Here is a 144,179-nt window from a genome sequence, read left to right on the forward strand (position 1 = left end):
CTATAGAGTAAAATTAATATTTCATCATTATAATAAGTTGGATTTATAATAAGCCAAGTAAACTTGGCTGTGATAAATTATTGAGCTTAGCATGTAGAAAGAAAAAAAGAAAATCGGGATTGGATGGATGATGATGATGACAATAGAGGGAATGAATGAAGAGAGTTCTGTAATTATATAAGATAAATGATAAATTATGACAAATAATTGAATTTATTGCAATTTTTACAAATTAAAATTCCAGTGAGCATTTCTCCAACTGCTACCTTTATTGTGAATTAAACTGAGCAATTTTCGGCAACTATTATTTCCATGACGGAATTGAATCGAATGGATCCTGTTCTTTCTGTTTTTAGGAACAGGTTTCCGCTTGAGGAGCATTCATAAATGGTGTCAAGAGCAGTCTCTCTTCCCCTTCTTTCTGATTTCTTGCGAGCAGCTGTCATGTTAGGAGGACGTGGCAGAGAAACAAGCCCGTCAGTTGATATAATCAGAACACAAGAAGAGTATTCCACTTTGTAAGTTGAACCTTAATTAAGAAACAAATAAAAGAAAAAAAATAGCACGCGGTCTCGTTCAGCATCATTTGATGAAACTAGTTTGTAGGGGTGAAGAGACGCAAGAGAACTAATTGTCCAGAAAAGATCTGCCCTAAAGAATTATGACGACTGCCTTTGTGTCTTTCGTATAATGCGAATGAAAGATATAAGAAAAATTTATCTCTGTTACGGAACTGTCTTTCACTGTAAGAAATCTAGTTTTGGTGGCCTTAGACTGACTCTATCCTCTTGCGAAATGTGTACCATTCTATTTTAAACAAGTGTAAGGCGCTTGCTAGTAGCATCAGGAACCTCTGATTGATTTTTTGCTTAAAAAACAGAGGACGCATTTTATTCTACGTAGATGGCGTTAATGGTGGCACGGACTAATTTCACATAACAAATAAAAAATGAACGCAATACGGTTTATCATTGGGTTAAATTAATTATAAATAAATGAAGATAATTAAAAAGGATAAACAAAAGTTATCATCACCGCGAAATTCCATTCATCTTGAATAAGATGGGCAGAAAAACAGAAACTATTGCTGTAATTACATTACTGTAGATTTTGCCACATGTGCTTCGGAAAACATTTTTATTATTATTTTTATTAAAGCATTGAAAATCGTCTAACCTCTATTCTATGTGAAATGTTTTTCTAGTGGTTCTCAAGTTTTAATAATCGACACTTGCCCCCCCCCCCCAGTGAGTGCTGAATAGTGTAGTTTTAATTGCTTTTGCCTCCGTTTCCAAAAGCATCTCGACGTTTTTCATTGCATCCCTTTCATTTGGAATTATCGTCAACATTTTCTCATGACTGATGAGCACTCGGGACGAGCACTCATGACGCCTCCACTGTTCATCACGCTGCATCTTTTGTTTCGACTTGTTTCTCAAAGCATGAATCTGTACGATGTTTCTCTAAGTAGCATTTTTGTTGTTACATAATATTGGATTTCTTTTCTGTGAAATACAAACCGTCCAGAGCACGCACACACACACACCTAGTCGGCACACGCAATACATGGATGCTGTATGCCCTTAGTTGCATAATCCAAGTACAACTCTTTCGTGGGTTAAATGTTGAACCCACCTCCACGCAGCTGTGTAAAGTCACTTAAGGTCAGTGACTGCTGGAAGGTATAAAAAACATGACTTAGGATATGTCAGGGGACGAGGAAATTTAGTAGCAAGAAGGGTTAATGCCATTCGGTCATAAGGAGGATTAACTAACCTGCTCTTACTCATAATGTTCCTCAGGCAGAGAATTTAGAGTACATCTGATATGCACAAATTAACTATGAGTAGCCAGAGATGTAGTCACATTGACTCACAAATATAGGAAAAATTAAACATTTTAGTAGTTTTTTTGGTAATTTTCTTGTTGCTGTTTTTATGATTTATTTCTGTGACAACAGATTCTGATAGTAGTGGCAGCATTGCTCCCCTTTCAGACAAATACCCACCGTTTGGCAAATACTGTTACGAATGTCAATAATATTTTTAGAAGTGGGTTGCATGCTATTCTACTGAGAAAGAAACAGAATAGAATATTAGTAAAATTCAATCCTATCTTTCCTTTTATTTCAACCCATACGTTCCTTAGGATGGGTGGAGTCCTTTTATTAGGGATCACTGCGAATTAATACAGCCTACACGTCACTCCTCTGCTGAGTAAGAGCAAGTATTTATGTCTATTCACGAGGTCGGTTTGCCTGAGGGATGAAAAAACCCCGACTTCCCGGCAGAAAAAAAATCATCCCCTATCTCGTATGAGAATATCTCACTCATCATTTGACTGAATAATGCTTCCTCACGTCATACACGTGATTCTAACTAGGGTATTTCCGACCAAAGAGCTCGTCTATACCAACTGAGCTAAAGAGGCAAATTCTACCCTTTATAAAAAGAAATATCTTCTTGTAATCTTTCATTTGATATTGTCAGTATCTCCTAACAAAATATCGTTAAGTCCTAGTAGTTATTGTCATAAACATATCACCTGTATAGCTTGCTCAGTAGTGAAAAGAACCTGGGTATCAGGGGAGAATTCTCAATGCTTGTTGCGCAAGCTCATTAATTGAGAAAGAAGTAATATTTATTTGTTAATAAATGAATGCATTTATAAGCATTCCATTTAGGCTTTTATTTTTGTAGACAGAAGACGTCTTAAGCTTGCGCGGCAATAATTGAGCTTTGCGTTGTGTATCGAAGGCCGATGCTTGCTCGTCTAGTCAAAGCTACCGTGGCTTGCTCGGTTGTAGGAGCTTCCAGGCCCTCGCTGCAGCACTGTGATTTCATGCGCGCGCATAGCCATTTCCGCTCCCTTCACGTCGTCTTAAACACAGGCCATACGCAGTCAAAGTAGCTTCAGCCAGCCTTTACAAGTGTGTGTTGCTTGGGAAAATTAAGTTACAACCAACTTTTTATGACGATGTTAATCACCAGTTCATAAAGAAGAACCGTAGGTTAGAATTTGTATTCAAGTAGCTAAATTGAAAAAGATAGAATATCATTTGTAAAATAAATATTGTATTTGTATGATTAAATGTACATAAATTTCTAAATATATAGTTTTAAATGGTCATAATTCATTATTACGCTAATCCGACTTCAATCACACCTCTCACTCCCTGAATGATAACAAGAGCAAGCGTAAATTTCAAGACTGGCATTTTCCTCTACTGGGTTTCTGTTTTTATTCGCGAGTTATTTTCCTTCAGTTGAAAAAAAGGTTCATAAAAGGCTCTTTTCTTTTATGGAAGTTATTTTGTGAAAAATGTCTCTCTCGATATTTTCTTATTAATACAGTATTTCTTTATGACTAAAGACTCCTACTGGAAATAAAGTATGATATATTTCATATGTGATCCAAAGATCTTTGAATGTATCTAGTTTACGATATATTATCTAATCTTATTTTTTCCTAACTGTGTTATGCTTAAGTCTATCACAGCCAAGTTATTTGGCTTATATAAATCTTATATAAACCTCAGTTATGCTAAGAAAGGGAAGATAATCCTATTTGCAAAGTCTGCTGTGTGTTTTTAGCATTATGTACTGATGTCGCATCGTCCTTCAACGTTTCCCCCCTCAAGACTGTAATCCTGCCTAGAATTAACGCGAGGCAGAATTATAAACTTTATACCTTTAAATAAGCTAATAAGAGCAGTGCCCTCACTACTGATATATTTGCCCAGAACCTACAACACTGGGAAGTATGGAAACACATACTTCTGATGAATTTACAGAAATAGATGACTTATGCTTTATTCTGTGGGGATAATTTTGTGGTTCCATAAAAATAATGTATTGACACATTGAAATCAGTGCTGTGCATTGTGCTCATCATAAAATGATAAACTATGTTGATGATGATACCTTAGGCTGCTTTATTTAATTCACATATAAAATAAACCGACTCATAAAATTAAACTAAATTTTCCAGGAAGCTTTTGTACATGACTTAAGTGCGAACAATTTCTGGTATTTCTTGACCGTATGACCGACCCATGAGACGCAAGCGAATAAACAGATTTAGACAGGATGGTCAGTTCCGTTTCAAGTCGCCCTTATGCATAGCACGAATGACTTGTTGGTTATCACATGTTATTCGATATTAAAAAAAAAAAAATAATAATAATTAAAAATTGTCAAAATTTTTTCGCTTTAGATTAGTGAAATGTTTGCTGAAAGAGGAAAAATTCCTATTCGAGTTACGAACGGTTCTGAATATTAATAGCAGAGTGTTGATAAAAGAATGACATCTGTGGTTGATTTCTTTAATTTCCACCCAATTTTGATTAAAACATCATGGCATAAGTAATAATTACTATTATGTTATACCTGGTGAAATAAAAACACCATGATCCTTATTATATTAATAAATAATCAAAGCCCTCTAAAAAAATACGTGCAGCAAATATTGTTTAATTAATGATCAGAATAATTTTAAAAAAGTAATAAAACACTAGTTGAAGAACGTACCTTACGGTAGAGATCTTGACAATTCATTCATAATCTTTAGGTATAATATAAACAGACCGTTTTATGGCACGAGACTGAATATGAATCCGGTAAGCCTAATCATCTCAACATTAGGTTTTAAAGAAATCAGACGTTATACTAGAAAATTTTGGAAAATAAATGTAATAAAAAATGGAACTGCTAAAACTAACTGTAAAATAAGTGTGAATGAACATCAATTAAAGTTTCGAGTACAAAATTATGATAGGTATTCCTGTCAAACGCCTTTGCGAAGTCCAACAATATCAGTTTGTAGTCATTACCTTTATCCAACATCTGTCACTTTATCATAAAAAGTAAGTTACTGAAGCATGACCTATCCATTTTGTGTTTACAAATCCTCTCCCTCTCTGTCTTCCTAATCATAAGACCCCGCTTTTTTATTTTATTTTATTTTGAAATATTGTAATCCTATATCTTTCCGGTCATCTGACGTTGGAATCAAAAAAAAAAAAAGCATAGTATACCAGAATTACTTCGATAAAAATGTATTTTGATAGAAGTAATATTCGTTACCAATGCCAGACAGTATCTTACGTGCTTTGTTTGAACTTAACCGATCCTTAGTCTACCCACGGTATCCAGTGTTCCAGTATGTAATGTTTTTCGCACAATATATTGGGTGGGAACCCTAAACCTATTGCTGTAGATTCGATTTTTAAAAAGTTGGTTTTAACAACTTTTTTAAAATGAAATGGGGCTGATTATTATTATATCATGTTTCAATTTTTAATAACGTTAGCCACAAATAATTTTAGCTACTCTAATTGTGCTGCAGAGCCTCCGTAGCTCAGTCGGAAAGACCTGGGTTCGATTCCCATCAATGACGTGAGGAACCTTTATCTGGTCTCTTTCGACTAAAGGTGAGTTAGCCGGTTTCATACGGAGGTGGAGGGTTTTTCACCCGGAAACTCGGATTTTTCGTCCCTCATAATAGACAAACTTCCCCATAAACACACACGGGTCTACAGTCATGAATAGTTGTCTTTAGGGGATGCACCAGAGGAGTGACGAGCCGACTGAATTAATTTGTCGTAAACCTCTTATTAGGGGACACTACCTGTCCTAAGGGACGCATGAAAAGGGAAGGAAAGAATTGTGCTGTAATGATCATTTTGATAACTACAGCACAATTTTGTTCAATATATACCCAACAAGGCACACTTAATGTTGCGAAAATTATCCGAACTCTTCTTATGCATTACTAATACAGTAGGCAACAAAGAGTATTTGCAATAATGAACCTATAAATTCAGATCGTCAGCGAAAGGAGACCCTGTTATGGAGCATTACAACCGCTTGAAACAAATAACGTTGCAGAAAGATGTCCTACTTAACAGTGATAACACTATTTCCACTAACCCATAAACCTGGACTGTTTATATCGAGCAGAAGAAATCCCTCACGGCCATCAGTGCACAAGCAACGACCTAAAAAGCAGGATGCAGGCACGATGCTTCAGATAGCGCACTCTGGCCAAGAAACTGTTGACGGAAATAAGCTAAGAATTTACACTTAGTCTTGAACAATAACGATCATTTGGAAGTCGAATTGCATATTTCTGTCTTACGTGCCATTCTAGCTGCTTTTTATATAGCTATAAAACTATCAAATTTATATAATTAAATACTAAAAAGGATATGCATTTCATCACAGTCACTTTTATTAAGTAACGGTTACAGTGTTTCGAGAATACCAATATTCGTCTGTCTGTATATATATTTAAAGTTGTTAATATCTGACATTTAAAATGATTGCCATATTATAGTATATGCTGATCATTTTAAATGTGAGATATTAACGACTTTAATATTGCTAATAACAATTATGAGCTTACCGTTGTTTCTAGCGTGTAATGCTACCCAGTTATGGCTTAATGCTTAGTTTATAGGTAGATCTGCATAAAGGTTTCTAGTTCAGTGGCCGTTATGTGTAGATAAGAGCTAAAGTACACAGAACAATACTAGCCTGCCACCATGCTGTGCTCACAAATTTCTCGTTTGGACTGGTGAAGAAATTTTGTGTTATAAACTGTTACAAGAAATAAACTATAGTATGAGTATTAAAAGAACAAAAGAAGAGAGCTTACCAACAGATTCAAAATGTGCTGATTTTTTTTTTTTTCTCATGAAAGGACGTTCTTGCTGGTTGTACAAATAATAAATTATTCATAATGGAACGAAATTAATTTAGCTATGGCTTGTAGAAAAGTTACATGCAATTATGGAAAAACTCATAAAATATACAGAATCATGTATAAGGAACTAGAATTAAATTGAATATTAGAAACTGAAAACAATTAAATTATAAATGAAGGAACTGTGCTGTATTTGAATACCCTAGCAGAAGAGCACATAATGCAAAGAACATGCAAATATGGATAGAGCTTGAGTTCGATATCTGGTCGTGACGAGAGGAACCTTTTATGGGTTTCACTATTTCACTTTTAATTGAAGGTGAGGTAGCAGGGTTTTTTTTATTCTCCCGGAAACTTGAGTTTTTCATCGCGATTTGCATACAAGCAAATCGGCCATGAGAACACACATAATTTATAGACAATATATACTAATGGTGGTGGTGGATGGTAGATGGCGCTGTGTGTTGATTCAGTTGTGTACCCTCCCACAATGAGGCCTTGGGAGGTGTCAGGTAATGATAATAATAATGTGATTGTAGGGCGACAGGTATACAAAGGATAACAGAAGTCTATTAGAATCAGTTTGAACTAAAATAGTGCACAGAAAACCTCACAACTTGAACAGAATTTATACTCGTGAGCTGCATGCAGGCTTAAAAACTGCAAAATCAGGAATCTAATCTTAGAAACGATAATTTATGGGTACTTCAGAGAGAGTGAGAGAGAGATTTGAATTTCATTAAACTTCGCTATTAAAACAAATTAATCGGATGGGCGAGTCTGAATTTGACAAAAATCCGGGAAACATTACTTGTAGCGTTTCCCGGACTGTAGTGTGAAATCTTGTGATGATCATGTGAAAGTGTTTTTCGTGGTATTGAATCAATTCATTCGTTTTATCACTACTGTTATGAATAGGATGGTTTACTCTACAATCCATTGCATTCCTATGACATTGCATTCCTTTCTCTTCTGTCCAGCAAGCTACCGATAACTGCACAAGCAAGACAGCTCTCCCAATCACACAGGTTGTGTATTATGGCATCGTTTAAGGATAACGATATGTTTTTAGCAGACTAGCCAGTAGGACTCCTCTTCCCATTGTAAACCCAGCTGAACAAAAGTGAAACGATGCAGTTATACGTCGCTATAGTACATTTGAAAGAGCTTCGATTGGAAAAGACCGGAGTTCGATTCTCGAAATCTTTATATGAGTGTTTTCAATTGAAGAAGAGTTATGGAAAAAGTAACGATTTATTTGAATAGTCTAGTATTTTCAGTAAACATTACGCTAGTTTTTTTTGTTTTTTTTTCCGAAGCTACTGGACCATGAAATCACGCGATGTGTGAAATGATTTCCTGAAACTTTTAGAGAGAAAAATGGACTAAAAATACTTGAGGGGGGGGGGGGGATGAAAGCATTCGTGTACTCAAACACACCCCATGGAACTTATTGTTTGGGGAAGGGGGGGGACAGTTTTAGTTCTAATAACAACATAGTTGCACTCAATGGTAGTTTAATTAGCAAAATTCATTATTTATAAGCCGAAATCAATGTTTATTTTTTTTAATTCAAAAATTTCTTTTAACTATAATAGTTGTCATGGCGCTAATTATATTTTAGTGTTTCATTTATACTGTAAGTTTTATTTAGTGTGAGCAACTTACATTACCTTGGAGGTTCAATCTGGTTAACCATAATTGCTTCTGTTGTCCGTAAAGATTTTAAAGATTTCACAGACTTGGTTTTCATGCTAAAGCTGTAGCTCAAATCTCAACAGATGATAAACTGTCCTTTAGAGTAGTATGTTACTCTCTTTTCTCTCTCTCTCTCTCTTATCTGAGAACAATGGAGATCCAACGGAGCGATGAACTGTGCTGCTTTGTGCTTGGATCTAAATCATTTCAGTTTAGTAAATGTTTGGTGCTGCTGCAGTATCTTAAATAATGCATCAACCAAGTACAGACTCTGATTATTCCAAATGGATGTTCAGAGATGAGACCGCGTCACGTGTTCTGAGTGGGTCTGCTGATCGTTATGCAGACCTTGTCATTGTCGTGTCATATATTAAGAAAGGTTTACTTCAGGGGCCAATTTACTTCAGTTATTGAAGTAAATTGGCCCCACATTGACTTAATATCTTCAATAGTATTAAGGCTACGGAAGCAAATGCGATTATATACATTGTTTAAGTAGTTTGTCAATTCTTCTGATTGTTTTTTAGATCCATGAATAAGTTCGCCAGGAGCGGGAAGCGATGATTTCATAGCCGAGTTAGATAATCCAGGAATCCAGCTATTGTGTTCAAACATGAAAATGTTTCGATCACTTCAGCTTTTTAATCAGAAATAAACACTAGGCGACGAAATTCACCTACCATTTAAAGACATCTACATCTGCTATATATGCCCTCAGCGAGATTCGCTCCTACGGCTTGTAGATTGGCGAGTCGATAGGCTGTTCATTCGGCTAACCAGGTTTACATAAAAACCATTACAATCCTTTTAGATTTAATACTATTGGTTTTTCTTTAGGAAATGCAATATATATATATATATCACTGTAAAATGGCGTATATTCATCTCTACTTGTTTCCCGCTCGGTAGATTGAATTTCCTTTTCTTATGTATTGAGCAACGGATACGATTATCATTGTATGTGAACAACCTGTGGTATAGTTTTTTTTTTGTTGTTGTTGTTGGTATTCACGATATTATTGCGTGTTATTAATGGCTGTTTATTTGAGAGTGGTGTGAGGATGATTTTTTAATATAATAAGATTTAAAATTTTGGATTTTTATTTGTTGCATATTGCTGATATATTCTTTTAGATCTCAAACGTGTCCCCCCACCTACTTTCAGTGGGGGGACACAGGCAAACGACCCCTGATCTATTTGGTAATATAACAGGGGTCGCCAAAGTCATTTGCCCGTCGACCCCTTCAAGCGTTTCTTGACTTTTTATCGACCCCCTCTATTTTACTATTACGTAATTATAACAGGACAAGCAAAAAAAGACGCTTATGTGAGTTTTTAGATTGTTTATTTTATAGTTACAATGCCTATTGTATGTATAATATAGTATATATTATTATATTACTATTACTATCACTAGTAATATCACTGGTATTACTAGTGATATTAATAAACTACTGGTATTAATATCACTGGCATTACTATCAGCGCTGCTCAACTCTTCAACATAGAGAAGTTTAGTTCGTGAATGAATAACGATTGAATTATAATATGTATGTTGATGAATTTTAGAACATTAACGCTCACTTGTATGTCGATGCGCAAAAATGAGACTGGGATCGAATACTTGTATCAGTAAATAAGAACTACGCACGTGTTGCAATCTCGCTCCCACTGAGCCGGCCGGCAGGAACCATGAACATCCCTTTATTGGTAAATACGTCATTTTGGCCTACTTGATTGGCCTCAGTAACTATTTTCATGACCTTACTCCATCTTACAGGTCCTATTCATGGACCTGTAAGATGGAGATACTGATCCCACGATTCACTCTTAATTGCGTTGTCATTACCTCCATGTCTTTTGTCATGGAGGTAATCCAAGTTAACTGAATTAAATACAATGATGTCTTATATTTTTCTGTCGACCCCTGAGCCCGAATCGACCCCTAACAATGTCATATCTACCCCTTTGGCGACCACTGAAATAGATAGTCTGTGATACTTTTTCTTTTGTCTTAATCTGGAACTGCCGTGTTCTTGTTGGAAATATTCACTGCAGCTTCACAAAGCTTTTATGCTAGAAAAGATGGTAAACCAATTTATTTTTGAATTTGTAATTGTTAAGACTTAGAATGTATCGGAATTTCTTTAATCTCAATTTTACAGTGATAGACCGTAACATCCTGGTGAAACTACAAGCAGAAGTTAGCGAAACGCGAAGGATTAAAATCAAAAACAACATGGAAGTTTTCTGCAACTTATTTTGAGCATGTAGCACAGAAGAATATTCACAATCCCGAAAGTATCAGGTAACACCGTTTAGTCCTAAGCATAATTAAAAGAAAAAAGATGACAGTAATCTTTTCTGCTGCCAAAATGCAGTCTTGTCTTCTTTCTTTAAAATAAACAAAAAAAGAAAAAAAAAAGTCGCACAGTAAAACTGTCCAACTGTAAATTCACCGATCTTACTTCTCCCCTTCCTCTTTTATTCTACCTGCCTCTGCTCTCTGGAACAACCTTCCTCATTATGTATATTCTAGAAGGTATACTGAAAAACTCGTGAAGTAGGGAAATAATACTATACAACAAATAGAAGTTGGCAAAAGTGATATATATATATATATATATATATATATATATATAACGATGTTTTGGATATTTAGAATAACTATTTTGAAATAGTTATTCTAAATATCCAAATTTAGAATAACGTATATTATTATGTATATTCTAGAAGGTATACTGAAAAACTCGTGAAGTAGGGAAATAATACTATACAACAAATAGAAGTTGGCAAAAGTGATATATATATATATATATATATATATATATATATATATAACGATGTTTTGGATATTTAGAATAACTATTTTGAAATATTACCGGGAGGGGGGGGGAGGGGGAACTTAACGGTTATCACCAAGATCATTTGCGTTGGGAAAGCACATTCATGGGATCCTCACGCCCTTGTTAATCACACACTTACACAACGTTCGTGGATGATCCTGTTCTTTCTCCTACTCTGTAGTGTATTGAAGCAGTTCATCACAGCCTGCCGGCCTGCTTGGCTGAGTGGTTAGCATCCGCTCTCCAGCCAAAAGGCTGCTGGTTCGAGTCCTGGCAGAGGTAGTATTTGTGATTGTTTTAATTACCGTATATAGTGGTGTCACCTGTGTCCTGACGCAATAAGACCCTTGATGTTTGTGCTCCATAAAAAAAAATCAACATCATCAGTATCTACTCTATAAAACCCGCCTGTAAAAACTTTTTCTTTTGTTTCTATCATATCCCTTCTTTTCCATGTATCAACTAAACTTTGTAAACAAACCTGTAGTATGTCCTTATAGGAAGCATTCCTCGACTAGAAATCAGTTTAGTTACTCACCTCTGGATCCTATCCAATACTCACATTCCCAAGAAACCCAAATGACCAAACCTAATTCACGGATGAAAATTCTTATAAAGAGCGACATGAGCCAGTTTGGGTCAGTGTTCCTAAACGTAGCTATTTAGTCGTGTGTGTGTGTGTGTGTGTGTGTGTGTGTGTGTGTGTGTGTGTGTGTGTGTGTGTGTGACCTGCGGTCGATTTCACCGAGTTGAAGGATCAAAAACTGTAGTTTAAAAGTTTACGTGCCTACACCAAAAATCGGTTCATTCTGGAATCAGTTAAAAAAAAAAAAAAGGATCAAGAAAGGCTTGTTTGATTCTTGTTTGTGATTACAATTAAACCTATAACCATTTTGATTCTTCAGGCTTCCATATCCTTTATTTTTATTTTACTATATATATATATATATATATATATATATATATATTTTTTTTTTTTTTTGTGGCAATTTCTTCGTATTTTCTTTTGTGATAATTTCAGTGAAAGTTAAAAAGAAAGATCCTTATAGATTTGATTCCAGTTACAGATTAGAAGAAGTTTTTTTTTTTTTTTAAAATATACTGTATATATATATCAGCCCATACAGTTGCTGAAATCAGTACTATACGAATACATGGTCAGGGATTTACCGCATTTCTTTTAGAAATGAGGGATTTAATTATTTAAAAAAAAACGGGGGTGGGGGAGGAACGAGGAGAAAGGGGGAAGCAAGAAGAAAACAGAAGCCGGTTCAGTAAATCTAAAGTTGAACCATGGGTACTATTAATAATGTTCTTTGAGATAAATTTGAAACGTTGTGTGGTAACGTACAATGCCACAATTAAATGTCATTTGCATTAAAAACATTTTGTGTTTTCAGTGAAAATGTCAAAACCAAGTAATAACAACTGAACAGAAAGTCAAGAAGCAACATCAGACACAGTTTTAAAAAATGCTGTTATAAAGCAAATTAGTAAATCATTTAATCAAACGGAATGCAATAGCCAAATTACGAATCCGCACATATTCCTAGTTTATCATTCATAAAAACTGTGTTAATAACTTGGATTTAGATCAAGTGATATCAGCAATCGGAAAACAACTTTTTTATATCAGAGAAACCGTGTTTGTTCACTTCCTTTATCTTGACCCATATTAGAATAACATTTCAGTGTCAACACTGCATGTCGTTATGCCCCCTTACCATAATTGTTTTCCTCCAAGGGTTACGATGTGTATTAGTTTTGATGACCTACACCGGACTAAGCAGGTTCCTGAAGTGCATTACCCCCTTCTTCAATTGCTTATCTTTTGTTTCTCGAGGAACCAGATCAGATATCTGTGGGCAATCTTGTCCTTTCATCAAGATGCCTTAAAGGAAGGGTGGAACCTATTGTATCATTTCATTTACATATCATATCAGTTACATTTCATGGTCATGTTTTTATTCCTGTATCTCAATCGCTGAGACATTATGCTTTGTATAAATATATATACAGTATATATAATCAAAACCAATGAGTTAAAATTATTTTGATAGTGCAAAATTTTTTAATCAGTATAATATATACACACCAACATGCTCAATAGTGCAGATTGTGTTGGTGTAGACATCGTGACTGATCCCTAGATCATTGGAAGTGCGTGATATTGAACGAAGAATTATGATGCGTTTTGCTGCAGATGGAAGGCATAGTTAGGCATCTTCTGAGGAATCTCTTATAGTTGGGATAATGCCCAAGTGCACTTGGGCATTATCCCAAGCATGAAGTGTGGTGATGGAGATAATGGTCTGGAACTATTTCTCCTAACGTGTGAGTCGGACCTTTGGTTGTAATGTCTAGAAGGATGAATGAAATGCAATTTTTCCTACACTGTGAAAGTCCTACGAAACAGATATCTCTTTCAGCACGTAGCGCATGTCCTGCAGATACCATAGTTTGAGAAAAATAATGTGGAGAAACTTCATTGGTCTGCACCAAAAAAAATCTCAAGTCAGCAGAACCACGTTTGGTACATTTGAGAGGAACTGGAATGTTGGGTGACCGGGGGAGTACTGCATCCAACAATGGTACAAAGAAGTGTTTATGATAAAGAAAGAATAGTTCAATTTACTTGGCTTATGTTATCACAAATTATTATGGGAATAGCTATACCAATACTTATTCGAACATTGTGTATACAGTATGTGATTTGGACTATATGGAAAGGCTTTCATGATGATAATATTGATTAATACCTGCCTTTTTTGTTTTGTAAAAGAAAAAGTATTATTATTATATGAGACCTCCAAGGAGTACAAAGACTCATCGAGGGAAGGCACCTACTCTAAAACTCTGTCTCCCCCAAATACAAACTGCAACTATACCAACGCCATCTGCCGCTCACCACTAATATTTCTCACAGAAGTTCGTAATTTCTTACCTGAACTTTTGCCTTAAAGGAAAAGTGAAAAGACAATATATAGCAATTTACTAATCCTTTATAAGCGATATATGCAATAACAGTAATTTTTCTATTACAGTGGTATTGCTCATGCCCTATCTTATTCATGAAGATGAGATCCTATTCGAGCCCAGCATATCTTGGATGTCGACTGGATGCCTACATCTAAGCATCGAAATATAAAATGATAAATTATTTTATTTTACTCTACAGGATGAATAAAAGCTCTTGTTGGCCAAGTTTGGTCCTGATTGCTTCGGGATTAAAATTCGTAATTAAAAAAATTTCGAAAACGGTCCAAGAAAATCTAAAATGTTTTGTTCATCTTCATCTTTTGTTCTTTGTTCATCTCTAAAATGTTTTTCCAAAAACATTTTAGAGATGAACAAAGAACAAAAGATGAAGATGAACAAGAACAAAACATTTTAGATTTTCTTGAACCGCTTTCGAATATTTTTTTTTTCTTTAATTCCACATGTATGAACATTATGAAGATATTAGGTATCTGTTTTGTCTTATATAACACTATATATAGGCCAATGGAATAACAGAATTATACATATCATCAGTATTAATTCTGAGATAAGGATAAGTCGATACCTAAACACTTATTTGAAATCGAATTAAGATTTTTGGGACATAAACGTAGCTCATAATATGATCGCACACAGCTTACTTATAGCGAAACATCGGGGGGGGGGGGGGAGATCACACGTCCAAAACGCGTACCTTGCACACCCCACATAGCAAGCTATACTGGTGGTTGTCAGTTTAATTCGGTCAAAAAAACACCTCCCATAAATTATCGATGCTATCAGAAAGAGGACAGGCCGGTTAATTGATAACTCTTCCCTCAATGACTCACTTTCTTGGAGATGTTTTGTTTCTACGTGATACCTTTTCCATTAACATTTTCATGGGCGATGTTATGTTGAGCTGGCTTCCATCATTCCTGCATTTTCGTCCTCCTCAGATTGCTATAACTTCATTGTGCTAGTGAGAGAAATATAGTGTTGTTTTCTTTCTTTCTGGTTTGATTTCATATTATATAAGCATCTTAACTACAGACTACATCAACCTGATAATGCCTGTTCTTATCGTTTTAAATATTCTCTTCCTCCGTTTATAAGGGATTTTCCTCATTTGTAGGAATATTTTACTGCTGATAGAATTCAGCTGGAGAAAAGCATACGCTACTAACAGACCTAACCACTTGCCTCATGCCTTAATCTAATTAAATCTAAAATTCATGACGAAACTACAGTATTGTCCAAAACCGAAGGACGAACACTACCACGGAAATGAAGACAGATTTTTGGTTATAACAGCAAAACGTAATCGACGCACCATGGCAGGCCAGCTTGCAAATCGGTTGCATTCAAGCACAGGTGTATGCGGATATCTCGACAAACTGTTGCAAGACTTCTGCGACAAGTAAGCCTATAGTTGGCGTCCTTTTATACAAAACCGTTTTCAGTACTGCCGTATCTCTAAAAATCAGACAAGACATCAAGTGGGCTCTTTACAGATGAGAGTCGTTTTAGTCTTTCCTCCGATTCTAGATGACACGATCTGGCATGAAAGTGGTACCGCTTACCATCGCGAAAATGTTCTTGAAAGGGTGTTTGGGTTATGGTGTTGGGGAGGCATTATACTTAATGGACCCACCGAGCTACAAATGCTGAAAAACGGGACTATCACCAGTGAATGATATTGCAACGAAGTTCTTCAACGTCATGTTCATTGTTCTGTGGTGCTGTAGGCGAATTCATTTTTACAGATGACAATGCCACACCACATCGTACACGAGCAGTGGAGATATTTCTGGATGCCGAGGATATTAATCGAATCGAGTGGCCCGCACGCTGTCCGCAGATCTCAACCTCATAGAACATGTTTGGGACGCAATAGGGAGACGCACTGCTGCTCGAAATACTCTTCCAGAAAACTAACAAGGCCTTATCCTTGCTCTGAAGGAGGAGTGGGCCAGTTTGCCTAAAGAACTCCTGAATCACTTGGTGCTAAGCATGGTACGACGTTTTGAGAGCTGCATCGCAGTTCAGGGTGGACATATTCCATACTGAAATGTCTTTCCGCATAGTTTTCCTGTAAGCACTGTAAATTAATTCCTTAACTACGTCCTTAGGACATTAGTAACTTTTGCTAAAAACGTATTGTAATTTAATTTGTACGAACTTTATAATCCTTTTTTTTTTTTTTTTGAGTAATATAAGTTATGGTATGCTGGCAATAAATTTTTATGTCAACATTTGGCTATAGTCATGAAAATGTTTTCATATACAGGTCAAAATGTAGTTCGTCCTTCGCTTTTGGACACCATTGTATTATAATAAATATAACATAGAATTATTATTTTTTGGATAGGAAATTATTTTATTCTGAACTCAGTTTTTCAAGTAATCTTTGAAATATTATTTATTTATTTTTTATTTTTTCCCCGCAACTAAATTACGAAACGGCGTTGTCCTGATTTTATAACGTGTATCCTAAAGCTATCTAAATGGGAACGGTTCAGCGAAAAAAAAAAAAAAATATATATATATATAAGGCAGTGGCTTTCGTACTTGGCGTAGCAACTGCAACCTTGGTGATTTCCTCGGGCACATTAACCCCTAACATCACCCTCGTGCAAGCGAAGAAGGAGGGGTATGAGGCTGCGTCCACTTATAATAAGAATGCAGTTCTCAGTGATGAGCAGGTTATCCGAGGAAGTTAAAGCCCAGTTGCATCAGAGATAAACTAAGCTTACGTACAATGCTAATTCTTTGTTTGCTTGCTACCTGAGTACTGGAAAAGGGAACACTCGAGACTTATCAGGTCGTATAAACAAATAATCATTTATTTTATTTTTTTGACCAAAGAATATCATATTTGCCAGGTTTAAATGAAACTTGAAATGGATCTTCTCTAGTCGATAAATTACATATGCTCGTAACGATGTACGTGAATACAGTTTTGAGATCTTCGAGTTCTAAAAATTCTTTCGTTTTTCCAAACATAAAACAACTTTTATTTTATTTTATTTTGGTTTCTAATAAACCATCACAAATGTATGGGGGCAGTAACCAGCACAGTATTAAGAATATATGGAACTCCCCCCCCCCTTTTTTTAAAAAAAGTGCAATATTAGGTGAACATTAAATTTTACAAATCGTTGAAATAAAAATAAATAATAAATCATGTAACCCCCCCTTTTGTTCCCCAAGAGAATAAGAAGAGCTGCTTCAAACCAAACAATTTTTAAAAGATCGATGGGTACCCTTTGCTCTTAGCAGTCACTGATAGCTAAGTGCAAGGCTATGAATGATTTCACAGGCATCAGGGAAGAGAGTATGACAGGCAACCGCTGCCATCTCGTGGCTTTAATCGTGATAGGTATGTATTATTGTCTGAAACTGAATTCTATAGTGGAATTTTGAATTTCAGGATTAAAAACTTGAGCTTCGAGGGGGGGGAGGGACGATCACTTGTGCCAAAGGTCGACCAACTTGGTAGCCAGCTAAAAAAAACTTGGAAACGCTACAGTTACACCTACAATCAAACCCATAACGGTCTTTCTTCTAGTTTATGAATTATCGGTAAATCTGAGACTAAAATTTATCTTCAATTTCAAGTACATGGCGTGTTCAACTTCTTACTGGATATTTGTGAGATTCAAAGATTTATTATTAGTCAATAATATTATTTATTATTATTAGCTAATAATAATTTATTATTATTTTTAGCCAATAATAACATTTATTATTAGCCAATAAGTATATATAGCATTAAAACGATATATGCTGATACTAAATAACACATGAAATAATTATACTTAATGAAGAAATCAACGATTTATATTTACAATAAACAATAAATATTTGCATTTTTAATGTGAATTCCATCCATACAAATTGTATTGCAAACTTATAGCACATTAGTATCCTGGATAGGTAAGGATGAGATATTTTAGAGTTTAGCCGGAAATTTAATTAACATATGCATTTCTTAATGTGTACTTAAACAGTACATTTGGTGGGTAGAATATGATTATTATTATTATCTGAGAATGGTAATCTAATGATAATGGAGATAAAGATTTTGCTATAAGTAAAAATATGATTATTTCTCATACATGTTTTCATCATAAACACATCCTTACAAGGACACGAATATTGCCAGATGGCACAATATTTAATCAAATTGATCATTTTCTTATAAATAAAAGATCAGCATCAAGTATTATCAATGTAAGTTCATATACAGGATATTGCTGTGATTCACATCATTATCTTGTGAAAATTAAATACAGGAGCAGAACCTCAGTGAAGAAACAAGAAAGGCATGAAACAATACTTAACTTGCAAAAGGTTAAAGAAATTGAAGTTAAAACCAATTTCTAGAACAAAATTAAAGAAAAAAATACAGGTCAAAAATACAGATATAGAACAAGATGTAGAAAGAGGCTGGACATACATTTAAATAATACACTCTGAATGCTTGGATATGAAAGTAATCAAAAAAGAAAAGAGATTGGTTTAATCAAGAATATGCTCAAGTAGTAATAAAATAAATAAATAAAGCATACAAAGAATTTACTGCAAGACCAATTAGGGTAAAAGAAGAAAATATAAAGAACTGTGACAAAAAGCAGATAAAATCTGTTGAAGGAAGAAATGATAACCTCTAAATGAAATATGCATAATAAAACAATAAAGGAAGAACAAGTGCAATCTTAGACAAAATTATAATACTATTAAGCAAATTAAAGGATATAAGCTGGGACTAGATATACAAAGGTGTGCTAAAAAATTGTGATAATCACCATGAAGGAATTGATCAGAACCATGTTACTTACACATTATTCTGCATGTTCCTTGCAGTGTTATGCACTTGTTACAATGCTGCTGCATCATTTGCAATCCCCTGAGAAAAAGTCTTTCACTTGTTTGAAAACAGTCTCAACTGCAGATATGATTTTATCATCTGTGGTAAATTTTGTTCCTTTCAAAGAGTTTCTTTAAATTTGGGAATATGAAATATCAAATAGACAGATTGGACCAGGTCTGGCGAATACGATCGGTGAGGCAGACATTGAAAGCCCAAGTTGTGTATTGTCTATTGGGTTTCATGAGCAGTGTGAGCAGGTGCGTTGTCCTGCAAAAGAAACATGTCTATTCTCAGTTTCCCTTGTGACGTTTTTCTTGCAATACCTCCTTCAATTCCTTCAGAGCTGTTCAATAAACTGTGGCTGTAACAGTTTCGCCTTTTTTTTTTCTTTTTTTTTGAGGTTCTTGGTAAGGAGTACACCATCCATATCCCAAAAGACAATGGAAAGAACCTTCCCTGCTGACTTTTTGGTAGGAAACTTTAGCTGTGGAGAACCTTTGTGTCTCCACTCCATTGACTGTTGTTCAGTCTCTGGGTCATAGTGATGAAGCCACGTTTCACCAACAGTCACAATACGACCTAAAAAATTTGTACCTGATTTCTCAAAATGACCCCCAAATCCCTTGAGATGACAGCACGTTTTCTCTTTTGGCCAGCATTCAAACATTTGGGGCAACACATTGCTGAGAGGTTCTGTATGTCCAGCTGTTGGTGGATAATAACCCCCAACTCGTTCCCTGGATATCCTCCAGAGTCTTTACAATGTTTTTGGCTGTTATTCGTCTGTCATCAAAGATCATGGCATGCATTGCATCGATGTTTTCAGGTGTGATCGCTGTGGAAGGTCTTCCTGAACTGGGGCATCTGTTGTCTCAGGATGCCCAGTTTTAAACTTGGCTACCCATGTGTTCCCTAAAGTCTCACAAAGTTTGGTGAATCTCAGTTGCAGACTTTTTTGCAGCACGAAAAACTAGATAACGACCGCACTTCTGTGTCTTCGAATTTCTTCAAAACCTCTGATGTCTTCTTAATACATCCTAAAAGAAAAAGAACAAATTATGTCAATTTGATGAACCATGGAGAGAATATTTGCTTGAATTACTGAATAAAAATGTCAGCTCTGCAACTTAAAATTATAAACCAATTACTATTGAAGAGGAGATTCTGTACAGCTACCATTAAGGCAAGAGCTCGATGATATAATACACTATTTCTCAACCTGTAGTCCACGACAATAGGACCGGTGGTCCGCAGGCAGACTTAAATTAAATACTGTAGATGACTAATATATTTTTTAATTATCCAAACGAATAAAAAATAAATCAGCTAACGCCTTTGATTTGCTTATAGGAAAACAAATTAAAATTGAATACGTAAGTAAAAATTATTTAAATAAAATTGATACCTTAAAAAAACCAAAAATAGCGGCAGAATATTCATTCCATGAACATTCTACGCTGCAATAATTTGTAACGGCAGAATGGCGAGTAATAAAAGAGGGATGAAGTGAACAACAATATGGTTTTATTGCTTCTGCCTTCCCTTGATGTCTTGTCAAATTTGAAGTAAACGTGTTATCCACGTTTCACCCAATTGCTTGTTGTTTATTGATTTTTATTATTGAAGGTTTTCATACTTCAAGGTTTTTATAATCCACGATGAGTCTTTGACTCCATGGAGGTTTTTATAATAATAATAATACTTCAACCAAGGCTCACTATATCTCCAGAAGTGCTAAGTGATACTTGGACAAAGTATGTCGTGAGTTAAACCCCAGTATTTATATATTTTTCGGAAATGTTTTTTAATAATGGAAAAGTGAAACAGGTGATGCTAACCCTAATTGCGATACTTGTAACGGCGAATAAATCTGATATAATCCGGCCACAGAAGCGAGAGCTATCGTTGGCAGACTGCCAAGAAGAGTCAATTCATATTCAAGGGGAGAAAGAAATAAGGTGATGTACGAATTGGTCATCAACACGCGAAATCACGTGCTTTATACGTAAAATTTTCCAACTGTTATAAAAGCAAAATAGTTACCACTTTAAAAACTACAATGATCATAAAAAAAGAAGTTAATTTTCCGACGTGTAATAATAATCACTCATCCCAATACGGATTACCCTATTATCGGAATGGATTCTCCTTCTTTTGACATGCGCAGAAGTGTCGAAGGATCTCGTATCTGTCGGCGTACTATACTATTCAAGTAGAATAAACTGCTTAGTTTCTTCTACTGTAATAACAAGTGATGCTAACCTTAATTGTGATACATGTGTTGTAACAGCGAGTAAATCTGATACTATTAAAGTAGAAGAAACAAGCAGCTCAAAGAAAAAGTACAGTAGGAAATATAACATTTGGAATTCGGGTTTACTTGGTGTGGAGATGAAAGTGAACAGAAACCTCAGTGTGTTTTGTATTATGAAGTGTTGTCGAACGAGTGCATGAAGCCTGCGAAACTTCGACATTTAAAAACTAAACATTGGGATGTGAAAAATAAGCCAATTGAATATTTTCAGTGACGCTTATGGACATTAAATCATGGGAAAGATATAGCTTCGGCCATGGATTCGATTAAGAGCAAGGCACTGGAAGCATGCTATCTCTTAATTTTGCGCATAGCGAAAACAGGGGAACCTCATTCTATCGGGAAAAATTTACTACTTCCAGATATAAAAGATGTGCTAACAACTATGTTTGGCAACAAGTTACTAAAAGATGTTGATTTGATTCTACTAAAAGATGTTGATTTGATTCCTCTTTCAAATGACACTGTCGGTCTCAGAATTAATTATATATGGCATCTCAGTTAATCGAAAGAGTTCAAGGCCCTTATTATGCGTTACAAATCGATGAGACTACTGATGTTACAAATGATGCGCAGTTAATATGCTACGTAAGATATGGCATGATCAGAACCGGCGCTAGGGACTTCGCCGCCGGCATGCAATTTCTATCTAAGCGCCCCGTAACGATCCGGGCGTGTGTGATTCTTTTACGATAATAAAAATTTAAATTATTTGAAATTTCTTAAATAAATTTTGACAGAACAGCCACACGTTGGTTCGCTAAATGTAACGAACCGGGGGTGTTGACTAGGCAGGATAATCGTTTAAAACCCGAATATTCAAAAAATTCTCAAAAGTTAAAGCAAATTTTGATAAAGTCTCTTCACTTTAATCGTTGAATATAATGATACGGGGATTATAGCCTTCTCACCGACCCGAATCGCTAACAAAATTAGAATGAATTTTAATTAAAGTTAAAATTTATTTGAAATAAATTTAAAAAATTCTTGCATTTTACAAATTACTAAATTCTTAGTAACTTGTAAAAATTTTCTAATAATTTTTATAAGTGGAACTATCTTTTAGGAAAATAAAAGAAACTCAAGATAGATGAGAAAATAAGAAATGAATTCAGAAATAATTAGAACATTTAATATAAGTATTCAAAAAATAACATCTTTACAGAATAACAGAAAATAAATTAAATTACATAAATATACTTGAAATTTTTAAATTAAAATTTTAGGATTTTTGATTTCATATTCACAAAATTATGGTCTTAACGTCTAATTCCGCACATATATCATTTTCAATAGCTATTAACGCCAAATTAACAAGCCTTTTTTGTGACATACTTGTTCTTAAGTAGGTTTTAATCATTTTCAACTTGGAAAAGGAACATTCACCGCTCGCTACACTAACAGTTAAGGTTAATAGTATTCTTAAAGCAATTGAAAAGTTAGGGAAAGATAAATTATTGAACACAATAAAATTAAGCATATCGAAATGGTTTAGAATATTTAAATTATCCTTCCGAAAAATATCCCGGAAAGCATATAACTCGTCATATAGTTCTATTGCATTTACGTCTTTATTGTCGCCGTCCTTCAAGAGAATCTCTAAATCGTCACAATGTTTTCGTAAATCTTCGTTATTAATTTGTAGTAATCTATACAAGAAATTGAAATGATCATAATATGTTTTTAGTTGTTCAAAACGCTATTAACGAACACATTGCAACGTCTAGAAGTGTATCAAACTGAAGTGTCAATTTGTCCTTGCTGAAAAAGTAGCTGAAAATTTTATTTTAAAAGTGTATAAGGCACGATTGTAATACTTTTAAGCAGTGCCGACGCTAGGGTTTTTGCCGCCCGCATGCAATTTCTATCTAAGCGCCCCTGTAACGATCCGGGCGTGTGTGGTTCTTTTACGATAATAAAAATTCAAATTATTTGAAATTTCTTAAATAAATTTTGACAGAACAGCTACACGTTGGGTCGCTAAATGTAACGAACCCTGGGTGTTGATTAGGCAGGATGATCGTTAAAAACCCGAATATTCAAAATATTCTCAAAAGTTAAAGCAAAAGTTTTCGTAAATCTTCATCATTAATTTGTAGTAATCTATACAAGAAATTGAAATTGTCATAATATGTTTTTAATTGTTCAAAACGTTCTATTAACGAACACTTTGCAATGTCTAGAAGTATATAAAACACATTCACTCTAAATTTATCTTCTGACGATTGTGGCGTTTTGTCATGATGCTCGTAGTCAAATTGTCGTTTCTTTCGTCGTCGGACTTCCGTACCAGTTTTAAATTCTTGTTCTCCATCCACCTCTTCACTCAGTTCTTTTGCCGTTTTTAGAACTTTAAAATTTGTATCTTATCGATACTCTTGTAAGAATATTTTTAAGTTTTCGATAGATTCTAAAGCAAGTGTAATGTTCATATTTTTGTCTTGAATCATTTTACTCACAAGGTTTATTCTGTTAAGTAAATCATGCCAAGTTATAAGAGAGCAAATAAATTTGTAGTCCTTTATTTTAGCACATAATGTTTGTGCTTCATGCTGAGTTTCTTTATTAAAATTTTCATTATTTAAAATTTCAAAAAGTGCATCGTAAATTTCTCCTGATATCGTAGAGGGCGGATTGCATTTATTTTACTTTCCCATCGCGTTTCCGATGGCTGTTTCAATTTTAATTTTTTACGAACTTTAAAAGGATTGCCCAACGTTTGTAAGAGAATGAAAAGAACTTGTATATTTCTTGAATAATTGCAAAGAAACTAATTGTATCTGCATTCACTTTGGCTGCATCGTTAATGATTAAATTTAGAATATGAGCAGCACATGGCTAATTTTAAAAAATTGCCGTTATTCCTTTCATTAACGATGCAGCCAAATTATAAAAATTCCTTGGTAGCCAAAATTTAGCTTTTTATCAGATGATCTGCAAAAAGCTAAATTTTGGCTACCAAGGAATTTTATAATTTCAATCAAGCGTTCTAAAACACTCGTCCAATGTTTCTTTTCCATTTCATACATGCTTTGAGTCTGGCAATCAATAGTAGTTTTGATTTTTAAATTTTTATCAAGTTCCTTCCATAAAAAATTGCCGTTATTATTCCTTTCATATAATTTATCATATGATCCGCGAAAAGCTAAATTTTGGCTACCAAGGAATTTTATAATTTCAATCAAGCGTTCTAAAACACTCGTCCAATGTTTCTTTTCCATTTCATACATGCTTTGAGTCTGGCAATCAATAGTAGTTTTGATTTTTAAATTTTTATCAAGTTCCTTCCATTTTAAGAAATTTTTCATGTGAGTTAAACTAGTCTTATGCCTATGCAAAGTTGTACTTACATTTCTCCAATCGTTATAACCTTCTACAAGACTACTTGATTCAGTAGGCGCGAAAAGTTTGCAACAAAAGCAAAAAACAGAATTTAAAGTTTCGGAATAAATGAGCCATGTTTTTGACACGAGCTCCCAGTTTTCCATTTTTCTATTATAATATTACTTATTATAGATATTATATATCTATTATTACGTGTAGCCAAATTTACGACCATATGTATATTTGGGATATATATTTTTCTTTTGAACAGGTCCCATTTCAATTAAAACAACTCGTAATTTTTCATCAATATTTCCTCATTCACCTGGATCTTCTAAATATACAGAGAGTAACAGTGTGTTAGTTTCGTGGTCAACTACAACTAAATCTTCTCCTAACTATTCTTCACTTAAATCATACAGGTTATCTTGTTCAATAGTTGCAATAGCACTTTCATGCAAACTGGATGCTGTGCACGGTTCTTCAACTCTGATTTCTGATTATCGAGTTGGTTACAATCTGCATCAGAATATTTTAATATTTTAACAAATTTATTATGAGCCCCAGTTTGTTTCTTAATATCTGCTTCTTTCGCAGCATAACGCTTATGATTTTGTGCACCGGATAACTTTTTTTAATATTTGATTCCATTTCTTATTTTATACCCACAAGAAATTATTACACAACACGACACAGAGACGAAATAATAGTTCGCACTGCGCTGTCATTAGCCTACTGAGATGCGTACCATATGACTGGTTAACTAGCAACAAATGTTTTGTAGGATATGAATATTCGTTTCTGCGCATAAAAACCGTTCACCGTTTCACTTTAGATAGACAGCAGTAGACACAACATTCTGCAAGCAAGCATTTAGCCTGCTCTCCCTGCAAAATTGTAAACAGCCGGTGATCAAAGAGGCAGCAATATACAATTTTTAAAATTTTTATTCCGTGTGTCCGGCCTTATTTATTTTAATATTGATCATTCTAAGAATTTTTTTTTATGATAAAAATTTTGTTTCTTAAATATGAACTTATGAAGCGTGCCCCGGCGGCGGCACCCCCCTTCGTAGTGGCGCCCGCATGCATCGCAGCCCACTTCTGCCGGCCCTATGCATGATAACAAGATTCATGACGACATTCTGTTTTGTAGAACTTTGTCATCCTGAACAACTGGAGAAGAAATATTTCACACTCTCAATAATTACATAATACACAAAGGGACCCAGTGGGGAAAATGTATAGGCTTCTGTTCGGATGGAGCTCCTGCCCTTACAAGCAGGCAGTGGAGTTGTTTCTAAGGTTAAGGAAGTAGGATATGAATTGGGTGCATTGTTTTATACATTGGGAAGCGTTAGCCTCCAAAGGAATGCCACCAGAATTTAAAACTGTGCTATACAAAGCTGTAAAGCTAGTTAATTTTATTAAGGCTCGACCTTAAAATAACAGGTTAATTTTCAGTACTCTGCGATGAAATGGACAGTGAATATATAAAACGTTTGCTTCAGTCTGAAATTCGCTGGCTTTCCAGGGGAAAAGTACTAACAAGGTTATTTCAATTAAAGCACGAAGTTTTATTGTTTGTAAATGAACGTAATTCTGATTTTCATCACTCCTTGTTGAAGAGGCATGGTTATCAACACTATCCTATCTTTCAGACCTTTTTATCGAAACTAAATGAACCAAATCTCTTCCCTTCAAGGAAATTCTTCAACTGTTCTTGATGCCTACGACAAAATAAAGGCAGCCGAGAAAGGGGAAAAAATTGGTGTTATGGATTGGTTATGTAAAAGACAGATAATTTGCACCTTTTCCAACATTGGAATCCTTTTTAGTGGAAGATTATATTTTTGTTGATTCTGAGTTTCTGTAAAGGGTTTGTGATCACCTCAAAACTCTGAAACATATTTTCCGAATAACTTTTATAAGAAATTTCTGTGAGTAAGCGATCCATTTCAGGCTTGCAGTCACAAGAACGACCTTTCGCTATCGAAAAAAGAACAGTTAATTGAGTTTTCAAGTGACGTGATCTTGGTTTGGCACGATTCTGGATCTGGCCTTCAGTGTGAAGTGAATTTCCCGAATTATCTGAAGCAGCATTGAAAATCGTCATGGAGTTTTTTTATAACATATCTCTGTGAGAAAGGATTTTCGTCGCTCCTTCAGATAAAAACAAAATACAGAAATCGTCTTAGTGTGTGTGTGCCGATCTTTGAAGTTGACCAATATTGAGCTAGATATCCAGCAACCCAGCAAGGACCGAGAAGCTCAACCATTTCATTAAAAGTAAACAGTAACATAATTATATCATATTATTTGTTAAATAAAAATTAAAACTTTGTTCAATGATGATACTTCCAATTTAATTATGTTTCCATATGTATTCAAAACATGCCTTTAGATTTATTATGTTATAAATGGCACAGTTTTTCCCAAATGTTTGTAATCCCCACATAGGTTAAAAAAAAAAAAAAAAAAAAAAAAAATACACAACGTAGTGGTCCGTAGAATTGTTTTAGGCATTTTACTGTTCCTTGGGCTTATAAAGGTTGAGAAACGCTGATATAATACATTCACTCAGGAACAGACAAAATCCCTGCAGATTTACTGAAAATGAGGAAAGAAACTAGAAGACAAAATCTATGAACTGATTTTAACCATATGGAAGAAAGAGAAATGCCAAAAGAATGGTGAAAGAGTCTTATCTGCCTGATACATAAGAGGAATGATAAAACGGTTTGTGAACATTACAAGTATTTCTGTTAGGTACAACGTACAAAATATTTACCTTTATTTTGAAGAACAGATTTAAATCTATTTATATAGAAGATAACTGGTGTCTAGCAAGGAAGTTTCAGAAAAGGCAAATCCACAGATATAGTTAAACAATTATTAGAGAAGTTTGGGAATTTGATATAATTATATTTTTGTTGATTCCCAACAAGAATATGATAGCATTAACAGAGGAATATTAAACTTGGCCATTGACTTACGACCGACTTCCGTTCTGGCTGACAGGTCCTAAGTCGATCTGGTTGTATGTCGGCCATATATTTATTAACAGTATTCTTTAACCTTTTTATCGTCTTTATAATTTATTTTTAGAATGTTAAATTAATTTATGTTAAATTAATATATATTAATTCTAAGCATAATAATTTATGTTTAGAATTTAAATTTATAATTATGTATATTGTATTGTACATAATGTGAAAAATAATACTGTACATACTGTAAACACAAACATACAATCTAAAATTAATGTAAAAATTAATACAATGAAATTTACAAATCAATTTTTAATCTTTGCTTGTGCTGGGTTGTGGATCGCCAGGGTCATGTTCTTGGGTTGAGGTAGGAGATGTTCTCTTGATGAGGAACATGCTGAGCTTTGTTTGAACAGTTTGTTTCTTTTTTTCTTCATATATCTCACGATAACGACGCACAGCATCTTGAATGATACGTTCAACCTTTGTGTATGTGAGATAGTTATCGTACGATAACTATCGTATCCCATAGTTATCGCATGCGTAGCTGCCTGATTTATTAATTTATTCATTAATTAATTATTATTTTTTTTGTGGTCGTAAATCGACGACCAGGTGTATATTATGAGATTATGATACTCTTTGGAATACCAGATAAGCTCACAAGACTTCAAGGTTAACAATGCAAAATTTGGAAGCGCAGCATAAAATACAAAATGATTTAACAGATCCCTTTCCAATAATTCAAGGATTAAAACAAGGAGATGGTGTGGCTCCAATGCTTTGTAGCATATGTAGATGAAATTACCATCATGTCTATCTAGAACAAAACAGAAAGCCGAAGAAATGTATTTGGAACTAGAAAAATCAATACGAGATAGGACTAAAAATTAATCATCGCAAACCAAACAATGATTAATACCAGACAATCAGTTATCTGATATGTGTGCAAATTGAGAACATTGAAATTAAAAAATTCGAACAATTTAAATATTTAGCAGTAATAATCAGAAGCCAATCAAATAAGAGGGTCGAAGTGCATAATAGAATAAAGAGAGGTAATCAGATGATATTCACAGGAAAACTGAAGCAAAAATATAAATCGATTAATCCAGTTGTTACCTATGGATGCGAAACCTGGACTGTGGCAAGAGTGCTTTTGAAAGCAAAATGATAATGGTCTCTGGAGAATCAGATACAAGAATGAGTTACATCAACTTTATAAAGAACCCACAATACCGAGTGTATTATTTAAGTTCAAAGAGTTGTAGTGGGTGGGACATGTTTTTCGTATGGAAAATGATAGTATTCTTATGAAGACAATCCACAGTAAAACTATTGGTAAAAGATCAAAAGGAATACCTACAAGTTAGTCAAGGAATACCTAGCCGTTAGTCAACTTTACTTCTTCAGTGTACAGTTTGGACACTAGAGAAGTAAAGTCGAAGATTATCTGAGAACTCTGCAAGCTCCATTGACTCTTCACAGAGCAGTTCCATGATCAGTCAGTGGGACTAAGAGGTGCTGGATAATAAAGATGTCATTGATGACCATTTAGAAAAGACTGAAGTTTTGAAAATCCCGAAGTTTTGAGCAGAGTAGTGATGGGTAGAAGAATCACATGGGTATCTTCTTGTATGCATAGGTTTAGGATAATCCCAATGCATAAGCACAACTCGGATTTCATTAGGAAGCTGAGGTGTGGCTTTTTAAATGGTGCTTGGATAATTCCCTTGCTTATAAATTATATAGTAGCAGTTTGTAAACATGTGTCTGAATCAAGCTCAAGTTTTTGGATAATAAAAGAAAAAATAAAGTTTATTTTTATTATTAAACAGTTTAATGGCCTTCAGAAACAGGTTATGCAACCAACCAATTTATGTAGCTTTAAAGAATGAATTAAATGTTAAACATTTCGGCATTGGTATGTATGAAGATATATATTTTTTAAAAAATAAATAAAATAGCCGTGAGCAGTTTATATGTGGGATTGAATCTTGGAACAGGTGAAGCCTACACTGATTATTCACAATGGTGATTACTCATTGTAGGCTTCACCTGTTTGATTTTTCCCCAACACCTAATCTAACTCAACAGCCTGAATCATTCTCAGGCTATGGGGTGGGGGTTTGCTCTGAATGTTCTGCATGTCTCCTTAAAGACAAAGGACTAACTGCAAACATATTTGACAATAGCATTACACGTAACATACTTATTTGGATAGTTAATGAATTTCGTGGCACTTCCACCATAGACAGACTAATTTTGTTGCCAAGAAATCTAATAATCATATCAGAAGCTGAGGTTAGGCAGCAGTAGAAGTCCTGAAGCATTCAAACATTAGTAGAGAGGAATCTGCCAAGACACATGACTTTGAAAGGAAATTGGCCATATTGACAAAGAGTTAATTTTAACACGTTTACACAAAAAAGAATAAACATTATCAAAAAAGTATTAATTATTTTTGTCTGAGACCATCAGACCATCACAAGTCAATTATGATAGTTCAAAAGGTGAATTTCATATTCATAGTACGAGCTGTGCACGCTAGAAATGACATTTTTAATGACGTACTGTACTTAAAAAAATACAGTTACTGAGAATAAGAATTGTTATTAAAGAAATATAATCGTTCCAATTCATAGTAAAAGCAATTCAAAATATTCTCCACTCTTTAAATCATTGAAGTTATTTGAAATCATGGTGTGGTCAGGCAAAAGGATGTCCCTACCTCATGCACGTGCCAACCCAATGTTATATGAAAATTTGATTTTTTTTATAAGTGGAACTGGTACTCCTGAAGTCTCTTCTTCACTGACCATCAACTTTGTCCAAAAAATGAGACAGCATTCACAAGGCATGTGATTTTATTATCAGGAAAATACACACAAGGCTGATTCTTGATATCAATTCTGAGGGATTGGAATCCTAAGTACAATGTTAGAATTGTGAAGAGAAGGCATAAGTGGTTCTAATGTGTTGGATCTTCAGGGTCTAAAAATAAGCAGCCTAATCTTCTTAATGTCCAAGTCTTGTTATCAATTATTGCTGTTGGAACAGATGGACAGAGTTTTGAGACAAGTGATGTGCAGAATTCTGTTAAATAATACTCTGAATAGTGAGGGTCGATATATTCAACAGGTATGCAATAAATGGAACTGCATAGGACGTTAGAGGAAAAGAACAGAACTATAAGGAAGACTAATGCATCATCTTTTCCCATGGCAAATGTAGGTTTTTGATGTTAGAAAGAGAATGTAAACATCTTGATATAGCTAAATTGCCAAGATATCAACGTAGTATACTCAAAATAGAGGCTATGGTGTGTGATGAACTGTTTTCTTTCTAGCACAAACCAGCGACCTACACCCTCGCATTAAATTCACCATGAAAAAAACAACGTAAATTTGTCCTCATTAACATCTGCTATTCCACTCTCCACCTGTGCGATATTAGATTGCGCCCTGAGGCAAACAATTAAATATTGTCCCTGATGGATTATAAGACCAAAATATAAGAAAATCTCCAATTGCTGTTTTGTTTTTATTACAAGAGAAACATTAATGCAAAACTATTACATAATATTAAATGTTTGCTCTATGAGGAGGATAATCGTTAAATAGAACTGTTTATAAGCTCTTCTAAATTTAATTTATAAGCTATGTCCACCTCTATAGACCAACCAATATTTCTTGGGTCGGGTCATGCTGTTCGCAAATAATTTTTAATCAGTTTAAGCTTGGAAAACTTCTTTCTGCTCTTGCTACGCTAACAGGAATTGTTAGCTAGCGTAGCGACGGCGCCTACCGCAATATGGCTGAATGAGTGCCCTTATTAAGCCATGCCATGAGGCAGGCTGCTTCTATGCTACACCCTATCGACAGTACTGCCTGTCCAGTTTGGTTTATTGCAGGCTAATTATATTTCGGACAAACCAAATGGTCAATCAAGTAAGGACTTCAAGAATATGAATAATATATCTATTATTAGAGTTCCTGAAATCTTTTCAGAAATGCCTAGTTTTGCAAAACATGGAGTCGACAAAGACCACAGAATACCTCAGTCAGACGTCCCATTCACATTGTCATTTCAAAATTGAATGTCTATTAAAGAGAGATTTGAGGCTTTCCTGCATTGTCCTAACCTAAATCAGACTTTTTTTTTTTTTTTAATGTAAAGCCTCTACTTAGTTATGTATACAGTATATCTAGCTGTGCTCAGCTTGTATCATGAATGTGAAATCCATTATCATTAAAACTTATGTATACGTGTTAGTCAATTATTGCATGCCAGATCCAGCCTTGGAAACATCAGATGCAGTGAAAAAAGTTCTTTCAAACCTTTATAGCATGTGCTCAAAAGTGGACTGAATCTGTGAATCAAGAGTGACAGAATTGACACATTTGATCACTCATTAACTGGTAGGCCTCAAGATGGTGAAAAAGTTGGTCGCTAATTACCTTCATTATATTTGAACAAACCATGATTATTACAACAGTTAGATAACGGACTTATCTTTTTATTTATTTTTTTTTTATGGACTAAATATATTTGCTTCCAAACTGAAGCTATATATGTTTGCAGGTATTAACGAGTGAAGAGAGATTATAGCAATACTTGTGTTAATTTTGGAACAGTGGGCAGAGATACTATTTCGTTATTATTTTTTTTTTTATTTTTTTTTTTTGTTTCGAAGTGAATCATCCATGCAAGTGTTGGAGCAGAAAAAAAATTAGATCAGCCATTATCTTTAATGTGAAGAAATTGGAAATACAAAAGTTGTATCTGGTGATCTTGACAAGTGACCAGAAGATACTTTACATCCTTTTGTAACAGGATAATGTACCACAAAAATATAAGCTACAAACAAAAGAGAGAACTAAACGACAGAGAAATAGCAAATGTAGCTAACTTCAAATATCTAGGTCAAATAATTAACATACATAGAAATTGGAAACATGAAATAAAAAAGAATAAACCAAGCATGGAGACAATTTGGAAAATACAATAAAGTGTTTAAAGAAAACCTATCTATCTAAAAAAAAAGCATATGAACAATGCATTGTACCAGCTATGACATATGTAGCAGAAACTTGGAGCATCATAAGAAGACTGGAAAATAAATTAGGAAATGCACAGAGAAACACGGAAAGATCAATGTTAGATATAATAAAAAGAATAGATAAAGTAAAAAACATAGATATCAGGATAAAAAACAGGGTTAAAAGACATCATTAAAGAAATAAAAAAAAAATGGAGATGGGCACAACACATCACAAGACAACCATTGCACAAAAATTTGTACAGAATGCCAAGTATGAGAAGGTTCAAGAAGACCTGGCAGACCATCAAGAAGGTGGAGAGATAAACATCATTCAATGGGAAACGACTGAAGCTTCTGGGCCAGAGACAGAGAAATGTGGATAAATATGGAGGAGATCGTCGTCTAGCAGTGGCAGAAAATAACTGATTATGATGATCCCCTCAGATTAGTTCAATGTGCACATTCTGCTAAGGAGATTAAGTTCCTTTCTAATATCTTAATTTTTAATATGATTCTAATAGATGCTATCTATTAGAATCAAAGAAATAATTATTAGAATCTTTCCTTATTCCATTAAAATATATTAGAATTTAATTTGCATCTTCACTAAAATGATTTTTCCCATTAAGAATAACTCACATTTCCATGTACCTGCCTATTTCCAAAGTTAGTGTTTTTTTATTGGTGATTTTTATACCAAATTTTTATAATGGTTATTTAATTTAGTTTGGGTCAAGAAGATTTATGCCAGATTTATCACGTAATATCACCTTCATCTTATCATATGCTATTATATTTAGTTTATTATATATAGCTATATACATTGCTCAATCAGTATATGACAATTATGCCACATAACTGTATTATCTTAAACAGGTTATTCTCTTGTCATCTTATCATTGAAATCTTAAATACAGATCATTTTTATATTACCAGGGGGTGCTTAAGTGTCAAAGCTGTATAACTGAGAGGAGACCTCCACATAGCCTTTAAAGGAATGCGGAGAACCGACCAGGGATTCTGACCTAAGGACCAATCCTCACCTTCTCGTGGTGCACCACTAGATCAACCTGGACACTGAACGAATGAAGATAGGCTGGCAATTTGGGATTTAGCCAACCAATATTCTTATTGGCTTAAACCAATATAGAAAACGATGGTACAACATGACAAAATTTCATGCTGGCTGGGACGTCTCCCGGTTAAACAAGGCCCCCCATTGTTTTCGCCAGGGAACAAAGGCGAACAGCAAAAAGTCAGCTACTGCAACAAATCTGAAAGCACACCCCAACTCAACATCACCAGAGTTAAAGATCGGTACTATCAACATAAGAAGTCTGAATGGCAAAGAAATGAAGCTACCTGAAGAATTAGATAAGTACCAGATCGACATAATAGGGGTGACCGAAAAAAAAAAAAAAAGACAAAAACTGGTGAGATCTTTCTGAGCAATAAATACAAAATGTTATACTCAGGAAATGACAATCAAGGAAAAGAAGGAGTAGCCATAGTATTCAATACAAAATACGAGGCTAATCTTCTTGAATGGCAGGCAGTCTCAAGTAGAGTGATGTGGGCAAATATGAGAATGGGGAACTGGCCAATGATACTTATTTTTGCCTATGGTCCCACAGAAGGTTCTACTAAGGTAGAAGTGGAAAAATTTTTTGAGGCATTAGAAAAAGCAACTGACACAATGAAAAAGGAAAAGTTGGTCCTTGTTGGGGATCTAAATAGCAGAGTAGAAAATGATTGTGAGACATACAAAAATATTTTGGGAAAATTTGGAGAAAAGAGCAAAGCTAATAATAATGGCAAATATCTGTTGGATTTCTGCTCAAGACATAGACTGGTTATTACTAACAACATGTTCCAACATAAAAATGTGCACAAATTCACATGGAGAGAAGAGGCAGGAATAAGAAAAATCTCATTGACTATGTTATTGCTGATAGTGATGTTTTCTCCCTGGTGCAGGACACTAGAGTGTACAGAGGATTTGAAATTGGAACCGATCGGCGTTTAGTCTTGAGCAGGATAAAATTGAATTTCATATTGAAAAGAATAACATGTAAGAAAGTTTTAAAGCAAATAAAAGTTGAGCAGCTCTCAGATGTGAACTGTAGACTAAATTACACAAAGATTATTGAAGAAAAAATGAAAGTGTTTGAGAACAGGAACCAAACCTAGGAGATTCAGTGGCAAACTATGAAGAAAACATTGACTGATTCTGCCAGAGAGGCATGTGGTGAGGTTGTCTGCAAGGATAGAAAAATCAGAACTCCATGGTGGACACAGGAATTTAAAGAGGCAGTGAAGGAAAAGAAGAAAGTATATCAAAAGTTCCTGGCAAATAAGTCAGCTTTTGCTCTTAGAGAATAAATAGACAAATGTAAGAAAACGAAACACTGTGCAAAACTAGCTAAAGAGAAGTCATGGGAGGACTTGGGCAAGAACATAGAAAATAAATATCAAGGTGGTGGCAAGATATTCAGGAGGTTGTTGAAGAAGCTTAGGAATGGAGGAAAGAGTGCTGTAAAAGGAGTTAGAGATGATAAAGGTGACATGAAAACAGGAGAAAAAGATATCCTTGAAGTATGGAATAATTACTCCGAAAAATTGCTAAATGAAACAAGCAGTGATAGCACAGTGGTAAAAAACACTCAACAGGCATACAGTCAGGAATATCCATACTTGAAGTAAAAAAAGCCATCAAAGGCTTGAAATGTGGAAAGGCAGCAGGAGTAGAGGATATTCAACCAGAAATGCTGAAATATGATGGTATAAAAGTCTTACAGTGGCTGCACTGCATAGTTCAGAAATCCTGGACAGAGGGACGAATTCCTGATGATTGGAGTAGAGCTCTAATAGTACCCATATATAAAAAGGGAAATAAAACTGAATGTGAGAATTACAGAGGTATTTCCTTACTGAGTGTACCTGGCAAGATCTATGCAAGTATACTCGAGAAACGGTTGAGAAGAATTGTGGAAGAAAAGCTTGGCGAACAACAAGCTGGATTCAGGCCAAACAGAGGCTGTCAGGATCAGATCTTCACTTTACGACAAATAGTTGAGAAAGCATGGGAATATAACAAAGATGTGTATTTAAGTTTTGTCGATCTGGAAAAGGCATATCACAAGGTGCCAAGAGAAAAGCTATTCAATATGCTACAGTTATATGGTGTCAATGGGGCATTATATCAAGCAATACTTAGTCTTTATTTGAGTTGTAAGTCAGCAATTAGAATTGAAGGAGGTACAGGAAGATGGTTTAATGTTAAATCTGGTGTGAGACAAGGATGTACATTATCCCCTCTGTTATTCATTATCTATATGGATCACATTATGAAGGAAAGTGGTATTAAACATGATATCAGAATTGGAGATGTTAATGTCAGCTCTCTGCTTTATGCGGACGATGTTATACTTCTTAATAAATCTGCTACAAGTTTGCAAGATTTCCTGACTAAATTGAATAACTGTTGTAATAGATATGGTATGAAGATCAGCATTAAAAAGATAAAGATAATGAAAATTGACATTTTCAGCATCCAGGAATGTGTTAGCAGAGCTAATCTCAGGTGGTATGGTCACCTAAACAGAATGGGCGAGGAAAGATTAGCAAAACAAATGTTCTCTGCCAGGTTGGCAGCAAAACGACCCAGAGGAAGACCAAGATATAGGTGGATTGATACGGTACAAAGTGCCTTAGACGATAGAAATATAAGATCTGATAATGTTGGAGTCTTGACAAGTAACAGACTGATTTGGAGTAAAATTGTAGATAGGAAGTTAGTAATGATATAATTTTTTCATGTAGTACTATCATATCCTGTACACCCCTTGTGGGTGTACAGGATATGATAGTACTACATGAAAAAATTATATTTGATTTGGCAGGAATTTGATGATGATGATGAGATAATGAAAATAGGTAGAATTGTTGAAAATGTCAACTGCGTTGTGAATAGAGAACCTGTGGAACAAGTAAAACATTTCAGCTACTTAGGCACGATTTTTAGTGAAGATGATAAATTAAATATGGAAATAGACAACAGAATCAACAATGCTGGTATGGTAGGAAGTCAACTGAATAAATTTAAATAAGAGAGAAATTAGTTGGAACACTAAATTAACTGTATACAAGACTGTTCGAACCAGTTTTAATTTATGGATCTGAGAGCTGGGTCAGAAGTAAAACACTTGACCAAAGACTAGAGACTGCAGATATGAGAATCCTGAGAAAGATTAGAGGCGTGAATAGATGGCATCAATGGCAATATATTAAAAACGAGGATATTAGGAAAGAACTTGACATTGTCAGCATCCAGGAATGCATTAGCAGAGTTAATCTCGGGTGGTATGGGCACTTAAACAGAATGGGGGAGGAAAGATTAGCAAAACAAGTGCTCTCTGCCAGGTTGGAAGGAAAACGACCAAGATATAGGTGGATTGACACGGTACAAAGTGTCTTAGACGATAGAAATATAAGATCTGATAATGTTGGAGTCTTGACAAGTAACAGACTGATTTGGAGGAAAATTGTAGATAGGAAGTTAGTAATGATGTAAATTTTTCATGTAGTACTATCATATCCTGTACACCCTTTGAGGGTACATGTCAGAAATTTGATGATGTTATATTATCTTCATTTCTTGAATGTTTGTCACAAAGTAAAAGGGTCCTGAGAATTGTTTGGCAATTATCTAAAAAAAAAAAAAAGAAATAAAAATGTGGAAAAGAAACTTATCCTTCAAAAGTTTTGTTCCACAATTTTTCTTAGCCATCTGTATCAACCCAGAAGGAAAATTGTCATTTTCATATTGAATTTACTTTCTTTTTTATGGATAGTACAGTGAGATATCCAATCATCCAAAATTCAGTCCTCTAAATAGACCTCCTGAATTATGCAGTGCTACTATAAAACTTTTATCCCTCTCACCTGTGCAATTCTGAATAAATATCTACTCATTTCGGATTTCTGACAAATCTGAAATGAGCAGAAATAAAAATAAAAAAAATAGGGATGGGCACAAAACATTGCAAGACAACCACTGTACAAAAATATTCAGTATAATGTTCCAAGTAATTACCCTATATGTCCAGAATATCCTTATCTACAATTTTTATCATCTTTAATTCACCATTATCAGCTGATTTCTATTATAATACATTTTCCTTTACATAGTTTCATCACATAATATATAATATTGCCATGCTCAATGAATATTAGAACTTTGAATAAAATCCTCTAATATCTTTTCATTCTACAAAAGAAATTCTTTAATCCCTAACTTAAAAATGAATAGGTAGCCAATTTTCAACCTTTGTGATCCCAAATAGTTGTAATCTTGGTTACTGACACTTTGTAAACTTGCAATGATAAGTGAACTATATCTGATAATTTTGTATTCCTAACCCTAAATGTAATGTCCCCAAATGTATTGTCTAAAACAGTGAGCTGTACAGTCAATTTCTTAGGCTGGAAGATTAAAAAAATCCAAGTTTCTTGTATGAGAGAGAGGAGGTGGTGAGGGGGAGCTACTTACCTATGCCAGAAGTCCTGTCTGTGACTCGACTTAAACCTATAAAGCACTTCTTCTGGTAGTCAAATATTATAAATGTTACCTATACAGCAGTGGTTAAATTCAGCTGGAGCTATCTGGGGCCCAGCCCTGGAACTGTTTTACTCACCGGACCTGGAACATTTTTCTGGTTTGTGACTTTTCTCCCTTTACGGTAATTAAGCCTAATGCGAAACAGATAGCAATTGCAGTTATTAAGATGTGTATATGATTGGTGCAGTATTAACAAAAGATCGTGCGACAGAAAGATAAAACCAAGCTGACAATTGAGTTGAAATGCTAACTCTCTTCAACCGAATTTCAATAATATGTGAAACTGCCATAACAACATTCACTATATATACATATATTTCTTATTTTTAACACGTTCGGTTGAATTTTACTGCTGCCAGGCAAACTCACACACATCTAATTAATAACAATAGTTTTTAGTTAGATACTGTGTTTGCTGGTGCAGCATATGGTTTTACTTGAGTCTATACAGCATAGTTTCTCTATGAGGAGAGATGTGATTCATTCATCAGTGTCATTTTTATCCCAGTTGTCCCTAACTGCACTATTTGTTGATAAATATATTACACAGAGTGCTTGTACTTTATTCACTGATATAATAAAAGTATAGGTAACCCTCGTATAACACGGTCTACAAATTGTAGTATCTCCTTTATCTTCTCATATGTTTTTCACCGGGCGACTTGAAAATCAAATTTTATCTTCGTTAAATTTGTTTCTGCCCGTATCGTGCATGTAGTTATAAGTAACGAATTTATATTAGGGTTAAATGCCCTTTAGCACGCATGTACCTCAATTGTTTACCATATAAAATGTTTATTTTTGAAAATTGTCTTTGTTTTTTGCCAGGAAAGCGCATTAAAAATCATAAGTGTGTTCATCTCAAGCTGAGCACTTTATTTTCTGGTGAGTTACATATATAATTAATATGTAATGCATTTTTTTATGTAAAAAAATAATTTTTATAGTAATGGCCACGAACTGCAATGAAAGGAAAAACCAACACTGAAAAAAAAAATTGATTTCTCTCGAAGAAAAAATTAAAATCATGGATCTGTTGATAAATGGAGAAAAACCAGTTTTGTAAGGACTTTGAATTTAAATGAATCAACAATTCGAACAAACAAAATGAACATAAAATCCGAGAAAGTGTTTATTGCTGGACCAACGATAAGTGCAAAGCGCGTTGCTTGTGTACGCGATATTCAAATGGAAAAATGGAGAAATCTCTAATGATTTCGATAGAAGATTGTACCTCAAAAGAAAATTCCTATGGATGGAAATCTTATGAAACAAAAAACTCTCAAAGTTTATAAACATTTATAGTGCAGACCAGGTGTTCAATGCGGATGAATCCGGGTTATATTGGAAAAAAGTGCAAAAATGCACCTATATTTTGAAAAATGAAAGATCAGCTCCTGGATTCCAAGTTTCCAAAGATAGAATTACACCTAAACCTCTTTTTATGCGATTTTTTTTTACGCGAATTGGGATATCAAACAATTTTTTTTAAAGCGATTTTTATTCACTTTTATGCGACCAATCTAAAGTCTAAGTTAGGAAAAAATCCATAATTCAAGAAAATTCTGAGAATTTTGTAGAATTGCATTCTCATTTCAATTAAGAAAATTCTAAATTCTAGAAAATTCTGAGTTTTTTTTTTTTTTTTTTTTTTTTTGCATTCTCGTTTCAATTAAGAAATTTCTAAATTCTTACGAATTTCATTTATCGGGAATTCCCCAAATTACATAACTGACTGCGCATAAAAAAGCAGTTCTTAGCAGTTTGAATTTGGTGTTTGAGTAGACACAGTTACTGCATTTTTTAAGTGAAATCAAAATAAAAATCGCATTATAAAATTAATAATTTTGCCAAGAAATAATAAATGGTAAGCTATATGTAATTTTCAAACTTTAATTTCATTAACCGAAGATTTTAATCCAGCCCTCACATGATGTTGTCGATAAAAAAAAAAAAAGGAAAGCTGTTTCCTTTGATATAAAAATTCAAATTTTAGATAGTCTTCAAACTAGGGAAGGTGCGACGGCTGTGGGTAAGCATTTTGGAGTCCGTGAATCAACTGTTAGATCTATAAAGAAAAATGAAGAGTCTATTAGAAATGGGTATGTTCTGGTACAAAATCGAGTGCGAAATTATCATCATACACAAGAGATGTTGTTCTAGAAAAGGCCGAAAAAGCTTTAGTGATGTGGATAGAAGATAACCTACAAAAAAGAATGCCAGTTGATGGAAATTCCATCAAGCAATCAGCATTGAGATTTTATGAATAGATTAAAAAATTGCAGCCAGATACTTCATCACAATCGAGGAAAAAATATGAATTTCATGCAAGCAATGGTTGGCTGGCTAAGTTTATTAAAAGACATGCTCTTCATAATATAAAAATTAAAGGTGAAATGGCTTCTGCTGATGAAACAGCTGCTAAAGCATTTCCACAAAAACTTGCTAATATAATTGAAGATGGAGGTTACACTCGTGAACAAGTTTGGAATATGGATGAAACTGGCCTTTTCTGGAAAAAAATGCCAAACAGAACTTACGTATCAAAAATGCAAAAAACTGTTGGTGGGTTCAAAGCAGCAAAGGATCGCATAACACTACTCCTATTTTGTTCAAACGCTTTAGGAGATCGGATGTTAAAACCACTGCTCATAAATCGATCATTAAGACCATGGCCAATGAAAGGTGTAGATTTTCAAAAATTGCCTGTTCATTGGATGGCCAACAAAAAAGCTTGGGTGACCATTGATATTTTCACTGAGTGGTTCCACAAACATTTTGTGCCAGAGGTTAGATGCTATTTGAATGACAAAGTCTCGAATTTAAAGTGCTTTTGATTCTTGATAATGCACCCGGTCATGCTGCCAAAGAACACCCAAATGTGCATTTTTTTTTTCTGCCACCCAATACCACATCATTGCTACAACCTCTAGATCAGGGTATAATTGCGACTTTTAAAACATGTCAGACGAACATTTCAGTACGTTTTGAACAAGCTAAATGATGATGAAATACTGTCAGTTATGGATGTGTGGAAAAAATTTTCAATTATGGATTGTATTGATCAGGTTCGATTATCATTATCTGAATTGAGACCAGAAACTATGAATGCATGCTGGAAAGCTATTTGGCCCACATGTGTTAAAGAGAATGCTCCTGTTCCCTTCAATCATACTGCAGAATTCCCCAATATAATAAGTTTGGCATGTGAAATTGGTGGAGAAGGATTCGATGATCTTACTTCGGCAGATATCGAAGAATTGTTAATTGATAACCTCTTAGCGAAGACGAAATAGTGGAGATTGTTTCTGAGACTCCTGAAAGCGAAGAAGTTAATGATAATGATCAAGATAATCCTACTTTTACTGCTGATATTATTAAAGGAGGTCTTAAACTGGCCAGTAATTTAGGCAATTATTTTGCCCGACATGATCCAAATGAAGAACGTGCTGTGAAGTTTTCATGAGCTTAAGTTGTTAATGTCTTCATACAGAGAATTATATCGCGACTTATCTAAAGCATCAACACAGCGATTAATAACTGAGTTCATGCCTAAAACTACTGAAACAACCAGTGGTACTTTTGTTCAAGACATGACAAGAAGAATTCCACAAGTTGAGGCGGAAGTCGATGATGATAATACCATATCTAGTAGTTCTAGTGATGTTACAGTCTCACGAAAATGAAAGCTTTCGCGTTTATTGTCAGAAACTGATAGCGAATAACATAATTTTTTTATAGAATCATTAGCAAACAATTGAAATATGTTTTTTTTAAAGTTATTAAAATTCTTTATATGTGTGTTCTCCATGAAATGTAAATAAAAATCTTATGATCCTAAGATTTTTATTTACATATTTGTAAATAAAAGTTCAGGTTTGGAACCTGAACTTTTTCTATGGAGTCAGTAGTTCTTTTTACACGAATTCTATTTACACGTAATTTTTAGGAACGTATCTATTGCATAAAAAGAGGTTTAGGTGTACTCTACTATTTTGTAGTAATGCATCAGGTGATTACATGACAAACCAATGTTTAGTAACCTATCCTCAAATCCTCGTGAGATGAAAGATTAAAATATGCACTTTATTTTATTTTTCCTAAAACATTTATGCATTACGTGCAATGAAGCTTAATTACAATTTGTAATTTTATACTATGTATTTGTTTTATAGTTTATGTTTTCTTAACTAACATGAATTACCTGAATTAAATAAAAATATTTTTTTGTTGGATATGTCATTGTTGTTTATATATTTAAAAAAAAAAAAAAAAAAAAAAAAAAAAAAAATCAGAACCTAACCCTAATTTTTCTGTGATATGTCTCGCATAATGCGATTTATATAACGCGCCATTTTTCTGGAACCTAACATCCGTGTTATACAAGGGTTACCTGTTGTTTTTCTTGCCTCTGCAGCATAGTGGTTATTGGGGAGAGCGTGTTGTTTACTGTGGGAGCAAGTTACTATCGCCCCGACATGAATGTGTTTAAGCTTTTTTTTCACGTGCAAGGTATATGCAAAACTTTTTAATTTCGTTTTTCGAAAAGTAAAATCTGGGGTGCGAGTTATATGCGAGGGCGATTTATATTTGAGTAAGTATGGTATTTTACTATGGATAAGTACATTGGTACCTTCTTTAAACAAAAAATTAGCTTGGATGACAGTGATAATACAAAACGAGTTTGTAATGACAGTTTGTGTAATTTCTGAAGAGAAAGAGGTCTGTAACAAATCCACAGAAACACACGATTCCCATCAGTTGCAATGTGATAATATTAATACACTGAACGAAAGGAAAGATTTTCTGACTTGCTGGACACTCGACCAGTGGACTGCATTCAAAGGTAAATATAATTGGTTATTTTGTAGGAACATTTTTCTGTTTTGCGACTTTTCTTCCTTTACGGTAATTATGCCTACATTACTGTGTTATTATTCAACAATTATTTACAGTTTTGAATGTGTATATAAAGTCAATATCAACAGTCACCTAATTATGAACGCGTGGGACGAGGAAGTTTGAAGCTTCCCCAGATAGCATTCAAAGGTAAATACAATTAGTTATTTTGTATAGGGCCCCGGAACTTATTCTTTTAGAATTTAACCACCACTATACAGGCTGTTTTTAAAAGAGAATTTTGAAATCAATATATAGAAAAACAAAACATTTTATTTACAGATTCTTAAATATATATACATATATATATATTTTTTTGACACTGAAACTTCAGTATCAATCTTCATGCTCATGTTGGGCTTCGGCTTCTCTCCATGTATTTTTAATGCTCTCAATAATGTGATGGCACAATGATGACTTAACAAAGTACCACAACAATGAAGCGACAGTAAATATCCATGCCAGTGTAAGAACGTAATCAATCTTTTCAGAAAGTGTAGCTGGAACAGGCCCACTCATATCAGCTGATGTCACATTCACAATAACTTCAGATTGAAGACCTGTAATTAAGATAGATTTTCCTTAACTGTTAGTTAAACATTACCTAAAATATTATCAATTTCACTGACAGAATGTGCCAATACACACAATTTTTAATGAATCTGCACATGAAGTTATAATTTCCAAGCAGGTCGGTGCTATGAATTTTGATAAAGAATTAGTACAACAATACAGATAATGAATTTAGACAGTCTGCCTGTTCTGAATGGTTAAAATATCTGCAATTCAACCAACAGGGATGGGCATGGATGTTTGGTGAATGTGTTTCAGGGGAAATCATGAATTTCACTACTTGGTGTGAGATTACCATCCTACTTATTAGAGGGCTGAAGTTTCATGCTTCAGCTCTCCAATTTAGTCTCTAGGGCAAGATTTCCAGATTATATAGCCCTTAGTCAACCACTGGTACTAATAACAATTCCCCTTTTTGTGGATGGGATTACATAAAAATAGACAGAGCTTGCTTTTTTAACCTAAATGATTCCTGAAAATTTTCAAGAGCTTCCCTAATTCTTCTTCAAACTCTCATATCTACGATCTTTGATAAAATGTTGCTTCCAACCCAGCTCTCTGATAATTTCTCATTTATTCAATATAAATTTGTGCAGCCAATTTCTCATCAAACCAGCTTTGCTAATTCTGCTGTCTATTTCTATATTTAATTTACCAGATTCTTTACTAAAAACTGCGCTTAAATATATGAAACGTTTTACTCGTTCTATGGGTTCTATTCGGGATGTAGGCTGGTGTTTACAATGTTTCTGCTTATTTTCAGTCTTTTTACTAGTGTATTTCATATTAGATTTATTACAGCAGTTCAATTTAGTTAGAGAACCTTGCAGACTTGTATTTCATTTATTTAAGAGTATAACATCATCTACTTTATCCAATTCATCCACTTTTCTTCATAATGTATATCCTTTTCTCACACGTGATTTAACATGAAACCATCTGCACCTTTTTCAATTCTAACTGCTGACTTGCAATCCAAATATAAACTATGTGTTGCTTGATATAATGTACCATATATTGTAGCATTTTGAAACTGCTTTTCTCTTGGTGCCTTGTCATATGCCCTTTCCAGACTTATGAAACTTAAATACAGATCTCTGGTATACTTATGATTTATACACTCCCATGTCAAAGTGAAAATCTGATCCTGCCAACCTCTATTTGGTCTAACCCCATATATTTGTTCTTTCACAATTCTTCTTAGTCTTTTCTCAAGTATACTTACATGAATCTTACCTGGAATACTCAGTAAGGAAATTCTTCTGTAACTCTCACATTGTATTATTTCCCTTTAATGCATGAGCACTATTAGAGTTACTAATGCATGAGCACTATTAGAGTTCTACTAATGCATGAGCACAATTAGAGTTCTACTAATGCATGAGCACTATTAGAGTTCTACTAAAATTGGAATTTGGCCTTCTAACCATAACCTATGACTTCTGCATTATGCAATGCAACAATTAGTAAACTTCTATATTTCAGCATCTCTTCTGAATATTATCTATTCCAGATGCTTTTTCCATATTTTGACAATTCATATCTGTTTCTACTCCTGTTATTGGCATGTACCGTATTTATTACATTAAATCTCGAATATTTTGTACAATTGTTGTTTCATTTCATTCTTATTTCATTTAGCAATCTTTTGAATTATTCCAGACATCTAGAATGTGTTTCTTCAGTTTTCATATCGCCTTTATTTCATTCATCATCATCAAATTCCTACCATGTACCCTCAAGGGGTGTACAGGATATGATAGTACTACACGAAAAAAATTACATCATTACTAACTTCCTATCTACAATTTTCCTCCAAATCAGTCTGTAACTTGTCAAGACTCCAACATTATCAGATCTTATATTTCTATCGTCTAAGGCACTTTGTACCGTATCAATCCACCTATATCTTGGTCTTCCTCTGGGTCATTTTGCTGCCAACCTAGCAGAGAACACTTGTTTTGCTAATCTTTCCTCGCCCATTCTGTTTAAGTGACCATACGACCTGAGATTAGCTCTACTGACGCATTCCTGGATGCTGACAATGTCAAGTTGTTTCCTAATATCCTCGTTTTTAATATGATATTGCCATTGATGCCAATCTGTTCACACCTATAATCTTTCTCAGGACTCTCATATCTGCAGTCTCTAGTCTTTGGTCAAGTGTTTTACTTCTGACCCAGCTCTCAGATCCATAAGTTAAAACTGGTTTGAACACTGTCTTGTATACAGCTAATTTAGTGTTCCGACTAATTTCTCTCTTATTCCATATGAATTTATTCAATTGACTTCCCACCATACCAACTTTGCTGATTCTGTTGTCTATTTCTATATTTAATTTACCATCTTCAGTAAAAATTGTGCCTAAGTAGCTGAAATGTTTCACTTGTTCCACAGGTTCTCCATTCACAACACAGTTAACATTTTCAATGATTCTGCCTATTTTCATTGTCTTTGTCTTTTTATTGCTGACTTTCATACCATATCTATTACAACAGCTATTCAATTTAATTAGAGAATCTTGCAGACTTGTAGCGGATTTATTTAGAAGTATAACATCATCCGCATAAAGCAAAGAGCTGACATTAACATCTCCAATTTTGATATCATGTTTAATACCACTTTCCTGCATAATGTGATCCATATAGATAATGAATAACAGAGGGGATAATGTACATCTTTGTCTCACACCAGATTTAACATTAAACCATCTTCCTGTACTTCCTTCAATTCTAACTGCTGACTTACAACTCAAATAAAGACTAAGTATTGCTTGATATAATGCCACATTGACACCATATAACTGTAGAATATTGAACAGCTTCTCTCTTGGCATCTTGTGATATGCCTTTTCCAAATCAACAAAACTTAAATACAGATCTTTGTTATATTCCCATGCTTTCTCGACTATTTGTCGTAAAGTGAAGATCTGATCCTGACAGCCTCTATTTGGCCTGAATCCAGCTTGTTCTTCACCAAGCTTTTCTTCAACAATTCTTCTCAACTGTTTCTCAAGTATACTTGCATAGATCTTGCCAGGAACACTCAGTAGGGAAATACCTCTGTAATTCTCACATTCAGTTTTATTTCCCTTTTTATATATGGGTGCTATTAGAGCTCTACTCCAATCATCGGGAATTCGTCCCTCTGTCCATGCTTTCTGAACTATGCAGTGCAGCCACTGTAAGACTCTTATACCACCATACTTCAGCATTTCTGGTCGAATATCATCTACTGCTGCCTTTCCACATTTCCAGCCTTTGATGGCTTTTTCTACTTCAAGTATGGATATGTATTCCTGACTGCATGCCTGGTCAGTGTTTTTTTACCACTGTGCTGCCATCACTGCTTGTTTCATTTATCAGTTTTTTAAAGTAATTACTCCATACTTCAAGGATATCTTTTTCTCTTGTTTTCATGTCACCTTTATCATCTCTAACTCCTTTTACAGCACTCTTTCCTCCATTCCTAAGCTTCTTCAACAATCTCCAGAATATTTTGCCACCTTCTTGATATTTATTTTCTATATTCTTGCCAAAGTCCCCCCATGACTTTTGTTTAGCTAGTTTTACACAGTATTTAGCATTCTTGCATTTGTCTCTATATTCTCTAAGAGCACAAGCTGACTTATTTGACAGGAACTTTTGATATGCTTTCTTCTTTTCCTTCACTGCCTCTTTAACTTCCTGAGTCCACCAGGGAGTTCTGATTTTTTTATCCTTGCTGACAACCTCACCACATGCCTCTCTGGCAGAATCAATCAATGTTTTCTTCAGTTTGCCACTGAATCTCCAAGATTTGATTCCTGTTCTCAAACTCTTTCATTTTTTCTTCAATAAGCTTTGTGTATTTCAGTCTGCAGTTCACATCTGAGAGCTGCTCAACTTTTATTCGCTTTAAAACTTTCTTATACGTTATTCGTTTCAATATGAAATTCAATTTTATCCTGCTCAAGACTAAATAGTGATCACTTCCAATTTCAAATCCTCTGTACACTCTGGTGTCCTGCACCAGGGAGAAAACATCACTATCAACAATAACAGTCAATGAGACTTTTCTTATTCCTAGCCTCTTCTCTCCATGTGAATTTGTGCACATTTTTATGTTGGAACATGGTGTTAGTAATAACCAGTCCATGTCCTGAGCAGAAATCCAACAGATATTTGCCATTATTATTAGCTTTGCTCTTTTCTCCAAATTTTCCCAAAATATTTTTGTACGTCTCACAATCATTTCCTACTCTGCTATTTAGATCCCCAACAAGGATCAACTTTTCCTTTTTCATTGTGTCAGTTGCTTTTTCTAAAGCCTCAAAAAATTCCTCCACTTCTATCTTAGTAGAACCTTCTGTGGACCATAGGCACAAATAAGTCTCATTGTCCAGTTCCCCATTCTCATATTTGCCCACATTACTCTACTTGAGACTGACTGCCATTCAAGAAGATTAGCGTCATATTTTGTGTTGAATACTATGGCTACTCCTTTTCCTTGATTGTCATTGCCTGAATATAGCATTTTGTATTTATTGCTCAGAAAGATGTCACCAGTTTTGGTCTTTTTTGTTTCAGTCACCCCATTATGTCGATCTGGTACTTATCTAATTCAAAGAAATATAGCTCCATTTCTTTGCCATTCAGGCTTCTTACATTGATAGTACCAATCTTTAACTCTGGTGATGTTGAGTTGGGGTTTGTTTTCAGATTTGTTCCAGTAGTTGACTTTTCGCTGTTCGCCCTGGTTCCCTGGCTAAAACAACGGGGACCTTGTTTAACCGGGCGATGCCCCAGCCGGCATGAAATTTTGTCATGTTGTACCTTTATTATCTTTATCGCCTTTATTTATCATCTTTCATTTTTTTTTTAAAGTACTCTTTCTGACATTTCTAAACTTTTCCAAGAACATTTTACCACTTTTCTGATATTTATCTTCTATATTCTTACCAAAGATATCTCATAACTTTTGTTTAGCAGTTTTAATACAGTGCAGATTTGTTCCGTTTTTTCCCTGTATTCTCTCAGAGCACATGCTGCTTGTTAAGAACTTTCAATATGCTTTCTTCTTATCTTGGAGTGACTGCCTCTTTAACTTGTTGAGTCCACCATAGAATTCTGATTTTTCTATCTTTACAGATAACTTCCCCACATACTTTCTTGGCCAAATTCAATCACTGTTTTCTTCAGAGCTTGCCACCAAGTCTTCAAGGTTTGATCCCTGTCTTCATATTCGTTCATTTTTTCGTGAATAATATTTTATATTTGACTCTACAGTTCACTTCTAAAGCTTCCCAACTTTCTTATACATTTTCTTTTCAATATGATATTCAGTTTTATCCTGCTCAAAACTAAATTATCTCTTCCTATTTCAAATCCTTGGCATACATGTCCTAAACCAGCAAGAAGATATCAATGAGACATTTCTTTGCATCATGTCTGTGGCATTTATGTTGGTACCTGGTATTAGTAATGACTAGTTTCCATGTCCTGAACAGGATTCCATCAAGTATTTACCATTATGAGTAGCTTTTCTCCAAATTTTCCTAATGAATTCCAGACACATATGGAATTCATTTCCAGATCCACTGTTTAGATTTTCAACAAGGATGATCTTTTTCTTTGTGTCAGTTGCCATCTTGAATAACTTGAAAAATGTTCCACACTTCTTCCTTACAGAACAACTGGCAGGATAATAGGCACAAATAAGTCTCACTCTCCAATTCATGTCCATTTTTAAATTTGCCCACATCACTACTTGATACTGCCTGCCATTCAAGATGATTATCCATGTTTAGTGTTCAATACAAGTATTCTTTCCTTTCCCTAATCATTACTACTTGAATATAACATCTTGTATTTGTTATTCAGAAGATTCTCACTTGATTTTGTCTTCATTGTTTGTAACACAAATGTTGGCCTGGTGCCTCTTTAATTCTTTGGCCAATTCTATTTATTTTATATTGATGCATCTTGATTTCTGCTGGAGTTGGTGATCTGGAGTTTGTCAGTATCTCTCTTTTAAATGATACCTTGGTACCCTATTGAAAACAGTGTGGTGCTTTGTTTAACCAAGTGACACCCCAGCCATTATGCAATTCCATCATGCTTTACCATCATTTTGTTTTGGTTTAAGCCAATAAAAAAAAGAATTAGGTCAGCTAAATCCCAAACTGCCAGCCAATTATCGTTCATTTGGTCCCAGGTGAATTGTGAATAATGTTGTATCTGTATACTATTCTTTGTGCAGAGTATTCTGAAGACCCCAAGATCCCAGAGTACTACATAAATATATCATTTATGCTACATTTAAACTACTCACAAAATTGTAGAACTTCTCAGCTCCTTGAAGGACTCCCCCCCACCAAGTATATACATTATATATACTCATGTACCTATCATCACTTACCTTACATAAATGAAACAGGACATAATTCTAATAAGAATGCAAACAGATCAAATTCAGTAGTTATAGGAAATCAGGCCTTTATGATCATGCTCTTTAAATGGTGCTTCAGAATATATTATCTTAAATTTGCGCCCTTATCATTTTTAAGTGTTTTCCTTCAAACCTCAACACCAATGGAAAGTACAGCAATAGTCCTAAAGGGAATGAACAACCAAATCCATAAGTAATCTGAGCAATCCAACAAAAGCATCCCTTATTTTTATATTGGTCATGAACAAGTACATGTGCACAATGTGCTAGAATCTACCTATAATTACTGCATAAAGCCCAGCAACATAAGAACACTTTGTATTGCTGCCATGAAGGATTATGTCTGACAAGAAAGATTTCAAGTGCACAGTTTCCAACATGGAAGGAAGTGTGACATGTAAAGAAAGCTCTTGGACTAAGTGTTTGGCACCACTTTGTAAGTAGGATCACCTAGATCGTTATCTATCATAGATGACCTACTTATTTAGACATAGGCATCATATAGATCAGAGTTTCTCAACTGGGTTCCACAAGATGGCACTAGGGGGTTGCACAAGAGACTATGATTGAAAAAACAATAATGTGTGTGTATATGATGATGACCAGCCTATTTTTCTACCCACTGCAGGGTGAAGGCCTTTCCCATTGCAGGAGGTTTGGGTCTACTACTCCCATGGTGACCCAATCCATATTGGGAGAGTGTATCTATACTTGGGTGAATGAATGTATGAAGATCGAAGATAATCACAAACAACCATGCCTAAGTGGGATTCGAACCTGCAGCCTCTTGGCTGGAAAGCAGATATGCTAACCACTCAGCCAACTACGCTGGCATATATAAGTAATATAGAAATAAATAAAAATATAATTTTTATATTAATTGAGACCTGACAGTTATTTCAAGGATCCTTCCAGGATAAAAATGTTGGGAAAGGCTGATCATGGCTGGTGTCTACAGTATCTCTTTCTCCTACAACTAACATACCTTGGACATAGTGGAAGAATAGAGAAGCTCTACAGTTGTTGTGGAGTGGCAGACCATGCCATGGATACAGTTCACCAGATCCTAAAAACTCTTTTATACAGAAATAGATAAATCTCAGTTATTTCTAGAATGTGCCACAGTGATACAATATTCTCCAAATCTAAATGAATTCGGCCTTACATTATTAAAAATCTGGAAGAATCATCTTGAGACCATCAACAAGATTCCATCACTGCACATCAGTTAACTAAAGGCTCCTCCTTCCTTTTACAATAGTCTGTGTTTGCCTGTGTGCACATACTTAGCATATTTCTTTGTGCCCATGAAGATAGATGACTAGGTAATCAAGGAAAATGTTGGCCTAGTAATTTAAGAGCTAAATAAATTTAGTCAGTTCATTATTACTAGATGTGCATTTTCTCCTCTAAATGTGTGTTACTTTAAAAAAAGAAGCAAAATTACCTGTATATCTGCTCACAAATTTTACAAATCTATCTAGAGTTGGATGTGTATCATTGAATTTTGCAACAGCTCGTCCATTATGGAATAACAATACTGTTGGTACTGCAACAAGTCCATATCTCATGTGTAGACTGAAAAAAAAAAAATAAATAAATAAATCCATTATATATTACTTTTAAGGTGAAATTACTTTAAAATGGCAGCAAACATTCAAAAAATTAAAAGTATTTTATGCACATTAAATGAACAAGATTTCACTATCATACAGTTCACTGTAATAATACAGTAGTCCCTTTTATCCGTGGGGGGGACATTCGAAGACCCCTCAGCAGATACCTGAAAACGCAGATAATAACCCCCCCCCCATGCACACACTATGTTTTTTCCTATACATACCTATGATAAAGTTTAATTTATAAATTAGGCACAGTAAGACATTAACGACAATAACTAATAAAATAGAATTATAAAATATATTGTAATAAAAGTTATGTGAATGGAATCTTAGCAACCTCAGCATATGATTTTTTTCTTTCCTTATGAATTAGAGAAATTTCACACTTTACAGCATCTCTTTGGCCATATCTGAATTGCCAGCAACACTACTCTTGCATTTTGGGGCCATTATTAAGTAAAATAAGGTTTACTTAAACACAAGCACTGCGATACCATGAGTCAATCATGTTATCGTAGTATAATTGGCAAGCATATACAGTGTGAATATACTTTCACATTCACATCCTGGACGGGATGGCACAAGATTTCATCACGCTACTCATAACAGTACACAATTTAAAACTTATGAATTATTTTGGAATTTTCCATTTAATATTTTCGTACTAGAATTGAACCATGGGTCACTGAAAACATGGAAAGCATTTTAATAATCACCTCAGATTAAACTTAGTAATAATAATCACCTCAGATTAAACAGCACTACAGCAGCTGAAAATCTATAATACCAGCATAGTAAATGCAGCATCATTTTACAAACACTCTTACTGCTGCTCACTTCACAGCTTCCATATACTCATAAAGGGAGTGTATAGAATATTATGATAGTAATATATAATTCAGTTTACAGTATTACTAGCTTTCAATCAACAAATAACAACAAACACTTGCCAGTATTTTGTCATTGTTTGATTGTATACTTTGTTTATTTTTGACTGTGTTGTTAAGTGGTGTTGTTTGCTCAACTATTATGTGATATTCTTACAAAAACGTTTTTCATAATCGCACCGATGCATGCGAGAAAAATGGCAACCAAGACATCGATGTTGACTGATATCAACATGCGGGATTTAGTATGATGTAGAGTATGTTTAACATATTCATTACTTAGAATGAATGGTTTGTGGTACGAGAGCGAGAATGGAGAAAATATTTGTTGAAAATGTTTCATAAGCAAATATAAGAAATGCGAGTCTGGTCTTTGACAATCCTGCCTTATGGATATAAGGCAGGATTGTCAAAGTGTTGTGGAGAACATAGTGAAAGAAGTGAATGATAGTGCACGAAATATGAATGAGAGTTTAAAGGAAGTGATTGAAAGTAATTATGTGGATGATGAAATGCCAGCACTGAACACTTATGCAGACTCTTTCACAGGACAAAACGTGAGCTAGAGCGACTAGAGAAATGATTGCTGTGTAGTACAGAAGGATGGAGAATGAAAGAAAGCATAAAAATGTGAGAAACTAGAAGAAGAGAGATAATATTGTATGGATTTGATGATAAGAGGTATATATTAAATGAGAAAGTGAAGCTTTAAATTTGCAGAAGAATCAAATGAATTAATTGTTTTGGTAGGCACAAATGATTAGAAAGGTGAAAAATATGCAATGAGAGAAGATATGAAACAGTTGTTAGAAGAAGCAAAAATGAAGAGTAAGAAAGTAAAGATTGTGAGTCTGCTGCCTTGGTATGATACAATAGAATTGAGAAAAAGGGCCATGATTGCCAATGAGAAGACTGTGCAGAGGAATGGTGTGCAGTTTATAGATGAGTGGAGTGAATTTGATGGATGCAAGGACCTCTATATGCCTGATGGACTGCACTTAAATGGTTTTGGAGTTAAGTGCTTGGAGAAAGTGTTGTTCAGTGAGAAGTTGGAAGTGCAAAACCAGGTCAACTAGAGATATGGAGGAGAGCAATCAAGCATGTGTCTAGCCACCCCAGGGATAAATGAATATGAACGCAGAAATTATTATAAAGAGCTGGGTGCAGTTTCCAGGTTGCAAATCTGAATAGGCAAGTAATGACATGTAAGGGTGACTGTGGGCCCCTTGGGCCCACAGTCACCCTTACAATGAAATGCACGTTGAATGAATGTCCAAAGTACCAGAAATAAAGGAGATTAATTTTTAGCATTGGTCAGCTCAACTTGGCTGAAAATTATTGGCATCAGACCTGGTTGTCAGAGAATATAGTTACAGGGATAGAATGTATGGATATCATATTTTCAGAGAAAATAGAAGAAATAGGGCAAGAGGAGTATAGCTGAATAACTTCAACCAACAAAAATAGAAGTTAAGAAAGATTGTAAATCTGATGGAAATGGTTCATTTGAGGTTGCCTGGCATGAGACAAAAGCTAACAGGACAAAATATATTGTTGGTTGCTGCTATAGACCAGGGGATCAGAAGACAACGTGGACGGCATGCATCAACAGATTAGTACAATGAGTAGAGGCCAAGCAATTATCATGGGAGACTTCAATTACGATGATACAGACTGGAAGGAGGAAAGGGCACATGGCAAAATGGAAATGGAATTTATACAACAGGCTGAGGGATAATCACCTGAAACAGCAAGTGATGGAAGGTACCAGGGGTTTGAGTGTGTTAGATCTGGTAATAGCATCAGATAACTGCAGTAGCAACTCTACCTCTAATCGGGAAAAGTGACCATGCAGTCGTCCTAGGAGGTTGCTCAACATGTGGAAATTTCAATCAAGAAAGGGTTTATGTGGAACTACAAAGCTTGAGATTATGACAAACTTTGGAAGCAACTTGGAGCAGAATCACAGCATAAGAAACTACCTGGAATGAAAGTCATTGGTGCGTTGGAAGTTGAGGATTGTTTGAGCAAGGCAGTATCAAACTGTATAGGTCAGGAGGATAAACTGAGTAGGTCATGACTATAAACAGAAGAAATAGTTCGGTTACAAAGTGATCAACTTTGCAAGGGTATATCATCCAGGTGGTGACTTTTGAAGTCACTGAGCTGACAGAGACTGATGTGAGCATCGAAGTAAATGAACTGGAGGTACTCAGTATATTGAAAAATATCAATGTGAATACAGCAGTGGACCTAGACGGTATGCCTGCTTGTGCGCTACAAGAATGTGCAAGTGAAATGGCAGTGCTTCTGACAAAGTTGTTTTAATCTAAGTCTCAGCTCTGGGAAGGTTCCAAGGGAGGAGAAAGAGAGTAAGAGTTCCATTGCATAAAGGTGGCTCTAAGACAGAAATAGCAAATTACAGCCAAATTAATATCTATGGAGCGGTGGTTCAAGTATTGGAAAATTGGTTAAAAGTAAAAATCAGACAGCATGGCTTTGTAAAAGATTTATTCACATTTTATACAGTGACAGCAGAATTGGATAAAAGAAATGTCTACACCATGATAGTGCTGGACTTTACAAAGGCATCTGACAGAATACCACATAGAAAACTTTTACATAAGTTGGAGAAAATGGAAATGGATACGGGCAGGTGGCTAATAGACATCAGAGGGTAGTATATGGTGGAGTGGATTCAAGGTGAATGAGGGTGACTAGTGGAGTACTAGGACCACTACTTTTTAATTTGTACACTAATGATGTAGCAGAAGATTTGAAGGGGGGGGGGGGGGGCATTTAGTTGTTTGCTGATGATGCAAAACTAGAGGGTGTAAAAATTTGATGTAGCTTAATAATGCCAGAAAGCCTTACATCAATTGTTTACAGAAGTCAAGCCCAGTAAGATTGTCTATGTATAGTTAAAATTGTTAATGTAAATAATCCCTATGGGAATTGTCCATACTTGCTGTCCTAAAACGAAAATTCTAGAATGTGTAGAACTAAGGCAATACCTTGCCACCAGAAAACCATACCAGAATACCTTGCCACCATTAGTTCCTTATAAGGACATAAAACTTGTTTATGAAGTCCACCTGTAAATACTCAAGGTCAGTGTTAAACGGACCAACAAACTTCAGTCTGCTGCCCGAAACAAATAGGATTAACGAAGTACACGAGAAGAACAAAGAAAGGGTCAGCGTCAGTGGAAGAACAAGGGACTGCACCGAAATGTTAGGGGTCTCATATCTTCGCCTTCTTTTGCACGAAGGCGTGCAAAAGAAGACAAATAAAAGGTGTTGGCCGGAAGATCGAGTATCGGTTCTAGGAGTTCCTCATCAGTTGTCGAGAGGTCATTATCGAGAAGTCGCCAGCGGTCGTCCTTCAGATGTAAGCCATCGAGGATGCGACTTCAGGAGAAATCATGCCAGTGATCTAAAAGAAAGATGACGGGAGCCGATCCACCAGGCAAAGCAGATATTTGATGACGAATCATTGCCAGAGCTGTTGTCCGAGGGGAGAAATTTTCGAGTGGGAAAAAATTGCTCCGTTAGTCCAAAGCGCATGCAAGCTTTCCACAAGCCGATAATCTTCGCTCGAAGTGCAGCAAGGACAGCGTCCCAGAAGCGTCAGTAAATCTATCGCCGGCATAAAAAGGGGAGAAAAAAAATCTGATTCGGGAGAAAAGGATCAGGACTCCAGTTCGAAGCCAAGTACACAGTGGGTAGCAGCCATAAAGTGAGTTGAACTGGTTGGTCAATTTTTTTGAATTATAGGAGAACTTTTATAGTGGACTGTTAAGTTGAGGCTGATGAAACTGAGCAGAGTTAATGGTTGAAAACTAGATGTTTAATAATTAATAGAAATTTATATGTGTAACAGTCAGAGAGTAACTGTTTGTCAATGGTGCATTTTGCCTATAGAATTATCTTAGTATCGGAAGGAAAGAGATTTTGTGTGTAATGATATTTTTTTTATGTGCATAACAGTTAAGAAGTAACAGTTTATTAATAGGTGCCATTGCTTAGGGTAGTAACTTGTATTTGGAAGAGAGTGGTTATTTATGTAACATAATTTTCATGAATTGAAGGGGCATTTTAAGCTAATTGTTTTATATAGAGCTGAACTAAGCAAAATTTTTCTTATTGCATAATAGTGTAAATTGTTTTATGGTAAATAAATGTGTTGTTTAAATGTTAACAGAAGGGTGCTTAAGGGTCAAAGCAGTATAACTGAGAGGAGACCTCCACATAGCCTTTAAAGGAATGCGGAGAACCGACCAGGGCTTCTGACCTAATGTCCAATCCTCACCTTCTCGTGGTGCACCCTGTTGGGTATCTACTTTGATACTGAACAAACGAGGATGAGCTGGCAATTTGGGATTTAGCCGACCAAATTGTATTCTTATTGGTTAAACCAAAATAAAAAATGATGGTACAACATGACAAAATTTCATGCCGGCTGGGGCGTCGCCCAGTCAAACAAGGCCCCCGTTGTTTTTGCCAGGGAACCAGGGCGAACAGCGAAAAGTCAGCTACTGGAACAAATCTGAAAACCAACCCCAACTCAACATCACCAGAGTTAAAGATCGGTACTATCAACGTAAGAAGCCTGAAGGGCAAAGAAATGGAGCTAGCTGAGGAATTAGATAAGTACCAGATCGACATAATAGGGGTGACTGAAACAAAAAAGACCAAAACTGGTGAGATCTTTCTGAGCAATAAATACAAAATGTTATATTCAGGCAATGAAAATCAAGGAAAAGAAGGAGTAGCCATAGTATTCAACACAAAATACGAGGCTAATCTTCTTGAATGGCAGTCAGTCTCAAGTAGAGTAATGTGGGCAAATATGAGAATGGGGAACTGGACAATGAGACTTACTTGTGCCTATGGTCCCACAGAAGGTTCTACTAAGGTAGAAGTGGAAGAATTTTTTGAGGCTTTAGAAAAACAACTGACACAATGAAAAAGGAAAAGTTGGTCCTTGATGGGGATCTAAATAGGCGAGTAGAAAATGATTGTGAGACATACAAATATATTTTGGGAAAATTTGGTGAAAAGAGCAAAGCTAATAATAATGGCAAATATCTGTTGGATTTCTGCTCAGGACATGGACTGGTTATTACTAACACCATGTTCCAACATAAAAATGTGCACAAATTCATATGGAGAGAAGAGGCTAGGAATAAGTAAAGTCTCATTGACTATGTTATTGTTGATAGTGATGTTTTCTCCCTGGTGCAGGACACCAGAGTGTACAGAGGATTTGAAATTGGAAGTGATCACTATTTAGTCTTGAGCAGCATAAAATAGAATTTCATATTGAAAAGAATAACATGAAAGAAAGTTTTAAAGCTAATAAAAGTTGAGCAGCTCTCAGATGTGAAATGTAGACTAAAATACAGAAAGATTATTGAAAAGAAAATGAAAGAGTTTGAGAACAGGAATCAAGCCTTGGAGATTCAGTGGCAAACTCTGAAGAAAACATTGATTGATTCTGCCAGAGAGGCATGTGGTGAGGTTGTGTGCAAGGATAAAAAACTCAGAACTCCCTGGTGGACACAGTAAGTTAAAGAGGCAGTGAAGGAAAAGAAGAAAGCATATCAAAAGTTCCTGGTAAATAAGTCAGCTTTTACTCTTACAGAATACAGAGACAAATGTAAGAAAGCTAAACAGTGTGTAAAACTAGCTAAACAAAAGTCATGGGAGGATTTTGGCAAGAATATAGAAAATAAATATCAAGAAGGTGGCAAAATATTCTGGAGGTTGTTGAAGAAGCTTAGGAATGGAAGAAAGAATGCTGTAAAAGGAGTTAGAGATGATAAAGGTGACATGAAAACAGGAGAAAAAGATATCCTTGAAGTATGGAGTAATTACTTTGAAAAACTGCTAAATGAAACAAGCAGTGATGACAGCACAGTGGTAAAAAACACTGACCAGGCATGCATTCAGGAATACATATCCATACTTGAAGCAGAAAAAGCCATCAAAGGCTTGAAATGTGGAAAGGCATCAGGAGTAGATGATATTCGACCAGAAATGCTGAAGTATGGTGGTATAAAAGTCTTACAGTGGCTGCACTGCATAGTTCAGAAAGCCTGGACAGAGGGACGAATTCCCGATGATTGGAGTAGAGCTCTCATAGTACCCATATATAAAAAGAGAAATAAAACTGAATGTGAGAATTACAGAGGTATTTCCCTAATGAGTGTTCCTGGCAAGATCTATGGAAGTATACTTGAGAAACGGTTGAGAAGAATTGTGGAAGAAAAGCCTGGTGAAGAACAAGCTGGATTCAGGCCAAATAGAGGCTGTCAGGATCAGATCTTCACTTTACGACAAATAGTCGAGAAAGCCTGGGAATATAACAAAGATCTGTATTTAAGTTTTGTCGATTTGGAAAAGGCATATGACAAGGTGCCAAGAGAGAAGCTATTCAATACGCTGCAGTTATATGGTGTCAATGGGGCATTATATCAAGCAATACTCAGTCTTTATTTGAGTTGTAAATCAGCAGTTAGAATTGAAGGAAGTACAGGAAGATGGTTTAATGTTAAATCTGGTGTGAGACAAGGATGTACATTATCCCCTCTGTTATTCATTATCTATATGGATCACATTATGAAGGAAAGTGGTATTAAACCTGATATCAAAATTGGAGATGTTAATGTCAGCTCTTTGCTTTATGCAGATGATGTTATACTTCTAAATAAATCCGCTACAAGTCTGCAAGATTCTCTGACTAAATTGAATAGCTGTTGTAATAGATATGGTATGAAGGTCAGCAATAAAAAGACAAAGACAATGAAAATAGGCAGAATTATTGATAATGTCAACTGTGTTGTGAATCGAGAACGTGTGGAACAAGTAAAACATTTCAGCTACTTAGGCACGATTTTTACTGAAGATGGTAAATTAAATATAGAAATAGACAACAGAATCAGCAAAGCTGGTATGGTGGGAAGTCAATTGAATAAATTCATATGGAGTAAGAGAGAAATTAGTCGGAAGACTAAATTAGCTGTATACAAGACAGTGTTCAAACCAGTTTTAACTTATGGATCTGAGAGCTGGGTCAGAAGTAAAACACTCGACCAAAGATTAGAGATCGCAGATATGAGAGTCCTGAGAAAGATTCGAGGTGTGAACAGATGGCATCAATGGCAATATCATATTAAAAATGAGGATATTAGGAAAGAACTTGACATTGTCAGCATCCAGGAATGCGTTAGCAGAGCTAATATCAGGTGGTATGGTCATTTAAATAGAATGGGAGAGGAAAGATTAGCAAAACAAGTGTTCTCTGCCAGGTTGGCAGGAAAACGACCCAGAGGAAGACCAAGATATAGGTGGATTGATACGGTACGAAGTGCCTTAGACGATAGAAATATAAGATCTGATAATGTTGGAGTCTTGACAAGTAACAGACTGATTTGGAGGAAAATTGTAGATAGGAAGTTAGTAATGATGTAATTTTTTCATGTAGTACTGTCATATCCTGTACACCCCTTGAGGGTACATGGCAGGAATTTGATGATGATGATGCCTGATATTTAATTCTTTGATGCACTGTTCCGAAAAAATTATTAGAGCCTATTAGCGGGAACCCAGGAGAAAGGATAGTAAAGGATAGATAGTAGACCATGACTGCAGATATTAATCAGGGATAATTTGAATGTAATGGGAAAACTACTGGATGCACTTAACACTTTTTGTTACTAGAAAACGGACATCAGTGGTGCAGCTTTTTTCAAATAAATTTTCTGGTGTTCAAAGAATAAGAAGGCAAGTGCGGAAGGCAGTATAGCTTAAAGAGATACTGAAGAGATAAATAGAGATATAAAGAAGGGGACATATAAATATCAGGAAAGTAAAAAATATAGTAAGATAAGATTTAGACTAAGGTAAGATATATAAATAATAAATAAATAGACCCCCTCCCGCCAGTTTACAAGGGCAATAGTTGATAAAGGTGATGTAGATATATCTTACAGGATAAGTTAAATAAACTGAAAATGGGCAAAGGACAATTGTTGTAAAATGTAAGGTAACTTGTGGGTGAAAAGATTACACACTTCGTATGTTGGTGGTATTAGTTTACAGGAGATTGATGAGGTTAGGGATCTGGGGGTGATGGTGGACAGAGATTTGAAATAAAGAGGATATATTGCAAGAGCTAGCAAAATAACTCAGAGGATTACTTGTATGCTGCCGAACACATTGACAAGTAAAAATGGGGAGGTTATTATCTCTCTTTATAAGGCCATGATTCGGCCACATGTTGACTACTGTGCATAGATTTGGTCATCTGCGTTTCTTGGGGGGGGATCGGTGGGTGGTAGAGAGGATTCAGAGACGAGTGATCAAGCTGGTGACAGGTTTGTGGAATGTTCCCTATGAGGATAGATTGACGGTGTGTGGGTTGCAGAGTTTAGCTATCAGGTGGAGGAGAGGGGGATATGATAGAAACCTATAAGTTACTGAAGGGATACTATAAGACTGACACAAAAGAAATATTTCAATAGATGGAGAGTAGGGGGAAAAACAAGGGGGGGACACTTGGAAGCTGTCATGTTGTTAGTAAGGGTGTGTAGACTAGGTTCTGTACCTGGAGAGTGGAAAATGAGTGGAATGGACTGCCAGAGGTGGTTGTGAGTGCCCCAACAGTGAAAAGATGTATGATAGGTATCGTGTGTTGATGGATAGAATGAGTCGCCCACAATGATTCTTTTTTTTTTTTCTCCATGGAATGTCCATATAAATAATAATAAAATTTGAGCCTTCTCATGCACAAGTAACCAACTTTATCATGCCATCAAACATTCTTCGATGCTAATAATGTCAAGTCTCTTTCTAATATTTGCATTCTTAATGTGATTCAGCCAATGCCACCATTCACTTCCCTGTTTCCAGAACTCTCAATATTTGCAGTGCCTGTTATTTAATCAACTGTTTTATATCTAAGCAAAGTATCAGTTTCATGGGTTAAAATTTGCTTGTAAGATATTTCGTTTACTAGTTGAAATGGTCCTGATAATCTCTCTTGCTCAAATTTATTCATCTTACTCCTCATCATACCAGCTTTGCATATTATATTATCTATTTCTGTATTTAATTTTACATCTTCACTAAAAACTGTGCCATTGAAAATGCAGCTGATGTTTTCTGCATTCTTGACTATATAAGAATTTTGAACTTCTCAAAACGTCTACATAAGCAAGAATGCAGAAAATATCAGCTGCATTTTCAATGGCATGTTTGGTAAGTAACCTATAATATCACTTTTTTTTTTTTCCAGATCTACAAAATTTAAATACACATTCCATGATCTCTACACTGTTTGTTATAAAGTAAAAATCTGTCTTTGTAATATTTAGCTCAGTTCTTCTCCGAGTTCTCTTCCAAAATTTTTCTTAACCTCTTCTCAATTGGCCAGCATAAATTTTACACTGTAAACATGCATAAAGGAAATTCCTATTCCTAATTTTCATACGTGCTATGAGAGATCTATCCCTATCATCTAGAATTTTACTTACTGAATTATGTAGTGATGACTTTTCCCTTAAATATTCCTAAGTATTTCTGATTGCATTTCTTTTAAATATTTTCTTAAACCAAAATAATAATAATATGCTAGAATGATAATTAATAATATGCTGGATGAGGCCCTGTTGTTTTCATTAAGAAACCATAGAAATATTGAAAAGACAACTACTAGAACAAAATCCACAAACATTAAAGCACCATCAATGGAAAAAAAGACAGGTAAGGCTCCTAAATAAAAATACACAATGTTATATTCAGGCAGCAATGATAAGAAAAAGGAATACCAATACCTATAGTATTCCACATTAAACATGAGAATACTCTTCTGAAATGTCAGGCAGTATCAAGTAGTTATGTGGGCAAAAATTAAAATGGGGAATTGGACGATGAAACATTTCTACCTGTGGTCCGACAGAATGTTCTACTAAGAAAGAAGTGGAAGAATTTCTCATGTCATTAGACAAGGCAGCTGATGAAGAAAAACATGCCCTTGTTAGAGATTTACATAGCAAAGTAGACAGTGAATACCACACAAACAGAAATATTTTGAGAAAATTTGGAGAAAAGGGCAAAACTAATAATAATGATGAGCACCTGCTGGATTGCTGTTGAGGACATAAACAAGTCATCTCTAATGCTATGTTCCAACAAAGATGTGCACAAATTTATATTTAGAGTAAATACAAAGAAATCTCATTGGGTATTGTTGTTAGAGGCTTAACGGAGTGGTACTCTGAGAGAATTAAAAATATTTTTTAACTCTTCCAATATTTTGCCTCAGTCAGTGAAACATTGTCAGGAAGTACAATATGAGACTTGTAACACAAACATAAAGGCAACAAAAAACTAAGTGAAACACATGGACAAAAGATTAGATTGGTGAGATGCCTTCTTCAGCCCAAGGTGTAAACTGGGATCTTGAAATATTACTCTTTCCTATATTTCGGAAAGTATAATACAACCATATTTATTTAAATTATGGCTGATTTCTGAACAGCAGCTGCCGATTCCAAAAATGGTCTTTTGCCAATTGATCCTATGAACTGTATTTAAAGCATGATCCACAAGGACGAATGACCACAGTCATGACTACAGATGTATTTTTTATATTTTTCCATGCAGATGTTGTTGGCTGATCTTCCTGTCTGCCCATAGCAGGCCAATTTGCAGGAACACTTTATACACTCCAGGCACAGAGCAGATCTTTAGTAGAACAGAAGGGTAGCAAGCTTTCGATGGAGCTTGAAAGCCATGCAAAGATTATATATTTTTTAAGACTATTTTTTCTGAAGTGCTCCTTGTACATAGGGGATGATTATAGCATATTACCAAAATCTTTCTGAAAAGAAGGATTGATTGTTATTATTTTTATACTGTAGGGATTGTAGTCATTAGATAGCAAGGTGGTGTGATGTATATGATTAAGTTCAACTGCAAGAGAGGACTCATCAGAACAAAGGTTACAGGGTCTACTGGTTAATGTTTTAATGATACCATATTGCTGAGATGATGAGAGTTTGTGAATGCATCTGCCTGTGTGGGTGGGTTTCCTGTATATTGAAAAGGACAAGTTACCAAGGTGTCTAGAAAGGCTGATATTATTGGTTTCTTTTTCCATGGTAAACTGGATTCTAAGGGAGAAGATTTGAAGTGAGAGAGAGGAAATAGTAATGTCTCTGAGCCATGAGGCCAAATGGAGAACACATCATCCACATATTTTAATCAGATAGAAAGTTTTGAGAGGGGCCGAGTCAAAAGCTTGTTTTTCAAAATATTCTATAAAAATAAAATAAAAATTGGCAAGGGGATGAGGGGGTCAACCCACAGAGGTACTTGTGTCTCTGTTTATAAATTTTGTGCTTTCAAGAGAAAAGCTCAGAATGAGTTTTACAACACATTAGTAATATCAGCAGGAAAAAGTTGATTTTTAAGTGATAAGTTGTCATTTAAGAGAATATTGGTGAACAGTGAGGTAATATCAAATCTAACTAAAATATCTATAATTTAACGATACCTTTTTTATTTAGGAAGTGGTACGACCAGTGAGGGGAGAGGGAAAAGAGCATGTTAATTGTTTTTCTAATTTCTAGCATAGGAAATCTGTTGCATCTACTGTGACTTGGGGGGGGGGGAGGAAATTGGGTTTGTGTACTTTTTATAATCCATATATCGGGGGTGAAGGCGAACTGAAGGGCTTGAGGTTTTTTTTTGTGCAGACTTAAATTTTTTAATTTGAGATTTGGTGGGATCATAATCTAAAGGTGGAGCAGTCTCTGAGAATAATGTCCAGTTTTTTTTTTTTTACTGTATTCACTGGTATTAAGAATAACAGTAGTACTCCCCTTATCAGCTCTGATGATAACTATACTGCCGTCTTTGCATAGTTTCTTGAGGGCACTGAGTTTGCAAGATGATAGATTTCTTTAAGGAGGCAAAGATCAAGAAAGAATGCTGGTGATGTCAAGCCTGATGTTGTTAGCCATTTCTGAAGCCCAATTACCTCATTCAATGTTGAACATTAGGTGATAGTACTTGCTTTGGAACAATGGCAAAATTACAGCCAAGATAAGGGCACTGACAGTAGTATCATTAAGCCTTTTTGATGCCATGTTAACTGCTGTATAAAGAGGTTGAAATAGAGGTATGGATTTAGAATGGACATCATTCTCAGAGAGACTGCTCCACCTCCTTTAGATTATGATTCCACCAAATCTCAGATCAAAAAATTGAAAAGTCTACTAAAAAAGTTTCTTCCTGGTCTCCTGAAATCACTACAAAACTCAAGCCCTTCAAGTTCTCACCTCCCCTACCCCTAATACACAAACCCAATTCCACCTTAAGACCTATAGTAAATGGTACAGATTTCCCATGCTATAAATAAGCGAACCAGTCAACAAGCTCTCTTACCCCCCCCCTTTCCTATTCATACCACTTCCTATATAAAAAAAACTATTCACTTTAAAATTTCTATTGAGAATTTAACATTAAATAATACAGATACTTAGGTTAGCTTGGATATCACCTCACTGTTCAGCAATATTCCCTTAAATGACGCCTTATCACTTATAAAGCAAGTTTTCCATAGTGATATTACTGATCTGTTTTCCTTTGCTATCCATTCTAGATATTTCTCTTGGAAGCACAAAATTTACAAGCAGATAGAGGGTATATTACAACTATTATAATAACGGAATTATAGAGGGTATACTCATATGGGTCTCCCCCCTGCACACACACACACCAATTATTTTATGGAATATTTTGAAAAACAAGCTGTTGACTCAGTTCTTTGCAAACCTTCTATCTGATTAAGATATGTGTGTGATGTGTTCTCCATCTGGCCTCATGGCTTAGACATTACTCTTTTCTCTCTCACCTAAATAGTCATCATCCTAGAATCCAGTTTATCATGGAAAAAAGAAACTAATAATAGTTTAGCCTTTCTATACACCTTGGTAACACACCTACCCAATGGTAACCTGCTCTTGTCAGTATACAGGAAGCCTATCCACACAGGCAGATTCACAAGATTCACCCCCCCCAACAATATGGTATTAAACACCAACCAACTAAACCATTAGTGCTATAACCTTAGTTCCAATGAGTCCTCCTTACAGCAGAACTTAATCATATACACCACTTTGTTATCTAATGGCTACAGTCCCCCCACACCATCAAAACAATCCTTTTGCCAATCCTCGACTTTCTCTTCAAAAAGAGAAGAGAATCATCCCCTATGTCTGAGATGCTTAAAAAAAATAGCAGTCTTAAAAAAAAAAAAAAAAAAAAAAAATCTGCACAGCTTTCAAGCCCTACCAAAAGCTTACTACCCTTATACATTCTACTAAAGATTAGATTAGCTCCCTCCTCTCTCTTTGTGACTGGAGTATATAAAGTGCCCTGTTTTTGCAAGTCAACCTGCTAAGGATAGACAGGAAGATAAACCAACATCTGTATAAAAGAACACACACACACAGAACATCTGTAGTCGTGACTATGGTCAATTGGACCTTGAGGACCATGCTTTAGATATGGCTCATAGAATCCATATTTGGAATCTACATCCACTCTCAGAAATCAGCCTAATTTAAATAAATAAGTTGCATTAAACTTTCCAAAATATGGGAAACATTAATACTACTAGATCCCAGTTTATATCCCAGGCTGCCAACAGGTGCCCACAGAGAGCATCCCACCTTGTCAGGATTAGTCTACTGTCCACATGTTTCACTTAGTTTTGTGTGTGTGTGTGTGTGTGTGTGTGTGTGTGTGTGTGTGTGTGTGTGTGTGTGTGTGTGTGTGTGTGTGTGTGTATTATACAAGTCTTATATTGCACTTGATGAGGTCTCAGTGACTGAGATGAAAGATTGGAAGAATTAAATAATATTTTTATCCTTTCTCAATGTTATTTCTATATTAAGCCTCTAACATGAGTTTCCCCTAGGACTTAAGCCTTAACACATGGATTCTCATTGACTATGTTATTGCAGATAACAATATTTTCAAGCTGGTTCAGGACACTAAAGTATACAGGAGATTGAAATAGGAAGTTGTCACTAGTTAGTTTTGAGCAGGATAAACTTAAATATGACACTGGTAAAAATAAAAAATTTAAAAAAAGTGTAAGAAAGTTTTAAACAGAATTTTAAAAAATCAAAGAATTGCAGACTCAAATATACAAATATTATTCAAGAAAAAATTGTCAGAAGGTTAAATTACAATAAAAAAAAATTCATGGAAAGACTTAAGATAGAATATAAATATCAAGAACGTAGCAAAATGTTCTACAGGCTACTGACAAAAAAGCTTAGAAATGGAGGAAAAAGAAAGTTAATATTCTAGATGTCTAGAGTAATTACTTTGAAAGACTGCTAAAATTTGAAAACCAAAATCAGCCCTTTAGAGGTTATGGCAAACTCTAAAGAAAATATTCACTGATTCAACAGGGAAGCATATGGAGAAGTCTGCAAGGACTGAAAAATCGGAATTCCATGGTAGAATGCAAATTAATGAAGCAGTCGCAAAAAAAAAAAAAAAAAAAAAAAGTCAGAAAGCAAAGCAATGTGTAAAAGAACCTTAAAAAAAAGTCATGAAAATACTTAAGAATACAGAAGATAAATATCAGGAAGGTGGCAAATGTTCTAGAGGCAACTGACAAAAAAAAAGCTTAGAAATGGAGGAAAAAGAAACATAATATTCTAAATATCTGGAGTAATTACTTCGAAAGACTGCTAAAATGAAACAATAAATGATAGAACAGAGATAGCAAACATTCAATAGAAATGCAATCAGGAACACATATCAATACTAGAGATGAAAAATTCATGGAATGGAAACTTAGAGAACAAGCTGGGTTCAGGCCAAATAGAAGTTGCCTAGATCAGATTTTCACTTTACAGATAGAAAAATTAGAACTTCATGGTGGACACAGGAAGTTAAAGAAGAAAGCATATCAAAAGTTCCTGGCAAATAAGTCAGCTTGTGCTCTTAGAGAATACAGAGACAAATGTAAGAAAGCTAAACACTGTGTAAAACTAGCTAAACAAAAGTCATGGGAGAAGTTTGGCAAGAATATAGAAAATAAATATCAAGAAGGTGGCAAAATATTCTGGAGGTTGTTGAAGAAGCTTAGGAATGGAGGAAAGAGTGCTGTAAAAGAAGTTAGAGATGATAAAGGTGACATGAAAACGGGAGAAAAAGATACCCTTGAAGTATGGAGTAATTACTTTGAAAAACTGCTAAATGAAACAAGCAGTGATGACAGCACAGTGATAAAAAACACTGACCAGGCATGCAGTCAGGAATACATATCCATACTTGAAGTAGAAAAAGCCATCAAAGGCTTGAAATGTGGAAAGGCAGCAGGAGTAGATGATATTCGACCAGAAATGGTGAAGTATGGTGGTATAAGAGTCTTGCAGTGGCTGCACTGCATAGTTCAGAGAGCCTGGACAGAGAGACGAATTCCCGATGATTGGAGTAGAGCTCTCATAGTACCCATATATAAAAAGGGAAATAAAACTGAATGTGAAAATTACAGAGGTATTTCCCTATTGAGTGTTCCTGGCAAGATCTATGCAAGTATACTTGAGAAACGGTTGAGAAGAATCGTGAAAGAAAAGCTTGGTGAAGAACAAGCTGGATTCAGGCCAAATAGAGGCTGTCAGGATCAGATCTTCCCTTTACGACAGATAGTCGAGAAAGCATGGGAATATAACAAAGATCTGTATTTAAGTTTTGTCGATTTGGAAAAGGCATATGACAAGGTGCCAAGAGAGAAGCTATTCAATACACTACAGTTATATGGTGTCAATGGGGCATTATATCAAGCAATACTTAGTCTTTATTTGAGTTGTAAGTCAGCAGTTAGAATTGAAAGAAGTACAGGAAGATGGTTTAATGTAAAATCTGGTGTGAGACAAGGATGTGCATTATCCCCTCTGTTATTCATTATCTATATCGATCACATTATGAAGGAAGTGGTATTAAACATGACATCAGAATTGGAGATGTTAATGTCAGCCCTTTGCTTTATGCAGATGATGGTTATACTTCTAAATAAATCCGCTACAACTCTGCAAGATTCTCTGATTAAATTGAATAACTGTTGTAATAGATATGGTATGAAGGTCAGCAATAAAAAGACAAAGACAATGAAAATAGGCAGAATCATTGAAAATGTCAACTGTGTTGTGAATGGAGAACCTGTGGAACAAGTAAAACATTTCAGCTACTTTAGACACGATTTTTAGTGAAGATGGTAAATTAAATATAGAAATAGACAACAGAATCAGCGAAGCTGGTATGGTGGGAAATCAATTGAATAAATTCATATGGAATAAGAGAGAAATTAGTCAGAATGCTAAATTAGATGTATACAAGATAGTTTTCAAACCAGTTTTAACTTATGGATCTGAGAGCTGGGTCAGAAGTAAAGAACTTGACCAAAGACTAGAGACCGCAGATATGAGAGTCCTGAGAAAGATTAGAGGCATGAACAGATGGCATCAATGGCAATATCATATTAAAAATGAGGATATTAGGAAAGAACTTGACATTGTCAGCATCCAGGAATGCGTTAGCAGAGTTAATCTCAGGTGGAATGGTCACTTAAACAGAATGGGCAAAATAATATTAGCAAAACAAGTGTTCTCTGCCAGGTTAGCAGCAATGTGACCCAGAGGAAGATCAAGATATAGGTGGATTGATACGGTACAAAGTGCCTTAGGCGATAATGTTGGAGTCTTGACAAGTAACAGACTGATTTGTAGGAAAATTGTAGATGGGAAGTTAGTAATGATGTAATTTTTTTCATGTAGTACTATCATATCCTGTACACCCCTTGAGGGTACATGGCAGGAATTTGATGATGATGATGATAAATTTGGTATGAAAATCAATAATAAAAAGAACAGACTATGAAAATAGATTTTAAACTGTAAACATCAACTGCATCCTGAATGGAGAGAATATAGAACAAATATAACATTTCAGCTATTTAGGCATAATTTTAGTGAAGATGGAAAATTAAATATGGAAATAAGTACAAGTAATAAAAATGGCATGATAAAGAATCAAATGAATAAGATATATGGAATAAGAGAGAAATTAGTCATGACACTCAATTTGCTATATACAACACTACTGTCATCAACTTAAGGATCTGAAAGCTGGTTAGAAATAAAACACTTAAAGGGTGGAGACCACAGATCTAAGAAAAACAAACAGATATCAACAGTAGAAGCATAATAAAAATGAGGATCTTAGGAAGGAAGTTAACATCATTAGCATTGAGGAATGTGTGAGCAGAGCTATTATAAGATGGTGTTGTCACTTAAACAGAATGGGAGACGAAAGGTTAGCAAAGCAAGTGTTTTTGCTAAGATAGCATGAAAAAGACCCAAAGAAACACAAGATATATATGGATTGATTAAGTAAGAAGTGTTTTAGAAGAAAGAACAAAAGATCTAACTATACTGGTCAGTCAAATTTTATAGTTAGTGCTTTCTTCTAGGCACTTCTTACCTAATCAGTTCATCAAATTTATTAATTTGTTATCCTGACTGACAGATAAACTAATTTCATGGAAATATGTTTAAACAAAGTTAATATTATCATGATAATATCACGTAATATCATCATCATCATCAAATTCCTGCCATGTACCCTCAAGGGGTGTACAGGATATGATAGTACTACATGAAAAATTTACATCATTACTAACCTCCTATCTACAATTTTCCTCCAAATCAGTCTGTTACTTGTTAAGACTAAAACATTATCAGATCTCATATTTCTATCGTCTAAGGCACTTTGTACCGCATCAATCCACCTATATCTTGGTCTTCCTCTGGGTCGTTTTGCTGCCAACCTGGTAGAGAACACTTGTTTTGCTAATCTTTCTTCGCCCATTCTGTTTAAGTGACCATACTACGTGAGATTAGCTCTGCTAACGCATTCCTAGATGTTGACAATGTCAAGTTCTTTCCTAATATCCTCGTTTTTAATATGATATTGCCATTGATGCCATCTGTTCACGACTATAATCTTTCTCAGGACTCTCATATCTGCGGTCTCTAGTCTTAGATCAAGTGTTTTACTTCTGACCCATCTCTCAGATCCATAAGTTAAAACTGGTTTGAACACTATCTTGTATACAGCTAATTTAGTGTTCCGACTAATTTCTCTGTTATTCTCTAATCGACTAATTTCTCTCTTATGAATTTATTCAATTGACTTCCCACCATATCAGCTTTGCTGATTCAGTTGTCTATTTCTATATTTAATTTACAATCTTCAGTAAAAATCGTGTCTAAGTAGCTGAAATGTTTTACTTGTTCTACAGGTTCTCCATTCACAACACAGTTGACATTTTAAATGATTCTGCCTATTTTCATTGAATTTTTTTCTTTTTATTGCTGGCTTATATTCCATATCTATTACTACGGCTATTCAATTTAGTAAGAGAATCTTGCAGACTTGTAGCAGATTTATTTAGAAGTATAAAATCATCCGCATAAAGCAAAGAGCTGACATTACCATCTCCAATTTTGATATGTTTAATACCACTTTCCTGCATAATGTGATTCATATAGATAATGAATAACAGAGGGGATAATGTACATCCTTGTCTCACACCAGATTTAACATTAAACCATTTTCCTGTACTTCCTTCAATTCTAACTGCTGACTTACAACTCAAATAAAGACTAAGTATTGCTTGATATAATGCCCCGCTGACACCATATAACTGCAGCATATTGAATAGCTTCTCTCTTGGCACCTTGTCATATGCTTTTTCCAAATCGACAAAACTTAAATACAGATCTTTGTTATATTCCATGCTTTCTCGACTATCTGTCGTAAAGGGAAGATCTGATCCTGACAGCCTCTATTTGGCCTGAATCCAGCTTGTTCTTCACCAAGCTTTTCTTCCACAATTCTTCTCAACCGTTTCTCAAGTATACTTACATAGATCTTGCCAGGAACACTCATTAGGGAAATACCTCTGTAATTCTCACATTCAGTTTTATTTCCCTTTTCATATATGGGTACTATTAGAGCTCTACTCCAATCATTGGGAATTCGTCCCCTCTGTCCAGGCTTTCTGAACTATGCAGTGCAGCCTCTGTAAGATTCTTATACCACCATACTTCAGCATTTCTGGTTGAATATCATTTACTCCTGCTGCCTTTCCACATTTCAAGCCTTTGATGGCTTTTTCTACTTCAAGTATGGATATGTATTCCTGACTGCATGCCTGGTCAGTGTTTTTTTACCACTGTGCTGTCATTACTGCTTGTTTCATTTAGCAGTTTTTCAAAGTAATTACTCCATACTTCAAGGATATCTTTTTCTTCCGTTTTCATGTCACCTTTATCATCCCTAACTCCTTTTACAGCATTCTTTCCCCCATTTCTAAGCTTCTTCAACAACCGCCAGAATATTTTGCCACCTTCTTGATATTTATTTTCTATATTCTTGCCAGAGTCCTCCCATGACTTTTGATTAGCTAGTTTTACACAGTGTTCAGCATTCTTGCATTTGTCTCTGTATTCTCTAAGATCACAAGCTGACTTATTTGACAGGAACTTTTGATACGCTTTCTTCTTCTCCTTCACTGCCTCTTTAACTTCCTGTGTCTACCAGGGAGTTCTGATTTTTCTATCCTAGCAGACAACCTCACCACATGCCTCTCTGGCAGAATCAATCAATGTTTTCTTCAGAGTTTGCCACTGAATCTCCAAGGTTTGATTCCTGTTCTCAAACTCTTTCATTTTTTCTTCAATAATCTTTGTGTATTTTAGTCTACAGTTCGCATCTGAGAGCTGCTCAACTTTTATTCGCTTTAAAACTTTCTTACATGTTATTCTTTTCAATATGAAATTCAATTTTATCCTGCTCAATACTAAATAGTGATCACTTCCAATTTCAAATCCTCTGTACACTCTGGTGTCCTGCACCAGGGAGAAAACATCACTATCAACAATAACATAGTCAATGAGACTTTTCTTATTCCTAGCCTCTTCTCTCCATGTGAATTTGTGCACATTTTTATGTTGGAACATGGTGTTAGTAATAACCAGTCCATGTCCTGAGCAGAAATCCAACAGATATTTGCCATTATTATTAGCTTTGCTCTTTTCTCCAAATTTTCCCAAAACATTTTTGTATGTCTTACAATCATTTTCTACTCTGCTATTTAGATCCCCAACAAGGACCAACTTTTCCTTTTTCATTGTGTCAGTTGTTTTTCTAAAGCCTCAAAAAATTCTTCCACTTCTACCTTAGTAGAACCTTCTGTGGGACCATAGGCACAAATAAGTCTCATTGTCCAGTTCCCCATTCTGATATTTGCCCACATTACTCTACTTGAGACTGACTGCCATTCAAGAAGATTAGCCTCGTATTTTGTGTTGAATACTATGGCTACTCCTTCTTTTCCTTGATTGTCATTGCCTGAATATAACATTTTGTATTTATTGCTCAGAAAGATCTCACAAGTTTTTGTCTTTTTTGTTTCAGTCACCCCTATTATGTCGATCTGGTACTTATCTAATTCCTCAGCTAGCTCCATTTCTTTGCCATTCAGGCTTCTTATGTTGATAGTACCGATCTTTAACTCTGGTGATGTTGAGTTGGGGTTTGTTTTCAGATTTGTTGCAGTAGCTGACTTTTCGCTGTTTGCCCTTGTTCCCTGGCAAAAACAACGGGGGCCTTGTTTAACCGGGCGACGTCCCAGCCAGCATGAAATTTTGTCATATTGTACCATCATTTTTTATTTTGGTTTAACCAATAAGAATACAATTTGGTCGGCTAAATCCCAAATTGCCAGCCCATCCTCGTTTGTTCAGTATCCAAGTAGATACCCAACAGGGTGCACCACAAGAAGGTGAGGATTGGACATTAGGTCAGAAGCTCTGGTCGGTTCTCCGCATTCCTTTAAAGGCTATGTGGAGGTCTCCTCTCAGTTATATCTGTACAACCTCTGAAGGAGCATATCAGGAATTCAATAATAATGATTTTTTCAGAATACTTCAGTATGTTGCCTTTATCATTCCTGGTTCTTTTTACAGTAATCTTTTCTGTTTTCTATATTTTGTTGTCTTCTTGATATTTATATTCATCCCAAAGTTTATCACTTTGCTATAGCTACTTTTCACATAGTATTATCATGATATCTGTACAACTTGGAAATTACACTTTCATGTGTAATAATTTAGATTTCTTATGTTTTTCATCCCTCTGTATTCTCTAAGAGCACATGCCAACTTACTTGCAAAAATTATCAATATGATTTGCAGGTCAGCTTCTTTAACTTACTCAGTCTACTTTGAAGTTCTAATTTTTAGAATAAATAAATAATTATGTTTAATTAATATATTTATTAAACTGAATTATCATCATCATCATCATCATCAAATTCCTGCCATGTACCCTCAAGGGGTGTACAGGATATGACAGTACTACATGAAAATACATCATTACTAACTTCCTATCTACAATTTTCCTCCAAATCAGTCTGTTACTTGTCAAGACTCCAACATTATCAGATCTTATATTTCTATCATCTAAGGCACTTTGTACCGTATCAATCCACCTATATCTTGGTCTTCCTCTGGGTCGTTTTCCTGCCAACCTGGCAGAGAACACTTGTTTTGCTAATCTTTCCTCTCCCATTCTATTTAAGTGACCATACCATCTGAGATTAGCTCTGCTAACGCATTCCTGGATGCTGACAATGTCAAGTTCTTTCCTAATATCCTCATTTTTAATATGATATTGCCATTGATGCCATCTGTTCACACCTCTAATCTTTCTCAGGACTCTCATATCTGCGGTTTCTAGTCTTTGGTCAAGTGTTTTACTTCTGACCCAGCTCTCAGATCCATAAGTTAAAATTGGTTTGAACACAGTCTTGTATACAGCTAATTTAGTGTTCCGACTAATTTCTTTCTTTTCCATATGAATTTATTCAATTGACTTCCCACGATACCAGCTTTGCTGATTCTGTTGTCTATTTCTATATTTAGTTTACCATCTTCAGTAAAAATTGTGCCTAAGTAGCTGAAATGTTTTACTTGTTCCACAGGTTCTCCATTCACAACACAGTTGACATTTTCAATGATTCTGCCTATTTTCATTGTCTTTGTCTTTTTATTGCTGACCTTCATACCATATCTATTACAACAGCTATTCAATTTAGTCAGAGAATCTTGCAGACTTGTAGCGGATTTATTTAGAAGTATAACATCATCCGCATAAAGCAAAGAGCTGACATTAACATCTCCAATCTTGATATCAGGTTTAATACCACATTCCTTCATAATGTGATCCATATAGATAATGAATAACAGAGGGGATAATGTACATCCTTGTCTCACACCAGATTTAACATTAAACCATCTTACTGTACTTCCTTCAATTCTAACTGCTGACTCACAACTCAAATAAAGACTAAGTATTGCTTGATATAATGCCCCATTGACACCATATAACTGCAGCGTATTGAATAGCTTCTCTCTTGGCACCTTGTCATATGCCTTTTCCAAATCGACAAAACTTAAATACAGATCTTTGTTATATTCCCATGCTTTCTCGACTATTTGTCGTAAAGTGAAGATCTGATCCTGACAGCCTCTATTTGGCCTGAATCCAGCTTGTTCTTCACCAAGCTTTTCTTCCACAATTCTTCTCAACCGTTTCTCAAGTATACTTGCATAGATCTTGCCGGAACACTTAGTAGGGAAATACCTCTGTAATTCTCACATTCAGTTTTATTCCCTTTTTATATATGGGTACTATGAGAGCTCTACTCCAATCATCGGGAATTCGTCCCTCTGTCCAGGCTTTCTGAACTATGCAGTGCAGCCACTGTAAGACTCTTATACCACCATACTTCAGCATTTCTGGTCGAATATCATCTACTCCTGCTGCCTTTCCACATTTCAAGCCTTTGATGGCTTTTTCTACTTCAAGTATGGATATGTATTCCTGACTGCATGCCTGGTCAGTGTTTTTTATCACTGTGCTGTCATCACTGCTTGTTTCATTTAGCAGTTTTTCAAAGTAATTACTCCATACTTCAAGGATATCTTTTTCTCCTGTTTTCATTTCACCTTTATCATCTCTAATTCCTTTTACAGCACTCTTTCCTCCATTCCTAAGCTTCTTCAACAACCTCCAGAATATTTTGCCACCTTCTTGATATTTATTTTCTATATTCTTGCCAAAGTCCTCCCATGACTTTTGTTTAGCTAGTTTTACACACTGTTTAGCTTTCTTACATTTGTCTCTGCATTCTGTAAGAGTAAAAGCTGACTTATTTGCCAGGAACTTTTGATATGCTTTCTTCTTTTCCTTCACTGCCTCTTTAACTTCCTGTGTCCACCAGGGAGTTCTGATTTTTTTATCTTTGCACACAACCTCACCACATGCCTCTCTGGCAGAATCAATCAATGTTTCCTTCAGAGTTTGCCACTGAATCTCCAAGGTTTGATTCCTGTTCTCAAACTCTTTCATTTTCTTTTCAATAATATTTCTGTATTTTAGTCTACAGTTTACATCTGAGAGCTGCTCAACTTTTATTCGCTTTAAAATTTTCTTACATGTTATTCTTTTCAATATGAAATTCAATTTTATCCTACTCAAGACTAAATAGTGATCACTTCCAATTTCAAATCCTCTGTACACTCTGGTGTCCTGCACCAGGGAGAAAACATCACTATCAACAATAACATAGTCAATGAGACTTTTCTTATTCCTAGCCTCTTCTCTCCATGTGAATTTGTGCACATTTTTATGTTGGAACATGGTGTTAGTAATAACCAGTCCATGTCCTGAGCAGAAATCCAACAGATATTTGCCATTATTATTAGCTTTGCTCTTTTCTCCATATTTTCCCAAAATATTTTTGTATGTCTCACAATCATTTCCTACTCTACTATTTAGATCCCCAACAAGGACCAACTTTTCCTTTTTCATTGTGTCAGTTGCTTTTTCTAAAGCCTCAAAAAATTCCTCCACTTCTACCTTAGTAGAACCTTCTGTGGGAATCCAGCTTGTTCTTCACCAAGCTTTTCTTCCACAATTCTTCTCAACCGTTTTTCAAGTATACTTGCATAAATCTTGCCAGGAACACTCAGTAGGGAAATACCTCTGTAATTCTCACATTCAGTTTTATTTCCCTTTTTATATATGGGTACTATTAGCGCTCTGCTCCAATCATTGGGAATTCGTCCCTCTGTCCAGGCTTTCTGAACTATTTCAAGCCTTTGATGGCTTTTTCTACTTCAAGTATGGATATGTATTCTTACTGTATGCCTGTCGAGTGTTTTTTACCACTGTGCTATCACTGCTTGTTTCATTTAGTAATTTTTTGAAGTAATTACTCCATAAGTCTCATTGTCCAGTTCCCCATTCTCATATTTGCCCACATTACTCTACTTGAGACTGACTGCCATTCAAGAAGATTAGCCTCGTATTTTGTGTTGAATACTATGGCTACTCCTTCTTTTCCTTGATTGTTATTGCCTGAATATAACATTTTGTATTTATTGCTCAGAAAGATCTCACCAGTTTTGGTCTTTTTTGTTTCAGTCACCCCTATTATGTCGATCTGATACTTATCTAATTCCTCAGCTAGCTCCATTTCTTTGCCCTTCAGGCTTCTTACGTTGATAGTACCGATCTTTAACTCTGGTGATGTTGAGTTGGGGTTGGTTTTCAGATTTGTTCCAGTAGCTGACTTTTCGCTGTTCGCCCTGGTTCCCTGGCGAAAACAACGGGGGCCTTGTTTAACCGGGCGACGCCCCAGCCGGCATGAAATTTTGTCATGTTGTACCATCATTTTTTATTTTGGTTTAACCAATAAGAATACAATTTGGTCGGCTAAATCCCAAATTGCCAGCCCATCCTCGTTCGTTCAGTATCAAAGTAGATACCCAACAGGGTGCACCACGAGAAGGTGAGGACTGGACATTAGGTCAGAAGCCCTGGTCGGTTCTCCGCATTCCTTTAAAGGCTATGTGGAGGTCTCCTCTCAGTTATACAGCTTTGACCCTTATGAATGAATAAATTATTCAGACGATCTTACCCACAAGAAAAAATTTCTATTTCTATTTTAGATAATTTTCAAGCTATCATTTTTTGTTTGAATAAAATTGTTTAAGTCTACTGTTGTTCACCTTTGAAAACTGTGCTCATTTAAATTTTTTTTTTTTTTCATTTTGTGTTATGTAAGCAAATGAGCAAGGAAATTATAATCTGAATTCCTAGGAAATAAAAAGGTAATTATCTACACATCAATATCAGACATTATTTGTACCATATTTATAACAGCCCACTAGGAAATTTTGTGTTATTTCCAATGTGATAATCATCATCGATTATGTTTGATTGTCATCAATGAAAAAATAGTGTTTACCAAAAATGTAGTCTTCAGAAATCATCCCATAAGAATTTCTTTCACTATTTCATTTACTTTTTTTTTTTTTTAATTGTGCATTCTATTTTCACTGATATATATGTGCTTATTTTTTGGTTGCCATCTGTCTTTCTTAATGTTTTCTCTAAATAAGAATCCAAATCCCCTTATTATCAGTTGAGGTTAAGCTTTGAATATCAGTTTGTCACTCTCTGTATTTTAGCAGAGGTAATCAAGGAAATATCTTTTGATACATATTGAAAGTTAAATTCCTTTGCCAAGGTCACTTGAATTGAAGACTGCACTCTCCCTACATATGCAAAAGGATCTAAAAGATATTAACAAATAAGAATCAATACTAGTAATTCTCAAATGTTTAATTAACCCATCGTTCACCAAGGATACATATTTTATTGCAATTTAAACATATCTCTAACCAATCTGAGAAATGGATAGGTCATTTATTGTAAATCATAATGAATCTGTTCTAAATATACCAAATAAAAAAATGTCTGTTCTTATGAATGAAATCATATATGAATCAATTACATTTATTGATTAAGCGATTTTTTTCTTTTTCTTTCTCTCTCAACTGTTTAAAATGAATAGCTAACAATCAATTCAAAAACTTTTATGAGTTTAAATTTTGGCATGCATGTGGTAATAGCCCAAAGCATATGTAAAGCGAAAGGGCAGAATTCTGTGAAGAGCATTGCATTGTCTCAAAAAATGTCAAGGTCAGTTACAAAGGCCATCTGGAATAAAGGTAGTCTTGAAAATTTCCATTTTTTTTTTTAATTTGTTCTAGATAACCTCTCATATAAGCACTTATATATTATTTATTGATGCACTCTAAAGGAAGCTGTATGCCACCTTGGCAAGCTTAACAGAAGTTATTTACACACAAAGGGAGTATTAATGAACACTTAGAATAAATGTTTCTACACGAGGAATGATACCTGTAGTGAAATGTGCATTTACTTCAATAATCCAAATACACAAATTCTGTGGTTTGATTTGGATAAAACAACTGTCTCGATAAAAGACCGACTCAAAAACAAAGTTAATTCTGTATGAGTCAAATGATTCTATTAAACCAGTGTTTCTCAAAGTGTGGTACGCGGACCCCCCCGGGGTCTGCGAAAGGTCTTCAGGGGATCCATGGCAATTTTCGGCTATGCATCATTAATGCATGGAATAAAATTTAAGTTTGAGATCGTAAAACGTTCCTATTGTATCACTGAATAAGGTACAGAGACATCTGCAGGTTGTGTAATATGTTTCTCAACAAACAGTGCAATTAGAGACAACTGGGTAAAAACAGCACTAACTAATGAATCGCATGACCCCTCCCACATAAAATGCTGTATAGTAGACAATCAAAACCATATGGCACAGCAGCAACATGTGGTTTTGTTTGAGTGAACGTGTTAAAACTAAGAAATATATAGTGAATGTGTTTCAGATATTATATAAGGAATTCAGTTGAAGAGAATTAGCATTTCAACTAAACTGTCGGTTTGCCTTTGTCAATTAGTAGCACGATCTTTTGTTAATACCGCACCAATCATATGAATGTCTTCATAACTGCTTTATCTCTACTGGCCTACCATTGCTGTCTGTTTCGAGTTCTGCTTTCACTAGTCATTTGTTGAAGGACTGTTCGTTAAATACGGTAATTTTTTTTAGCTTTCAAATTCTTAAGTATGGATCACTGGTTAAAGACTGGATTTTTAAAATGCGCAAAAGAGAGGAACATAGTAGATACAAGTAGCTGTCAGCAACAAGAAAATGTTGATATTGTATCTGGATCAAGTGAAATTGATAAGTGTGTGTCGTCTGACATCTCTAAAGAACCAACTAGGAAAACGATGAGAAAACTTTGTAAGTACGATATAAATTACTTGAAATGTGGATTTTCATGGACGGGAAATGAAAAGGAACCTATTCCATTATGTGTAATTTGCAGTGAAACTTTAAAAAATGAAAGCATGAAACCATGTAATTTAAATCGCCATTTTGAATCGAAACATAATGAATGCAAGGACAAACCTGTCGAATTTTTTCAAAATAAACTAAAAAATTTAAAAGAATCTCAAAAAATTATGTCGATCGTGTCAGGAGGTGAAAACATGAAGGCTTTAGAAGCTTCATATCGTGTGTCGCTATTAATAGCAAAAAGTGGTGCAGCGGAAACAATTGGTGAAACTTTGGTCAAGCCCGCAGCAAAAATAATAGCGGATATTATGATCGGAGATATTGCAAAAAGATCTTTTGATCGGATTTGCCTTTCAAATAGTACCATTCATCGAAGAATCACTGAAATGGCTGAAAATATAAAACAAACATTGTTATCCAATATACGTAAGAGTCGTTATTATGTGTTGCAGGTAGATGAATCAACTGACATTACAAATTTTGTAAATCTTGTAGTGTTCGTTAGGTACGAAAAAAATCAAAAAATTCATGACGACCTTTTATATTGCCAACCCTTGCCAGAACATACAACAGGAGAAGAAATATTCAAGAGTATAAATACCTTTATGCATCAAAACAAGCTTGATTGGAAAAATTGTGTTGGAATAAGCACGGACGGAGTGAAATCCATGGTCGGATCTAAAACAGGGCTTGTTTCAAGGATTCAGTTCCACCAAATGCAAAGTCGACACACTGCTGCATACACAGGGAAGCTTTGGCTACACATATGATGTCTACAGACCTAAGAAAAGTTCTTGATCAAGCTGTAAAAATCATAAATTATATTAAAGGCTGTCCTCTAAACGCCAGACTTTTCTCTTAACTTTGCGAAGAAATGGGAAGCAACTATAGACAACTTCTTTTCCATACCGATGTTCGTTGGCTTTCTCATGGAAAAGTCTTTACTCGTTTATTTGAACTTCGGAATGAACTGCAAGTTTTTCTTGATGAAAAGTTTGAATTGAAAAAGCATTTACATAATTGGAAATGGCTCAGTTAATTAGCATACCTGGTCTTAAATATTCTTAACCATGTATTAAATTTTTTACCATGTATTAAATAGTCTTAATTTATCTTTACAAGGCAAGGAAATTTCTATATTTCATGTCCAAGATAAAGTGAACGCCATGTTGGCAAAAATGAAGTTATGGCAAAAGCGGGTTAGTAATGGAGAATTTGATGCGTTTCCATCGCTTCATGAATTGCTCACAAATTCAAATGAATAAATTGATGATGATGTGAAAATTACTATCATGCAGCATTTAAAAAGCTTACAAATGAATCTAGAAAAGTATTTCCCTGAATTGGACATTAATATTGAGTGGATAAGATATCCTTTCAATAAAAACAAATTTATGTCAAAGGGTCTATCGCCAATAGAAGATGAACAACTTTTAGAAATAGCTTCTGATGGTTTCCTAAAAAATAAATACAGCGAGAATACTTTATCATCATTTTGGCTACAAATACAGAATGAATTTCCTGAATTAACAGATAAAGCTCTAAGGTTCATTTTTCTATTTCCAAGTTCATATCTGTGCGAAGTTGGATTTTCGGCCCTTGTAGATTATTAAGACGAAGAAGAGGAATCGCATTATTTTACCTTGGGTATAATAAATGTTAAAGTTACCAAGCTATTTTAAACCTGGTTTTACTCCATTTCCCAAGTAAGCAAACAGACAAGCAAGTCAAGTGTGCGCCTGCATACCCAAGGTAAAATACTTTCTACATTTATATCTCCTCCTGAGATTTTTATTTAATAAGGTTAAAACACCTTATGGTAACTTGTTCTGGTAAAATACTTATGAGTTCTGTATTACTAAAATCTTGGTATTTCTAGCCTGGCTCCCACTGATGAGACCTCAATAAAGGTCGAAACCGGTCTGGGTAGTGGCCCCCTTGCTTTTAATACAAAACATCATACATCTCCTCTAGGAGATGCGCTTTGCATTAAGGGTAAATATTAAGATTAATGATCAGAGCTTATACTACTTTTACCATGAGTTGCCTTGGTCTTGCACTACCTGTAGGATCAGCTAGACTTGCAACACTTGCAGGTGCAAACTTGACTTGTTTGTCTGTTTGCTTACTTGGGAAATGGAGTAAAACCAGGTTTAAAATAGCTTGGTAACTTTAACATTTAAAAATGATACTATTAGAATCAAATGAAGAGCTGTGCATAAGAGTAAAAAAAATAAAATAAATGAAAAATAAACCATCATCATCATCAAATTCCTGACATTTACCCTCAAGGGGTGTACAGGATATGATAGTACTACATGAAAAATTTACATCACTACTACCTTCCTACCTACAATTTTCTGCCAAATCAATCTGTTACCTGTCAAAGCTACAACATTGTCATATCTTATATTTATATATCTATCTTCTAAGGCACTTTTTACCGTATCAATCCACCTATATCTTGGTCTTCCTCTGGGTCTTTTTCCTGCCAACCTGGCAGAGAACACTTGTTTGGCTAATCTTTCCTCCCCCATTCTGTTTAAGTGACCATACCACACGAGATTAGCTCTGCTAATGCATTCCTGGATGCTGACAATGTCAAGTTCTTTCCTAATATCCTCGTTTTTAATATGATATTGCCATTGATGCCATCTGTTCAGGCCTCTAACCTTTTTCAGGACTCTCATATCTCTGGTCTCTAGCCTTTGGTCAAGTGTTTTATTCTGATCCAGCTCTCAGATCCATAAATTAAAATTGGTTTGAACACTGTGTTATATACAGCTAATTTAGTGTTTTGACTAATTTCTCTCTTATTCTATATAAATTTATTCAGTTGACTACCTACCATACAGCTTTTTTGATTCTGTTGTCTATTTCCATATTTAATTTACCATCTCCACTAAAAATCGTGCCTAAGTAGCTGAAATGTTTTACTTGTTCTATAGGTTCTCCATTCACAATGCAGCTGATATTTTCAATGCTTCTGCCTATTTTCATTATCTCTGTCTTGTTATTGCTGACCTTCATACCATATCTATTACTACAGCTATTCAATTTTTTAGTCAGAGAATCTTGCAGACTTGTAGTGGATTTATTTAGAAGTATAACATCATCTGCATAAAGCAAGGAGCTGACATCAACATCTCCAATTTTGATATCAGGTTTAATACCACTTTCCTTCATAAAGTAATCCATATAGATAATGAATAACAGAGGTGATAATGTACATCCTTGTCTGACACCAGATTTGACATTAAACCACCTTCTTGTACATCCTTCAATTCTAACTGCTGACTTACAACTCAAATAAAGACTAAGTATTGCTTGACATAATGATCTGCTGACACCATACAACTGTAGCATTTTGAATAGCTTCTCTCTTGGCACCTTGTCATATGCTTTTTTGAGATCTACAAAACTTAAATACAGATCTTTGTTATATTCCCATGACTTTTCAACTATTTGTCGTAAAGTGAATATCTGATCCTGACAGCCTTTATTTGGTCTGAATCCAGCTTGTTCCTCACCAAGCTTCTCTTCCACAATCCTTCTCAACCATTTCTCAAGTATACTGGCATAAATCTAACCAGGAACACTCAGTAGAGAAATACCTCTGCAATTCTCACAATCAGTTTTATTTCCTTTTTTATATATGGGTACTATGAGAGCTTTACTCCAATCATCTGGAATTCGTCCTTCTGTCCAGGCCCTCTGAACTATGCAGTGTAGCCACGGTAAAACTTTTATACTTGCATACTTGAGCATTTCTGGTCTAATATCATCTACTCCAGCTGCCTTTCCACATTGCAGACTTTTGATGGCTTTTTCTACTTCAAGCATGGATATGTATTCCTGATTGCATGCCTGGTCAGTGTTTTTTACCACTGTGCTGTCATCATTGCTAGTTTCATTTAGCAATTTTTCGAAACTTCAAGGATAGCTTTTTCCAGTTTTCATATCAGCTTTATCATCTCTAAATCCTTTTACAGCGCTCTTTCCTCCATTTGTGAGCTTCTTCAACAACCTCCAGAATATCTTGCCACCTCCTTGATATTTATTTTCTATGTTCTTACCAAAGTACTTCCATGACTTTTGTTTAGCTAGTTTTACACAGTGTTTAGCTTTCTTACATTTGTCTCTGTATTCTCTAAGAGCACAAGCTGACTTATTTGCCAGGAACTTTTGATATGCTTTCTTCTTTTCCTTCACTGCCTCTTTAACTTCCTGTGTCCACCAGGGAGTTCTGATTTTTCTATCCTTGCAAACAACCTCACCACATGCCTCTCTGGCAGAATCAATCAATATTTTCTTCAGAGCTTGCCTCTGAATCTCCAAGGTTTAATTCCTGTTCTGAAACTCTTTCATTTTTTCATGCATAATGTTTATATATTTTAGTCTACAGTTCACATCTGAGAGCTGCTCAACTTTTAATCATTTTAAAACTTTCTTACATGTTCTTCTTTTCAATATGAAATTCAATTTTATCCTGCTTCAGACTAAATGGTGATCACTTCCAATTTGAAATCCTCTGTACACTCTAGTGTCTTGCACCAGAGAGAAAACATCACTATCAACAATAATCTAGTCAATGAGACTTTTCTTATTCCTTACCTCTTCTCTCCATGTGAATTTGTGCACATTTTTATGTTGGAACATGAAAAATAAATAAACATACAAAATTAATTATATAATAGAGGTATATTTCTTAATAATATTTTCTCACAGTTTTGGCATGGAGTCCAAGATTAAAGTTGAGATTATGGCAATTTAGAAGGAAATCATCACTTTCTTTAAAAATAAAAGATATTTGTATTTACAGAAACATCCTAGAGGACTGTGGCTAGTATTTGTAATCCCATGTTTTGCTATACTAGATTAGTTGCATTTATTGTAGAACATGTAAATGTTCAGAGATGCATTTAGAAACATATCAGCCTGAATACACTCTAGGTAGCAGTAAAGGTTGAATTTTATCTTTTGGAGATGGCATTATAGAGCTGATTGAGTTAATAGACTTGAATAGACATAATGAACTTCTTTATGATATGAGAAATACATTTAACATAAGGGATCTCGTCTCTTCTTAGAAGAGATGACATCCCTTACATTATGCTTACTTAATAGAGATAATTTTCTGTATTGTTTTGGAGTTGGAACTGTTGAGAATAGCATTTCTTTGATTGTAGAAATTTCTTCCTGATGTAGTTTGGATAAGGAACAGATGACAGCTCTCACAAGAAAGCATACAATAATATCATACTTCTGTGTGAGATGGTATTATTGTATGCTTTCTTGAAATGCATACAATAATACCATCTTGTATGCATATTGAAAAGAAGAACATGTAAGAAAGTTTTAAAATGAATAAAAGTTGAGCAGTTCTCAGATGTGAACTATAGACTAAAATATACAAACATTATGCATGAAAAAATGAAAGGTGAGCAGAAGTGTGATGAATATACTGACCTGAGAAGGAAGGTTTGCAACAGATGTTGATAACCATTTAATTCCCTTTTTATAAGGACATCCAGGAAGTATATAGTCCCAAAGTGCATAGGTTATGCACTTTGGAATGAAAAGATTGCATATTTTATATCATGTTGGTGGTACTGGATGGCAGAATATTTAAAAATCTAGGGATGTGGGGATGATGGTGGACAGAGATTTAAAGTTCAGAAGACATATTTCAAATTTGGCAAAATAGCTCAAAAGGATTACTAAGACATTGAAGAATACATTGACAAGTAATGATAGAGAAATTATTATTCCTCTTTATAAGGTTATGATTTGGCTGCCTCTTGACTACTGTGCACAGATTTGATCATTTTGGTGTTTCATGGGTAATCAGGAGGTGGTGGAAAGGATTTTGATATGAACAACCAACAGTGACATTCTCTGTAATGCTCTGTATGAGGACAGATTGAAAGTGTGTGAGTTGCAGTGTTTATTTGACAGGCAGAGGCAAGAGTACAAAATAAAAACTTGTTTTTATAATCATAGAAACACATTACTCAAACAACTCGATAAGACTGATACAAAAAAAATTTTAAAATATATGACAAGCAGGAGAGAACAAGGGGATCACCCTGGGAAGCTATGTAAGAGAGTGTAGTGTGTGGACTAGACTTTTTGCTTGGAGTCGTGAATGCATGGAATGAAATGGGCAGAGGTCATTGTATTGCAATGCTGAATAAATTTAAGGAGAGGTATGATATGTGAATAGTGGATGGATGGCATGGGTCTTCCATAATGAGTCTCTTGACTCTATGGAGATACCCACATAATAGTAATAATAAAATCACTTTTTCAGCTAAAATCTCCAGAATTCATAATGAACTTAAAAGGGTCTAAAAATCTGATGAAAATTTTAGTCATAAAAATTCTAGTATTTCAGCTAGAGGAACATTAATAAAAAGAGAAGCCATGTCAAAACTTGCTTATAAATTTGTGGAAATAAGTTTTCAAATCCTTGATTTCTGAGATAAAACCACCAGTATTTTTAATATAAGAGAAAGGATGGTCAGTTAAGGGAGAGAGGAGATTCGAAAGAAACTTCAAAATTTTGTATGTAGAACTTCCTATATTTACAATGTATCATAGAGAATATCCCAGTTTATTCAAGTTAGGAAATCCATAAATTGTAGGTAACTTTGCATGGTCACTTGTAAGTTTTTGAACAGTATTAGGATGAACTGAAATACACTAGCCCAATAGGGAGTTAAAATGGCTCAAGGTTGGATTTCTGTCAATTAATGCATAAGTTCATTATTTCAATGAACACCTTATGGTTATTCCTTCATCAACATGTATTTATTTATTTATTTTTTTTTTTCAGTTTAAATATTAAAATAAGAATGTAGAAACTTCCAAGACTTTTAGGTCACTAGGCAACCAAACTTACTTATGAAAATAATAAAAATATTATTTTTATTATTTTCAACAGTAAAATACTACTCACTTGCTATTTGTTACTGCATCTATAGCATAAAAGTAAATATTGGGAAATACTCTAGCAAGAGCATTAAAGTGAGGTGCAGCTCTAGCTGAAAAAACACACCAAGGAGAATAAAACATAACAACTGTACACTCTCCACTTGTAATGTTAGGTACAGGTGTCAGGGCTTCCAAAAGTGAAGAAGTGTTGACAAGTTTTACTTCTGGAACCTATAAACAGAAATAAGTTAATTATAAACTAATATGAAATAAGTGTCCAGAAAAAAATAATTATATATATATATATATATATAAATAAGAATAATTAATAAATATGAACATTCTAAGCCAGTCAGCCAAAATGTTTACATTTAATCATTACTCAGTGGTATTACTTGCAACTTAGAAAAACATTTATATACATCTGTGTTTAGATATTCAAGAAATAAATTAATTTTAAAAATGATAAATAAAGAACTTCAACAAGTGTAACATTCATCATCATCAAATTCCTGAGATGTACCCTCAAGGAATGTACAGGATATGATAGTACTACATGAAAAATTTACATCATTACTAACTTCCTAACTACAATTTTCCCCAAAATCAGTCTGTTACATGTCAAGACTCCAACATTATCAGATCATATATTTCTATCGTCTAAGGCACTTTGTACTGGGTCATTTTCCTGCCAACCTGGCAGAGAACACTTGTTTTGCTAATCTTTCCTCACCCATTCTGTTTAAATGACCATACCACCTGAGATTAGCTCTGCTAACACATTCCTGGATGCTGATAATGTCAAGTTCTTTCCTAATATCCTCATTTTTAATATGATATTGCCATTGATGCCATCTGTTCACATCTCTAATCTTTCTCAGGATCCTCATACCTGCAGTCTCTAGTCTTTGGTCAAGTATTTTACTTCTGACCCAGCTCTCAGATCCATAAGTTAAAACTGGTTTGAACACTGTCTTGTATACAGCTAATTTAGTGTTCCGACTAATTTCTCTCTTATTCCATATGAATTTATTCAATTGACTGCCTACTATACCAGCTTTGTTGATTCTCTTATCTATTTCTATATTTAATTTACCATCTTCAGTAAAAATCTTAGCTAGTTTTACACACTGTTTAGCTTTCTTACATTTGTCTCTGTATTCTGTAAGAGTAAAAGCTGACTTATTTGCCAGGAACTTTTGATATGCTTTCTTCTTTTCCTTCACTGCCTCTTTAACTTCCTGTGTCCACCAGGAAGTTCTGATTTTTTTATCCTTGCACACAACCTCACCACATGCCTCTCTGGCAGAATCAATCAATGTTTTCTTCAGAGTTTGCCACTGAATCTCCAAGGTTTGATTCCTGTTCTCAAACTCTTTCATTTTCTTTTCAATAATCTTTCTGTATTTTAGTCTACAGTTCACATCTGAGAGCTGCTCAACTTTTATTCGTTTTAAAACTTTCTTACATGTTATTCTTTTCAATATGAAATTCAATTTTATCCTGCTCAAGACTAAATAGTCTTGAGCAGGATAAAATTTGAAATTGGAAGTGATCACTTCCAATTTCAAATCCTCTGTACGCTCTGGTGTCCTGCACCAGGGAGAAAACATCACTATCAACAATAACATAGTCAATGAGACTTTTCTTATTCCTTGCCTCTTTTCTCCATGTGAATTTGTGCACATTTTTATGTTGGTATATGGTGTTAGTAATAACCAGTTCATGTCCTGAGCAGAAATCCAACAGGTATTTGCCATTATTATTAGCTTTGCTCTTTTCTCCAAATTTTCCCAAAATATTTTTGTATGTCTCACAATCATTTTCTACTCGCCTATTTAGATCCCCATCAAGGACCAACTTTTCCTTTTTCATTGTGTCAGTTGCTTTTTCTAAAGCCTCAAAAAATTCTTCCACTTCTACCTTAGTAGAACCTTCTGTGGGACCATAGGCACAAGTAAGTCTCATTGTCCAGTTCCCCATTCTGATATTTGCCCACATCACTCTACTTGAGACTGCCTGCCAATCAAGAAGATTAACCTCGTATTTTGTGTTGAATACTATGGCTACTCCTTTTCCTTGATTGTCATTTCCTGAATATAACATTTTGTATTTTTTGCTCAGAAAGATCTCACCAGATCCCCTATTATGTCGATCTAGTACTTATCTAATTGTTCAGCTAGCTCCATTTCTTTGCCATTCAGGCTTCTTATGTTGATAGTATTGATCTTTACCTCTGGTGATGTTGAGTTAGGGTGTACTTTCAGATTTAACATTCAAAATATTCTCAATTATTTTAGGCCTGTTTTAATTTGAAATGTGGCATTTAAGGTTAATATTAGTATTGCTGACACTAACTATTGAAAACAATACTTCACTCTGTTAAAAGGTGTGTTAGGGTTAGCTACACATTGCAAGTCTACAAGAACATGCAACATGCTAGAGTTAATAAACATCATCATCAAATTCCTGACATGTACCCTCAAAAAGTGTACTGGATATTATGATAGTACCACATGAAAAACTTACATTACCACTAACTTACTTCCTATCTATGAGGGTGGTCTGAAAAGTTCTCAGCCTTGACCATAGATGGCAACACTATCAGGGAGATTTTTTTTTTTTTTCTAAGTTGGTACATCTGTCACAAGCATCCATGTGGAATTGCAAGGCAATCTATCAAGTAGTATGTTTTATACAGCTGTCTGAAGCAAAAGTGTTGTCTGTATCTCTTGAAATAGATAAAATTGTGTGGTTATAAAATCCTTTGTAAAAGAAGGTTTAATGTCAAAAGAAATTCATTCGAAGTTCATAAAAGTTTATGGGCACTCTTTGTTTTCAACAATAAAGAAATGGGCTGCCGAGTTTAAATGTATCCATACAAGCCGTGAAGATGATCCACGTGATGGATGTCCAAAAATTGTAACACCACAAGAAATCACTGATCAAGTGCACAAAATGGTACTGGATGACAGGCGATTCAACGTGAGTGAAATTGTGGCATAAAGAATTGCATATGAAAAAACTTTGAACAAGATGGGTGCCACGCTTGCACATGGCAGATCAAAAATGCACTCGCATGAAAATCTCTGAACAGTGCTTGGAGCATTTTAACAAGAATAAAACTGATTTTGTGCATCGATTTATTACTGTGGATGAGACTTGGATTCACTATAACACCAGAATTCAAACAGCAGTTAAAACAGTGGACAGAAGCTGGTTGTTCAGCACCAAAGAAGACAAAGTCAGTTCTATCAGCAGGAAAGGTCATGGCATCAGTGTTTTGGGATGCTAAAGACATTTTGTTTATTAATTATCTTGAAAAGGGTAAAACAATAATGAGGAAATATTATTCCAATCTTTTAACCAGACTAGATGAAAAAATTTGTCAGAAAAGACCCAGTTTACAGAAGAAAAAAATCATCTTTCATCAGGACAATGCACCTGCCCACAAAAGTGTTTTGACAATGGGAAAATTAAGGGATCTGCACTATGAATTGTTGGAACATCCACCCTATTCCCCAGATTTGGCTCCGTATGACTTCTATACTCTTCCTCGCTGGTTGGCCTTTTTCTTCAAATCAAGAAGTGATTGCAGCCAGCTGTAAAGAGGTATTTTGCGATCTTACTGAGAACCACTACAGGGACTGTATAAAGGAGCTGGAACAAATGTATTAGTCTTAAGGGATTTCAATAAAAATAATTTTGAAATTATGAATTCGTTTTTTCATTGTTAGGCCGAGAACTTTTCAGACCACCCTCGTACAATTTTCCTCCAAATCAATCTGTTACCTGTAAAGACTCCAACATTATCATATCTAATATTTGTTTTCAAAGGCACTTTTACCGTACAATCCACCTATATCTTGGTCTTCCTCTGGGTCTTTTTCCTGCCAACCTAGCAGAGAACACTTGTTTTGCTATTCTTTCCTCCCATTCTGTATAAATGACCATACCACCTGAAATTAGTTCTGCTAACACATTCCTGGATGCTAATAATCTTTCTCGCGACTCTCATATCTGCAGTCTCTAGTTTTTGGTCAAGTGTTTTATTTCTAACCAAGCTCTCAGACCCATAAGTTAAAATCGGCTTGAACACTGTCTTGTTTATAGCTAATTCAGTGTTTTGACTATTTTCTCTCTTATTCCATATAAATATTTAATTGACTTCATAGAATACCAGCTTTGTTGATTCCGTTGTCTATTTCCATATTCAATTTACCACCTTCACTAAAAATCATGCCTAAGTAGCTGAAATGTTTTACTTGTTCTATAGGTTCTCCATTCACAATGCAGTTGATATTTTCAATGTTTCAACCTATTTTCACTGTCTTTGTATTGTTACCTTCATAATATCTATTACAACAGTTATTCAATTTAGTCAGGGAATCTTGTAGTAGATTTATTTATAAGTATAACATCATCCATATAGAGTAAAGAGATGACATTAACATCTCCGATTTTGATATGAGGTTTAATACAATACCACTTTCCTTCATAATATGATCCATATAGATAATGAATAACAGAGGGAATAATGTACATCCCTGTCTGATACCAGATTTAACATTAAACCATCTTCCTGTACTTCCTTCAATTCTAACTGCTGACTTAAACTCAAAAAAGACCAAGTATTGCTTGATATAATGCTCCATTGACACCACACAACTGTAACATTTTGAATAGCTTTTCTCTTGGCACCTTGTCATATGTCCAGATCTACAAAACTTAAATACAGATCTTTGTTATATTCCCATGATTTCTCAACTATTTGTCTTACATTGAAAATATGATCCTGACAGCCTCTATTTGCCTGAATCCAGCTTGTTCTTCACCAATCTTTTCTTCCACAATTCTTCTCAACCATTTCTCAAGTATACTTGTGTAAATCTTACCAGGAACACTCAATACAGAAATGCCTATTTAATTCTCACATTCAGTTTTATTTCCCTTTTTATGTATTGGTACTATGACAGCTCTACTCCAATCATCTGGAGCATTTCTGGTCGAATATCATCTACTCCAGCTATCTTTCCACATTTCAGGCTTTTGATGGCTTTTTCTACTTCAAGTATGGATATGTATTGCTGACTGCATGTATGTTGAGCGATTTTTACCATCGTGCTATCGTTGCTTGTTTCATTTAGCGATTTTTTGGAGTAATTACTCCATACTTCAAAAATACCATTTTCTCCAGTTTTCATGTCACCTTTATCATCTCTAATTCCTTTATAGCACTCTTTCCTCCATTTTGAACTTCTTAAACAACCTCCAGAATATCTTGCCATCATCTTCTTCATATTTATTTTCTATGTTCTTACCAAAGACTTCACGACTTTTGTTTAGCCAGTTTTACACAGTATTTAGCTTTCTTAAGAGCCTGTGTAGCTAAGTAGAAGTGGCGTTTGCACTGTACAGTGCTTGACCGCACAACGAAAGGTGTTCGAATCTAGTCGCTGACTAGAGGAACTTTTTCTAAGCCTTTTCTTGACCGGTTCCAGAGTTAGTCGATCTCTGGCAAGGGCTAGCGGGTTTTTCCTCCTGGAAACTAGGGTTTTTCGTCCCATAAACGCAAGAAAATTGGCCATCGAACCCAAACTATTTTCAGACATTAAATATATTGTGTTAAGGACCACCAGATGGCGGCATTTACTAGCAGTCTTCTTCACTGCATGCCGATTAATTAGTGATAGCCTTGGACCAGCTATCTCTGATTGGCTACCAGTGGAGATTGAACTGCCCACTCAGTCTCCAAAAGTTAGATAGGGCTTAAAGACAGCCTCGCCTACTCCCTATACGGAAACAAAAAGGCATTAGCTGATAACTGATTTAGCTTTCTTACATTTGTCTCTGTATTCTCTAAGAGCACAAGCTAACTTATTCGCCAGGAACTTTCAATATGCTTTCTTCTTTTCCTTCACTGCCTCTAACTTCCTGTGTCCACCATTTAGTTCTGATTTCTCTATCCTTTCAGACAACCTCACTACATGCTTGTTTGGATGAATGAATGTTTTCTTCAGGATTTGACAGTGACACTCTAAGGTTTGGTTCCTGTTCTGAAACTCTTTCATTTTTTTCTTGAATAATGTTTGTGTATTTTAGTCTACAGTTCACATCTGAGAGCTGCTCAACTTTTATTTGCTTTAAAACTTTCTTAGGTGTTCTTTTCAATATGAAATTCAATTTTATCCTGCTCAAGACTAAATAGTGATCACTTCCAATTTCAAATCCTCTGTATACTCTAGTGTCCTGCACTAGTGAGAAAACATCACTATCAACAATTACACAGTCAATGAGACATTTCTTATGTTAGGTTAATATCTTATCTAACATTTTGTGCTTCTGAGGCACTCCTGATGGAATCAATCCACCTAGACTTTTCTAGGTGGAATCAATCCTTCAAAAATCTTCACATATTTTCACATAAGAAAATAAACTCATCTCTCTTTCATTTGTTTCAAGTCATATACATATTTTACTTCTTTTCCTCACTTCCAAAGAACAGTATACATAATATCCTTAAATAGTACAGTGTTTTCCTTGGGTATTAATTGCAATATAGAAAAGTGTGCAGCCAGCTGCTGGATCTTATTCCTTTTCTTTTTTCTTTCACAAATATAGAGGATTTGCATCTTCCTTTTCATCATTTAGTTATTTTCTCTTCCATGCTTCCTACATTGAATGCTGGAACTCTAAATACATTTCTTCTATATCCTACACACACACACATATACACAAAGCCACTGGGTTTGCTTCTTTGATCTCGCCCACCCTTGGTGAGGTAGCCCTAGCAAATTTATGATAGATGTAACAGAGAAAGATAATAAAAGACATATCCTCAGTAAACATGTTTATTTTATTTAAAAATACAAATTACCGTCTCATTATTTTGTTCTAATGGATTTCAGACAATTATTATTCCATCAAAGATGGAATAATAATTGTCTGAAAATCTAGACCTTCAATGATCATAACCAAAGCTTTCCTTCTTCAGTCCTCTTCCTTTGGACGTGGGCTAGCTTGTTTATCTAGGCAGAATATGGAATTTCTTCTTATTCCAATGAATATTTATAGCATTAATAATCAGTCACCAAAACCCTTTTTATATAAACAACTTTCACTATTTGAAGAGTTGACAAGTGACTATAAGAAGCTATACATTACATATCACTAGCCCAAGGTAATTCAAACTGTTTTATGACACTATAACTGAGATATTGTATAAAGTTGGGAACAAATCACCCCATTACCATTTCCCACTGCAAGTTAGGCACAATGGCATGTAACAGCCAAGTAACTTAGTATCTTTGAAACTTGATTGTTGCTCTGCATTATGGTTGTCAATTTGTTGATTCTTCTGGCTAGTTTGCCTGTTTTTCAGGATAAAACACAAGCATTTCAGGAAGGAAAAAGACTGCTAACTCCTTATGATACTGGCTAGCTCAACTGCAGATGAAAAAACTTAAAGGTTTTTTTTACATCTGGACAGGATTTGAACTTCAGTCTTTCTGACCAAAGTGCATAATCAAAACCAATTGAGCTACAAAATTCTTCTATGAATATAAATTAACCCCAAATTGTTTACTTTTTTTTTCAGCATGTGATCAGTTAATACATGTTCTTGAGTATAAGTAATGTTATTTCCTAAAAGAATTTCTTCATCATGATCACTATGAAAAAAAAAAAAATTATGAATATCTTTCCTTATCTTCTCAAAATACGATTTTGTATAATTTACTTGGATATGTTTTTTGAAAGAATCTATATATGTATAGCTGCTCACCTAAGTAGAACATTTACAAACATTTACACACAGTCCAAAAAAAATTTCAGCTGTAGACTCACCTCTCCATCCATAAGAATTCTCGATACACAATCTACTTTTGACTCTGTTGTATTGCTTGCTGTAGATGATTGATTTTGATTTCCAGTAGAAGCATTCACTGAATCCATTAAAGCTGATGCATTTTCCACACTATATGGTTCATCTGAATTTAAATCACTAGGCTGAAGAGTTTCTTTTATTTCTGCTGAAAGTACATCTGAAGAACTAGATAATTCTTTATTGATATCATCAAAAATTTCAATATTTTCAGAAAGTTCATGTGATGAAACTGAGACTTCATCATCAACAAGCAAGCCAACAGCAAGATCTTCAGTATCTACAAAGGGAACAATAATTATTATTAGAAATATGGTGAAAGAAGATATCCACCATAAGTATATGGTGGTTATCTTGAGATACAGATTTCACTTTTATTATTATTATTATCAATAGTCCTCCATGGAGTCAAGAGACTCATTGTGGAAGGTGTCACTCTCACATGCACAACTCATCATACCTCTTAGATGCATTCACTTTCCCTGCACTCACACTCTCAGGCAGTGCATTCCAATCACCCACCACTCTCCATGCAAAAAATCTCCTCACTCCTTCACTCACACCCACCTCATATAGTTTCCACAAATGGGCTCTCGTTCTCCCTATCTCCAGATATTCTATGAAAAATCTCATCCATGTTAATCTGGCAATTACCCCTTACCAACTTATATGTCTTGATCATGTCTCCACTAGGCTCTGTAATTTGCATTCTCTCAATTTCTTCCCATATTCCACATTCCAGAGACCAACTTACTCAATCGTCTCTGGACTCTCTCCAACATATCATCCTTTTGAAAACCTGGCAACCAAATCTGTGCACAGTAATCTATGTGTGACCTGATCAAAGTCTTGTACAATAGAATTATTTATAATTTTGTTACTGCTTGAGATCTTGTTTTCAGTCCAGCATGAAGCTTACTGGAGGCTTAAAGTGGCTTTATGAAATGCCAAACTATGAATATGGTATATCATAAAACAGGATTTACAGATTACTGAATTCTTAGTCTACCATGTACTGACTGTTTGCTAACTCATATGTTGGGCTATCATTAATGCAATAGTTTGCATTGATTGCTAATGATTTTGTTACTTTCACACTCAATTAAGCTTCTTAGGGTTCTGCATGTTGTTATGAAAATGATTTTTATTTTGCAACGTACATCAGAAAATTGCCTAGTAAGATGAGTTTAAATTTTACAATTAAGATACAAAATTAAATTAGTTCCAGTGTTTTAAACCAGCTTGAAATTCTTGACTAACAATGTTCAATTATGATAACCCAAGACCTTTGTGTGTTGTAATGTTAAACAGTATTGCACAAAACCATCACCAAATTCCTGACATGTACTCTCAAGGGCATGAAAAACTTACATCATTACTAACTTCCAATCAACACTCATTGCCTATACTAATCTGTTATGTCAAAGGCCAATATCATTATATCTTATATTTGTCTTCTAAGGCACTTGTTACTGTATCAATCCACCTAGATCTTGGTCTTTCTCTGGGTCATTTTCCTGCCATCCTGGCAGAAAAAACGCTTGTTAGGCTAACCTTCCCCTCTCCCATTTTATGTAAGTGGCCATATTACCTGCGACTAGCTCAGCTAATACATTCATCACCATCTTACATGGTAACAATGTCAAGTTATTTCCAAATGCCCTCATTTTTAATACAACACTGTCACTGATCCATCTGTTCATTTCACTAATCTTTCTCAGAATTCTAATATCTATAATCACCAATCTGTAATCAGCTAACGCCTTTTTATTCCCGTATAAGAGAGTAGGCGAGGCCAATTAGCCCCATCTAACTTTTGGAGACTGAGTGGGCAGTTCAATCTCCACTGGTACCCAATCAAGATGGCCCAAAGCTATCACTAATTTCTTTTGGCATTAAACCTTCTTTTACAAAGAATTTTATAAATGCACAATTCTCGATTTTATCCATTTCATGGGATACAGACAGCAATTTTGCTTCACAGTTGTATAAAACAAACTACTTGATAGAATGCCTTGCAATTTCACATGGATGCTTATGACAGATGTACCAACTTTGAAAAAAAAAAAAATCTTTTTTTTTTTTTTCAAAGGGATAGTGGTAGACATAGAGGACATATTGCTAAGGTTGCTAAAGTAGCTTCTAAGATAACTTGGCCATTAAAGATCACATTAACAAGTAGAGATAAGGAAGTTGTTATTCCTCTTTATATGGTCTCTACATTCATACCTGAATTATTATGCTTAGATCTGATCTTCTGGGTTTCTTGGGGATGAAGAAGCAGTGGATAAAATTCATAGGCGAGTGACCAAGATGGTGAGTGAGTGAAGAATGTTCCCTATGAGGATAGATAGAGGATGTGTAAATCAGAAGTTGGTTGATATAAGAAAAAGAAGGAATATGATAGGAACATTTAAGTTATTCAGAGTGTTTTACAGGATTGATGCAGGGGGAATGTTTCATTGCTTGGTTAGAGTGGCCTAGAACAAGAGGTCATCCCTGAAAGTTGAATAAAAGTGTGGTTCGTAGGAGTATGAGGACTAGATTTTTTGCTTGGAGAGTTATGAAGGATTAGAATGGGTTTCTAGAGTCAATTATGAGTGCTTTGTCTATTAATGGGTTCAAAGAGAAGTATGATTGTTTGTGTAGATAGTTTGGGTCTCCCACGATGAGTTTTCGGGCTCCATGGTGGTGCTCATAAAATAATAATAACCTATATTTAAGTTTTGTATATCTGGAAAAGGCATATGACAAGGTATCAAGAAAAAAAAACTGTTCATATGTCAGACAATATGTAGTCTATATTTGAGTTGTTCAAGCCAGTAATTAGAATTGGAGGAGATACAAGAGGATGATTTGATGTTAAAGCAGGTGTGAGACAAAGCGCAAATTATCTTCATTGTTATTCATTATCTATATGGATCACATTATTAAAGAAAGTAGTATTAAACCTGATATTCAAATTTGAATATCAGGTTTAATACTACCTGATGTTGGCTGTTTACTTGATTCAGATGATGTTATACTTGTAAGTAAATCCATACAAGTGTGCATGCAGTATTTCCTGACTAAACTGATTTAATAAATTTGGTATAAAAATCAGCATAGTCAGGAAATACTGCATGCACAATTTTTGGTGTTGATGGCAAATTAAATATGCAAATAGACAAAATATACATAAACAGAATTACTAAAACTGGTATGGTCAGAAGTTAATCGAAGAAATTTTTATGGAATAAGGAAGAAATTAGTCAAAACACTAAACTAGCTTTATACAAGATGGTGTTCAAACCAATTTTAACTTATTGATCTGAGAGCTGGATTAGAAGTAATATACTTGATTACAGATTGGTGATTGTGAGCCTGTGTAGCTTAGTGGATGTGGCGTTTGTACACCACCGTGCTTGGCCGCACGAAGGAAGACTTCATTTCGAGTCTAGTCGGTGACTAGAGGAAATTTTTCTAAGCCTTTTTTCGACCGGTTCCCGAGTTAGTCGATCTCTGGCATGGGCAAGCAGGTTTTTCCTCCCGGAAACTCGGGTTTTTCGTCCTGTAAACTCAAGAAAATCGACTGTAGAACCCACATTATTTCAGACATTAAATATATTGTGTTAGGGTTAGGGACCACGAGATGGCGGCACATTTGAGCTGTCTCTCTTCACTGCATACCGCTTGATTAGTGATAGCTTTGGGCCATCTTGATTGGGTACCAGTGGAGAATGAACTGCCCACTCAGTCTCCAAAAGTTAGATAGGGCTAATTGGCCTCGCCTACTCTCGTATACGGGAATATTAATCGAGTACCGTTCGATTAATATGGTACACAGCTTGTAATCTATTTATCCAAAATGCAAAATTTTACATTTCTCCACATTAAATTCACATTCATTATCGTTTGACCATACTGAACAGCCTATTTAAATCATCCTGCCAGTTCTCCACATCACCTTCATTAACTATTATTCTGCATAATTTTGCATCATCAGCAAACAACTGAATATTTCCTTTCAGGTTATTTCCTATATCATTTATGTACAAATTAAACAGTAGTGGTCCCAGCACTGGACCTTATGGCACACCACTAGTCACCTGCCCTTCATATATCACTTTTTTATATCTGTCCAGCACCCAACCTCTTATCTACACAACCAGCGTCATATTGATTGTTCACAAATGCCTTTGCAAAATTTGGCAGAATCATCACGTAACCATATCCTTTATCCAACTCAGCTGTTGCTCTATTATAAAAAGTTAGTGAATTACTAGGAGATGACTGACTCTTCACAAAATCATGTTTCCCCTTATTTATATATCATATTCTTTTCCACACATTCTTGAATTCTCTTTATGACCAATTTTTCAAGTACTTTTACTACCACTCCTAAGATTCCACTTGGTACTATTATTACTTGTTACTGCAGTTTTAGAACTTTCCTTATAAAAAGAAATTATTTTGCCCTCTTTTCACTCTCTTGGAACTCTATCAGAGACTTAAAGAGTCTAGTCAGTTATTGCCAGTTCCCTTGCACATTCTCGCAAAACCACATAACTTAGCTGATATCCCATCAAATCCCACAGCTGTATTTACATTGAGATTCTGCAATATCCTAAGAACTTCCAATTTATCCACCTCTATTCCCACATCAGTGTCTGTCATACATGTTAAAGCAGTAACTCAGTGGGATGATACCCTAGCAAAGTGGTCACTCAGTAACTCAACTATTTTATCCACTTCTGTCACATCGTAACCAACATCATCCATTAAAGTTAATCTTCCATAGTCATTCTTCCTCTTACTTGCCACATAAAGAACTCCTTGGGATTTCCTTTGGCCTGCTTGGATAGATTCTCTCATAATCTGATTTTGCCTTCCTTCCCATGCTGGCAACCTTTCTTGCCTTGTACTGTTCGTTAATTTGCAGGTCACCTTTCTCTTTATATACCCTCAACAGCATTTTCTTCTTCTGAAGCTCATGCTTAATGATACTACTCATTCATCTAACTCCTATCTAGTTAACCCTACTTACCTTAGGTATACAATTTAATATTGCTTCCTCTAGATCAGGGGTTCTCAAACTATTTAAATTTTGTACCACATAAATAAGAATCAAAAAATATATGTACCATCATAAAAGCATTTCCCGATTAAAAATCAATATATCTCAAATGGAGTGTTCATAATCAAAGAATAAAACATTTTAAATTTATATTATTCATTTATATTCGTAAATGAAAAAACTTTTACATTATAATGAAATATAGTAAATGGTGGGTAATATACATGAGCAAATATTAAGGAGATTTATTATTGGTGAGGATTAAATGCGACGGATGAGTCTGTTTCATTGTAACCAATTTCGATATGTCGGGCTTTATCTTCATTAATTTCAAATGTTAAATTTCAAATGTAAGTCAGGTTCAAGTTGCAACCGTGTCCTATATTTATTTTTAATTAATAGCATGGCTGAAAACCCAGTTTCGCAAAGACATGATGTGTTGAAAGGCATTAAAAATTTTATCGAAATTTTATTCATCTCTTCTTTTTAACCAAAAATTGCATAAGTTATCTTTTTTGAACTCATGAGATTTCTGTCACATGAAATATCTATGAGTTGATCTCTTTCTTGAATTGAAAAATTATCTAGCACAGTATCTGAAAAAGAAAACGGATCTCTTATCCAACTTTCATTTTCTAAATTTTCAGGAAAGTAGAAATGAAAATTATTCACAAGTCCTATGCAGTGTTTTTCTATATCTTCAATTAGTTGTTCATTCAGTGACAGATCATTTTCCTGGATATACTCTTCTAATGTTGGTAATGTAGCAATTTTCTTCCTTTTCACTTCCTTAATTATGTATTCTAGTTTTCTTTTTTTTCCACAGCTGCATTTATTTTGTCATGTACAGTAAAGACAGTTATATTGGAACCTTGTAAACTAGAATTCAGTTCGTTCAGTTTTCCAAAAATATCGGCCAAATACGCTAAACGTGATAGCCAGAGTTCGTCAGTAAAACAATGGCGGAGTTCAAATTTGAATTCTGACAGGAATATTTGGACCTCTGAACGTAATTCGAAGAGTCAAGTTAAAACTTTTCCCCTTGACAACCACCACACTTCTGTGTGTAAAAGGAACTTATTGTCGTTACTGCCCATTTCATTGCACAAAATTGTAAACAGTTGTGAATTTAGGGCCCAACATTTAATAAAATTCACTACCTTCACAGGATCTGAAAGAGTCTTTAGTTCTGTGAGCATTGCTTTGGTAGCTAGTGCAACTTCTTTAATTTTGGGGAAAACACTACCACGACAACCTGTCATTGAACGTGCACCATCAGCACACACTCTTACACATTTTTTCCAATTTATCTCATGGCGCCAGTGATAAACTCATTAATTTTCTTAAAAATCTCATCCGCTGTGGTATGATTTGATTTGATTATGATTTGGAAGAGGCTCACAAAATAAGAATTCTTCATCTATGACTTGTTCTCTTTCATATCGAATATAAGCCATCAACTGTGCAAAGTTGTTTACGTCTGTACTTTCATCGAACTGAATTGCAAAATATTTGCTTTGCTTTATATTTTCGATTAGTGTTTGTTTTACTTGAGCTGCCATTTCGTTAATTCTTCGCGAAACAGTGTTATCTGACAAAAAAACAACATTCAACTTGGCTGGTGCTGTAAGGCCAAGAATAGACATCACAATGTCTTTGGCTGCAGGTAATATTAAAGTTTCTCCAATAGTATGTGGTTTTGCAGTTTGAACAATTCTCAAACTAACCAAATATGATGCTTCCTCTGCTCGTTCGTTAATTGTAGTAAAAGAATGAAGTAAACGTTTGTTAGTTTTCATTTCAGTTTGTTTTCTTTTAAAAAAGTCGAGAGGGTTACCTTTTAAACAGGTGTGTTTGTTTTGAAAATGCCGTAGCAGAAGCAATGGTTTCATCGAGTGATTCGAAAATTGTTCATAACAAATGATGCACTGGGGCATGGAGTTGTTTTCATCCTCGTTCCAAAAAAATCCATATTCCAAATAATTTTCATTATACTTTCTTGTAGCAGTAGCATTTTGTTTTCTAAATGCTTTGTGAGATTCAGGATTAAAACTAGAAGTGCTAGCTGTGTCAGTGTCATCTGCCAGCCGTTTCCTCTTCGATTTTTCAATTCCTAACCATTTGTCCATTATAACGAGGATATTTTCATTATAATGACATTACATTATATTTTATTTGACATTATATTTGACATTGTAATGTCAAATAGAGTGATGCTACTGTTATTATATTCTGTATACTTTGCTAGTGATCTCATTCATAAACAAAATTCAGCACATTCCCGGGCGTTCGCAAGAACATCACATCTCGGTAGTGGTAGTGTCTTAACAGCGGTGTCAGAATAAATCAAAAACGTCACTCCACATTCATACGAATATAAACATAATATTTATTTTTAATATCATTTATGTTAAATAATAACTTTCCTTTATTTTTTTAACGAAATATTGCATAATTAATTATCTTAGTAAAATACATTTTCATGTAAAATAATATATTACTCTTAAACTTGCAACAATCCATTGCTTTTGTTTTTCATTATGTTATATGTACTTTAATAATAAATTTAGTTTAATCCTTTATCCAAGTGTGAGCAAACAACGTTTGTGCCTGAAAGTATCTTCAGGACTGGGGTAAGGTGGTACAACACCAGGGCAACTCCTTGCAAAGGTGGAGCAAGCTACCAATACTCCTATCTCAGTATCTCCCATAATGCAAAACACATCTCCTTGCAGATATGTCTAATGTTATGCATTAAGGGAAGGGCCACTACCCAGACTAGTTTCGACCTTTATTGAGGTCTCTTCAGTGGAAGCCAGGCCCAAGTGGAGATACCAGGCAGAAGCATTAGCAAAGGTCATCTCTACCTATAGGAGTTGCCAAATGGTGTGCTACCCTTTTTTTAATAAATTACTCTGGATTTAGAGAAAGATGTTGAAAGGTTACTTTTCACTTGGTTAGAGTATAATAAATTTAGTTTAATCCTTTATCCAAGTGTGAGCAAACAAAGTTTGCACCTGAAAGCATCTTCAGGAGATAAGGTGGTACAACAAGTGAAAAATAACCTTTCAACATCAACTTATATGTACTTTGTTTATTATAATTTTTTTACATACAAAAATACTGTTTCAAAATAAATATTAAATATGAAAACCCTTATGACACACTAATGAGACTTCACATCTGAAAATTCACATAAAACTGCAATAAAATTTATTTGTTCGTTTTATTCGATTCGCCAAGCTAAATTCTTGGAACAGTCTACTCGTTAAAATATTAAAATACATTTATCTGAACATTTATTTAAATATTTTGTGTAAAAATTGTACCACCAAAAATAACGTAATGTACCATTAGTGGTACATGTACCACAGTTTGAGAAATGATGCTCTAGATGATCCTTAACTATATTCCATACATTACTAATATCCTTACCCTGCAGTGCTTTATGCCATGACACAGATTTATGCTTCTTCCCAAGCTTGTCACAATCACCTGCCTTGACAGAATATTCCTCATGTTTTACAATCTCCCAAGTTAAGACTGCATGGTCACTTTTACCAATCGGAGGTTGGTAAAAGTGACCATGCAGTTGGTAATGTGGTCACCTTAGTTATGGATAGTTCTGATCCTATGATCAGGTCCAATACTCTCCCACCCATAGTCCCCTTCATCACATGCTGCCTTAAATAATTATCTCTCGGTAGGCGTATAAATTTTATTTTCTTCCTACCACGTGATCTTTCTTTCTTCCCGTCCATATCTCCATAGTTGAATACACCCCCCCATAATAATCACTTGATATGTACTCATACTAATTTGCTGATGCATGTCTTCCAGATCATCTGTGGCCTATAGCAACAACCAACTGTATATTTTGTCTCACTGGCCTTGATTTCACACCAGACAGCTTCAAATGAACAGCCAGCCACCCACCTGCCTGCCTGCCTATCTCCTATTATTTTTGGCTGCAATTCATCCACTATCATCAGAAGTAACCTTCCTCAACAGCCTATCTTGTCTATCTTCCTTAAAAATACTAAACCCTTCACATTCTATTCCTGTAACTACATCATCTGCTGTTAGCCTAGTTTCACTAATGCCTCTCGCTAATGCGAGGTCATACTAACCAATGCCAAAAATGTTTCCATCTTGTTCCTGATACTTCAGGAATTAGTATATAGAAACTGAAGCATCCCTTTATGACCCCAATCACTCTTATTTCCTGAATGGACTATCCTATCAACATTTTTGCTCAAGAGACTGGATTCTGCACGTGATCATTCTCACATCCACTTGATTCTGCACGTGATCATTCTCACATCCACTTGCTTCATGGGTGCCTTCACACACTCACCTGCTTCCACAAGTTTTCCTGAATTTATGCTTCAGCATGCTCAGTGAACAAACCTCTCTCTCTCTCTCTAAGCACCTAACACCAAAACCATTTAGATGTAGTCCATTAGCATTATACAAATCCTTTTTTCCCTGTCCAAAACAGACCACAGATCTACAAATCCTACAATATTCTTTCTGCATGACCTATTTATGATTCATTTGCTACCAATGCCCTCCTCCTCAGTTCGTCTGTATCATATAGTGTGGCAGGAGACTCCTTTACATTCTTTGCCTTCTCTCAATCTTTGTTATATTCCCACGATTTCTTAACTATTTGTCTTAAAGTGCCAATTAATCTTGATAACCTGTATTTGGCCTAAACCCAGCTTTAAATTGCTTAAAAGAAACATGAAGCCTCTGAGGACAGTGCATGTCTCTTAATTAGCTCATGTGGCCCATCTGGTTTATATTTTGCAGAAGGAAAGAAGCGCTGTTTTTCTAAGTAGTATTAACAATAGACAATTCAGACTTATGTGCTGGTTTGAACTCAATTATGAGTTTTAATGGAATAAATAGAGCACATATAAATAATTAAACATGTTTAATCACTCCTATATTTAATCTCAGTCATGGAAGAAATATTAAAATTGCAAAAACACACACATTTTTCAACAAACACTAAGTGGAAAAGATTAGATTGAAAGCTTAGTCCTATGAGGGTGCTGGTGTCTAGCCTTAGCTGTGTTGGGTAAAGGGCATAAGAACAGGAGTTTCCCAAATCTGGAAAGTTTAATACAACCATATTTATTAAGATTGTCAGTTTTTTAATTCTGTTGATTCTAAAAAAAGTCTTTCAAATCTGTATTTTTTTGTGGAGAAGCATAGCAGTTTTTTCCCCGTTTGATTCTGTGCAAAGTGTCTAAGACATTGTCAGCAAGTCTTGACTGACCATACTTATGGCGACCAAAGTATTTTATATGTTCTTCTATATACAGATGTTAGCATATCTCCCAGTTTGACCATAATAAGATAAGTTGCAGGAACAAGGAACTTCGTAAACACCTGGAACCGATAGAGGATCCTTAAAGAGTAGATGAAAATAGTCAGCTTTAGATGCGGTTTGAAAGTCATGCAGAGATTGTACTTTTTTTAGAGTTCTGGCCATTTTTTCTGAAGTGCCCTGAATATAAGGCACAATGACAGCATTACTATAGTCAATATGTTGAGAAGGATGAGAGGAGATATCAGGAACAATTAATTTGTTGATCTTTATGGCACAGTAGCCATTGAACAAGAAAGTCTGGCAAATAAAGTGGAGTTAAGCAGTAAGATCAGCCTCAGTAGAACAGATATTTGAGGCTCTATTAACAAGAGTTTTGTTAACACCATATTGTTGAGCAGGAGAGATGACAGGAAAGTTTGTGTGTATATATCTACCTGTGTGGTGGGTTTCTGTAAACTGAGAAAGAAAGGATGTCATTGGGAAGAGGTGTAATTAGAGTATCTAGAAAAGGCAGGCTATTATTATTTTACTTTTCTATAGTGAATAAATTCTAGAGTACTGTCTGTTAAAATGGAGGAGGAAGGAGTCTAATGTGTCTGAGCCAAGTGGCCAAATTGAGAACACACAACCAATGTATCTTAACCAGATAGAAGGTTTGAGAACAGCAGTATCAGGAGCACGTTTTTCAAGATGCTCCATATAATAATTAGTTAGAGAAGAGAAAAGAATAGATTGAGAGTACAGCCCATGGTTGTACTCTCAATCTATTTATAAATAGTATATTTCCTAGTGAAGTAGCCTGAATGAATGGTAAAATTAAAAAGATCAATAATATCTAATGTGGGAAGATATTTTAGAAAATTTGAAGTTTTAAAAAGAGGGATATTGGTAAAAAGGGAGGTGAAATAGAGGAGTAATGAAATGTGTTGTTTAATTATTTATGTTATTTATGCTGTAATTAATCTGTTAAACCACATAATGTGTTTTTCCAGGAAGACTAATAATCGGCAATATTTCTAGAATTTGTGTTGTACTATTTATTTTGAGAACACAGCGTGTCTGCATGATTTACTGAATTGTTAGATTTATTATTTATTAAGCAGAACACAATGGCAGTACTCACGCAGGAGTCATTAGTAAGTGTTAAACAAAAAATTAGTATGATGTAAAGAATGAAGAGTTGGCTGCAATGAGGGAGATAGCTCGGTTGTGCAGTGGTACATAGGACGAAGCACAAGCTGGAGCGAATGCAAGAATGTCTGGTGAGCGGATCATCTCATAACAGAAAGAAAGAAATGCGAGATAAGAAAAATGAGGACTTAACCAAGAGTGAAAGAAAATTCTAGGAATGAGTGTTGTACAATGATTCACTCATAAAAGGTGTGATCGATGAGAGTTTGACAAAATTGTGCTTTCCTGGTGTGAAAATTAATGATGTTAGTGAGGCTATTAGAGTACAAAAGGGTAAGGTAAAAGAAATGATCGTAGTTGCTGGAACGAATGATTTAAAAGGAGAACAGTATGGCATGAGAGAGGACATGAAAGAATTACTGGAAATAGCAAAAGAAAAGGGTGAGAGAGTTAAGACAGCTAGTCTATTGAAGCGGTATGACAGAGTAGAGCTGTCATATTGCTGAAGGAGGCTAAAATAGCAAATGACTCAATGCAGGAGGAGTGGTGTGGAGATTATGGATATGTGGAATGAGTTTGATGGGCAAAAGGACTTATACAAGAAGGATGGTTTGCATCTGAATGGACTTGGTATTCGGAGACTGGAAAAAGTGTTGTTGAATGAAGTGAAAAAGGATGTGCAGAATCAGGGAAATTAGAGCTTTTAGGGGTGGCGGTGGTGGTGGTGGTGGTTGAGGGGGGGGGGTAAGCCGTTGAGGGGATATGCAGACATCAGTGAGGCAGCTGAGTGTAAGAATGCATATAATATGCCTAAGTTAGTACCACTGGTAACAAACCAGAATGGGATAGTTTGAATAAAAGCATCAAGATAGAGGTGGGCCTAAGGGGCTTTTGCACTTTATGTACACTAATGCCAGGAGTATTCAGAACAAGCAGGAGAATTTTTGACATTGGTTGGCTCATCTTGGCCAAAGGTTATTGGCATTAGTGAGACATGGCTAACAGAAGATGATATAATTAGTGGGATAGAATGTGAAGGGTATAGTGTGTTCAGGGAGAATAAATAGAAAAGAATGGAAAGAGAAGTGTTATTGATGATAGCCGATGAACTGCAACCAAAGAGAGTAGAATTTCAACTGCAGGCCAGTGAAAATAGCACATTTGAGGCTATCTGGTGTGAGATTGAGCCAGCAAAACAAAATATACAGCTGGATGCTGCTAAAGACCAGGGGGATGGAAAAGATGGTGATAGTGTGCATTGGAAAATAGACTCAATGAGTGGAAGACAGGTAATTATTATGGGGGAATTTACCACATAGTTGATAACCCATATGGATTTTATACAGTTAATAAGGGATAATTACCTGAGATAACATGTAATGGAATATACTAGGGATTTGAGAGTGCTCGATCTAATAATTGCATGTGTGAATTTGTCTATAGCGAATATGACCACGTTGCCACCAATTGGTGAGAGTAATCATATGGTCTGGTAGGTGGCCAAATGGATGGAAATTTTCAGTTAAGATGGGGTATATGTGGAATTACAGGGTTGTTAAGTATGACAAGCTTAGAAGATTGTTTGGATCAGTGCCACAGCATGTAAAACTGCAAGGGCTGGATGTTGATAGTGCAGAAAGTAGTAAAGGAGTGTTTGAGAGAGGTGATGACAGACTGCATACATAGAGTCAGGAGAGTCAAGTGGGAGTTAAATGGATGAATACTATCATCAAGCTGGAGCTGCAAAAAAAAGAAGCAAAAGTGGAGGGAATTTAAGGAAAAAGGTGAACTGCAAGCACATGAACAGTACAAGGCAAAAGCCAGAAGGATAACTAGTGTGGTAAGAAAGGCAATAGCAGATTATGAAAGGAAGTTAGCAATGGAGGCTAAAGAGCATCCCAAACAGTTTTTCAATATGCTGCAAGTAAAAGAGATAATGTATATGGCAGAATGATTTTTTAAAGAATGCCGATGGTATGGAGTTAACCGAATTAGTCAAAATAGTAGAATTACTAAGTGAACATTTTGCAGAGTTTATCACCCAGGTGGTGATATTGCAGGAATGAGAGAGCCAAAGGCTTATACGGGAACTGAGGTAAATGAAATGGAGGTACATAGCATATTACACAAACTTTATGTGAATACAGCTGTGGGATTGGATGGTATATCAACTCGAGTTTTATGTGAAGGTGAGGGAACTATCAGTGCCTTTGACCATATTGTTTATTATAAGTCTCAGCTCTGGGTTAGTCCCAAGGGGAATGGAAAGAGGAGAAAACAGTTCCACTACATAAAGAAGGCTCCAAGACTGATGTAGCAAATTACCGACCGATCAGCATATTAGGTCAAAGTATTGGAGAAGTTGGTCAAGAGCAAAATACAGGAATGGATAGTTGGAAATGGGATACTGCATGGAGAGCACCATGTAACTCGCTCACATTTTATAATACAGTGACAGCTGAGTTGGATAAAGGTAATGGGTTTACACTGATACTGCTGGACTTTGCAAAGACCTTTGACAGGATGGCACATGGAATTCTAATCAGTAAAATGCAGCACATGGGAATGGATATAGGGTTGGTGAGATGGATAGAAGGGTGGTTGATGAAGAGATATCAGAGAGTAGTTTATTCAGGGATAGAGTCCAAAAAGAAGGCCTGTGATGACTAGTGGTGTGCCACAAGGTTCTGTTCTTGGACTGCTACTGTTTAATTTTGTTCATTAACGATATGGGAAAGGATCTGAAAGGAACTGTTCAGTTATTTGCCAATGATGCAAAATTGGATAGAGCAATAGTTAATACAGATGATGTGAAAATTTTTCAGGATGATTTGGGTAGATTGGTAGACTGGACAAAGGAGAAGGATGTCAGTTTTTAATGTGGCAAAGTGCAAGGCTATGCATTTTGAGGTGAAAAGATTACCAGCTATATACCACATTGGTGGAATTGTACTCCAGGAAATTGTGATGCCAAAGACTTAGAATGTTAGTGGATAGGGAGTTAAAGTTTAGGGATCACATAGCAAAAGTGGCTAAAGCAGCTCATCAGATCACTTGGTTACTAAAGAATACTTTGATGAGCAGAGACAAGCAGGTTATTGTTACCCTTTATCAAGCTTGATAAGACTCCATCTTGACTATTGCATGCAGATCTGGGTGCCAGGGTTTCTTGGTGATGAGGAGGAAGTGGAGAAGATCCAGAGGCGAGTGACCAAGATGGTAGCAGGTCTATGGAATGAACAAGAACAGGTTGAGAATTTGTTTGGGTTACAGAAATTGGTTGATACGCAGAAACAGGGGTGATATGATTGAGACATACAAATTACTGAGGGGTTTTTACAAGATCAAGATTAATTCAGAGGAGATTTTTCAGAACATCTGTGGTGATATGAGAACTAGGGCCATCCATGAAAACTGAGTAAGAGTATAGTTAGCAAGGGAGTTAGAACTAGGTTGCTTTTGTATAATCAAATATCAACTTGCAACAACAGATTTTATGGATATTGTTATTACTTAGAGAGTGGTGAATGAATGGAATATATTGCCAGAGGTAGTTGCGAGTGCCCCGACAGTGAATAAGTTTGGTTTGGGGGCGAGTTTCCTGCAATGAGTCTTTTGACTCCATGGAGATGCATATATTATTATTATTCAGATGGATAAGATACTGATATTCACCACTTAGTCTAGTCTAGTTCTTTGACTTTACATTTAAACAAGCTTTTGCACAGAAAATACTAGAAGACTTCTTTCTGGTATGTTTATTAGCAAATATAATACTACTTAAAAACATATGCTAATGGTATATTTTTTTTTGGGGGGGGGGGCGATGCTTGGATACATACTTTCTGGCTAGTGACAGTAGTTTCATTCTAAATAAATAGTTATTATTGTAAGATATACCAAGATATGAAGTAATGAAACAGTGAATCCCTGTCTTAGAGAAAAACTGAGGATAGTCTATTTGTGTTTAATACTTTTTTTTCTTTTAATGATTTTATTTTGCTATTTATAAATTCCTTTCATCCTACACATCTGAAACTGGGTCTTACCAAAGGAGGGGAAAGTTGCTCTGAATGAAAATATCCAAATGTAAGAAAAAGAGAGGATAAACTTTCAAAATGTAGTACACACTTCAACTCTTAAATATCTGTAAAGAGTTTATTAAATGAACAGAGTTGCATAGCAGTTTAAAGGCTGAATAAAAATAATAAAACCCAATATATGTAGATAGAAATCCCAAGTTCTTTTACAAACATTATATTAACATGAAAACAATGGAACCTCACCTTCAAGAGTATATATGGATTTAAGTGGCCATGATAAACTCCATATACAAAGATGTATTCCTATCTGGAAAACTATAATGTTAATGCTTGCAATCCTCATTCTGATATTTAATGATAGAGATCAAAGTTTTCCAACATTTTTTTTACTGTAAAATAAAATTACAAACAATTAATACAAAACTATTTTCAAAATCCTCAAGTATTTGCTTCCAATAAAAGCAAGTTATTGCTTTTAGCAATAACTTGCTAAAAGCTGAAAGAATAATATGTATCATTCTCTTCAGCTGTTAATCAAAAATCCTTATACTAATTTTTATTTATTAATAGAGAATTCATTATAAATACACTTAAATTAATAAATAACTTATGTGAAAGTTACTTATTTAATAACAAAACTTCACCAATTTTTCATAGGCATCTTTAGTATAACAATGGAACAGAATAACACAAGAATTTTCAATTAATTCCTAAAGCCAAGATTAAAAACTAAGAAAGATGAGTAGAGTGAAAGAGTACCATTTTCCATATGGGAAATAAATGTAAGCTACTAGACCTGTTCAAATTAGAACAATTTAATACTGCTTCACAGCTTTCTGTGTAAAAGATTTTAGGTGGGAGATGAATTCACTGCCTGGTGTGAGACCACCTCTTCACTTATTGAAGGACTGAAGTGGCTTAAAAAAAGTTCCATGTTTCTTCTTTAGAGTAGGATTTCCAGACAACCATATATAAAAAAAATACATATAAAATTAATAAAAATTGAAAAAAAAAAAAAAAAATCCTTAGCCCATCCTTGTTTTGAATGAAACTTCTTGTGGGTGGAAAAACCCATTCATAAGAAACCTACTCTAGTATAAAATTTTAATGTTCTTCCAAAGGATCCTGTGTTTACAAGATATGGCATATTCTGCTGGGCCAGACCGTTCAGGTTGTGAAATTTGATGTAGTACATTTCATATTCTTCATGACAAACCACAAGGGCAAGCAATCTGGAAGACAGTAGGAAAGTCTCATGGAAAAAGTCTGTCTTTGGATGATGAAGAAAAAAAAGTAGAAATTTTCTGGACATGATGAAATACTTCATGAATATTGAGGCTCTAGAATTTTAAGGATACATCCTGACACTCACTTGACATATGAAAGAATCCAATTAGTTTCTTCTTGAGCAGAAGCAAGAATCCTATACCTACTGAATATTTTAACAGATCTAAAATAGGTAACATTTTCTTTCATTTCTCATGTGAACTGCATGGATGAAGAACCATTCCAAACCACAAAATTATCATCAAGCATATCTACACCATACAGTAGGTTTGAGAAGTATTTCATATTGAAATTTCTGGAATAAAGTAAGTAGAAACAGGAATGATATAGCCAATTTAATAACTAAATCAAGTATTTTAAACTAAATTAAGAAAAAAGTTATTAAACTAAACGAAATATTTTAATTAATATTTATTTTAATATTTTAATTAAGCATTTGCCTGTTTTTCCTGCTTCACTGCCCCCCCCCCCCCCCAAGAAATAATTAAAGTAATTTATTTATTGAACTTGCTAATATTTTGGTGGTTTTCTAACCTGCATCATCAGAGCACAAATTACAACTGTGGTAACACACAGGGCTCAATTAGAATGTTATGGAAACTAACTATAACTAAAAAGGAACTAATGTCCTTACAAGGCACCATATCTAGGGGCTAGATAACAGTGCAGTTAATTCAGAGAAGTCCTTGTTAACATGTCTTAGAATGATTGCCTCCAAGATCTTTGGCAAATTCATACAGCCATACTTCTTCAGGTTAGGAGAGTGCTTCATAGGTAATGCCAATTCTAAAATAAGTCTGTAGTAATTTCTGTGTAGCATAGTTTCTTTTTCCCATTTAATACCGTATGAAGGAATATCCAGAGCATGGTCTTCTACTGACTTGTAATACAGATAATTGCAGATGTAGTTCTCGTGTTTGTGAAGGCAGATGATAACAAATCTACCAATCTGTCCAAAGTAGGCCAAGCTGTGGGAACAGGGATGTGCCCCAGACTATGCAAGAGGATGAAGCTGATCCTTACGAAAATGGAATAAAGTAGCTAGCTGAATGTGTGGTTTGAAGGTAGTATGGAGATTATATTTGCAGAGAACTTTAGCTATCTTTTTGGATATACTTTGATCATAAGGGATAGGAATAGTGTGTTGGTTAAAGGAGGGTTAATAGGGGCATGCAGTATTTTATTTTATTGATGTAGCCACTGGCTAAAAAAGTGTTATAAAGATTTCCAGATCAGTGTCATTAGAACAAATAGTCCTGGGTCTGTGTGTAAGTTTTTGAGGGTGCCATACTGTTGGGATGAATGGTAGTGTGAGAGCTTATGTAAGTACCTTTCTATATGTATGAGAAGGTATATAAAGAGAAAAGTAACAAAAAATTTCGGTTGTGCCACTGGGTGTGGCACAACCTAAAGGGTACACAATTGTTAGTTTTCTTTTTCTATGGTGAAGTGAATTCTTGGATGTTGATATTTTACTAGGAATGTATATACTGTGCCTAGTAGATAAGTTTCTACTAGCATATAACAAAAACATCATCTACATAGCATAGCTAAATTGCTGGTTTATGTGTAGCTGTGTTGAGTGCTTGGTATTCCAGAAATTCCATATAGAAATTGATCCCATCTAGTCCATACAGCAGTCACATCTAGCTGTTTGTATGTGGCTTAATAAGGGTCATGGTGTTCCTGTTAAAGTTATACTGATGAAAAATTAAATAATATCAAACTATTATGTCAGATTATGATGTCTGAATCCTTTAGGCTTAGATTTTTCGTTATGGTTTTAAAGTGAGCAGAATTTTTAACAAAAGAGGGAGAGAGGACTTGCCTGTGAGGAAAGGAAAAAGTGCTTTAACTAATTGTTTGGATAGTTTGTAGGTGGGGGACTGTATGTTGCTGACTTTTGGATGAAAGGGGAGAGATGTATTAGGTTTGTGAGTTTTAGGATCCCCATATATCCAAGGCGATTTAACATGGTAAGCTTTTGGTAATTTCTCTGGGCCAAGATGTAACTCTAATTTATATGCTCTTTTCTTTGAAATTTTGTAGGATTCCAATTTATAATCTGATATGTACAGAAATCTTTAAGAGGTGTGCTCATTTCTCTGTTATAATTAGTTTAGCCCATAATGACAATGCATTATGCTTCAGCTTTTGTCATAATGTTCGTTTTTGTACAAATTTTTAAGGATTAATATTTCAATATTAATCCTTAAAAATAAGGATTAATATTGAAATATTAATCCTTTCTTCCATGTGGCTAATAGTATTTCACAAATACTATTAGCTACGTGGAAGAAAGATTGTTGACACCACATTCCAAGTCAGGCATGATTTGAGAGTATTTCCTTGGGAGTGATGGCAAAATTATGTCCTCAACTGAGAGCATTAATAGTCTTCTCTGTTAACTTCTGCAACAAATTCAAAATTACACAACCTCATCATGGTTGCAGCTGGCATGCATTTCACTAATGAAGAGCTTTATATCTGTTCAAGTGACAGTTCTTGGCTTCATTAAATTCTTTAGCTGCTCAGTATTAGAGACAGTCTATAGGACTGACAACAGCTCTAGATTTAAGATTTCACATAGTTCTTGTAACAAAGTGATGGCGATGATGATTTTTGCCAGCTGAATACATGTGCTGCCATTTTGTTCATGAATTATTATTATCAACACCTGACCTCCATGGAGTCAGAGACTCATCGTGAGAGGTACTCACCATTGCATACAATGCTCATCCAACCGCGTCTTAAACTGATTCAATGTGTCCACATCCACAACACGCTCAGGCAATGCATTCCCCTCACCAACCACCCTCCATGCAAAGAACCTGCTTCTCACTCCTTTGCTCACACCCTCCTTATATAGCCTCCAGCAATGGCCTCTTGTTCTACTTCCTTCTGCACTTCTGTGAAAAATCTCTTCCATGTCTACCTGATAACAACCCCTGACCAGTTTAATTGGACAAATTAATAAAGTAGTTCAAATTAATAAAATTAGTTCAATAATTAATCAAGAGAGATGAAGGAAGAAAGTTTTTTCACTATACAATGCCTTGACATAAGCCTTGAACTTACAACTGTTGCTTAATGTGTCACTCTTAAGGGTCAAAGCTAAACAACTGGATGACCACCACATAGCCCTTTTAAGGAATACAGAGAACCCATGGGACTGCTGCACTCTGTAAATAGATTAGCTGGTTGTTTTGGATTTAAGAGTAAAGCAATTAAGGCTATGGAAGGTGGAGAAAGGACAAGAGGGCATACTTGGAAGCTGAGAAGAAATGCCACTATGAAAGGGTGAAGGCTAATTTTTTTTTCTCATAAGGTGATGGTGTGATTGGAATGGATTGCCATTGGATGTTGTGTGTGCAAGTAGCGCGAATGAATTCAAGAATAAGTATGATAGCTGGCGCATGTAGTACCTGGCCTTCCTTGACGAATCTGTGAAGGTTCTCTTTTAAGAAATTCTCTTTTTGCCGGCAAAGGTTGGTCGATTGGTAGAGCCTCTGCTACTAATGGCTCAGTTAAGTAAGTTTGAGCGCGGTTAGTAGTTAGAAGGAGACCAATCGTTCGATGCTGTTGGCACACTCTCCCTCGATGAGTCTTTGGACTCCCTGGAGGTGTATAATAATAATAATAATAATAACAATAATAATAAACGGCTGGAAGTTGGAACTCATGTTTGGCTGAAAAGGCCTTGGAAGACATGTTTCTGACTGCACTAAAGAGGCTAAAAAGTGACATGTCTATAGCATGAGTTGTTAAAACACAAACTGAATGAATTGGAGACATTGAAATAGGTACAGTAATTCTGTTTACAAAAAATCAAGTATGAGATTTTTTAAACTTTTTTTAAGCCAATTTAGAAGTTGCATATAGAACTACTGCTACAATACTGATCTTGAATATTATGGCATTACCAAAATTTAAAGAATTAAAAAGACACTGCACATGTTTCAAAGTGCACTTTTTTCTTTTTCTTTATCTTTGAAATTTTGGTACTAACTTTATAATGAGAGTAGGCTTGGCACAACTCTAACTACCAGAACAAATTTAACAAAAGTGAAATGTTATATCAGTTATGATTTATCTGCATTTTTGTCCATAATAATTTTGAAAAGCATTAGCAAAAATAAAATTAAAATGAGTGGAACACCACATAACACTATTTCTTAACTAGAATAGCATCTAAGTAACAATGTTCAAAATAATTGAACCATATCGTATTGTACTGAATTCTAATCACGTTATTGGAAGTAAGCAAATCAAAACGATTACTCTCAATGATATTACACAACGTGGTTAACATCTTAATTCCATTAATTATCACAAGGTAAAAAGCCGGATATCAGTTATAAATTACCTGCAAATTTCTTCACAATAAAATTTTAAAAGTAGAAAGAAAACTAAAATCTGTAGGAAACCCACATAACACTATTTCATAAAAAGAATAACATCCAAATAGATTTATTTATGTGCCATTTTCAAAAAAGAATTTAATCATATCATATAATATGGGATCGCTATCAAATAACTGCAAATTTGCAAGCCAAAACTATTGCTCAACTTGGTTTACATCTTACTGCTACTAGCACGACACCTTTCTGAAAATCGTAATTTCTTTTTGATGTCAGGTACCATCGCAAGATGGCACAGTAATATTCTAATCGTAATTTTTGCCACCTGTAGACAATAAAAAAACTAAAAACTATTTGAATAGTATATCTGAATATTGAATAGTTAACTGCTACACGCGGAAAAAAATATATATAAGCTATCTTATATTTGATATTTATTACGTAGTTAATAACAATAATATGACTTAGCTATGCAGAATACTTGGTATGGCCGGATTTAGGCATAAGCTAGACAAGCTACAGCTCATTTCCACATCATTACAAGGGCCTCCGAAAAGTTATTAAACATAAAATTTGTTCAGTAGAGGGAGGCTTCTTAAAAAAGCTATAGTTTAGGGAGCCACAACAACCGTTAATCCAGCCCAGCTGCTTCGGTGGTTGGTATACGAAGGGCAAGATACCAAATTCTAGTTCCATTCTGTCAATATCTAAATTTAGGTTCTCCCTTTTAAGCAGTCTTTGAGGATCTAAATCCCAAATACTACTCAGAATGATTCCTCTATATACAATTTAGTGTTTACGCGCACATTGTTGTTCTTCATATTTATGCTAATAATAATAATAATCGTATGATGATACACGGCCGTGAGTCCCCTTTACGGAGAGGTATGGCATCATTTCAGTCCCCCCAAATTTTATCCGGGCTCCGGAACCGGTATAGCTGACGAATCAGACCTATGGCTGGGTCAGTATAACTGACTGTAATCCGTGTGTGTTCACTGGACCGGTTTGCCTGCTTGCGGGATGAAAAACCGCAGATAAACTGGTGGAAAAAACCCTGCTGTCCACGCCCAAGACCGGCTAACTTGGCTATGGCTGGGGAAGATCCTTAAGCTCCTTGCGTCGTCGACGGGAATAGAACCTAGGACACTCCTTCCCCAAGCATATGGTTGCGAAGCGCAGCCACTAGGCTAACCGCGCGGACTATATTTATGCTGTTTCTATATGTTACAAATTCTAGGTGGTGATTGGGTATTTAATTCATCTAATTCATCTGGCCATTTAATTCATCTAATTCATCTGGCCATTTAATTCATCTTCAGCTGAAAAAATCCTTTAATTTTCAGAGATAAATCGGAGATTCTTGAATCCTCGAGGGTGCACAAGGTCTTTTTTCCTGGAGGGAGATGAACATGAACAGGTAAATTAACGCTCGGGATATGATCAGTAAGCGTGGGGGGAAAGTTAGTGGTGGTAGTAGAAACGCAGGATATTGTCAGGAATAGGAACAATGTGAAGATGGATAACAGGTTATTGAGGATGGTGAAAGATACCAGTGTAGTAGGTAGTGTTGTTAGTGTGTGTTACCCAAGTATGACACTAATGAGTTGAGGCAGGGAGCAAAAATCATAAATGATATGTTAGCGGAAATGTGCGAAGAAATATAAGTGCAGTTTGCAAATATGTGAGTTTGAAGGATGTTATAAGAATAATGGAATGGACTGCATTTAAATGTTTATTGTGTGAGTCATCTGGAAAGACTGTTGTTGGAAAGAAGTATAAGGAATGATGAAACAAGGTATTCGCGGAAGTTAGAGGTGATGTAAATGAACAGGAGAGTGGAACAGGTGACTGTGAAGAGACATGTGAGAGATACGAATGTGAGAACAAGAATGAATGGTAGACAGATAAATGGGGGAGGCATTGTAATGAGAGTAGATTCTGAATGCAATAATGAAGGCTTGCATAGAGAGTGTCAACATAGGAATATGATGACCTGAGATGCATGAGGTGTACTTGCGCCTGAGGATATATATATATATATATATCCTCAGGAGGATATATATATATATATATAATAGGTCGTATGCACTGTGTGTGTGTGTGTGTGTGTGTGTGTGTGTGTGTGTGTGTGTGTGTGTGTGTGTGTGTGTGTGTGTGTGTGTGTGTGTGTGTGTGTGCAATTACACACACACACACACACACACATATATATAAAACAGGCGAGAAGTCACAGATGAGGGGATACCAGAGGTAGGGTTCGTTATAGACCAAGAAAGAATTGCTAATTTTATTGATGAATGCCAGGAATATCGGAAATATGGGAGATGAAATCGATGTCGCTAATCGTTCGAATAAGTGAAACATGGTTAATGAGAATGATATCCCGACAGAAATAGAAATTATATGATACAATGTGTTTTCGTGAGAATAGAAAGGGCAAAAACTGAGGGGGGGTAGTGCTGTAGATAATAAAGTGGGAATGATAGGCCAAAGTATGTTGAGGATTGAAACAAAGAAATGCCTAGGCAATTTGTCTTAGTGAGCAACAAAGAGTGATCATTATGAGTGATTTTATTTATCGCGATATTGACTGAAATGAACAGATGCCATTAGAGCATAAGCAAAATGAATTTCTTGAGTTCTTAAGGGACAACTATCTTAGGAAATATGTAAGGGAGTGCGCGTTACAGTTGAGAGTCTTCGATCTGGTCATATCATCAACTGATCACTGCTTAGTGGAGTGATCTTTCCCCGTTTGGTGAGAGTGACCATGAGGTTATTATCTAGGTTGTAGCCATATGAGTCATATGAGAACTTATATGAGGAAAGGCCATATTGTGAAACATCAAGATCAGTGATTATGAGAAACGAGATAAAATGTACCTACAGCATGGAAAGAGGAGCTGGTGAAAAGGAGACTGATTCTGTGCACAGAGAAAGAGATATTTAACAGCTGCAATATCCTTGCGTATTTTAAATATGATGACTGCTATCCGAAAACGTGAGTAATGTTAACTAGGAGACTTTTTATGAAGTAAGAATAGTTAATACATATTGTTAATAATCATTTTGATGTACCTCCTGGTAATGGAGATGTTTGTTGATAACTTTCTTCATTATTTTCAACAGAATTGAAATGATGGCAATGGGACAATATTCTGATACCCAAATTTCATCTGTTTTGTGGAGGAGAAAAACGAGGATATAGGCTTGCTAACATGCTATCAGATAGATCCCAGTTGGGTACCATAGATTATGACGACCATTAAGTAGAGCGATTTTATTTCTAAAGCTCAAATTCTAACCATTTAGAGGGAAAATTCCATCAGAACCAGAAATCTGTTGGACTTCTCGTCTTTAAGATTCTGCCGATGTTTTGGTGAATGACTAGAAAAGACATCCAGTGAACTGGTATTGATATAGTGACAGATTTGCCTTGTTAATCTATGCAGGAATGGTAGGAAATAAACGATGCCAAGGCCTACTGAGTAATATGATATAAAGGGAGAGGTGAAAGAATTATTACAGTGGCCTTTGTGAAAGAGAAAATTGCATGACTGATGTTTCAGCTGGAGATAAATTTCCAGGAAGCAAGAATAGAAATCATGGAGATCATTTCCTTTGGTGCCAAAAGGACAAATATCTGTAAGCGCCTGTAGTAAGAACAGTCTGACGAGATTATCGTGGGTATTACAAAGAAGAACGCTAACTTCCACATTACATCTGAAACTGGAATTGGTTGTGAAAAGACCAAGTGTTTTGTCAAAGGACGAGGATTATCTTCATTTCTGGTGGACGAATAGATGAATTTGCATTCGGTTATTGCTCTTTCGGCATTTTTTCTTTCATAAAAGAAAATGGAAAAGGGAATCAAAATTTCCTTGTAAACATTGAAATTCCCCCAAAAGGAAGACCCCTCAAGTTTTAGAGATGAGTATTCTAAGAGATCTGAGTGATTAACAGATTTTAGAGAGCGATAATGGAACAGCAAATGATTGCTATAAAGTAAAATAAAATAAATAAATGAATCCTCTAACTCTTTTGATTCTCATAAGAACCAATGGATCCCCCTTTGGTCATACTGGCAAAGTACCTTTCTGAAGGCAAGATGGCAACTGGTCTCGATCCTTCAGGTCTTCACCGACAGTGACTCCAGGCTATCAGTGAATCAGAGCCTTTCAGGGGAAGGAGTAGGACACGAGATGACTTGCATCATCTCATGGACTCAAAACTCTAGTACTTTTGTGACATCCGTGCTCTTGTCTTTAATAGTATGAGTTCTGCGGTTGATTTTCTTGAGTTGTGAGATAAAAACTTGAGTTTCCTGGAGAAAAATCCATACTTTCCGTGCCAGAGATTGATAACCTAGGGAATCAGTCGAAGAAACACTAGAAAAAGCTCCTCTAGTCAGCGACCAGAATCAAACTTATAATGGCCATTCTTCGGGCTGCCTAGCGTTATGATGCAAATGTCCTTTCCACATGGCTACAGAGGCACCATGAGTTTAAAGTATGGCATATATATGGTAAGAAAGTTTTTAGCCATAAGAGATCAAATAAAGGGAATTTGAGTCTAGGTTTGGCAACCACGCAAATGATGTCACTTCTGACAAATAGATAACAACTCTCATTGTGAAGGAACGATCATAGAGTACATTTCAAATACTTTTCAAAGTACAGTGGTTATTTATCGAGGTTCTGTTAGAAATACCTACCCTGATTTAAATGCCTCTTATTGGTGATGAATGTTGTTTATGTTTATCTTCAGGTCAAGAGGTTTGGTTAAGTGTTGAGGAGTGCATTTTAAACAAATTTTTTCCTCTAGTACTGCATTTTATAAGAAGTTTTTCCCCCCACAGTGATATTTTAATTATTTCTGATATCTTTCATAATTGGTATGCAGAAAAGTAATTAAAATTGAGAATATGCTGTAAGGATGAGATCCTTGCTATAACTGAGCACCCAGTGTTCTGAAACATAACGTGATTCTATGGATGCCTAGAGTTGCAAACAAATGTGACAGTCTCAAATTTAATCTGTGGTGTTTCCTGAATTGAGATTCGATAACTGGGTTATTCTTCACATAAGCCCCTGAAATAGGGTCATCATAACTAAACATGTTGCAGAATTATTCACTTTCAGCATAATGGAAATTTACTATATAAAGAGAACCCCAGTAAAAGCCTTGCTTAATGTACTATTTGCAAATAGTGGCTTTGGGGAAATAAGCAACATGCATTTACATAAGGATCTCATGTACAGAACTATTGTTCTTTGTGTATATATATATATATGCTAGGGCTATTACTAGTGCTATTAGGTAAACTAGTTAGTAAACTTAGCTATGCAGCATTGTGATCTAAGCATGATGTAGTTGGAGGCTTTGTTTTATGCGACGCCATTATTGAATATGGTAAACATTCAATGATGATGTCGAATTCTCATAATAATAAATAATCTAATTGCACTCGATGCTTTGAACAGTTCAAATCTGAAAATATTTTTTTACTGACGTTCAATTGTGAACAGTAGGCATCCTTAAAAATACCATTCACCAATGACTGACTAAAATAACTGCCTCAGAAAGAAAGAGAATTTTTAGAAATTAAGTCAGGATAAAAACATTGATCATAAAGGCAGATAAAGAAGAATGATAGAGATCATGAATATCAGAATATCACAGATTCTGAGCCAAATTTACTCCATTTTTTGTAGGATTCCACTACCTACACCTAAATAGACAACGATACTGATTATCATGGTCGTCTAGTAATAAGAATATTATGTAATTATGTAATAAACAAATCAGTTTTTTTTTTTTTAATGTGATCTTCACCCACGAAAGATTACCAACCTATAATACATTGGTACGATGAGTAAGGATTTTTTAATAAATAATAAATTTTATATTTTTTTTGTATTTCTTTATTTCTTTTATTCATAATTCAGAAATCTTTCTCTAGAGCAGCGTTTCCCAGATTTTTCCTACGACGGAGCACTTCACACATCCTCCTGAAATTTTCACGGAACACCTTGGTTATTTTGTAATGTATTAATAATTAATTATAGCATAATCATAAAGAGTATTAGTACACTTATGTATACGGTGTGACATGTTGACAAATATAAAATTACATTTAAATCAGTTATCAATCACTGGAGTAATGAAATCTTCTAGCATATTGTAGTTTCCTCGGGCCAACATCATTAAATTAATTTGTGCTGATTTTCATTGACATATCCCATTCTGATCACCAAAAATTTGTAATATTATTATAAGTACTTACTAGCGAATGCAGACTTTTTCTCCTGTGTGCTGGTAGTTTTGTACACGGAGCACTGGTTTTGTACATCCTGGAGATCGCTTTGTAGGCTGGAGGTGGATGAATCACTATCTGTTGCGTCATAAACACCTTCAATAAGAGATTTCTTAATACCAAAATTAAACAAAGTCCCTTGTCTCTTATTCATATTAAAATTTAAATCTGTAGGTCTATTACTTTTAAAAAATCACGGCACTACGGTTTCGAAACAAGCAAACAAGCACTTTCAACTTACAATGCGAACTTGCAAAGAAAATATTCAGTATTACTAGATTTGAGAACCGGATACAGACTACCTTGATTTTTATTTCTGTAGAAAAATTTTATTTATACTTCCTTTCTGATTGGTCACTAACATTTGCAACACTGATGTTATTTCGTTCCGTTTTGAGAACAGAGGATACGCCGCCCATTGTTGTAATCAGTTTGCAGGCAATTTTTATGACCGGTCATAAACAGCGGTATTCTCTTTCCAGAATTACTTCCATGTTTAAAAATACACGGCTTGGTCACTAACATCACAGAACACTTTCCGCAGAACACTGGTGTTCTGCTGAACATAATTTGGGAAACCCTGCTCTAGAGAACAAACATGGCACCTTATCGCTTTAGGCCTCGGATAAGCGGACAGTGGTGTCACACTAGGCGATGAAATTAATCACTCATTTAAACTTTGTCAGAAGATTTAAATAAACAATTTAATTTTACTACATTTTGCATCAGATCATCCAAAATAAGGCGCTGTACGTTCGATTCAAGTTGTCGACAAGAGAAATATTTTCTAGGAACTTTCTTCGGCAGGTTCCTGAGGTAGTCGATCTTCAGCAAATGCAAGCATGATTTTTCTTTCAGAAAATTCACGGTTAGAGCCATGTTTCTGAAAAAATCGACCTTTGAAATCACACGGTTACAGACAGGTGCCACGAGATAGTGGCACTTGTCTTTTTTATGATTCTTTCACTGTCTGTACAGTAGTCATCTAACATTTTCTTCATCTTTATTACCTGTGAGTGAAGACAACTGAAGCATTTTGCATGCAAACAATAACTGTATTTAGTATGATTTCACAATTTTTCGACATTTGTGGTTGGTTGGCGCTATTTAAATTTCTATGGTCTTTATTTTATTTATTTATTTTTTAATAAACAAAAATAGTTGGGAGACGATTTTTGTTGTTCACAAGACCCGCATATTGGAATCCTGAAATGGCCCACGCAAGTTATTTGGTACTCCCATCGATAACTAATGGTGGTTTCTGAACTTTCGTTCATAGGCTACCATAAAAATAAAATAAAACAAAATGAATGAAGGAAAAGAATGAATGAATGAATGAATGAATAAGAGCATGTGCGGTGATATCCATAGATAACAATGTAATACATTAACAGCCTTAAGATTGTGGATGGAATCAATTCGCCAACTTATCTGTTATCTAAACACCTGACAGGCCTCCTCAAACCACACATCCATAATTCGGATACTTATATACGAAATTCGCAATATTTCGTTGAGAAACTGAACAACATCTCTATCTCCAATACGGATTTACTCGCCAGCCTTGGATGTAACATCTCTTCACTAACATCCCTGCAGAGGAAGTCATCAACATTTTAGGAAGTTTGCTCCCACAAGACATTAATTCTCTGTTCCGTCATTGTTTAACATCAAACTTTTTCTTATGAAATAAAACCATATATCAGCAATTGACTGGCGTTGCAATGGGTAGCCCCCTCTCTCTATCTTGTGCTGATCTCTTTATGGAGGATTTTGAAAGTAAAATCTTAACTCAAACAGACCCTAAACCCACAGTAAGGTGGAGATACATGAACGATATCTTTATCGTTTGGAACCATACAAAAAAGGATCTGTTCGACTTTCTTAACAAAATCAACTCTCTACACCACACACAATCAAATTTACTCTAGAACTTGAAAAAGATAACCAATTATCATTTCTGGACACTTCAATTAAGAAGCTTCCGAATGTGTATCAACCTCTCAGTTTACTGCAAACCTACCAATACAGGACGTTATTTACATTTCACTTCCTGCCACCACATTTCTCAGAAACTTAGTTTTGTACACATGTTGAAGAACCGTGCCTCTCTCCTTACAACAGATCAACAAGACATCCAGGAAGAACTATCCCTCATATCCACCAACCTTACCATCAATGGATTTCCTCGGAGACTCGTCCACAAGATACTTTTCTCTGAACCCCGACAAAGACAACAAGATGATGTACGTTATATTTCTACCATCGTCATTCCATACTTAGGAATGACGATGGTAGAAATAAGATTGCTAGACTCCTTAGACCACATAAAATAAGAGTGGCCTTTAAACCCACAGAAACGATTAGACAATTCTTAAGATCTCCAAAAGATAGCCATCCTTTCTCCAAACATGCTGGAGTTTATAACATACCCTGCTCGTGCGGCTTGAATTACATCGGCCAAACTTAACTTCAAGGAGCCTTGAAATTAGGCAAAAAGAACACATAGGTGACGCCAATAATAACAGAGAAGAAAAATCCTGTTAGCTTTTCATTTCTCAAGAACGAACCACACCATAGAGTGGGATAGAAGCACAATTCCTTACATGGAGGAGGACTTCCGCTCCCGAATTTTTAAGGAGGCCACAACAGTTGCCCGCTGTATACAAAACCTTAACAGGAACCAAGGACTAATCTTGCCCGTGATCTGGAAGACCCTTATCAGATCCTTCAACTCACCAGAACTGAATTACAGTGCCAACTATAGAACGTTCCTAAATAACGACAGGCGATATCATCCACGCTCTATGAATGTATTTTACGCGCTCTGTTCATTGCTTAATATAATTGAATTGGTTGATTATAGTTTGTAACAGTATTTTACTTTTTAGTGCCTTACATCAGTTATGTACCCTTAAGATGCCAACAGCCTTAGTTGGTGAAACTAGTTGGTATAAGTTAGTTGTTTATTATATGCACTTGATCAATATAATCCCATTAAAAGTCTTTCCAGAGCTTTTTGGTCAAGAAAATTAAACGCTTTTTTTTTTAGCCTTAAGGTTTGCTTAAGGCTCCTCGATGCTTATTTAGACATGACGAATTTTTCAGTCCATGCTGAATTCTACAAGTTTCGTTTTTGTCACAATAAATAAATAAATTACATAAAATAAATAAAGAAAAAAGTCATATTAAACTCTTTGGATATCCTCTGCATATATTAAAAAATTTACAGTGAAACAAAGCATACGAGTATTTCAAAAAAAAAAAGACCATGTCAGAGCAGACGATGAATGATTTGTATTAAAAAAAAAAAAATAGCCTAAACTTTTGATACGCCATTGTATAGTGTATAAATGCATTCGAACAACTTCTTTTCATTAGCTATGCATCCTTATTTTTACATTTTTATCACTAGTTGTATTAAAAATCTGAACAAATGTTATTTTACTGTAACCATGCAAAATATCATTTTATTCACTAATAAGTAAATAGTAAAACACCAAACTGGAAACAGATTTTTGTAAATATTAATTTAAAAAAGACATTGCTTTCCGTTTTGTGTAGTTGATTACTTCAACCGACCACCAGGCTGTAGCTATTTATATTTTTTAAATGATGTACAACTATAATATTTTCTCGTTAAAACCGGATGAATTTGGTTTTCTAGGTTTCAGTCACGAGACTGCGTAATCACCAAGGCTATCTTTGATTGAAGTACGTGGATGGAAAACAAACGAGATAACACTCAGAGCACCATGTAAGTTATACATCTGGATTCTAATAATAAAACTTTTCGCGCAGGTATAATGAATGAATTAACATATTTGTATCGCTGATATTTGTAACAGATAAGCCAGCAGGGAAAAAATCTGACGCCGACATTTATAAAAGTCATAATAACTATTTCAGTTGTTTAACATATAAAGTTTATATATATATATATATATAAATGAATTTAAATGACTCTACACCGAGAAAGAAAAGTTTAATGTTAAGATACGACTTAACATTAAACTTAAAGACACTATAATATATATATATATATATATAAATGAATTTAAATGACTCTACACCGAGAAAGAAAAGTTTAATGTTAAGATACGACTTAACATTAAACTTAAAGACACTATAATATATATATATATATATATATATATATATATATATATATATATATATATATATATATATATATATATATATATATATATATATATATATATATATATATATATATATATATATATATATATATATATGTTAAAGATACCAAGTAATTTTAAACCTGGTTTTACTCCATTTCCCAAGTAAGCAAACAGACTAAAAGTCAAGTTTGCGCCTGCATGTATAAATATGTTAAAGATACCAAGTAATTTTAAACCTGGTTTTACTCCATTTCCCAAGTAAGCAAACAGACTAAAAGTCAAGTTTGCGCCTGCAAACTTGACTTTTAGTCAAGGCGCAAACTTGACTTTTAGTTGCAGGCGCAAACTTGACTTTTAGTCAAGGCGCAAACTTGACTTTTAGTTGCAGGCGCAAACTTGACTTTTAGTCTGTTTGCTTACTTGGGAAATGGAGTAAAACCAGGTTTAAAATTACTTGGTATCTTTAACATATTTATACCCAAGGTAAAAATACTTTCTACATATATATATATATATATATATATAAATGAATTTAAATGACTCTACACCGAGAAAGAAAAGTTTAATGTTAAGATACGACTTAACATTAAACTTAAAGACACTATAATATATATATATATATATATATATATATTATAGTGTGTATATATATATATATATATATTATAGTTTCATTGAAATTCAACTTCTTCAGGTTTCACAGGCAAAGAATTAAATAAAAAATAACAGAGACATGATAAAATATATTAACAGATCCAGTATAAAACACACAAGTACATTAAAAACAGAAATGCGTGTTTGAGTTCCAACTGAATTTGACTACGTGCGTGAGCTGACACGGGTGTGCCAGTATTGGACAGAGGCAATGTGTGCATCAGAACTATTGTAGCTAAGGCTGTTATTAATATGAGATGAATCAAGCTATATTTCTCTAGATTCAATTATTCTTCTTTCAAGTTCATCATAGCACACATGGATATTAGAAGTTTGTGGCCAGTCTACGAGGTGTTGGCGGCCTTCATCCGAGTTAATAGAGAAGAGAAGAGAACGTGGCTAGATTGAGCGCTGGCCCTGGTTCTGTTGTAGGAAATGTCTCTTTGGTGTTCTTCCATGCGTAAAAGGGTGGATTTAGCTGTCTGGCCGTAGTATGGTTTGCCACAAAATCGTGTAGACTCCTGGATACAGTAGGAATATGTTTCATTTTAGGTCTACTTAGTATGGAGCGAAGTTTAGGAAACGTAGTGAAGGCAAGTTCTAATGTTGAATTTCTGAAGCATTTTGGCTAGTTTTGGGGAGAGAGAGAGAGCTGATTTATATTTTATTCTGATTTTTAATGTCAGACAATATATTTAATGTCTGAAATAATGTGGGTTCTACATTATTTCAGACATTAAATAATGTAGGGTTAGGGACCACGAGATGGCGGCACATTTGAGCCGTCTCTCTTCACTGCGTACTGCTTAATTAGTGATAGCCTTGGGCCATCTGTCTCTGATTGGGTACCAGTGGAGATTGAACTGCCCACTCAGTCTCCAAGATAGGGCTAAATGGCCTCGCCTACTCCCCGTATACGGGAATAAAAAGGCGTTAGCTGATTTATATATATATATATATATATATATATATATATATACTAAATTTAACCTCATTTCTATACTTACATGTACTGCCTTACCAAAATATTGAAAACTATACTGCAATATCATGTAAGTGCACCTAGGTTAATAGCAGCTTTAATTTTTCAGACCTGAAAAATAGCTCTGGAGAATTTGACCACTCTTGACATTGATTACTGTACATGCCATCCAACGTCCTACAGAACTGAGGTAGCTAGAGATTTCATCGCGATTTCCTTGAAACTACGAGTATTAGTCTTTGTTTCATTGGAGGTAGAAACTACAATGGCAGTTCTAAACTCGCTCTGAGAGTATAAAGAAGAACCGGGTACAAAAATAGCCGATATATCGAATTTGCTTTTCGGGCTCATAGGTTAATGTTGCCCCTATTTCCTGCGTGTGTACGTGCGTGACAGCATGTTTCATCTAAGCACTGACAAGCTTTAGTGAAATTTGAGTACCAAAGCAACTAGCTTCGGAAAATAATCTCTTTCCTAATCGGATACTCTTGAGCAAGCGAAAAAAGGGATCAGAGCAATTACCAACATGAAAAAAAAAGTATATATATATATATATATATATATATATATATATATATATATATATATATATATATATATATATATATATATATATATATATATATATATATATATATATATATATATATATATATATATATATATTATATATATATATAATATATATATATACTTCTATCTATTATATATTTATTTTTTTTCTTTTTTTGTATATTTCTTTGATTATATATTTCTATATAATCAAAGAAATATACAAAACATAACAGAGACTTAAAAATTGCATTAACAGTACTAGTCCAAAAAAAACAGTAATGCGAGCTTGAGTTCCAAATAAACGTTGACTACGTGCTGTCACGAGTGCGCCAGTATGGAACAGAGGCAACGTGTGCGTCAGAAAGATTGTAGCTAAGGCTGTTATTAATATGAGATGAATCTAACGCAATTTCTCTGGACTCAACAATCTTTCTTTCAAGTTCATCATAGCACACATGGATATTAGAAGTTTGTGTCCAGTCCACTATATGTATATATATATATATATATATGACAGAATGATCATTGACTCGGTTAACATACATAGTTTTATGAAAAAAATTGAATGACTAGAACCGAGATTTAATTAAAAAGGTTTTAATATAAACACACTACTAGTTTCGGCCTGTAACAGCCTTCTTCAGGTGACATTATAAAAGAAAAAACACTAAACACTGAGGGTTAAAAGACTATTAATCCCTTATGAATCCCATGGACATGAATCCCTTATGAATCCCATGGACATGAATCCCTTATTATATATATCAACAATTATATATATATATATATATATATATATATATATATATATATATATATATATATATATATATATATATATATATATATATATATATATATATATATATATATATATATATAATTGTTGTTTTTCTTCACTCGGTAGAAAATATAAAAAATTACTTTGAATGACTATATACCGAGAATGAAAAAACAACAAGGTTTAATATTAAGATACAACTAGTTTCGTTAAATGATTCAACTTCTTCAAGTATCACAGGCAAAGAATTATACAAAAAATGACAGAGACATGATAAAAGTACATCAACAGATATAGTATAAAAGACAATAGTACTTTTTAAAAACAGGAATGCGAGCTTGAGTTCTAAATTAAAGTTGACTACGTGCGTGAGCTGCCACGAGTGCGCCAATACTGAACAAAGGCAATGTGTGCGTCAGAGAGGTTTAAGCTAAGGCTGCTGTTAATCGGCTGAAGGAAATGGACTTGCTAAAAGTCTCAATTTTGTTATCGCTCCTATAGTTCGCCCACCGATTAGAGGTCCCTCGACACTTCTACGCATCTCAGAAAAAGGAGACCCCATTCCGATGATAGCGTAATCAGTCCGTATTGTGGGATGAGTTGTTTATTATTACCGGTCGGAAAATTAACTTCTTTATTATGATATGATTATTGTAGTTAACTATGTTGCTTGTATAACAGTTGGAAAAGTTTACCTATAAAGCACGTGATTTCGCGTTGTGGCGACCAATTCGGACGTCCTTCATTTCTTTCTCCCCTTCAGCAAATCGACTATTCTTGGAAAGACGCGAAGCAGGGACCTACAAACGGTGGGCGAACTATACCTCCATACCTAAAGAATTATTCTTAACAAAGATAGAAAAAGCTGCATCCTTATTACCAAACCAAGAAGCTAACCTTCTTCGTATGGAAGCTATATTCACCATAAATTATGCAAGACCGCCTTCAGATAACATTTCTCATTCTGAAAGAAAAGATCAGCCTTTAAAAACTTAAAATAATAATGACATCATTATTCTCCCTGCAGACAAAGGGAATGCCACTGTCATTTTAGACAAATCTGATTACCATTACAAAATTTTGGAACTACTAAATAGTGACACTCTGAATTAAATAGTGACCCTACAATAGAACTACATAATAGGACCAACAATTTACTGAAAACCACCTCAGAGTTACCAAGAAACATCCGTTTTTCCCTCAGGTCGCTTCATCTATTAATCCCACGATTATATGGGCTCCCTAAGATCCATAAAAAGCCTATCTGGAACTTCCTGATCTCATATAAAATATTCGGCTGATTTTATGTCAAAAATCAAAGACATCAAACTTAAAAAATCAGATTTAATGGCAAGCTTTGATATAATTTGTCTCTTCACGAATGTACCTATTCAAGAAATCCTCCATCTTCTCCAGAACAAACTATCCCAGAAATTATTTTCCTTACTCTCTCACTGTGTAAATTCAAGATACTTCAAATTCGAAAAAAAGATCTACAAACAAAACTCAGGATTGGCTATGGGCAGTCTGCTCTCTCCAATTCTTGCTGATATATTTCTTAAGGATTTTGAAGAAAAAAGTAATTAATTCCTCTACTCTTAAACCAAAAATTTGGTATCGTTATATAGATGATATATTTCTCATCTGGGAACACGGTATCAACAACCTCAATTTGTTTCTAGACCACCTCAACAAGTTTCATGAAAATATCAATTTTACCTTCGAACTGGAATCCAACGACTGTCTCTCCTTTCTGGACTTAAAACTTACGAGATGAGCTGAAAATATCAAAATCTCAATTTTTAGAAAACTGACTCACACAGACAGATACCTTCATGCTTCTTCCCATCACTACCCTCCGCAAAAATTTGGTATTATTTCAACCCTGGCACATTGAGCCAGATCTTTACTTACAGATGAAACAGAAATTGAAAATGAACTCCATTTACTTAAAAGGACTTTTGTCAACAATGGTTTCTCTCTTAAACAGATTGATAAATTTTTCTCTTTCCATCGCTCTACTGCTACTGAACATTCTTCTCCCCCAAGAGCTTTTATTTCATTGCCGTACATCAGCTCTCTCTCCCCAAAACTAGCAAAAATTCTTAAGAAATTTTAACATTAGAACTTGCTTCACTACGTTTCCAAAACTTCGCTCCATACTACGTAAGCCTACAGTAAAACATCTCCCTACTCAGGATCCAGGAGCTACAAGATTTTGTGCGAATGTGGATAACCATATTAAGGCCAGACAGCTAAATCCGTCCTTTTGCGTATGGAAGAACACCAAAGAGACATTTCCTACAATAGGACCAGAGCCAGCGCTCTCTCTCTAGCCACGTTCTCTTCTCTATTAACTCGGATGAAGACCGCCAACACCTCGTAGACTGGCCAAAAACGTCTAATATCCATGTGTGTTATGATGAACTCGAAAGAAAGATCGAATCTAGAGAAATTTCACTAGATTCATCTCATATTAACAGCAGCCTTAGCTTCAATCTCTCTGACGCACACATTGCCTCTGTTCAGTGTTGGCGCACTGGTGGCAGCTCACGTACGTAGTCAACTTTAATTTAGAACCTCAAGCTCGCATTCCTGTTTTTAAAATGCACTATTGTCTTTTATACTACATATCTGTTGATGTAATTTTATTGTCTCTGTCATTTATTCATTTATTGTATAATTCTTTGCCTATGATACCTGAAGAAGTTGAATCATTCAACGAAACTAGTTGTATCTAAACCTAGTTGTATTAAACCTTGTTGTTTTTTCATTCTTGGTATATAGTCATTCAAACTAATTTATATATATTTTTTTTTCATGTTGCTAATTGATATATATATATATATATATAAAAGGGTAAATAAAAGGGTGGATATCTGGGAGAGCACCAAAGCAATGGCAGACAGGCATAATAATACCAGTCTTCAAGAAGGGAGACCAGAAGGATTACAGTAACTATTGTAGCTTCTCTCTGCTCAGCCTGCCTGGGAAAGTGTATGCTAGGTGCTTGGAAAGACGGTGCAGGAGCATAGTTGAGTCAAAGTTCCAGGAAGAGCAATGTGGCTTTCGTCCTGGTAGAAGCACAACTGACCAACTCTTCACTTTAAGGCAAGTCTTTGAGAAATCGTGGGAATATGCCAAGAATATCTACACATGTTTTGTGGACTTGGAGAAGGCATATGACCGGGTTCCTCGCGATAAGCTTTGGCAAGTAGTACAGGAGTATGGATTGGATGGCCGACTATTAGCTGCCATCAAGTCCCTGTATGAATGCCCAGAGTTTTGTGTCAGGGTAAACAGCACAAAGTCAACCTTTCTCAGTCTCGGTTGGCCTCCACCAAGGGTGTGTTCTGTCACCTCTCCTTTTCATAATATTTATGGACTGGATTGATAGGCACAGCCGAGGCAGTGAGTGTGTCAGAATTGGAAGATATAGCATTGGACGTCTGCTTTTTGCAGATGACCTAGTTCTGCTTAGCTCTTCCACAGATAACCTCCAGCGGACCCTGGATAGGTTTGTAGCTGTTTGTGCAGATGCCGGAATGAAGATCAGTGTGGCCAAAACTGCAACATTTGTGGTCTCAAGGCAACCATCCCAGTACACTCTACATGTAAGTGGAGTCCCAGTGAGGCAGGTGGAGAAGTTTAACTACCTTTGGTCCATATTCACGAATGATGGAAAATCGGACGTAGAGCTAGATACTCGAATTGACTTAGCAAGCTCAATATTGCGGGAGCTTGGCTGTTCGGTAGTATTGAAGTGGGAATTAAACCAGATGGCAAACTGGCTGTCTTCAATGCAGTCTATGTCCCCATCTTCACCTATGGTAATGAGAGTTGGGTAATGACCGAAAGAATGCGGACACGAATCCAAGCGGCTGAAATGAGGTTCCTTCGAGGGGTTGCGGGGCTGACAAGACTCGAAAGAGTAAGAAGCTCTGCAATTCGGGAAACCCTCAATACTCAACCGCTGCTTCTCCGTGTTGAGAGATCACAGTTACGTTGGTACGGGCACCTGGTCAGAATGCCACAAGAGAGGCTCCCTCAGCAGGCCTGCTTTGCCAAGCCAGAGGGTGGGAGGCCACGTGGAAGGCCAAGGACTCGCTGGATTCTTAACTGTCCCCAGAACACCTGAACTTGGTGGCAGAGGATCGTGACCATTGGAAGTTCCTGTTGCAGCTGTTGCCCACAACCCAATTAGGGAAAGGTGGGCCTTGAAGGTGTATATATATATATATATATATATTTAAAATCGAAAAATTGAAAATTTAAGACAGTCAGGTAATCTGTTGATCTTTAGATCCAAGAAGGAGAAAATGCCATTAATCTGTAGTTCTGATGTGAATTTAATGTTCTGAAGTTGGTTATTTAAATGGTTTAGAAAGTTTTGCAGTTCCTCTAAACTATGTCCCCAGATAAGGAAGACGTCATCAATGTAGCGTAACCAGAGTTTAGGTTTTAAAGTAGCTGAGGAAATAGCTTTCTCTTCAAAATCTTCTAGAAAAATGTTAGCTGAGACTGGAGATAGAGGGATGCCCATAGCTAAACCGCTAGTTTGTTTGTATATTTTATCTTCGTAGCAGAAATAGCCGGAATTGATGCAGTGAGTTAGAAGAGCAAACATTTTTTTAGAAACCTTGTCCTTAAGAAGAGTCAGAACTTCATCTGTAGGTACATTCAGATTACCTGACTGTCTTAAATTTTCAATTTTTCGAAAAACCACCCACACTGATAGATATTTACATGGTTCTTCTAATCACTTCCCACCTCAGAAACTGGGCATCATCTCCACCTTCGCCCATCGAGCAAGATGTCTCACTTCCACAGAAGAAGACCTTCAAACAGAGCTTAACTTCCTGAAAAACACCTTCTTAAATAATGGATATTCGTCTCGTAACATCACTAAACGTTTGAGACCATGCCAACATCCTCGACAAGAAGATGATTCCAACCCTATCACTCATATACAGTTACCATTTATCAGCTCTCTTACCTCAAAACTAGCTAAGATTTTGAAGAAATTCAACATAAAGACCGACTATACTACTCTGCCAAAACTTCGTTCTTTTCTGAGTCGACCAAAACTAAAACACAACCAACTGCATTTTCCTGGTGTTTATAAAGTTTTGTGCGCGGCTGTGGTCGGCCTTATTTTGGCCAGACAGATAAATCTGTTTCACTTCGTCTTGAGGAACATAGACGTGACATCTCTTACAGTAGAACACGAGCAAGCGCCCTTTCCAGTCATGTCCTCTTCTCGGCAAACTCTAACCTTGAAGAACAGCCACATCAAGTTGACTGGGAACGCACTACTAATTTATATATATGCAAGGATGAATTCGAAAGAAGAATTATCGAATCAAAAGAAATAGTTCTGGACCCTTCACATTTGAACAACAATCTAAGCTACAATTTGCCTGATTCCCATAACGCAGTAATCCAGTACTGGCGCTCTAAAATTAGCTGTCGCACACATTCAACTCATGCCAACGGTAGCACGCGGTCACCTATTCAAATATGACTGTTACTATTCTGCTTTTTATTAAGCTGGAAAGTCCATGTTTTTTACCTTGTTATTTTTATATCTTATGTTTTTTATTTCTCACCTGAAGAAGTCGGAGCACTGATAAGTTTTAAAAGAGGTAAACCGTGAGTAGACATAACTATACATAATAAATAACGGAAAAACTCACGTAGAAATATTATTTAATAGTATAATTTTCGCCTGTGTGTCACAGGCATCTTCAGTACAATTAAGCTCAAAATTAAACACTAACTGACAATTCCAAAAATCGCCACCTGAGTAGCTGGTGTAAGATAACTAAAAAGGTCAATAACTTTCCTAAAAAAAAAAAAAAAATTAATGCAATAAAAAGTTAGGAAAGATTAGCTGATTTGTAAAGTACTATCTCCCATAAAGGGGATAGACGTAAGCCGTCTGATCTGTTTAAGTTAGGAGAATGAAGTAGAGTTTCACATGCTTCTTTATAAAGGTGTTCCATGAGAAACTGACTTTTGTGATGAACTCTGTGTCTAGTGAAGATGGCATGTTCATTGGAGAAAGACAAGAGTTCTTCACAAAAGTCAGTTTCTCATGGAACGCCTTTATAAAGAAGCATGTGAAACTCTACTTCATTCTCCTAACTTAAACAGATCCGACGGCTTACGTCTATCCCCTTTATGGGAGATAGTACTTTACAAATCAGCTAATCTTTCCTAACTTTTTATTGTATTAATTTTTTTTTTTTTTTTTTTTTTAGGAAAGTTATTGACCTTTTTAGTTATCTTACACCAGCTACTTAGGTGGCGCTTTTTGGAATTGTCAGTTAGTGTTTAATTTTGAGCTTAATTGTACTGAAGATGCCTGTGACACACAGGCGAAAATTATACTATTAAATAATATTTCTACGTGAGTTTTTCCGTTATTTATTATGGAGCACTGATGAAACTAGTCGTGATGTATTAAAGGTTTTTGTTATACTTTCTCGTGTGTATATATATATATATATATATATATATATATACACGAGAAAGTATAACAAAAACCTTTAATATATATATATATATATATATATGTGGCGATTAGTTTTTACTCGGTTGTTATACATTTCAAAAAATAGATTTAATGACTCCAAGACCGAGATAACATATAAAGATTTTAATGATTTTATATGCCGAAACTAGTAGTATTTATCATTAAAATCTTTATATGTTATCTCGGTCTTGGAGTCATTAAATCTATTTTTTGAAATATATATATATATATATATATATATATATATATATATATATATATATATATATATATATATATATATATATATATATATATATATATATATATATATATACCAACAAATATATATATACATATATATATTTGTAGATATATATTAGGAGAATGAAGTAGAGTTTCACATGCTTCTTTATAAAGGTGTTCCATGAGAATATATATATATATATATATATATATATATATATATATATATATATATATATATATATATATATATATATATATATATATATATATATATATAAATATATATATATATATATATATTTCCAAATATATATATATATATATATACATTTACCAACAAAAACAAGGCCTGGCAATGGGCAACCCTTTGTCCCCTGTGCTAGCTAACATCTTCCTTGAAGACTTTGAAAAGAAAGCCATATCTTCCTTCTCATTTAAACCAAAAGTTTGGAAAAGATATGTTGATGATATATTCATTATTTGGAATCACGGGCACACAGCTCTCACAGATTTTCTTCGTCATCTAAACATCCAACATCCTAATATAAAATTTACTGCTGATATAGAAAATAATAACTCTTTACCTTTTTTGGATGTTATGCTTACACGATACTCTGAAAGATTAAAAATCTCTATGTACAGAAAACCTACGCATACCAATAGATATCTGCATAATCTTTCTCATCATTTTCCACCACAAAAACTTGGAATTATATCTACCTTAGGACACAGAGCACGTTCTCTCTTAAATGAACAAGATGAACTACAAAAAGAAATGAATCACCTCACTCTTATTTTTAAACAAAATGGATACTCTGAAAAAACAATTAAGAAACTTCTTCTGAACCCTCCTAAGCAGTGCACAACAGAGACTATTAATTTTAAAGGTAGCATCTCTATTCCATACATTAGCACAGTCTCTAGGAAAATAGCTAAAGTCCTTAAAAAATATAATATCAGGACCTTCTTCACCACACTTCCAAAAATCCGCTCTCTAATCAGCCATCCAAAACCTACTCATCACAACCTTAAGTACCCTGGAGTATATAAATTGTGGTGTGATTGCAATATCCCATACTTTGGTCAAACTAACAAATCTATTGAACAACGCATAGAAGAGCATAAGAGAGACATCTCATACAAAAGATCTCATGCAACTGCTTTATCCAGTCATGTTCTTTTTTCAAATAATCCTAATGATGACCAACAAAGCCACTCTGTATGCTGGAATAGATCAGAAAATATTTTTCGCTGTGAAGATGAGTTTGAAAGAAAAATCGTAGAATCACGGGAAATCCTACTGAACCCGGTCCACTTAAATAATAATTTAAGTTATAACATCCCAGATAGCCATGCTGCAGTTATTCAATATTGGCGTTCACGTGAACTTGCACGCACAATTGCAACAAACAATGGCACGCCAGTTGGAACAACTTGAAAAATACAACGTTTTTATGTATCGATTATGTGAGGCAATTTATACCTGTAATTTCCAGTTTGTTTATTTAAATAATTCAATGTTTATTAGTATTCCTTTCCTTTATAAATACCTGAAGAAGGCTGCTATATGCCGAAACTAGTAGTATTTATCATTAAAATCTTTATATGTTATCTCGGTCTTGGAGTCATTAAATCTATTTTTTGAAATATATATATATATATATATATATATATATATATATATATATATATATATATTATATTATATTTATTTATATTTATATATACTACACTTTACCGGACTCATTCAGCTCTGCTGTCAGATATTGGCGCAGTCGTAAAGCTAGTGTTTTTTATTGGCTTTCTCTATTCTCTCACACCTGAAGAAGTCAGCCACTCCGATGAAACATGTTGCGTATTTAATAAATGTAATTGTTTGTTGTAATTCTCGGATGTCAGTCAGTATATAAAAGTATGCACATATCCCAATTCCGAGTTAATACAACAAATCAATATATATATATATATATATATATATATTTTTTTTTTTTTTCATGTTGCTAATTGCTCTGATCCCAGAGAAAAGGTGGATCAGAGCAATTAGCAACATATATATATATATATATATATATATATATATATATATATATATATATATATATATATATATATATATATATATATATATATATATATATATATATATATATTTGATATATATATATATATATATATATTCATTTTTAATATTAACTGACTTAAAACCGGAGAATTATAACAAAATGGGATTTATTTGAAAACGCAACATGTTTCGTCGAGATTGACTTCATCAGGCGTTAAGAACATAGAAAGATATTAAAAGACACTGAATATAACATTGAGACACTCTAAAGCTATACAATTATAAAGTTATAATATTCGACTGTGAATTACAGTTATTATGAACTTGAGCTATAGTCCGTGTTAAAGTTCTATTGTTGTACACTTGTGCGTGTGTGGAACCACGCGATCTCCAGTATCTGATAGTAGAGCTGAAAGAGTCAGGCAAATTATAGCTGAGATTATTGTTCATATGAAGCGGGTCCAAGGTGATTTCTTTTGACTCCACAATGCGGCGTTCCACCTCATCATGGCAAATGTGTAGGTTTGAAGTTGATGTCCAATTTATCTCATGTTGGCGGCTTTCGTTGTTCGTGTTTATTGAAAACAGGACATGGCCCGACAGAGCAGTTGCTCTGGTTCTCTTATAAGCATTGTCTCTCTGGTGCTCCTCGAGACGTAGTAGGATAGATTTCTCCGTTTGCCCACAGTAAGGCTTTCCGCACTCACATGTGAACTTTTTTTTTTCCAAATTTATATTAATCAAGTTCATAATAACTGTAATTCACAGTCGAATATTATAACTTTATAATTGTATAGCTTTAGAGTGTCTCAATGTTATTTTCAGTGTCTTTTAATATCTTTCTATGTTCTTAACGCCTGATGAAGTCAATCTCGACGAAACATGTTGCGTTTTCAAATAAATCTCATTTTGTTATAATTCTCCGGTTTTAAGTCAGTTAATATTAAAAATGAACATATCCCAACCCCGAGTTAATAGTAGTAGTCATATATATATATATGACTATAAACATCTGCATGAAGTATTTATATACAGAATATATCATGATGTACAAAAGTAAAACAAAATAAACGGTTTACCGAAAAAGGTATCTTAAAGAAAAGAAAAGTATGGGGCACTTTTCTTTAAATCTCTTTTCTGATAATTTTCACTTCTGGACTTAACATATTATCTAACGTATTTCACATATTTGTAGAATTTCGTGGTAACGTCACACCTGTGTGCTTTCACAGACGTAAGAAGGGCTCGTGACTCGCGCGATATCTATCACTCAAGTTCTAAACAGTAGATCAGTTATCACTTCTGTTCTTATGTGTTACTAGCGAGGCATCAGTAACAGAAAATATTGTTTGTGCTAAACTTTGTCTGCCTGTGGCATGTTTCATATTTTAAACTTTTGAAAGGTTGTAACTAGAAATTAAAGAAACGATAGCCAAGTTTCATCATATTCACGATGAAGTTTTTGCCGCATACTTTTAATTCTTTCGCAGTTTCCTTCGAAATTTTTATTTCAGACACTTTTTTTTTCCAAATTTATATTAATTTTTTATTTATATACATTTAGCTTAATTTTTCTTTTACTTTATATATATATATATATATATATATATATATATATATAAAGTAAAAGAAAAAAAAATACACACACACACACATTATTACCGTGGGCGAGCTAAGGATTTTTTAATTATTTTTTAATGTTTTAAATGTTTAAGTTGATGACCCTATGTAGGTCATCTTAATGCACGCATATACCTTTATTATTATTATGATACACAGGCATCAGTGACTCGCGTTAATCTAACGTGGTTGTATATTATTATAAATAACAAAATAAATTCTCTGCTTTTTATTCCTCAGTGGAATAGGTTGAGCACCTTTAATCCTAACCATTTGAAGATAATCTCCATCCTTCAAATCTTCATTGATAGTGAATGCAAGCCATCAATGAATAAAAGCTTTTCAGGGACAAGAGGACAGCAGACAGCTGCCGCCATCTCGTAGTCCTAAACTGTAATATGCATATTATTTTCTGTAATGCTCTGAGTTGCCTGGTGAATTTCTGAGATAGATGCTGGATTAAAAACCTGAGTTTTCCGGAGAAAACTTCTACTTACTTGTACGAGATGGATTAACTTAGAATTATTATTAATTCTAGTAGTAGTAGGAGGAGGAGTGATAGTTGAAGAGATTATGGTATTGTTTGTATTTCCGAATGACGTAACTAAAAATTTATAAGCTCAATATATTCTGACTCTAAACGTCGCGTGTTCTTCGGCCGATCTGCCTGTTTTGTGAGATGTAAAACTAGTGTCAGAAAATAAAACTGTACTGCCACTTCCATGTAAGACGGGATAATTCACCTGCAATTTAAAAACTCTTCTAAATAAAAGTTATTCTACACAGGATTCAGACCTTTCAAACCGAAGCATAACTATGACATTACCCTGGCTTCTGTGCTTCCTGAGCGCTATGGAAGAACTGAGTTCTTAACCAAAACACTGATTGTTATGTTGTGCTTCAAGATTTCTGCTATTAGAATATCATTTTACTGTTTGAGATTTTGAAAAAAATTAAAAATTGTACTTTATATTTTAATCTTAGAATATATAATTAAAGTGTTGAATACTACACTTGTTATTATGAAACTATGCTCACAGATAACCACTTAGCTCATTAAGCATGTTTAATTTAAATAAGAACTGTGTCCTGTAATTAAAATTTCAAAAAAAAAAAAGTCCTATTAATATTACAGTAAAATCCCATCCTGACATGGATACTTGGAAATGTCTTCAGGTGACCCTGCCTATTCACCGCCACGCTGTTTATAGGCCGAACCGCTGCTTAAAGGATTAACAGGTTTGGTCTTTAGAGCAGGATTCTTAAAAATAGCATTATATTTGTAGCAAGAAACTTCTTTTTAAACAAAGTATCAGTAAATATTCTTGCATTTAATTTTACTTTTTAAGTTCGAAAACGAAAAACATCTTTCAGCGTCGTCACGTCTGTCCGTCTTCTCGCATGAAATAAGTCAACAACTGATGAAATGTAGTCTTGATAATCTGGAAGGGGGGAAAAAAACCGATGATGCAATTGCTTCCCCATAACAAACTTTTATCTTGAAATCATTGTAGATACTTATGGAGTAATCAAAGGTCGCGGAGCAAATTTATTAACAATTATTCTTTAAAAAAAAACTGGGAAAAAAAGTGTTGAATCGATAATACAAAATAAATGTCAAAATGGCACTACTAATTGTCAATATGCTAATTTAGTTATGACAGAACCTCAGTAAGGATATGATAAATGTATCGACATTGGTGTACGTGCCTGCCATCAGTCAACTTGGACCGTCATATGATTTAGCACTGGAGCAGAATATATCATAGCAGCAATGTGTTGACACTCTATCGTGCATACAACGAAAAAAAAAAAGTTTTAGCGTGCCACATATAGACATCACTTTTGTTTAGTCACATGCTGCCAATGAATACAATCATTATATTTTTTAATTAGACATTTAGAAACACCATAATAAAACTGCAGCAAAAAATCACACAAATTGTTTTTAAAAAATACAAAGCATTAAAATTTGAATAAAATCAGTGTTCTTAAGAGTAACTAAATGGTTTATTTTTAATTTAATACAAGCGTAATAAATCAGTGTTAAATGACACACAGAAAACTAATTTACAATTTTTCCAGTTTAACGCGTCGTCAGCACGTGGCATTTATGACTGATGTAATGACCTGCAACTGCTATTACAAAGAGTGACTCACGTGCACACCTTCCGTTTTCTGTTACGCAATCATTTTCTAATGAGAATTCTGTTTCATGACAGCACTTATTCTTCTAAGTTAATCTGAGTAAATCTGAAATTCAAATAAACAGTAAATTTGAGTTTATTGTTTCTTCTGTGATCTTTCTTATATTTCCTTCATATAGAATTTTATCTAATTTGTCTTCTTGTTTGCAAGACTTCAACTGAATGTGCCAGGATTAATTAAATTTTTTCCTTTTCCCATAATTTCTTCAGCTTTTTCGTTTTGCGGTTTGAAGTCGATAGGAATGCCATTTTTAAGTAACGGCGTAAAAAGGAAAGAATTATACCCCGACCCTCGAATATTCATAATATTAGAGAAGAGAAAAAAAAAAAAAAAAAAAGCGTAGAGACCAGTTGATAGAGATAAGAACATAGCGGATGGATATTACTGGAAATAAGTCCAGATCCAGCTAGTTTGGATTTCCGAGCTTCTTGTAATTGAATTTATCATTTTAAGCTAACAGTATTTGAATTATCAATCATTGACTATATTATTGAGCATTGACAAAATCTTCAAATCCGTTTGGATTTTGGTTTACTGAAATTTCGTAATTTGGGGAAATGTTTCGAAATTATAAATTTAATAGAATTTGAAATAAGGCTTATAGAATTTAATGCAATTTGGTATTTAAGATCTCGACTAAAATTTATCGATTCATTTAAATTTTGATTTGCATCAAACTTTCAAGGGCCATATTTGGCAAAGAAAAATCACTACGCCAGATTACAATTGTGAAACGCACTTTTTATTCTTTTTCATTATTGTATCTGATCGTTTTTCTACACTTTTATGGCTGCCTTCGATCCTATCCCATACCTTCTTTTGTTTTCAAGTGTCTAGCAACATAATGACAAGTATCATAAAAGTCTCATATTCACTGATTAGATTAATGTGATAGAACGAACATAATCGTTTTATTATTTATCTTCGAACAATACAGTTTACCGATAGACCGTCATCTTGTGAATGAAGCTTAATGGATTTATTCAATTACTTTTTTGTTTTGAAGTCACAGTAATAATAAATAAAAATATAAGTTTGACCATGGGAAATAGAAGTTTGTAATTAATTATCTATGCCGCCTCAGTTTGTTAAACGATTTCTCGACTGACGCGATAAGTCGTTAAGTATTAAAAAAGGAAGAGGTATATATGAAACCAGGAACGGGACTTGAAAAAAAATAAAAAAAGTTAGAGGCACGTGCTAAAAATGCTACGTACACGTCCAGAGAATGAGAAAGGAACAATGGCCGTTCAAATTTATGAACTGGTCAACCCCCCTCCCCCAACCCCCAAAATAGCTAATCTGTGGTCAAGAATATTGACCATAATCACACTATTTCGGGTATAATATATAGTTGTAATAAGACAGAATAATAGAGAAATTAGTCGGAACACTAAATTAGCTGTATACAAGACAGTGTTCAAACCAATTTTAACTTATGGATCTGAGAGCTGGGTCAGAAGTAAAACATTTGACCAAAAACTAGACACCTCAGATATGAGAGTTCTGAGAAAGATTGGGGCACGAACAGATGGCATCAATGGCAATATCATTAAAAACGAGGATATTAGGAAAGAACTTGACATTGTCAACATCCAGGAATGCTTTAGCAGAGCTAATCTCAGGGTGGTATGGTCATTTAAACAGAATGGGAGAGGAAAGATTAACAAAACAAATGCTCTCTGCCAGGTTGGCAGGAAAAAGACCCAGAGGAAGACCAAGATATAGGTGGATTAATATGGTAAAAAGTGTCTTAGAAGATAGAAATATAAGATCTGATAATGTTGGAGTCCTGACAGGTAACAGATTGATTTGGACGAAAATTGTTGATAG

At 34.9% G+C, this 144,179-nt stretch overlaps 1 protein-coding gene across 1 annotated transcript; it reads right to left on the reverse strand.

Annotated features, from left to right (window-relative positions):
* Positions 1 to 43,556: 43,556 nt before the first annotated feature.
* On the reverse strand, positions 43,557 to 116,469 carry bug (thioredoxin domain-containing protein bug). Its single transcript, XM_090409182.1, has 6 exons — positions 116,260 to 116,469; positions 110,850 to 110,995; positions 94,999 to 95,315; positions 87,179 to 87,384; positions 51,745 to 51,875; positions 43,557 to 43,855 (listed from the first exon to the last, which is right to left on the reverse strand). Exons 2-6 carry the CDS (start codon positions 110,947 to 110,949, stop codon positions 43,632 to 43,634), a joined length of 978 nt encoding a protein of 325 aa, XP_090265308.1. The 5' UTR covers positions 110,950 to 110,995; positions 116,260 to 116,469; the 3' UTR covers positions 43,557 to 43,631.
* Positions 116,470 to 144,179: the final 27,710 nt, after the last annotated feature.

Source organism: Typopeltis vanoorti, chromosome 19, assembly GCF_054136105.1.
Source record: "Typopeltis vanoorti isolate ZY-2024b chromosome 19, IOZ_Tvanoo_1.0, whole genome shotgun sequence".
NCBI lineage: Eukaryota > Metazoa > Arthropoda > Arachnida > Uropygi > Thelyphonidae > Typopeltis > Typopeltis vanoorti.

Coding starts and splice junctions, on each gene's coding strand:
- bug (XM_090409182.1), bottom strand. CDS start 110,949: ATGAGGATTGCAAGCATTAACATTATAGTTTTCCAGATAGGAATACAT. Junction 87,385..94,998: donor GAATTCTTATGGATGGAGAG/GTGAGTCTACAG, acceptor TTCTGTTTATAG/GTTCCAGAAGTAAAACTTGT. Junction 51,876..87,178: donor GATGCAGTAACAAATAGCAA/GTGAGTAGTATT, acceptor TTTTTTTTTCAG/TCTACACATGAGATATGGAC.